This window comes from Macaca mulatta, chromosome 1 (genome assembly GCF_049350105.2).
Source record: "Macaca mulatta isolate MMU2019108-1 chromosome 1, T2T-MMU8v2.0, whole genome shotgun sequence".
NCBI classification, from domain to species: Eukaryota; Metazoa; Chordata; class Mammalia; order Primates; family Cercopithecidae; genus Macaca; species Macaca mulatta.
Window position 1 is genome coordinate 145769793 of NC_133406.1, and position 144179 is coordinate 145913971.

Consider the following 144179-nt stretch of genomic DNA (forward strand, 5'->3'; position numbering starts at 1 on the left):
GAAAGTATTCTGAGTACTTTCAGTGAAGAAAAGAGTCAGGGGATATAAACGATGGCTTACGCAGGGTGTGGTCGCTCACACCTGTAGTCCCAGCACTTTGGGAGGCCCAGGCTGGCAAATCTCTTGAGGTCAGGAGTTTGGGACCAGCCTGGCCAACATGATAAAACTCCAGCTCTATTAAAAATACATAAAGTAGCTGGGCATGGTTGCACGTGTCTGTAGTTCCAGCTACTCAGGAGGTTGAGGCAGGAGAATTGCTTGAATCTAGGAGGCGGAGGCTGAAGTGAGCTGAGATTGCATCACTGCCCTCCAGTCTGGGTCACAGAGCAAGACTCCATCTCAAAAAAAAAAAAAAAAAGAAAAGAAATGATGGCCTAGCTCCAGGTGAAGATGATATTTGAACATTTTAAAACACTTTAAATAAACTGTTCTCTCCTGTTTATTGCCACTGATGGGAGAGGTTTCTCTTTGCCTCTGGTCCTGCTTCCCTCTGGGCCATCCTACCCACAGCCTTCAGTCATTGTCCTAAAGCCTGGCTCTAATTCCAGTGCCTCTCCTTTTGTGCACACACACACTTGTCTGCTTCCTTGGCCCTTCTCTATCTTGGAGAGGCATTTCAAATGCCCCTTCCAGCAGGAAGCCTTCCTACTGCACCAACTAGTTACTATCTCTTCTTCACCTGAATCCTGGTAGCACTTTGGATATCCCACTTTGCACTTAGGGTTCACCTTCTACTATAATCATTGCCATCAATCTCAGCATCATTTTTAGGCACTTCTTTCCAGCCGTTGTTCTTACGTCCAACTACATATCTTTTCTGGACTGCACATTATTCAATTTATTAAATACCCATTAAATGTGTTTAGCCATTGTCAATTACTCTGAAACGTTCAGGGTTTGACAAATTCTTTCCTAATCTAAGTGTGGTGGAAAGAGTGAAAAAAAGAAATTTCAAATTGCACAAAAATAGGATGGTGTAATTTGGGGTTATGCCCTCAATTTTGCCCACTGATAAATGGGATTTGAGCTCACCAAGTTGACTAGATGCCCTTTATTTTTCAGAAATATTCTATATCATTGGAGCTGTGGTATTTGTGGTCATCATCCTTGTCATCATCCTGGCTATATCTCTACACAAGTGTAAAAAGGCAAGAGTGGGGCGGAGCTGGAAGGAGAACTCCCCACTGAATGTTGCATAAAGGAAGCACCGTTGGAGCTACTGCAAATGCTGTATTGCACTGTGACCGAGAACTTTTAAGAGAATAGAATACATGGAAACACAAATGAGTATTTCGGAGCATGAAGACCCTGGAGTTAAAAAAAAGCTCTTGATATGACCTATTACTACCATTAGCATTCTGGTTTTGACATCAGCATTAGTCACTTTGAAATGTAACGAATGGTACTACAACCAATTCCAAGTTTTAATTTTAACACTATGGCACCTTTTGCACATAACATGCTTTAGATTATATATTCCGCACTCAAGGAGTAACCAGGTCATCCAAGCAAAAACAAATGAGAAAATGCCTTAAAAAATCCTGGGTGGACTTTTGAAAAGCTTTTTTTTTTTTTTGCTTTTTTTTTGAGATAGAGTCTCGCTCTGTTGCCCAGGCTGGAGTGCAGTGGCATGATCTCGACTCACTGCACCCTCCATCTCTTGGGTTCAAGCAATTCTCTGCCTCAGTCTCCCGAGTAACTGGGATTACAGGCACCCGCCACCACGCCCGGCTAATTTTTGTATTTTTAGTAGAGATGGGGTTTCACCATCTTGACCAGGCTGGTCTTGAATTCCTGACCTCAGGTGATCCACCCACCTCGGCCTCCCAAAGTGCTAGGATTACAGGCGTGAACCACTGTGCCCAGCCAAAAAGCTTTTGAGAGGCTGACTTCAATCCATGTAGGAAAGTAAAATGGAAATTGGGTGAATTTCTAGGACTTTTCTAACATATGTCTGTAATATAGTGTTTAGGTTCTTTTTTTTTTCAGGAATACATTTGGAAATTCAAAACAATTGGCAGACTTTGTATGAATGTGTTAAGTGCAGGAGACGTCGGTATTCTGGGCACCTTCCTATATGCTTTACAGTCTGCACTTTAACTGACTGAAGTGGCGTTAAACATTTGAGAGCTAACTCTATTTTTATAAGACTACTATACAAACTACAGAGTTTATGATTTAAGGTACTCAAAGCTTCTATGGTTGACATTGTATGTATAATTTTTTAAAGGGTTTTCTATATGGGGATTTTCTATTTATATAGGTAATATTGTTCTATTTGTATATATTGAGATAATTTATTTAATATACTTTTATATAAATAAAGGTGACTGGGAATTGTTACTTATTCGATCTTCCATTTATTATTTATGTATGGTTTGGTGTTTGTATTAGCTCTACTACAGTAAATGACTAAAATTGTCAGTGGCTTATAACAACGTATCTTTTTCACTTACAATACATTTTGGTGACTGTAGGCTGACTGCACCTCTTCTCAATGTCTTCTCATTGTAGGATGCAAACCAATGGAGAAGCCCCTAATTAGGTCAGGGCAGAGGGAAAAACAAAAAACTGGTAGAAACCAGCAACCACAGCTTCAAGCTTTAAGCCCATCTCCTACTCTTCTGCTCTGTACGGGCCCATTGTCACTTCTGTTCACATGCTGCTGCCCCAAGCAAGTGACCAAGCCTGACAATACTTTGCCTACTGGAGTCACCACAAGGCACATGACAGGGGGCAGGGATGTGGTCTTACAGGGAAGGGAAAAGATAATGCTCTCTACTGCAGACTTGGAGAGATTTCTTTCCATTGGCAGTAGTTTGACTAATTGGAGATGAGAAAAAAAGAAACATTCTTGGGATGATTGTAGTGAAAGAAAATTAGGTAAAAGGACAATATAGGATAGAGAGAGATACAAGTGGAATGAGATCTCTAGAGTCAATTAAAAGCAAGCTAGATCGAGAGCTTTTGGAGGGCAGGGACTGGGCCTAGCTCATGGTTTATAGCTTTTGAGGGTGACTGCACAGTGGACTCAGTCAGTCATGGCTGAATTGAGTTGACTTTATTATCTCTAGAATGTAGTTATCCATTCAAATGCAAAACAGCCTTATTCTCTGAACTGTAGTAAAAGAGGATTCTAACTAGAGATGAAAAAGGTTCTTGGCACCTACTGGGCCACAAAACTACTTTTGCTTCCCACTGTGGAAGGGGGCACTGTTACCATCTAGGAAAAACAACCAGATGGCACGCCTACTCAGAAGTGGTTCCGCAAAGAAATTGAACAAGCATTCAGATGAGCAGCCTCAGCTCACTACCTAGCTAGTAATAAATTTTAAGTCCATTTTGTTCCTTTGCACCAAAGAAATTGAACATTGTCAATAAAATTCCAAGCATGAACTGTTTTATGTAACACCACATCCTAAGGAAGAATGCCTGAAACAAACCTTTGATAGCCTCATAAAAATGATAGCCATTTTGGAGAAATTATGGAAAACAGACCAGTGGTTGGTTTATTTGGTTGGTTTTGTTTGTTATTACTTTTCTTGTTGTTGTTGTTGCCATCAACGCAGATGCTGGAGAGGCTGAATCTTGCACTGTTGTAGTGTTTTGTTATACCAGAGAAAAGGGATGTGTTTGCAGCAGAGTCAACAAAAGAGAAACTGGCATGGGGGCACATCCTCAAGGAAGGGTGCTTCAACCATTATCTTGAATTCCTGTTCACATGGGTCTACCTGGAACAAAGAGCTTAGTGCATTACATGAGGAGGCAAAACAAGCTACAGCAGAAGGTGCCTATCCAGATATTTCCCTGCCAGGATTAATTATAGCATTATGTAATTTCTTGGCTTCATTATCTAAGGAATTTGAATTATTCCACTAAGGAAAATACTGGCAGGTTGAAAACAGGTCTGGGTACTAATGAGGAATCTGGCTGATCACAAGGAAGGGATTCATTATAGACGGGAATGAGGCTGAATTGCAATAATCAGAAAGCTTCCACACAGCAAATGTTAACCACTCCCTACTTTGCTACATCCCTCCGCATTGCTGAGACCTACCAGCCGCTACTAAAAATCAGCACTGTGATTGACACTGGAGCAGAAACCATACTACAGACTGTTGGCTGCTATCCAGAAACTGCTGCCCTCCAGTGGACCAAATTATACTTCATTACTTGACCAGTAATGTACCCCATAGAGCTAATTGTTAGTAAACCAAACTATCACCCATTCTTTGTTTTGTTTTGATTTTGTTGTTTTGTTTTGTGAGACAGAGTCTGGCTTTGTCGCCAGGCTGGAGTGCAGTGGTGAGATCTCGGCTCACTGCAGCCTCTCCCTCCCAGGTTCAAGCGATTCTTGTTCCTCAGCCTCCTGAGTTGCTGGGATTACAGGTGTGAGCCACCACGCCTGGCTAATTTTTGTATTTTTAGTAGAGATAGGGTTTTGTCATGTTGGCCAGGTTGGTCTCGAACTCCTGACTTCAAGTGATTCACCCACCTTGGCCTCCCAAAGTGCTGAGATTATAGGCGTGAGCCACCGTGCCCAGCCCTTTCATGCATTCTAAAGATATTTTTCCAATGTTAAATTATTAACTGAATTTGGTTTACATATAAGAAACTAATACTCATGAAATCCAAACACATTTTAGCTTAGTTACAGCTGATGGCTTATAATCTAAGGAACTGTCCCTTAAACAATTATCTCTATTCATCAAATGGTGAATAAACTCATTCCCAAATGCTCTTTTAATCTGTTCTATGATATGTGTATTTAATTGTGTGATTTACCTCCAATAGTTGCTTGGAAGGTTGATTACTGTTATGACATCGTCTGACTTTCGTTCAGATACTTAGAATGAATGCTTATGCTCTCCTTTCCCACAGCCCTTGCTTTTCAACTGTGATCTAGGTGATTCCAGCTTTGCCAGTCAGCACATTCCTTCTTCATGGCTGCAAAAATTGGTTTAGAGGTAGGCATGTGACCTAACCAAGCCTAAGAAGAGTGTATATCAAGGCTTTCTCTGGGAATGGCAGGATGCTCTTTCTTGATGAACATAATGAAGAGACGTAGCCACAAGAGCTGCTGGCAGCCGTCTTGAGACCACAAAGGGAGCCAGCTTTACGTGGAGCTGACATATTGGAGAGCAGTGCAGAGCAATGGTAAAAAGTGAAGTCTTTGCTTTTCATTCATTTGGCAAGACCTTCGAATTTCACATTTGTTTCACATGTGTTTGTAATCACTCTTTGAGACATGTTATAGAGGACTGCTTAAAAAAAAAAAAGAAAAAAGAAGTGAAGTCTTTGGTGACAGCACCAAGCTGCTAGATCAAGCCTTGCTCAAAGTGCAACCCATGGACTTCTCACTGGACATCACCTGACTAATTATTTAAGCGAGCTGAGTCAGTTTTTCTGTTCCTTGCAGTCAAAAGCACCCTACCATGCTGTATAAGCACTGACCATCGAATATAAACAGAAAGAGAAGGTGCCTAGAATGTGAATTTATAGTGTAAAATAACATTTCATTTTCATGCCTTTTCAGTTATTTAATGACTGCCCCCTAAAATTATCCCTTCATTCCAGCCGTATAAATTCTCCCGTATTATTTGATCATTCCTAGCAGAAGGTAAACATCCTGTATTATTTTCTATCTTATAAAAAACAAATTTCCTTTGATCCCTGGAATCCCTCATCTGGATTTCCTCCTTAACTTCCTATTCCCTCTTGGACACCATCTTCTTTCCAACTTCTAAATATTGGATTATCTTAGTGCTTGAACTAAGATAATTAGTTCTCATTCATTCTCTCATTCTCTATCAATAATCACTCTCTAGGTAATATATTCAAGTCCATGGCTCTATTATCAAGCTCTATCATGCCAGATGCCCATAATATCTAGATGCTGATGACTCCCAAATACATGTCACAGCTCCCAACCTCTTTTCCGAACTCCAGAGCTGCACTGTTGATCCAAATACGTACACAAACTCTCTCCTTGGATAGCTAACAGGCATCTTAATCTCAATACATGCAAAGAGAATCTTTAATTTCTCCCAAACCCAAAACTTGTTTCTCCCCCAGTCCTTCCCATTTTAAGAAACAGCCACCATTGGCTCAGGCCAAAACTTCTTGGTGTTATCATTGACTTCTCTTTCTTCTCCCATGCCACATTCAATCCATCAGCTAAGCCTGCTATCTCTACCTTTAAAATACACCCCATTTCCAAAGGCCACCTCCTCTGCTCTTTCCCTACTTCAAGCCACTCTCCTCTCTCACTGGATGACCGCAATAGCCTTCCAACTGGTCTCCTGTTCCCACAGTTACTCCCCTACAGTCTATTTTCCTCGCAACATCTAAGTAACTCTTTTACAAATGATAAATTATGTTTTAACGGGTATTGCTGTCAGCTCTCTATGCTCATAGGATTCTATGAGCAATTTTATAATGTGTCAGTTTGGCTAATCTGGAACTACGTTTCCCAGAGTCACGGTCCCTGTATGGTTCTAGATTATAGTTAACCAAAAGAGATATTTTCACAAGATTTGTACAGGAGAAGTGAAGCAGTAGCCATTTGGTCATCATGGTTAGAGGCGGCGAGAGACAAATGCAGGGACGCTCCCGGATTCTAGCTTACCGTGGCTCTCCCTGACTCTGTGACTAGCTGTTTCTAACTCATTTCTCATTCTGCTGACCAGTAGGGATCCCAGGCCCCGCACTGGATCTAGAGCAGTCTTCCACCAGCTCTCCTTCACCAGCTCTCTCTCTCTCTGGGAGTCCAAGGAGGAAATGACCGTATTCTTCTGTGGGGATCCACAAAGGCTTCAAAGAAGAGATCCTTCCTTCTACAGTCCCGCTGGCTTCCAGAGAAGAGCACCCAATGGGAGCATGAGGACCAAAAGGCTGCTCAGCGCCGGCCGGTGCACGCACCAGGAGCCTCCTGTCGAGCCCTTCACCGTTTAGCGCAACTTCCTACTCCAGAGCCACGAGACTTCATGACTTCCCATACACGAGGCCCCATAGTGGTACAAAGAGAAGTACAGAGTCCACGGGCACAGTAGCAGTATTTTTCTTCATTTCTGTAACACGTGATTTTTAAATTTAGGCTTCCTTTCCACCAGATGACAGAAACTATCCAAAGCTATTTGGTGACTCCCTCCGGATTACCTACCTTTCCACTGGAGTTGTGTTCAAGTGCACATCCCGTCACCACTGTAACTGCCCTCTAGATCCCTCCACTTCCCCTCTAACCTCTCCCTTCAGCTTGGGAAGTCTTTTTCAAGTCTGAGAGTGGCAGGCTGGGGCGGGGAAGCCTCTGTCCTACTCGTTGCCATGTTCTCTTTTAAATCTGTGGTCTATGCACTAGTCCTGCTGTTCACACTGTCCTGAACCGCAGGAGACTCCACTTTTCTCTGCTTTCAGCTGCCATATCCCTTCCAGAGACAGTGATCACAGAACTGCTGAGCTAACTAAATTGAAAAAGGGTCAAGGATCAAGACAGACCTGGGAAAAAAACATAGATGGATTTTTTTGTTTTTGAGACAGAGTCCCACTCTGTTGCCGAGACAGGAGTGCCGTGGAGGGATCTTCCGCCTCCCAGGTTCAAGCGACTCCCTGCCTCAGCCTCCTGAGTAGCTGGGACTACAGGAACACGCCACCGTGCTCGGCTTTTTTGTAAAAAAAAAAAAAAAAAAAAAAAAAAAAAGGGTTTCACCATGTTGGCCAGGCCGGTCTTGAACTCCTGACCTCAAATGATCCGCCAGCCTCGGCCTCCCAAAGTGCTGGAATTACGGGTGTGAACCACTAAGCATGGCCATACATGGATATTTCAAAGGACACCATTTCACCATTCCAACTAATGAAAGGATTTAAAAATCATTCACATTAAAGTGTCAGTGACATAATATTTTATCAACAGTCACATTCTTAAAATGAAAAAAAAAAGTAAGAGAGTAAAGGTAGAATTTTACTCATCAGCTGTTGTGAGGGGATTTGGTGGGAAGGTGGAGGAATCTTTTTTCTCCTAAATCCAGACACATGCTGGTTTGCCATTCTGTAGCAGACCCCTGTGCCTTTCTGACATGCCCCTCATCCTGCTACACTTTGCTCCATGCCTGGGGGCCCAATTTTCCATATTTATTTTTAATATTCTTTTTTTAAGCCACACTATTTCCTTTTAAAGAAAAGCTATCTGCATGGTGGCAAAGATTAAATCTTGTGTGCATATCTGATTCTCTGAAGAAATTTTGTTCATTTTCTTGAATGCATTCAAACCATTGCTTTATTCCATTTAGTTTAATCCGATGGTTCTCAAAGCAGCATTTGTGTCACCTGAGAACTTGGTAGCAATGTAAATTCTTGACCTTGACTGGAGACTTACCGAATTAGCAATCAATGTTTTAACAAGAAGCCCTTCAAGTGATTCTAATGCCCATTGAAGTTTGAGAACCACTGGCTTGACCTATTAATGACTGCAATCAGCAATATGTGTTGACTGTTTACTGCAGAGAGGCTGGAAATAGCCACAGACCCAAATGGTGCTTCCCAGGCCTTGGAGAAATCAGAATGCAACCTGCTCTGAAGCCAAAACAAATTAAGAATACATAGAGCATAGACAAGATTCTCCTCTGTAGACTGCACACTCCCTATAAAGTTTGTTATATATGAGCCTGTTAGGATTTTTCCAGTTGCAAGGAACAAAAACTCAAGACATTTAAGCAAAAATGGGAGACCTATTTTTTTCAGGTGAGCTCATTGGTCTAAGATCTTTAGCCCCTTTTCGCTTAAATCCTATGATTATACATTATTAAAGTATCAATAATTAATACTTTAAAATCACTGTATTTCTGGGTGAAATGAAAATTAATAATCCAGCAATTTTGAAACCAAGAAGCTGAAATTCATCTTGAATATATACAATTTAACAAATCTTAAAAATAGGGATCTAAAGGAGTTTTAAGAAAACATTTTTTGACATGACAATCTTCATCCAGCCTGATTTTCAAAAATCAACCAAAAAACTATGCTCCATTTGCAAAGCAATTTGTCTTCTCCAAGCATATTTCAGGCTGGAGAATAAGAGATGTAACAGACACTCAGAGGGGCAGGAAATGCTTTTTCCCTTGCATATATTAACGTCATTTGGGACGGGAAGCGTCCTTTACAACTACGATTGTGGCGCCATCTTGAGTTCCTGAGAAGGATAGACGACTGAAATGTTCACAGACTGGATTATAAAAGAACTGAAGGAATTGTAAACAAAATCCAAAAGACCCGTAAGTGATTAAGAATGAAGGAACATGAAACGGAAGCCTGAATAAATGAACCCAAAAAATACTCTGCAGATTTCTGCAACTCTACCTGTGATGGCCTCTCTAGTCCATAGCCAGAGCTCCCACCCCAGATCCTGCTACTTCAGCTGTGGTCTGGGACAACAGCTTTAGCGTCACTTGAAAACTAGTTAAAAATCGAGATTCTTGGGCCCAATCCCAGAGCTAATGAATGATGATCTGCATTTTCCAGGTAGTTTTTATGCACACTGAAGTCTAGGAAACTGCTCTCTATGCCTTCCTTCACAAAGAGGGTAGCGGCGGTGGGATGGAAAAAGGAGACAGGCACCCCACCAATGGACAGAACTGCACAGTCTTGAGAAGATGAAATGTATTAAACTTAAATATCAGCAAGTTATGAATCCAAGCCATAAGAAAAGGCAGAGCCGTGATCATATTAAAAATACTACACGTTTTTCAAAGACAATACTTTGAGGACCTCTGTCTTAATCCACAGCTTACTAAAGACCAAACGCTTTCTTGCCTGGATTCCACTGATCATGCTCCTTGCTTCTACCAACTCAGCAAGACTGTAATGTTTCCTGGATCTCACCAAGGAGCTTTCCTCTTCCTGGATTCCCACTGCATTCTCCCCACTTCCTTATTATACTCTTCTAACTCTTACTATTGTACAAAACGGTTGTCCACCCATTGTAGCCCCTTTTCTGGATTGTCATTTCCTTGGCAAGAACCATACTTAAGCATTTGAATTCACTTGTTTGTTCAGTAATTTATTCTAGTACTAAGCACCTACTACATGCCTGACACTATGGATTTGATTAAAATATGAAACATATAATCCCAACTTTTGTGGAGCTTACGTATTTGTAGAGTTGAAATGTCAATTGCAATAGAACATAAACATTATGTTAGGTAAAGTAGGGTGTTTTGGGGAACTTACCTGGAGCCACCTAACTTGGGTCTGGAAGGGTTACCTACAATCTCAGCTGAAGGACACAGAGTTAACCAGGCAAGGTGGGGGGAAGTACAAAGTGTTCCAGGAAGAGGGCATGCCAGCATCATTAAAACATAATCTTGGTCATAGATAATGCCAAAAATAAATGTGTTTGACAAAATTTGGAGTTTTGTATTGTCTCAAGCATTCCAGTCAGTCACTTGGCAAACTGGCTGGCTATTTAGAGTTGAGCCAGTTATCTTTTTGAGAGAGAGAGATGGCTTTCAAAGTATTGCCTATAACTATTTTTGTTTAGAATAACTGCTACTTTTGAAAAGCATTTTCAAACCCAGACCCCAGAGCTTGCTATTCCACTCTAAGAACTAGCAAAAAGAGCTTTACCTGAGTTAACAGAAATTTCAAAGAAATTAAACATCATGGAATTAAACTTGGAAGCTGAACCCTCTGTTAAGTCAGGAATGGTAAGTAACACTCTAAAAATTGGGGTTGTCTATTTTCCCTTATTATGTCAGTTTCTATGATTGAGCCTATGCTATTAGGTATATACAAATTAAGAAATGTTACACTGTTTGATTGACCTTTATCATTATGAAGTGTCCCTCTTTATTTCCAGAAATACTCACTGTCCTAAAGTCTAATTTGTCTGATATTAGAATATTTATCTAATAAAAGATTCATATCCAGAATATAGAATATCTGGAATAATAGAATATTATTTGAAAGAGGGCCCAGAGACTAAATAGGCACCTTAAAAAAAAGAGGACATCTAGATAGCCAATAAACATTAAATGAGTTCAACCTCATTAGTTATCAGGGAAATGCAAAATGAAACCACAATGATGGCTGAACATACATTAAGTAAAAATAAAAATTTTTTAAAAAGACTTGGGAATATCAAGTCTTTGCAAGGACTAGGAAGACCAGAATTCTTCCACGCTTATGGTGGCAGTGTAAAAACTGAACAACTTTGGCAGTGCCAAAGCTGAACACATTCCATTCCATAAATGCACACACATGTGCACCCAAAGACATGCATAAAAATATTTCTAGGAAGTGTTCCTAACAGGTCCAAACAGAAAACAACACAATGCCCATCAATGGGAAGAGGAATAAATAGCCTATTCACATACAGATGCTGCTGGTCTTACAATGGAGCTGCATCCCAATAAACTCACAGTAAGTCAAAAATACGTTAAGTCAAAAAATGCACTTGACGTCCAGGTAAACCCATCATAAAGCTGAAAACTTCTAAACTGAACCCTCTGTTAAGTCAGGGATGGTCTGCAATTAACCATTACACAGCAATAAAAGTGAAGGAACTATTTTGACACTTACCATGGATCAATCAGCCTCACAATACTGAGGGAAAGAAGTCATATACAAAAGGGTATCTAATATATATAAAGTCCAAAAACAGGCAAAACCAATTTATGTGATAGAAGTCAGGAGCTAATAATTGGAAGAGAACAAGAAGGAGCCTTTAGTGCTATAACAATGTTCTATTTCATTTGGTGTTTGGGTGTGGTTACGAATGTGTACGCTTTCTTAAAAATTCAGAGCCTAAATTTGTCGTTTTTGTACATATACTACAATAATATGTTTACACATTTAAAAAATGATTTAACTATATGAGGGGATGTGGCAAAAAAAAAAGGTGGTAGGGAATGTCTAAAATTGATAAACCAAGAAATAGCTATGAAGGCATATTGTTTAAAAAAATGAGATGCAATTACACCGACTAGAAGAGTTTAAAATCATTGTTCCTAAGGTTTGAAGGGGATTGCTTTTCAGTTGTTTTGGCACTTTCTTAAAGTGACATGCATATGCTATGTATATGGAAATGGTCAGAACATTCCAATTCTTCACAAAGGAAAAATCACTAACGTAGGTTTAAAAAAAAAAGAGACAGCTTCCTGCAGCTAACAATGTCAAAGTCCATCTGTTAGAAGAAAATTCATCCTGCTTCTCAGCACAAATTATGATTTTAAACACCAAGTTTAAAAGTTAAAACTTTACATAAGGTAATGACAGATGCTATCGTATCACCGGTTTTAAGCCAAATGTTAATCATTCAGAAAGGGGGGAAAGAGACAAATGCTAGATATATTTTATTCTATTAATGCAAAACAAACTACCATCGCTGTTTCATACTTCTCATTACATAAAAACTTGTTATGAGAACACAGTGATATGTCTTGGTATGCAGCATGGTGCTCATGGATGAAAGTTCTTATTCTTTGCTTTATTCTTCGGATTAAACTACCATTTCCCAGTGTAGTTTCTGGAAGGTGTTCATAGGAATTACGTAGAAAAAGATGTTCCGTGGTCAATCACGTTTTGGAACCAATGGATTTCTTTATTGTGGGTCTTCTAAGAACCACCATTACATAATGTGATTCTCCAGAAGGATCTTCCTCTGTGCCTCAAATGGTGAGGCACTATAATATTTGTTACATAAAAAAGAAAAGAATTAAGAAAAAAAGCCCAAATTGTTGTTTTGATGGCAAGAATCATAACAAAAGCAATTATAAGGCAGCTAGGAGAATACTTCTACGAGTAGGTTTAAGGTAATCCAGAAATCTGAACATCTGAAACTTCCCCATGCCTTAAAATATTTTCCAAGACGAATAGTATCTTTTAAAGTCTCCTGGATGTTTGGTAGCATTTGTCAGGTACACAGATTTTACTGAACTTTTCTAACAGAGAAATTCATTCAATTAAAAACCACACTTGACAAAACTTTAAAAAAGAGACACTGTGCTAAAAGCATTTTCTGAATTTATTTTTGTGTTTTTCAAGTCAAGACTAAACTATGTATGTTTTCAAGTCAAGGCTGAATTATAAATGAACTTCTCTCAGTATTTAGATACCAGAATAAAAAGAACAAGCAAAAGTTGTATAGGATATCTGAGTTTTGTTTTGTTTTTTTTTTTTTTTTTAAATCTGTACAGAAAATAAGTATACAAGTTTGCTAAACAGAAGTGGTAAAAACTGAATGTTATGTATTATGGAATTCAGTACATCAGTTTACTTCGGTAGCCAGTGATTGTTATAGTTAATTCTGCAAAAAAACAAAACCAGTTATGCAGAAACAAGAGTATAAAATGCCCCTTTCAGAAGCTCAGTTTGAGAAACTGATTTCATATCTAGCTTATTGATTATACTCAGTTTCAGTTCTCCCTGGGTAAATAATACATAAAGTCATTAATGATGTTTTGATGAACTGAAATCATCTTCTCTTAGGATCATTCAACATAATAACCCAAATATTAAAAAGTTATTCAAGATTCACAGAGATAAAACAGTGCCTCGGAAACATAATTCACCCATGTATATATAATAATTTTAGAACATACTTTTTAAACATAAAATCACAGTCAAAGACAGTGATAGCATTGCACACTCAGTGCATTACTTCATGTAGTGCCTTCCTATGGCTCATCTGGAGTTTAATACCAAATAACCACCACACTTCTAATAAATGGGCTTCTAACACACACAAATTTGTCTAATTCTTTAAAAAATCTAAAACTCCCATAAGACCTTGAGCCTGGCATGTTAAGGACTTTGTGTTTTAATATCCCAAACATTGGGAAGATTAGTGTGATACATGGTAACCCCTCCTTGTAAGCAAGACTGCACATATACTTTAAACAACTCAATACTGCAGACTGAGAGGGGTACATTTATCATTTAGTTAAGGAAAATCAAAATGGCTTTCCTGGAGTTAAATGCACCCAAGACACACACAAGGAATGAGTATTACTGTGGCAGCTAAAGAAATCTGCCACTGTGTAATAAATGCTGTTATGCAATGATGTTATACATTTAAATAATACATTATGATTTGTTTCCAACTACCATGGGGCACAGGAAAATGAAACTGAAGACTACCTGGCTGGAACAGGACAAATGATAACCTGGTTTTAAATAGGGTTCTTCATTGAAGGAAAAGATAGAGCCATAAAAGTCCAATTAGCTGACTTCAAATGGTTTACATCCCAGGATGAATCAGGTTACAGTGATTGAAGCCCAATTTAATTTAGGCAGGTTTTTAACCACAAGAATAAGGACATTCTTAGTACATATTAATAATTAAACCAACATATACACAATTAGCAATATCCTATATAATACTAAATGTTTTAACAACTTGTTCTCCATTATTCTATATCTAGTTAATTTGTTGCTTTGTTTTTTTTTAAAAAACCAAGCTCAACTTTATTTTACAATGTACTTTGCATTTCTAAGTGTATTCTGTAATTATTTCATTGAAGCAGGTATAGTTCTCCAGATTTCTCTAAGAGCCAAACTCAACTGTATCTTCTGTTATCTGTTTGAATTCATAGTTGCCTCTGCCATCCATATGCAGGTAGTACTATGGGAAAGAAGGGGGAAAAAAGTCAGTAACTAAGTGAATACAGTACTGTCCTTTATGAAAAGTAAAATACAGACTTCCTCATTATTTTAAGGGAGCTAAATCTATAAGCATCCCACAAATTAGAATGCTTCCTTAACTCCATGACCAAGAATCTCAGCTACCAGTAGGTTAAACTGTGCTAAATGCAGGACTGTTCCATATGTCAGTCATTGCTTCCTGTAGCCTGATTTCCTAATCAGCTCGGAATCTCTAGCTTAAGGCTTTTTATTTGTTTTTAATTTAGTAGAGGGGAAAAAGAGCTATAAAAAGTGCCTATATATCCTAACCTCTGAAGACACAACAGCAGTTACAAAGCCTTCTGTTTTTATTTAGTGGCTTATTTGCAGAAAGCTTTCTGAGTTTCCATTTTCTGTATTACTATTTCTTAGCTATCCTGGCCCCTCTCATTCTAGTTGTGTTCCCCTCCTTCACATGATCACTGGCCTGATGATTATTTTGCTACTTGTCTATACCTCCAAAAGAAGAGGAAAGTGAAACCCAGATGCTCTCAATTCCTCTCAATGTCCTATGGCTATAATATTTATGAACTTCTGAGAAAACACAAAGGCTTGGCTATATTTTAAAGGGCTTTCATTTCTAGTTATTCAATTTCTTGTTCAGCTCATGAAAAACTGACAAATTATAATATGCAATAAAATAATAAAAGCTATCTTTAAAAGTCATACAGTTATATACAATTTCATTGAATTTTATTAAGTACTTTCATATAGGCTACCTGTCTAATTTTCATGGTAAGCTAAGAGATAGGCAGGTAAGGATCAATAACTTCATTATACAAAGGAAGTAATTGAGGCTAGAAACACTGGTGCCTGAACCCAGGCTCTCCAACTTCAAATCCTATGCTCTTCATTTTATCACTTGTAGACTATCATCTACATCCTAAAGCTCTTGAAGGTAAAGATTGTAATTAATTTGCATCCCTTATGACACTTAGCTCAGTATCTGGCAAAAAAAACGGTCCTTAATCAGGTTATATGTTTTGTGTAGCAAGATACCCTTACCATTATTCCAATTTTTCTCAAACCCTTGCTTTTACCTAAAATTTCTATATCATTTAGGAAGAAAAAAAGGAAAAAGGAAGGAAAGAAGAGAAGAAAGGAAAGAGGGAAGGGGGAAAGACAGAAAGGAAAGAAGAAAAGAAAGGAAGAAAGGAAGGGAGGGAGGGAGGAGGAAAGAAAATAAAGAGAATTAAACTGGGTTTACTTCCAGGTTTTGAGCATTTTACATTAAGAGTTGAAAAGAACTGCCATAGTGAGAATGGCACTACTGAAGCAACAGAACAAGTAACACACGTGCACCAATGTAAGCCTCACTTGAATATCTTTGTAAATTATAGTCACTACCTAATGAATCCTATTTACTACAGTGCATTGATAAACATAGCTGACATTACTCAATCTTCCCCCTTGTAGTCCTGACCTCTATTAAAAATGCCCCTAAATTTTTTGCCATCTAATTCTTCTTAAGACTTTTTCTCCTCTGTCACTTCTGGATAAGAAAAGTTTACTTCACCATATTTGTGATAAGACTATGCAAAGTTTAGTCAGTTACTATTAACAGATAAGAGTCACTTGTAAAACTGGAGAAAAAATGTTACACCATTGCTTTCAAAACCGACAACTACAATATTTAAGAAAATCCTATTTTATAAAACAAATAAAACCGCCTTTTCTCCTTAAGACATATGTTTAAGGGAATACAAGCCATACAATTTAAAACCATATTCACCAGAATTCTTATTTTAAAGAAAATAAAATTTCGCTGTACCATTCAATGAAAGAAATACAAACCTCATGATGTTTCCAAAGAGATTTCCTATGAGACACAGTGAAGAGAGTGATGCCAACCTAATACAAAGAAAATGATTTAGGTTTAATCAATAACAGAGTCACAAATTAAACTAGTCCATGTACTTTAAGCTGTTAAGAGGACTGTCTTCAGTGATTAAAGTTAAAAAGCAGTGTCAATGAGAAAAAAATTACAACTGATGCCAAATGTTTATAGCAATGGAAAACACTGGCCATCAACCACATAATAAAAACTACCAGGTACTGGCATTAAGTGTATTATTCTGTTTTGGGCAAAAAACATATCTCCTAGCATGTCTCCTATTTTATTGTGAAAAATATATGAGAGGAATATGAGAAGGATAAAAATAGCCAAAGGTCAAAATCAGGAAAAATTAAATCAGTATAGCATTGTTGACAGTCAACTTGCTTCTCAAATACAGGGTCATAATCCCCTACCATAAACTATTGTTTTGGAATGTGTCTTGGAATTCAGATTTTGAAAATGTATTATTTAACACCCCCAGAGAGTTCTGAGACAGAATTTTGTAATTAAACACATAAATGTTTCAGCAGCAACACATATGGACACTGATATTAAGTGAGACAAATAGAGTTTAAATATCTTTTGTTAGCTTAGGCAAAGTTTTACCCAGTGAACTTGCTACAAAATTATGAAAAATGTTTTGAATTTAAGCACTTTCTGGATTTCAGATTGTGAATACGTATTTATAGATCTGTACTTCAGATTTTCAAAAACAAAACAAAACAGAACAAAAACATTAATAGGTAACAGCTGTAGTTGCTCTAGATCAGTGGTTCTCAACCAAGGCGGGGAGGTTGGTGATATCTGTCCCTTGGGGGGACATTTGGCAATGACTGGAGGCATTTTTATTGTCACAACTGGAAGTACTACTGGCATCTAATGGGTAGAGGCCCAGGATGCTTTCTAAACATCCTCCAGTGCACAGCAACCCCCAGCCCTGCCCAACTAGGAATTACCAGTCAAAAGGTCAATAGTGCCAAGACCAAGAAACCCCACTCTGGGTCACTGTTCCTCCAAGTGGATCACTCAAGGCTGGCAAATGCATGCTTAGGGCATCTGGGAAATTTTTACCATGGTTTCTTAATTTCATTTTCATTTTGATAATAATTTTTAAAAGATCATTATAAGTATATTCTGGGTCATTTTTACCATGAGATTGAAGTTCCTAAGTTTGTATTTACACCTCTGATTGCCAAAGTGATAAAACATAAAACTTCAAATGTGTTTGCCTGCACTTTAAAAAGGAACTTAAATTGGTTAGGAATTGCATAATAAAATAAACATATTATCAGTATTAATAAAACATATATTTCAACCATACCACACTTTTCTGATTTTTCAAAGCTCATTTCAGGTATTATTTCTCTGTTCATGATTCTACAATAGTTGGATTAGATATCTACTTAATGCACACATTCTTTATATGAGGATATAAAAAATATATGGAGTATATGTCAAAATAAAAAGCAAAATGCAAAATAATAAAATTTGAACCTCAGATTCTATCTTTCCTTAGTTAAATCCCAAACCACTGGTTTAGTTTCATCTAAATGGTATCATAGGTCTCTTTAATGTTGCAAGTTTGAAACTGTATTTGTTTTGTCTGTATTTAATGTGTAACTTTATATTAATTTTGTAGCTGTAAAAGAGCTCTAGGCTTAAGGAGTTCACACCTCATTTCATGTTTATACATGTTTAAGTGCTATCACAGTAATTTAAATTATCAATGAGGCCCCATATGAATTTTCTTTTAAATGGAACTGATGTTTTACAGAATTTATACAGTCTTCTGTGGGGATTTCAAGCCTATACCTAGGGCATAAGAGGAAACCACGTGGTCAAAATTACCAGCAAAGAGCCGCTATGTTATTGAATTAAGTGCAGACTACATGGTTTTATGTATATGAGAATACCATAAACATCTCTAATACCTATGAAATTTGAAAACCAACATGAACAAATGTATAATTATATATTACCAAGGCAAATTCAGAATAGAAAATAAATCATTAACAAGATAAAATCAGTAGTTAAAATCTTTCTACAAAGAATACCAAATTTATTCTTTTATCATCACACTAGTGCTTCTTAAACTTTAATGTGCATTTGAATCATCTTAGAATTTTGTTAAAATGCAGATTCTGGTTTAGCAGGGCTTAATAGTAGGAATTCATACTATATATACTCAATATGACCTTTATTATTTATTGAGAACTCCCAAAGAACGAATACAAAATGTTAAAAATCCTCATCTACCTCATTTACTTATATAGAAACTATAAAATGGCTAGGATATACTACATTTGTTCCAAAATTTAACCACAGTATAGATGTTGGTAACAATTTCTCAAAGAAAGAAAAAAAAAGAAAGAAAATTGATACTACTGAATAATTACTTAAAGAATGGAACCAATAAAGACAGCCTCAGACTTGGCTACTAAAAGCAGCTTTGGTAAAATAGTGCTCAGGCTAGAAAATAAAACGAATAAATTAAAAATTGCCAAATAATTATTGTTGAGTCTTATTCATTTAAAAAAAACCCTAATTTTAGATAAAGTTAATGGAATAAATTAAGAAAAGCGCAATTTATTAACTCTGAGTATAAGTAATGAGGTAAAGGGGAATAGATTTAAATATGTTGTTTTATATCTCATTAATATATTAATACTAATATATTAATGCTAATATATTGAGATATAAAACAACATATTTAATATTAATGCGATATAAAACAACATATTTAAATCTATTTCTATATATAAAGAGATTATATACAGAATTGTATTTATAATTATTTTTCTTTTACTCATATGTTTTAAATCTTTATTAAAACAAGAAATCTTTGGGTAGAAATTGTGTTACTTTTTGACTTGGAATCTTCTCTTTGGACAGATTTGGACACAGTTTACACTAGGAAAGAGGCCATGGCTTCTCAAACTGAGCACCTGCACACTTACCTTTCGACAATGACTGTAAATGTAGCCTTCCACGTCGACACTAACTGCACTTGTGCATTCGTCCAAAATGGCAAACTGGGGTTTATGATAAAATAATCTTGCCATCTGAAGCATAAAAAAAAAATTTTTGTGTAAAACACAGGCAGAGACCTAAAATTAATAAGCCGAAACAAACAAGTTAAATATGCATTTGCAGTCTTGTAAATCAAAAGTATAAAAATTATTCTAATTCAAAATATCTACTTCCCAGAAATAGAAACAATATAAACATAACTGTTTTCACTGTCATCCTGAACAAAGGGAAAAATGTACTTCATGGGAAATATTAATTGCTCGGAGTAAAACACAAAACTTAAGACTGATGAGAGAGGGAGTTTCAAACTAGTATTAAAGAAAGCTCACTAAACAAATAAGATTACAGAATACATATTTTAACCAAATCTCAGAATTCAGACTAGATGACTCTGATGCAAAAAGGTCTCTATTTTAAATATTTTATTGCTTAAGTAATGGTACCAATTACTATTCTCACCAATAATTTTTTATTGTACCTGTTTTATATCCCCATTGTCAGTTCTGGTTGTGCTCATTTTTTTAAGCCTTTGCTAATTTTATAAATGAAAATTAATATCAAAATTATAGCATACATTTCTTTGACTATCAGGAATGATGAACATTTTCCCACATTTTTGTTCCCATGTATTTTCTGGGGACCGTTTATTCTGATCTTTTGTGTAACAGATATTCCAATTTTTGTCATCTGCCCCCTGAAAAGATCTCCATGTTTAAGACCAGTGGGGCAGTCTTCTATCCTTAATTTATCTTCTCTGCAACATTCTCCTTAGAAGACCACTCCATCCTTCTTGAGAAAGTGATAGTAAAACCATGCACATAAGTTTCCTCCTACTTCTGAGGATCCTTTTTCAGTTTCTTTTCTAGCACTTTCTCCTCCACTTGACCATTAAATACAGGAGCTCCTTAGGGCTAATTTCTAGGTCTCCTTCTCTTTTTCCTGTATTCTATCTCTCAGTGATCTCATCCAATCTTCTGATTTCAAATAGTATTTACATTCTATAAACTTGCAATATGCATCTCTCACTCATACTTCTCTATTTCCAGATATATAAAAATTTCGGCCAGGCACAGTGGCTCATGCCTATAATCCCAGCACTTTGTGAGGCTGTGGCAGGAGCATTGCTAGAGATCAGGAGTTTGAAACCAGCCCAGGCAACACAGGGAAACCACATCTCCACTTAAAAAAAAAAAAAAAAAAAAAAAATTAGCCAAGCATGATGGTGTTCACCTGTGGTTCCAACTACTCAGGAGGCTAAGACAGGAGGGCTTGAGCCCAGTAGGTCAAGGCTGTAGTGAGCTATGATCAGGCCACTGCACTCCAGCATGGCTGAAACAGCAAGATGCTATCTCAAAAAACAAAAATTTAAAATTTGACACATTTAAAAAATTAAAAATAAAAATTCCTATTCGAGTTTTTACTTGGGTATCTCACAAGACTCTCAAATGTTAAAAGTCTAAAACTCAAATGTAATTTCTAGATTTTCCCTCTAAAATCCATTCCCTTCCCTAATCTTGAACACTTCAGCAAATAAACTATCAAACAGTTGTTCCAGCTAGAAAGCCAGGAGTCCTCCCTGGTCTGGTCCTTCCCTTTTCCTCTTCCCTTTCACTCTCCCACCACTATTTTTAAAAAGAACTAAAAAGTCCATTCAAGTAAGAAATGTGAAGTTTCAAGTTCACTCCCTTTTCCTCATCTCCACAAACATGCCCTTGGCCCAGAGCATACTCATCTCCTGTCTGGATAGACTACAAGTAAGCTCCTACCACTTCTGCTGCTCCTCTCCAGTCCACTCTCCATATAACCAGAGAACATCTTTCACACATGTCAATCAGGGAACTTCACTCTCTGGCTTAAAACCTTTCAACAACTTCCCATTTCACTTAAAATTCAAACTCCTTACCATGGTCTACAAGACCTGCACGATCTTATTCCTATTTACTCTAACCTCAACATTCTAGCCAACACCACCTCCTCTCAACTGCTAGGAACAAGGTGCCTTATGCCTTAGAGGCTTAAGCACACGTCATTCTTTTCGTATGTCTTAAATGCCTTACTCTGCTCCTTAGAGCTTTCAAATTTCTGCTTATAATGTCATATTCTCAGGCAATCCTACCCTCATCCCTAACCACAATCCAAGTGGGTCCTTTCTGTAACACCTCTGAAGCACTTCATATATTGTGAATTGTATATTTGTCTTTGTCTACCTGCCTAAGCTGTAAGATTTACAAAAGCTGGGGCAGAACATGGTGGTTCATGCCTATAATCCCAGCACTTTGCGGGGCTGAGGAGGGCAGATCACTTGAGGCTAGGAGTTCGAGACTAGCCTGGCCAACATGGTGAAACCTTGTATCTACTAAAAATACAAAAATGAGCCAGTCATGGTGGCGCATGCCTGTAGTCCCAGCTACCCGGAAGGCTGAGGAACAAGAATCGCTTGTACCTGAGAGGTGGAGGTTGCAGTGAGCCAAGCTTGTGCAACTGCACTCCAGCCTGGGTAACACTCAGCCTGGGTGAGACTCTGTCTCAAAAAAAAAAAAAATGCAGAAAAGCAGAGACTGTTTTAATCACTACTACGTACTGAATACTTATATATGGGTAGCATTCAAATATCTAATAAATGAATGACTAAAATAGCTTTCCACCTATTTGCATGAGGTGAGGAAGGGGAGGCAGCAAGTATAGACTATGAAGAAGTTCAACTGTGCAGAAAATGAAAGGTACAGACCACAGGGAAGCTTTGGCTAAGGCTGAGTTTGCTTTTTAGATCAAAGAGACCTGAAAAATGTCTTTCTGCAAGAGAAGGACTAGAAGAGGTTAAATGTAGGTGGGGGCTGAGGGAGGGGACATAACCGAAGGAAAAGGATGTGATAAAGTCAGAAGACAGAGGGTCTATAAACATAGATGGAGATATTAGCCTTTCTCAAGAAAGATGACATATCTTCCACAGACAGTGGAAGTAGGAAGGTCAGGACAGAGCAGCACACACTTAATTAAGAGGAATGGTTATCTGAGGGCATTCCACCAATGTCTCTCCTCTCTGCTCCCAAAAGACTCTGTGCATACCTCCCTCCTCACACTTAGTACATGACATGGACATTTTCTCATCACATGTCTCTCTCTCCCACTATGTTGTCAACTACTTAATGCCACAATACAAGAAAGTTGTAAAGCAGGAGTGTCCAATTTTTTTGGTTTCCCTGGGCCACATTAGAAGAATTGTCTTGGGTCACCCATAAAATACACTAACACTAACGATATCTGATGAGCTTAAAAAAAAAATCATGGCTGGGTGCAGTGGCTCATGAGGTCTGGAGATCGAGACCATCCTGGCTAACACAGTGAAACCCTGTCTCTACTAAAAATACAAAAAATACAAAAAAATTAGCCGGGCGTGGTGGCGGGCGCCTGTAGTCCCAGCTACTCGGGCGGCTGAGGTAGGAGAATGGCGTGAACCCGGGAGGCGGAGCTTGCAGTGAGCCAAGATCACGCCACTGCACTCCAGCCTGGGCAACAGAGCAAGACTCCGCTTCAAAAAAAAAAAAAAAAAAAATTCACGCCCACAAAAAATTCTCATAATATTTTAAGAAAGTTTATGAATTTGTGTTAGCTTGCATTCAAAGCTGTCCTGGGCTGCATGCATCCGTGAGCTGCAGGTTGGGCAAGTTTGTTGTAAAGTGAATAAGCATATGCACACTGGAGCCATACTGCTTGCAAAGCCCCCACCATCAGCTTTAACATTTACTAGCTGTCTTTGCTTGGCCAGTTACTGAACTGTACAGAAGTTCAATCTCCTCTGTAAAATGGGGCATTTCGGCCAGGCGCAGTGGCTCACACGTAAAATCCCAGCATGTTGGGAGGTCGAGGCAGGCGGATCATTTGAAGTCAGGAACTTGAGACCAGCCTGGCCAACATGGTGAAACCCCGTCTCTACTAAAAAAAAATACAAAAATTAGCCAGGTGTGGTGGTGCTTGCCTGTAATCCCAGCTACTTGGGAGGCTGAGGCAGGAGAATCTCTTGAACCTGGGAGGCGGAGGTTATGGTGAGCTGAGATCGTGCCACTGTACTCCAGCCTGGGTGACAGAATGAGACTCTGTCTCAAAGAAAAAAAACAAAAACAAAACAGGAGGGGTGGCATTCCCAGTTCTTACCTCACAGGACTGCTGTGACGATGAAATGAGATCACCTGTGTAAGGTGCCTGACATACTGTCTGTCATCTATTCAGCACTCAATAAAAATTAGCTGTCATTGAACTGAAATAATAGCCTATCTTCTTTGAGAAGTAGAAGGCAAGTTATTCTGCCAAGTGCGGTGGGTTAAGTAATGGGGTAGAAAACCCAAAATTGGTAGTTTTAAAATGATTGTCATGAAAAATGAGAGGAGGATAAAAATAAGTAAAATGATTGCTAAGCCATGCTGTGAGCCCATCTGATGTTTTTTAGCTGTGCTCAGAAGAGTGGTTAGAGAAGTGCCAAGGCAAAGAACTGCCAAGGCAAATAATTGGGTTGGGATTTAGGTAATAGGATGACACAAAGTGTGGGAAAGGAAGTTAAGGGGAAGGGATGAACTGTTCATTCCTTAAGAAATACATCTTATCTCCTATAGGCCATGCCCTGGATTATGAAGTCTGTACTGGACAGTAAAGGAGGCAGAGACAGAAAAGGACTGATCAGTTGTAAGAAAAGGGAAGGATCAATATTCTAGAGATCTCAGGGAATTTGAGAAAGGGGCATAGTTGCTTAAGGTTAAAAAAAAAAAAGATTTACAAAAATGGATTTAAGAAAACACTAAAAATTTTATAACAGTGGTATCTCTGGTAAAGGGGTTTGGCCCAATTTATACTTAAATAAATATTCCACTTTTCTATCATATATACTTTTTCATAATTCAAAATAAGAAAACTCATTAGAAATTCATAAGAAAACTCATAAGAAAATTCATAAGAAACTCATAAGAAAACTCATAATTCAAAATTAGAAAACTCAAAATAAGAAAACTAAATAGAAGAGCAAGAAAAAATGGAGTGGAAAAGGTAACTTTTGGTCAGAAACACAAGATACCCCAAATTGTGACATTAGCTTGAGCAACCCTGGCTGACTCACTGTTCTAAGTGGCTAGGCCTTTTAGGTCTGTTCTTCCTAAAAATTATAATACCTATTTCCCCCCCAACTTTCTACTTTGGTAATTTTCAATCCTACCAAAAAACTGAAAGGACAGTAAAATGAACACACATATACACTCTTGACCTAATTTCACCAATGTTAATATTTGTAGCGTTAGCCTTCTCCTTTCCCCACTCTGAAACAAAACAACAGGCTCTCTTTCCCACATCACATTCAATTCTCCAGACATTGGCTTACACAGAACACACCCTGCCAATGGCTTAGCCATGCTCCAATTATATATGCAGCAGTGTCACAGGTGACCTTTCCCCATTTCCCAAACACTTGTGTTGGATCATCTGTTTTTTGGTTTTTTTGTTGTTTTTTTTTCCTTTTGAGACGGAGTCTTGCTGTGTTTGCCCAGGCTAGACTGCAGTGGCGTGATCTCAGCTCACTGCAACCTATGTCTCCTGGGTTGAAGCGATTCTCCTGCCTCAGCCCCCCACTGCTCTGGGCATGCCTTTGAATTCCTAATCTTCAAATAAAAATTATCCCCTCTGTATTTTTATACCACACACACAGAGTTCCTCGGTTTAAGTACATTCATTATTCATTCTCTCAGTTTCCATCGTGTTCATTTCTGAACCATATGCTTCCATTTTCTCTGAAGACATAGCACAGAAATTTAAAGTTGTTTTGCAGTTCTTGATTTGCAGTTATTTCTACAGTCATCTTCTAAATTGACTCTAGAAATGCCTAATCATTTCAAATTTTCACTTCTTCAGCCTAATTTCCATTTTGAATATAGCTATTATCTCTCCCATTTATGATTCATTCTTCACACTAGATTCATCTCACATCACAGCACTAGCCAGGCAAGTCACACTATTAAGTTAATATTAACCTCATGTAGAGTGGGTATGATTTTGGGAAAAATAAGCTGCAAAATCAGGGACTTGGAGGTAACAAAAAGATAGAATATAACCTGAATATAATGGGTCAGAAGTTCTGCCATAAGCCAATTTCTTTCGCTTTCTTTCCTTAGCTATAGTTTTCTCTAATCTCCACGAGGCTAATACTCTGCAGCGGGAGAGGAGAATCTCTTGCTTGGATCTATTCAAACTATGGAATATATCGTTAAAAAAAATGACTCTTCATGAAGTTGCCCCTCTTGACAAGGTAGCCAAACTACCGCTTTTAAAATTTTTATTTATTTATTTATTTTTAGAGAGAGGATGTCCCTCTATTGCCCAGCCTGGAGTGCCATGGTGTGTGATCACAGCCCACTGCAGCCTCAAACTCCTGGACTCAAGCAATCTTTCCACATCCCAGTAGCTAGGACTATAGGCATGTGCCACTACACCCAGAAAATTTTAAAATTTTTTTGTAGAGAAAGGGTCTTGCTTTGTTGCCCAGGCTGGTCTCATTCTTCTGTGTAGTGTTTAGTGCATATTTTTGGTTTGGGACAAGTTTAGTCATCCTAACAATTAAAGTAGTTTCTTTCAAATGCTTGTTTATATTAGGAAAACTTAAAAATTCTAAGTAACTTTAAGTAGTGGATACCGAACCTTGAAACAAAAACATACATATAGTAGAGGAAAAGGGCAAGAACAGAATAAAGATAAAATCTGAATGGATCATTTCTAATACCTTCAGCTATTTCAGAAGAAAAGTCTGAGTGAGACAAAAGAGATGTCTATAGGGAAGAGACATGAGAAGAAATTTCATAACCCAGCCAGGATTACCTTATATCCCAGGACTAATGAGTTACAGAGTTTCTCTGAACTTTTAGAAAAATGGATTACTGGTATATAGTTGGATCTGCAGCTTTTCCTTTCATAGGTACTGGCAGGATTATTTATGAATTTTTCAGAATTCCAAATTTACATGCAAGTTAAAGATTTTCAAGCACTTTTATGATAATTTAAACTAATCCATACTGAAACAGCTGCTGAATAAAAAAAATATAAGATGAAACTTTGTATCCTGATTAATCAAAATGCTGGAACCAGTTGCATTCTTGTGCAATTTCTTCAGAGTATACTTACTGCCATTCTTTGCTTTTCTCCACCACTCAGTACATCCATCCAATCCTGAACGCTGTCCCAGCCTCCTTCACGTTCAAGGATATGACCCAACTGGACGTTGTCTAAGTATTCCTTCAGTACCTTTCAGCAAAATGATTAAAGGGAAATCAAACTTAATATAAGCCAACATTCTAAATCTTGGTTTATTTTTTAAACTGGAATCACTGTAATTCTATTATCTGTACCACTTAAAAGATACATTTCAAAAAAGAATGTGGCACAAGGTAGCCCTGAATCTTTCAACTCCTAGCTACACTAAACTTGACAAAATATGTCTAGTAGCTTAAAAAGAATAACACTATTGTACATAATAAAAGGATGATGGCAATGAGAAAACAAATAGTGCAAAGGTTAAGATTAACCTCTTTTTAAGCCAAGGGATTATCATCTTACCTCAGCTTAGAAAATCATAATTAATGGCTTTGGAAGGCATTACAGATTAAGATAAACTACCTGGCATTTAAAATACTTAATTGATTAAAATAAACAATCTGAAATGGAGTATTTTCAGTGGATCTAGGATATAAACGTTTCCTTACTAAGTCAGATATTCCCTTCCTTTTCTGATCTTCTCGTCCATCTGGATATATCACTTGGTCTCGAAGTGTTCCAAGGGTCATGTAAGGTCTCTGACAGTAGTAGAGCAAAAGTCATTAGAAGAAACATTAAAAAATAAATAAACAAAAGGATCTTTAAATCAAAGATAACTCAAGCTAGGTCTTACTTGAGGAACATAAAATAACTTTCCTCTCTCGGGTTTAGTTAGACGTCCTCCAAAAAGAGGCCATAACTATTAAAAAAAGAGAGAAGGGAGAAGAACAATTGTAAAATTTGCAAAGTGGTAGACAGTATGGCAAAATAAGACTGCAAAATTTTGAGGCCAACTTGTACTTACTTCACCAAGAACACGGAAAAGAGAACTCTTTCCGCAGCCATTAGGACCACAAATTAGAACATTAGCCCCAGATTGAACCTGAAAAAAAAAAAAAATCAGTCTGTGAAGTAATTAAATCAAATTAACATACACTCAATGAACATTTCCTTAGACTCAAGTATTAATAGCTCCTGGCTAATTATAAGCCTTCTATTTGTCTGTAAATGTAGCATTAGGTAGAGCAGTAAAGAGGTATTGTAAAGGGACCTTTTACTTTGTTTACTTCCAATTCTTACCATTACTTTTTTTTTCACTTAAAAAATTATTATTGCTGGGTACGGTGGCTCACAGGAGGATCGCTTGAAACTGGGAGTTTGAGACTAACCTGGGAGATGAAGTGAGACCCTCATCTCCACAAAAAATAAAAATAAAAAATTAGGCAGGTGTGGTGATGCACACCTGTAGTCCCAGCTACTCGGGAGGCTGAGGTGGGAGGATTGCTTGAGTCCAGCAGTTCAAGGATGCAGTGAGCTATGATGTCACCTAGGCTGACAGAACAAGACCACATCTATATACATGTATGTATAAATAAATAAATAAATTGACTGATATCAACTTAAGATAGAAGAACTAAAGTTTAAAAAACTGAGAATTCTTGAAAACAATAAATACATGTGTATATACAGTCTCTCTTAAAAAAATGAAAACATACTCTATGGACTGTTCTACAACTTGCTTTTACTATTTAACAATATATCACAGACATTCTTCCAGGTCAGTATATTCAGATTCCCCTATTCCTTTCCTTTAATGCCTCAAGCATCTTCCTATCGGGGGAACCCGCCCCTGATAATTCAATGTTGTTTCACGTAGGTTCTTTTCTATTTCCCTAAGTGTTGGCCGGTCTGAGAAATAAAGGGAAAGAGTACAAAAGAGAGAAATTTTAAAGCTGGGTATCTGGGGGAGACATCACATGTCGGCAGGTTCCATGATGCCCCCCCAAGCCACAAAACCAGCAAATTTTTATTAGTGATTTTCAAAAGGGGAGGGAGTGTATGACTAGGGTGTGGCTCACAGAGATCACATGCTTCACAAGGTAATAAAGTATCACAAGGCAAATGGAGGCAGGGCGAGATCACAGGAGCTGGGCAAAATTAAAATTGCTAATGAAGTTTCAGCACGAATTGTCATTGATAACATCTTATCAGGAGACAGGGTTTGAGAGCAGACGACCGGTCTGACCAAAATTTATTAGGCGGGAATTTCCTCATCCTAATAAGCCCGGGAGCACTACGGGAGACCAGGGCTTATTTCATCCCTTATCTACAACCGTAAAAGACAGACATTCCCAGAGCGGCCATTTCAGAGACCTCCCCCTAGGAACGCATTCTCTTTCTCAGGGCTGTTCCTTGCTGAGAAAAAGAATTCAGCGACATTTCTCCTACTCGCTTTCGAAAGAAGAGAAATATGACTCTGTTCCGCCCGGCACTCAGGCAGCCTGACCTAATGGTTATCTCCCTTGTTCCCTGAACATCATGGTTATCCCGTTCTTTTTTCAAGGTCCCCAGATTTCATCTTGTTTAAACAATTTGTGCAGTTAACGCAATCATCACAGGGTCCTGCGGCGACACCTCAGTTTACAAAGATGATGGGGTTGAGATTAAAGACAGGTATAGGAAATCACAAGAGTATTGATTGGGGAAGTGATAAATGTCCATGAAATCTTCACAATTTATGTTCTTCTGCCATGGCTTTAGCCGATCCCTCTGTTCGAGGTCCCTGACTTCCCACAACATCTTCCATAGTAAGGATATACTATAACTTATTTAAACACTCCCCTTTGGCTAAATATTTAGGTCTGCATTTTGTTTTGCTCCTCTAGATAATACTGCAATGAGTGTACAAGTCAGCAAGTAAACTTATGCAATAGTAAGTAATGTTTCTGTAGATTCCATTCTTAGAAATTATAACTGTTTTATCAAAATATATGTACACTATAAATATTTACAAGTGGCACTAAATTATTCTGCAACAACATAAATGAGAAAATGCAGAGTGGTTAAGTTCTAGGCTTATGATCTTATAAGTATCTGATCAACTCTGTAAAGAATCAGAAAATCTTAGCTATAATTCTAGCTTACAACATTAAACACCAACGCAACACAACAGGAAAGAAAATATCAGAGAGATATATGAGTTACCCTAGCTGGTAACCTGCCTTTAACAAATCTGTTAAATTGGTGAGCCTTCTGTTCCTATTATTTAATTCAATGAATATTTATTGAATGCTCTCTGTCAGGCTCTGTTCTAGGCAAGTAGGCCACATTCGTGACCAAAAGAGACAAAAAACAAAAACAAAAAACCAAAAACCTCTACCTTTACTGGTTTACATTCTAGTGGCAAGAGACATACAATAAAGAATACACATAATATACAAGTTAAATAGTGTATGAAAAAATAAGTAGTTTGGAGGAAAAAACAGATAAAGGGAACTTGGAAGCGGGTGAGGGAAGTTGCATTTTTAAGGTGGTCAGAGTAGACTTTATTGAAAATGACAACTGAGTGAAACTTTGAAAGAAGGGGTGAATTAGGATTTAACTAAAAGAAGACTGTTCTAGTCCCCACCTTTACCCATAAAAAGCTGGTACAGCCTGGCCAACATGGTAAAACCCTGTCTCTACTAAAAATACAAAAATTAGCTGGATGCAGTGGCATGTGCCTGTAATCCCAGCTACTAAGGAGGCTGAGGCATGAGAACTGCTTGAACCTGGGAGGCAGAGGTTGCAGTGAGCCAAGATCACGCCACTGTGCTCCAGCCTGGGTGACAGAGCAAGGCTCCATCTCAAAACAAGACAAAACAAAAAAAATGCTGGTACAAAGGCACTGAAGCAGGAACGTAGCTATCCTATTCAAAAAAAAAAAAAAGAAAAAACAAAGCAGAAACAAGACTGATTTTACTGAGGAACGAACAGGAAAGAATACTAGTAGGAAATGAGATCGGAGAGGTATCAGGTAGGAGTAGGGTAGTGGCAGGCACTGAAAGGACATTGGCTTTTACTGTGACAAAACACAGAGCCATCAGCATTGTTCACAACAGCCAAAAGGTGGAAGCAAGGAAGCAACCCAAGGGGATGGATGGATACACAAAATGTGCCCCCGCCCCCCGCCACACACACACACAATGAAATGGCATTCAACCTTTAAAATGAATGAAACTCTGACACATGCTACAATATAGATGAACTTTGAGAACATTATGCTAAATGAAATAAACCAGCCACAAAAGGACAAATGCTGTATGACTTCACTTATATGTGATCCCTAGAGCAGTCAAATTCATAGAGACAGAAAGAATGAGAGGTTACCAGGGGTTCAGGAGAGGAAGGAAGGAGAGTTGTTGTTTAATGAGTACAGAGTTTCTATTTGGGATGATGGAAAAGTTCTGGAAATGGATAGTGGTGGTGGCTACATAACACTGTAAATGAACTTACTGCCACTGAATCACACACTTAGAAATGGATAAAAAGCCAAATTTTATGTTTATTTTTACATTTTAAAAACTTCTTAAAAAAGAATGAAGCAGCCTGACACACAGTTGATCTAAAAGAAAATAACAATTTACACACATCGTTGTTAGAGTTGTTCTAAGTGACTTTTCCAAATGAATAAACATTTTATCTGATAATTAAAGAATCATTTTGATAGACTTCTTTTTAAATAACATAATTTCCTTATCATATAAAATTGAATATACTGAATGTTCCTCATAAAGCAAAGTTACCATATAAAATAATCATACTCTACTGTTACAGCGATGCCCTTAGAAGGTCCTAAAGTTCAGTGAGCTGTAATTAAATGGTTCCCTGCTACTACGCTTTATTTCAGTAATGTTGGCCATATATACATTCTCCCCTCCCAACTGCTCTTTGTGGTTTACAATGGTATCAATATTCCCGCCTCCAATAATACCCTTCCACATTATTTGTTGCAATATGCCAGGAAACCCCAAAAGCAGATTTGTAATGATGTATATAAATAATAACCAGACTTACTGAAATCCTGAGTTATTCTTTTATGCTCTAAATCAAGCCTGGCTAGCCTACTCAGCATTCACTTTTCTTTATTCCATGGCTTTTGGTGGTGTTGAACAAAACTTCCAATTATGATGTCAGCCATGATAAGCCAGGGATAATTTGTCCGTATTACAAGTTTATTAAGTACATATTTTTTGTGGGGTTAAATTAAGACTAAAAGCCAACAGTAACATTTACTGAAAATTACGTTCTTGACAGCATTATATTATTGAGACTCTCAGAATGCTTTACTGGATCAACCAATGCTTTGAAACACCATATTTTTAACCAATAAAAATATACCCCCAAATAATACTCCTTGATAAATCCTACCTTCTATAAATTTATCATAACAAATCAAAAATTCTACACATAAATTTAAGTAAAAGAAAAATTATATAAAAATATGGTGTTTATGAAGACTGATTAGTTTCTTTAAACACTGTTAAGTACGCCTTACTGAAAAGGTAAAAATCTTAATAAGTTACAAAGTGCTTGTTTTTTGGAGACAGGGTCTCAGTCTGTAGCTCTGACTGGAGTACAGTGGTGCAATCTCTGCTCACTGTGCAACCTCTGCCTCCCTGGCACAAGCGATCCTCCCACCTCAGTCGCCTGCGTAACCAGGACCAAAGGTGTGCACCACCACACCTGGCTATTTTTTTTTTTATTTTTCAGAGATGGGGTTTTGCCACATTGCCCAGGCTGGTCTCAAACTCCTGAGTTCAAGCAATCCGCCCATCTCAGACAAAGTACTATTTTAATCCCCACATGGTAACCTGCAAGCTGTTACCTCTTAGGTTCTCTCCAGTCTACATACCTCCCAGAATAATATCTAGACAGATAAATATGGCTGTATTGGGGAATTTCTAATGGAAAATGGTATAAAATCTCTTATTCCAAAGAAGTGTTTATTATTTGGTTACAAATGTAACCCAAAAGGCAAATGAATCATAAAGTAGGAAACATTTATTTGAGAGGCCAAGTCTCAGTTTTATTATGCCTCTTTCCAAGAGGGAAAGTAATCTTTATTTTCAAGTAAGCCAGATGAGTAGAAAATAATTAGAGGTTGCAAAGAACTGAAGAATATTTGTTGACTATAGAAAGGCTATGCTAAGAAAAACAATAAAAAGACATAATGAATGTGAGAAACCCAAGTCTACTTTAGAATACTTTAAGTCAGAAAGAGGTAAGAATTCGTAACAGTGAACCAAAAAGACAGGAGTCAGAGAAACAGTTGCCAAGGGAGGAGAAAATAAGAATCACAGGATAGACACCAGGAAGTATGCAGCATGGTTATGTAGTAAAACACTCCAACAAGTAAGGACATAAGTGAGGACTTGAGACTTTCCAAATGAAATCCAAAAAACAGAAAAACTTAAGGACATTTTTAAGACTATAAAAATGAAATTATAGAAATGACAGAAGTCTATTAAAGCCAAACATAAGGGTTTTAAAAGAAAAGACTTTGAACTAAAAAAGAAAGTGACAGCTTTAGTGTGGTAACATCATGACAAAAGGTTACTATGGATCATAATCATGATCCATCTATTCTATGTATCCCAACGCCCTTTCTCATTGTGCTTCAGTCATGTGTGTCCCTATATTGTTGGTATATTTTATTTCTGCATAGACAGAAGTGAGGGTAAGTAGGAGAAAGGGCCAAGAGGCATCCTTCAACGAAGTCTCACGTCCTTTTTATCCTTGGACAGTGGCAATAAAGGGGCTACTGGAAATGAAGCCTGGCTACCTACTTTGCCAAAGGAACATTCAAGTGACTGAAGTACCCGGAGCTACGTAAGAAAACACTTCTGCGATATGTGGAGCCAGTCGATATTTATCAACTACATTTACATTTTCTGTACTTCATCATGTATTTCCTGGCTTTGGAATAAATATGATAATAATAGACTACTCATTGTTGAATAAGTTCAAAGTACTTTGCATAACTAACAATTTTCATTTTTATAATTCATTGAAAAGAAAGTAGACATGTGCTTAATACAAATTACTAAGAGCAGGAAACTGAAAACTTCCTTAAGACTGTAACAAATTAAAAACAAGTCCAATAATCATACTCTTTATTTTATAAACTATCAGACAATATTCCTTCAAAGACAGCAGTAGGAAAAAAAATCCCCACATAAAACACAAACTACAGATGGCCATGCACATAAGCATGTGGAGAGGAATTCCAGAGCTGTGCTGTCCAATACCATAGCCACTACTCACATGTGGCTATTTAATTTTAAAACATATTAATTAAATTAAAATTTAAATTCAGTTTTGCAGCTGTACTAGTAACATTTCACATGCTCAGTATCTACACACGACTATTTTACTGGATAGTGAAAGTATAGAGCATTTCCATCATCGCAGAAAGTTCTACGGGAAAGTGTTGTTCTAGAGAAATGGTGTCTAGAATGGGGAAGATAGCCTATGTGATAGGAATTTGTTACTAATTATGAAGATTTCTGGATCTGAACCATTCATAAAGCCACAACATAGAGAAAACCTAAATAGTAACCCTTAAATCTGCCAGTCTTACAAAATCATACAAAAACATTCAACTTTTGTCTTTTCTTTTTAATTTGGTCTGCCATATCCCATTTCATTAGCACAGTAGATTGAATCAACATCAGTATTTACTTGGCATGGGATTTTACTTGTTTTAGGTGAGTGTCTATTTGTAGCACTACTGTGCGACTCTTCCCCTGTTTTCATCAGTAATAAAACAGTCTGTATTTTGTTTTTATAGGTACAAATCATCCTGTACAGTCACAATAATAACAACCACATCATAAGTTTCTTTTTAATGTAAAGAGACTAAAATTATATTTGTGTTTAAATATTCATTTTACACTGGAGACTCCAATTTACTATATTTTCTATGGCTTTCTTGACATAAACTTCATTTACAAAAAGTTTTTTGGTAGTAGTATTTGAAATTTTGAAGTCCTGTCAATTAAGAAAAATAGATTTCTAAGTGTTTCAAAGACTTACTTTTTAAAGCAATTCTGTGGATTCAGAGACTAAGTCGAGCCTTAAAGTTAATTTAAATATTCAGGTAACCTTTTTTTCAGTTCACATTTTAAAGATGATTTAAGCTTCTCCGTCTCAAAAAATAAATAAATAAATAAACTTACTTCAAAATTAAGGTCACGGATCAAAATATCTCCATTTGGCGTTGCTAAAGGAACATGATCAAACCTATAAAGGAAATTCAAAAAAAGAGAACTACTGTAAAGTATATAAGGAACTAATACAACTCAATACCAAAAATACAAATAATCTGATTTAAAAATGGGCAAAGGGCTTAAACACTTCTTAAAAGAAAAAATTCAGATGGCCAACAGGCATACGAAAAGGTGCTCAACATCTCTAGTCATCAGGAAAATGCAAATCAAAACCACAATGAGATGTCACCTCTCACCTGTTAGGATGACTATTATCAAACAGACAAATGGTAAGTGTTGGCAAAGATATGCAGAAAGGAAACCTTGTATGTTGTTGGTGGGACTACAAATAGTACAGTTATTATGGAAAACAGTATGGATGTTCCTCAAAAAATTAAAAGTAGGACTACTGTATGACCTAGCAATCCCACTTCTGGGTACATTTGCAAAGGAAATAAAATCAGTATCTCAAAAAGAATCTTCCTCCCATGTCCACTCCAGCATTACTCACGATAGTCCGTATATGAAAACTACCTAAATGTCCTTCAGCTGATGAGAGGATAAAGAAAATATAGTGTATATAGTGTGTATATATTCACACACACACAAAATACATACAATAGAATATTACTCCACCTTTAAAAAAGAAGGAAACCGGGCCATTTTCAACATAGATGGATCTGGAGGACATTACGTTAAGCAAAATAAGCAAGACACAAAAAGAGAAACACTATATGATCTTACTTTTATGTGGAATTTAAAATAGCCAAACTCATAGAAGTAGAGAGTAGGATGGTGGTTGCCGGGGGGTAGGGAGAGAGGAAATGGGGTTAATATCGGTCAAACGGCACAACAATTCAGTGATGCCAGATGAATAAATCCTGTAGATACACTGTACAGGGACAATAGTAGAAAATACTACATTGTATACCTGAAATTTGCTAAGACACATCTAAATTAAATTCTCACCAAACACACACAAAAATGGTAACTATGTAGAGGTGACAGGTAAATTAATTAGCCTAAATGTAATCATTTCACAACGTATACAGATATCAAAGCATCAAGTTGTATACTTTAAATATTAATATACGCAATTTTTATGTCAATGATACCTCAAAGCTGTTTTTCAAAAAAGCAGAAACAATTTTAAACACTAAGTAATTGTAAGCTGAAAAAGAAAGACTACTATGAAGTTTAACAAACATTTATGGTGCTAAAGAACCTTTTTCTGTACGTACTTTATAATGTTATCTGCAATAATGATTTCTCCAGCACCAGGTATCAAGGGAATGACTTGTACTCCTTCAATACCTTAAATGGAAAATAGGTATTAAAGCATCATATTACGTCAGCAAACACTTAAAATTGTGACCTTAAACTGTGACACTCATATTTACCCTTTTCCTGTTGTGAGACCATTGTGCGCTCATATTTGCCATGATTTAAATCCTTCAGTACTTGCATTAATTCTGTAATCCGAGCAGTAAAACTAAAATTTTAGAAAAGGAAACCATAATCAAAACTCCAGACTACTGTCACATCTTTTATTTTACACAAACATAAGTTCCTAAAATTATAATCTAGTATAAATGAAGTAACCTAACAGTCTCATCAACATAAAGTATTAATGATAGCATGCATGCTTTATTATGTTTCAGTAGGAAAGCAGGAATATAGGGATGAAGAAAGAGGTTTCCATAGGATCCCCAACTCAACAGATACTTCATTAATAGCCAAGTCAAGACAGTTATTTGCTGAGAATTTTCAGGAGGTTTCTCTTGTATACTACAACAGGACCACTACACTAGTATATTCCTTAGACCCAGGAAGTATGGACTCTGAGCTCTTGTTGAAGCGGCCTATAAAGCCATGTATAAAGTTGGTCTTTCTATCCAAGGAAGGCATTCATTAAATGTATGCTGAATGCATGCTGCCTTCCTGCAAATGGAAGAATCTGAAAGATTCCCTCTTTCTTACTCTCAAGAGGGGAAAGATGAAGAGTTCTTATTATTAGATAGAAATAACTGTGGCAGTAGAGAAAAATCAAAACTAACAACGAGAGGTTGGAGATAACAAAAATGACCATGATTGCCAAAGAGAAAGTATTCTGCATCAAAGAAGAAAACAGGATTTTTCTCTGAATAACAAGCAGAAACCTCCTAAAGCAAACTTTGGGAGGTGATGAATGCTTATGATCTTGATGGTTTCACAGGTGTATAACTTATCCCCATGTTCATCAAATTGTATACATTAAATAGGAACAGTTTCTTATATGTCAATCATACCTCAACAAAGTGGAGAAAAGAGAAAGAAAGGAAGGCAGGGAGAGGGAGGGAGGGAGGGAAGAGAAAGACATACACACCTACAGAGGAAGAGAAAGAGAAAGAGAGAGAGAGAGAGAAAGGAAACATCCTTAAGAAACAGAAAAGAACCTTATATACCATGAACTGTCAAGCCATAAGAAAAGTTAACAAGTAGGAAGAATGTTAGTATTCTCATGAAAGAGACTCTACTCATAGTAGTTAACAACTTCTATATTGCCATGAAGACCTTAACTGCCACAGGAGCTAAGAAGGAGGAAAAAGAGAAATACGAAGATGGATCACAGGCCTAGGAAAGCTATTAAGTCATCAAACTTCTTCAGGTGACCTAAAATTTATGGTGTTTTTTATACCATACCATGCCCTTTATATTGGAGATTGAAATACTGAAATAGTAATATTTTACATTCTATGGTCTAAAGATAATTTCACTACCAGACAATATGACTACATTCACAAGCACATCTACAGATACAAGTTAACTTCTCATATTTTTTTCCCATTAAAGTCAACTTCATTTCTATTCATCAGTTTTTGCTAGGTTGCCGGTATCAAAGATCTATGAAAAAATGGTATGGTAGAGGACAAGAAAATTTAAATGAGAAAATTCTATTCATTAACTTAGTTTTCTGTGAATTAAGACTGCCATGATTCAATATTTCCCAACTTAGCAAATACCAGTGTCCATGGAGCAAACAACTTGACAGCCTCTAACCTACTGTAATGTGCAAACCAGTTGTCTTAAAGAAACATGAAAAGTTCACCATCAGAAAAATTTTCCTTAATTTTCTATCAAAAACCACCTTCTTGGGGTAGGAAATGTTGCTCCCTTACCTTAACTTCAGCTAGTACAATCATTCAGGATAGCATATTTTTAAAAATTATTTTCTGCAACTGCTCATTATTACTAATCTTACCCAGCCAATCTAGTCATTTCACGCCCAGCCAAAACGATTCGACCCAGAGCTTGAGACATTCGCAAAAGCATTCTTCCACTTTGGTAGTAATCCTTAAATAGAAATAAGTATTAGTTTTTACTTATAGTTCTAGGACTAAAAATTTGGCTTTATTTTTACTGTTACAGTTTCATTGTGTTATCATCACTTTACCTCTAGAAGTTCCGAATGTGTACTCTTGAGATGTCGAGGATGAGACAAATCTAAGAAAGGGCGACTGACAACTAAGTAACCAACCACAGTGGCAAGGTCTGAAACCAAACAGGTTAAGATTTAAAACAGTAACAGTATTTCACCTTTTCTACAAATCTCATCTCTTTCAAAATATACTTACATTTGGCAATAATGTTATCAATGAAGCCCATTGAAAAACGAAACAAAATGAAATTATGTAGGTGCTCCACCTGGCAGAAAACAAAAACAAAAAAACATATTTTTTTCTATGTATAAAAACTTGAATCACTATGAGGATAAAACAAACTGCATTGTTCATTTATTCAACAAATATTTACTGAATGCCCATGATTTCTGTTTATATTGTACATCACACCACCGAGCACAATGCTCATCACAGAGTGGGTGCCAAACAAACACTTCATGAAACCATTTTTATGCAAACAGCATGGAAATTACATAAACAATTTTAACAACGCTGTTTCTCTTGCATGAAAAAGAACAATGCTATTGTAGTCACCATGCTTTTGGATACATATATCCCAAAAGAGAACAACGACGAAAGCAAAAAGAACAGAGAGATATTAACTAGTTTGAGTGAAACACTAGCTGTCCAGATTGGCACTCAATGCTTTGCTTTCAGTGGAGACACATGGTCTGTGCTTTATCTAAGAATTGTATTACACCCAGTCTGAACTGAGTGTTAATGTAAATCAGTGCCACATAGCCTCAGTTTTAGCTTTAACATAAGCATGCATTGCCTCAAAACTACAAGTCTAAAACTGCTTTTTATTCTGGAGTTGTTGCATTCTCAAACTGTCCATCTACCAGATTATTCAAGGTCCTGCATGATCTGGCACTGAGTTCTATTTTTAAGGTCATACGCTTCTACTTTGCTCCTCCTCACCAAGCTCTAGAAATAATGGTTTCTCAAACATGTACCTTTTTAAGGCTTTTTTCTTGCTCTTCCCACTGCCAGGAATACATTCGTCTAAGATATTTACATTTTGTGACTCCTTCACCTTCATGTGGATTTCTGACTAAATGTCACCTCCTCAAGAAAGACCTTGGCCATTCCAGCTAAAGTAGCTGGGCAATAGCCCCCTTCATATCTATACCTTTATCCTGCTTCATTTTTGGCCACAGAATTCATTACTACCTGAAATTATACAGAACATCTAGTTGTTTATTTACTGTCTCCTCCACTAAAATGTGGCTTCCTGAGTACAGGGTAGCTTGTTAACAACTTGGTATCTTCTGCAACTAGACAATGTCTGGAACATTTATTCAATGGCTACCACGTGTCAGACACTGTGCTCAAGCTGGAGATACAATGAATAGAACATAGAATGTCCCTGAATTCATGGAGTTTACATTCTAATGAAAGAGGGTAGCTAGTAAACAAGATAATTAGAGACTGTAATATAGTCATCCCTCGGTATCCAAAGGGGATTGGTTCCAGAACCTTTCTGGATGCCAAAATCCATGGATGCTCAAGTCCCTAAGGAAAAATGGCATAGTATTTGCATATACCTGAGCATGACATCCCGTACACTTTACTTATTTATTTTTTGAGACAGAGTTTCACTCTGTCGCCAAGGCTGGAGTGCAGTGGTACCATCTCGGCTCACTGCACCCTTCGCCCCCTGGGTTCAAGTGATTCTCCTGCCTCAGCCTCCCGAGTAGCTGGGACTACAGGCGCCTGCCACAACACCTGGCTAATTTTTGTATTTTTAGTAGAGATGGGGTTTTGTCATGTTGGTCAGGCTGGTCTCGAACACCTGACCTCGAGTGATCTGCCCGCCTCAGCTTCCCAAAGTGCTGGGACTACAGGAGTGGGCCACCATGCCTGGCTCATCCCAAACACTTTAAGTCATCTCTAAATTACTTACAATACTTAATACAATGTAAACAGCTGTTATACTAATGCCTGTATTGTTCAGAGAATAATGACAAGAAAAAATATGTGTATATAAGTACAGACACAATTTCTTTTTCTGAATATTTTCAATCTACGCGTGGTTGAATCCATGGATTTGGAATCCACAGATGCAGAGGGTTCATATATATATATATATATATATATATATATATATATACACACACACATATATATATATATATTTTTTTTTTTTTTAGGAAAGATGATGATTAAAACAGGAAGGAACTTTTGGAGGTTATTTCAAATAGGCTGATCAGAGAAGACAAATCTTCAATAAGGTGTTAACATTTGGGCTGAAAATCTAAAGGATGAGAATAAGCAAGCCACGTGGAGAGCAAGCTGGTGAACTGCAGGCCCCTGAAAAATTACCTTAAATGTATTCTACCAGTGAGCACTCTTAAAGTTCTGCCATGTTAAATGCTGATGAGGCAAAAATTCAATTTCTGAAATAATTTAAAATGACAATTTATTTAACCTCTTTAACTCATCTAAAATATACACTTAATTTCACAAACTTCAGACTTCCACTAAAATGTAAGCTCCTGAAAGGCAAGATTTTATCCATCATGTCCACCACCATCATCCTTAGCACCTGGAGTAAGCACAGGCAACTAGATGGCATTCAATATCTTTTGAATAAATAATGGAATAAAAGTACTTGAATTCAAATTTTCCAAGTGGCAATCAAAAAATGAAGTACAGCTTTCACAAGAAATAATGCTTTAATTCTTTAAAACAAAAAGCCAGCAAACTCCAACCCGTAGTCCAAATCTAGCCTGCTACTTGTTTTTGTAAGTAAAGTTTTATTAGAACATAGCCACACTCACTCATTTATGTATTATATATAGCTACTCTTGAGTAGCGGAGCTGAATAGTTGCAACAGACTGTGTGGTATGAAAAGCCTAAAATATACACATACTATCTTGCCCTTTATGGAAAAAGTTTGCTGACCCCTGCTTTACATAATAATCTTCATTATATTTTCATGAATGCTACAGGAACAAATTCTTTCCGTGGGAATCACTAAATTTATCACTAAATAAGGCTCCTAAGCAACCTCTGTAAAAATACACTTAATATTATTTTAATAAATCTATGCAATTTTATAAATGGGCACTTGAATATACTGATATGATAGTTTTTAGTCTTGCATTTTTTATTAAAAATGCAGTATAAAATCCTTTATAGCTATTTTTCAAAATATCTTTAAGATACGTATACATACGTGTGTGTGTGCGGGGGGGGGGGTGTATCGGTCATAGGCAAAAAAACACACACAAAAAAACCATTTCCATAAACACATGAACTTCAAGTGTGTTTCCTTACCAGTTTTCGGAAGACTGAGTGGACTGTCTGTTTTTCTCTTTTATTTCCATTGTAAAAGGCAATTTCTTCACTGTTAAAGAAAATAATTTAGCAATTAATTTTAATGTTACCTATACTTGAAAAATAATTGAAATACAGTATATGATGGCTGAATGTTTGTATTTAAATGGACATTTTGTGACTAAGAGCTTATCTGGTGCATCTCAAACCACAGTCTATACTTGAGATTCTGTTCCTAGCTCAGCTGATCGGAGCACAGGAATACACCCTTGACTGAATCATATGCTGGACTGCAACCTATGCCATAGGTATCCTGGCTGCAAAAGACATACTGCACTAATTCTCGGAAATTTGAAATTAGAGAAAGAAGTTGCTGTGATGTACAGAAAGGCAGGGCTGGGACCGACATTGCAGACTTCAAGTTATAGTATAGGCCCAAACAAGGAGATGAAAAAGATGGATAGTGATGCCTTGACATACAGCCTTTTAAAGACAGAAAAGCAGGCTAAGTCCCACCGGCTTCAAAGTGCCAGCTCCCAGGAGGAAACCCTGGAAAAACCCCATCATATCCTCACAACAATTCCACTTTTCCTGAGCAACTGTGCATGGGTCCACAAGGGCCACAGGGATCATGACTAGAAAAAAAGGGTATTTTATAGATGAAGAAAAGTTCAGTGTAGTTAAGTAAATTTGTAAAGGTCGCAGAGCCAGCAGGTCAGGGAGTTGAAATTGTAACTTCTATCTGACCCTAACATTTATAGTCTTTCTACTACACAGGCAAGATGTAAGCTTTCCCAGCAAAGTACCTCTTATGGCAGAGGTAAATATTCATAGAGAAGTCTAGAAGGCAAGGTTGAAATATTTCTTTAAAGTCTCTTTTTTCCCCTAAACAATTTATGTTTTATATTTCTATTTTGAAATGGACCTGTGTTTTTCATAAAAACAAGGTACCACCTACCTCAACCTCTTCAAGTAAAATTAATTTCCCATAAAATATGACACATTTGTCATGTGTTTCATGGTTTCCTTGACAAAATGACACAGAGCCTCAGAGTATAAGAAGCCTACAGTTCTATACCTCTAATTACTTTTTTAAAAAGCTTCCTTCTATCTCCTCTCTACACCTAAGCCTATGGAAGAAGATGAGGTGAGGATTCTCCTCCTGAACTGAGTCATTTTAGCCTTAATGAAAAATCTGAAAGGATAAAACATCCTGGAATATTGATGGCTGCCCATCCAACATCTATTCTCTTCATTGTCCTTCTTCCTAAAATAATCCCAACTTTCTTAAAGTTATCTATTATTTTCCATGTACCCTAATGCTTTAGGAATGCCTCAACCCCATTTATAGGGTCCCACTGGTCTAAGCCAATCACTTTGCTGTGATTGCTTTAGGCATGGTCAAGTGATAATTCCAGCCAATCAGATATGAGGGAAAGTCAGCTGTGGGACTCTTGGGAAAGGTTTCTTTGCTCTCATAAAGATACACCAGGAGAGATGGCCCCTTTTTGTTTCTGGAGCTTTCTGCAGGGGAGAGAAGCTAGTGAAATCTGTAACTGCTATCGCCATCTTGTGGTCACAAGAAGAATTAGCCCGAGGAATGGGGCAGCATACAAAGCAGGGCAGAGCCAGGAGACACCAGAGAGCCAGAGCCCTGATAATGCCAGCCTGGAACTGCCCTGTCTTAAGCGTTCTCATGTGAAGCAGTGAGTGTTCTTATTACTGGAGCCATGAGTCATGCTTTCTGTTTCTTTCAGTAAAAGGTATCTTTCATTTACTTGGCAAATCACCTCTTAACTCTATTCCACTGCCTCCCTAGAGCAAAAAACCCTATTTAAAACTTGTACTATTTTAGCAATCCAAGGAAATAAAGGAAGAGGGAACTGTCATTTGTAAATGCCTACAGAGTAGAATATTAAATACATATTAAAACTCTCAAAATGACTTAACATTGACAGATCAATATATGAGAACATTTATTAAGCATTTGCTCCATATAGAAAACTGAGCTGGAACCTTTATATATATTACCAAATTTAATCCTCATTGCAACCCTATATTATCTACCTATTATAAACAAAAGTGAAACTATGAATAATTCACTAAAATCAAATACATGCAATTGATAAGCGGAAGAAGTAGATTTTGAAACTAGTATGGCTAGCTCCGAAGTCCACACTTTCTCTTCCTATCTTACATTTAAAAAACTGTAGAAAATAGGTAGAGGCACATGCAGTGACAGTGAATCATTGAGCATTATGAAAAGTCAAAATAAAAATATTTGTGGAAAAACTGAGACAAAATTTTCTTGGAACAGGTATTGTGAGTTGAAATTTTAATTGTAAACTTATTATGTCTAAAGTAAAATTAACAGAAAATTCATCAACAGAAGGTATGAACATGTGAATCAAGAATACTACATAGTTAATAAGAAAGAGAGTTCAAAATATTCATGATCACTACTTTATAAAACTAGTCTCTTTCATAATGTATATTTTCAATACAATATGCACATTATTAGAGTAACAGTGTTACTAGACATTTTGGAGTCAATTTAAATGACATCAATATCCATGGAAATGAATTTTTAGCAAGTCTTTAATGCATTTGTCTTTACCTGTTTGTGATGAGCCGAGAATTAACATATCTATATTCTCCTTCATACTTTTGCTCAGTTATTGTCATCCTACCAATGGGTCTTCTAAGTCGAGTTAGGAATAGCCCAGAAACAACCAAGTAGGCCATCATGCTTGCTGGGCCCTATTATTATCGGGAGAGAAAGATACAGAAAGTTCTGGGATATAATAATAAATTCACTTAGATACAAACGTACAATTTTTATAATTAACCTCAATGACTGAAAGAAATTGCTCTACTGGGTAATTTTTTCCCCTTGTTTTTTTTTCTGAAAAAGTACACAGTAGCCTCTACACTTTTACCACTCATGAGCTTTTCCTCTCACCACTGTAGCTTATCCCTCAGCTCTCCTACATTTTGCTTACCTAAAAACTCCTAATTGCAGTTCTCACTTTTCCTGTTATCTAACACTCTTCTGTTGGAACTCTTCTTGATAATCTCTTAAGATTCCACAATAATTCTTGGACCTCTTTTTCTTGCCTTCTCTTTTAATATTAATATTCCCTCAAATTCCTTCCTTAGTTCTCTTCTCATCTCAAATCTATACCCCTGGACCTATAACTCTTATGAACCCAAGATATAAGTACTACACATCTTTACCTTAATACTGTGCAGATGCCTCAAGTTCAGCTCCCCCCCGAACGAGCTCTGTCTTTCCCTGCTTGTACATCTTGCTTCCAGCTGCTGTACTATGTATTAATAACTTTGTAGGTGACCTTATCACCCACTGACCATCCCAAGAGAAAAGCTTCAAGCATACATTTCCAAGTTCATCAGAGGCACTTCCCTCATTCTCCTATATACACTATACTCTGCCATACTAAAATAAATGCTTCCTGAACTGTTTCCATTTAGTGAGATTGTTCTTATGTTTAGAAAGCATGACATAATCTAATGGATGTCTACTTACCTCCCCAAAGCAGCTCAGATATCACCTCCAGTTCTTCCTGGCACTAAATACTTTATTGAAACTTCTATTACTAAACTTTATCATGCTGCATTATAACTGTTTGACTATCTACCTGTTTTACCACATTGTAATTCCTCTTCAGCAGGAACTGTGTCTTACTTATTTTTTTATTCCTACTATCTAGCACAATATATGTGCTAGTATGTATTCAAGATTAAAAAAAAATTAAATCTGATCAATTCAATGCATTTCAACAACTACTACAAATGTGAACCAAAAAGATAACTAAAACAGTTTCTGCCTTTAAGAAATGCAGAATCAGATAACAGGTAGACATGGAGACATATTTAAGTATCACAAAAATGTAGCTAAGTACCATAAAAATATGACTGCAAGGAGACAAGAAGGATTTGGCCTATTCACTTGCTTACAGTAAAACAAAATATAAGAATAATAAAACCTGGATCACATGATAGCAAAGAATTAGGAAGATAAACAGAAAAATTCAAAAAACCAAACAAAGCAAAACCAAAACCCTGCTTTCCCAGTGTTTTGGAAAGCAACAAAAACCAGTACGGAAATAATTTATTAATCAACTGAAATGCATATACACACACACACACACACATATATAAAACAACCATATTATTATATGGTTGCATTATAAACATATAACAATAACATTACATATTAAATGACTAAAGTTACATTTCAATAAGATAACTCAAAGAAAACTTAAAAGTGATTCTTGCCATCACAAATATCAGACTTGGATAATAAGGCTCATGGGATAGCCAACCATTTATATTATAAAATAGTCTTGGAACTGTTATACCCACTCTAAATGTATCGTTACTTTAACATTAGAATTTCATATTAATATGGGCGTCTCCATATCTCTTTTTAGACATCACTTTGAAACAATAAGTATAAGTATATTCATGGTTTAAATACTTCTGTTTTATCTTTTTTTTTTTAAAGAAGCAGGTCTCGCTTTTTGCCCAGGCTTGTCTCGAACTCCTGGATTCAAGCGATCCTCCCATCTCAGCCTCCCAAAGTGCTGGGATTACAGACGTGAGCCACCACCCCTGGCCAATATATTTGTCTGGTTTTTAATGCCACAAAATTGAAAATTAAGAAGAAAAATTAGTACTTCTAAAATCTCGAGTAAAGTATTATTTTATAACTGGACTTTGTTAGGTAAATCATGTGAAAATACATTCTTTGAGATATACAAAAATTCTTACAGGCCATCAAGCTATTCACAATATGTATTTCAAATATTGTATTATATCAATTTAAAAGGTGAAATAAAAGAAGACTCACCTGAGCTCCAATTGCACTCGTTAACTTAAAGATATACAAAACTATGTCTAAAAATGGCTGTAAAATAAATATTAGAATACACAAATTAAAACTAAAGCACTAGAATGATAGCTAATACAACATGTTAACTACAAAATGTTATTAAACATTTAATACATAATTATCAACATGTAGAGTTCCCACTATGTATAATGTATTGTGATAGTAACTAGATCAAAGAATACATGAAAGATAACAGTTTTCCTCTCAAGAAACTTAAAATGGGAACAGCTTACACAATGTCTACTGACCATCAAGTAGGAAAAACATTTATCACTTTCCATCAACTAAGATACCTCTACTGTGATAATTAACCACCAGTAACTCAGTAATGTGTCAATATAATGTAAAGATACTAAATAAAATGACCTGAGATGTAACCCCAAATCTGCTACCAGCTTGTTTCTACATATCTTCACCTGTAAAGTGAGAAGCTTTTCCTGTTCCAATATTGTTTGATTCTATTACATTATCACTTCTATGGCAAAATAATCAAGTAAGTCATTGAATCTAATTTTGAAATATAAAAGTCAAGTCTTTAGAACCAAAATAATACATTAATGTACTGCTCTTCACACACAGAGACAACTCAACTAATGCACCATCAGTTGCATTAGTTAGAAATGTTTTTCAAGAAACCCAAATTGTGTTCATTCACTTTAAGTCAACAGCCACTGCTCGTGCCTCCACTTTTTTTTTTTTTAAGACAGGGTCTGGCTCTGTCACCCAGCCTGAAGATCTTGGCTCACTGCAGCCTCTGAAGTAGCTGGGAGTAAAGGCGCACAGTACCATGCCTGGCTAATTTTTGTATTTTTTGTAGATGGGGTTTCACCCTGTTGCCCAGGATAGTCTTGAACTCCTGAGCTGAAGCAATCTGCCCACCCTGGCCTCCCAAAGTATTGTGATTACAGGGATGAGCCACTGTGCTGGGCCAACAGCCAGCACTTTCTAATCCACATTATTAGGACAGATGGCTTGGTTTGTTAACTGGCTTGTTTCAACATTCAACATCTACCTTTCCCTTTCCTTTTTTTTTTTTTTTTTTTGCCTTATAAATTATCAAGAAGCTAGAGATACTTATAAAATTCAAGAATTGTTAAAACTTATAACAAAAATAATGACTCATAATTTAAGTTGGAGGTCAATTAGATGTTTAAAACATCTAATTTACACAGTGGTGCACAGCCCTACTACAATTAATTAATTTAACATTCTTCTCTATTCCAGATGTGACAAAACCTGAGAGTTGCTCAAGTACCAAGATTTAAAGAATACATAATAATGTCTATAAAATTATATGGAAAGTTGAAATATATACACCCCCCATTCCCACCATGCATGTGTACACACACACACACACACACACAGAGACAGAGAGAGAGAGAGAGAGAGAGAGAGAGAGAGAGAGAACAAACTTTCAAATATTGTAATGGGAACAGAAGAGAAAGCTGAATTACTAAACTATTTGTAATTGTCAGAGTTCCTGAGTTTGGGATCAGTTAGCAAAGGCTTCTGGAGAGCTAAATAAATAACAAAGTTGGGCTGGAAGTGAAAAGCACTGGGCCTGGGCATGAGGAGAGCAGCTCTTGTGGATATGTATCTCTAAGAATTGCCTTCCCTCCATCAACCTGGTTGAAGCTAGGACATTCCTATTCTTACAATGTGACCCAGTCCTTTTTACAGTTTTGGTTTTCTTTTGTCTCAAAACTGTGTATCTAGGTCAACTGTGACCAGAGGCAAAGATACTATCATTGGTCCAGTATGAGACAAGCTCCTACCCAACACCAAGGGAAGTCACATGAGTTAGAGTGGGAACTGAAGCATCTCAGATGAAGAGGGGAGGGGATGCTGGGCAGACTATTTTATAGGTGCCTACTACATATCATAGTCAATGCAAGAGGTAATGGCACAGAGAGTTTAATAAGAAGACTACAGCGAAAGCTGTAAGGGTGGTGAGATAACATGACTAAGACAAGAACTGGAGAAATCAGCGAGAAGAAGGAAAACTGGTTAAGGCCTATCAGAGTCAGGAGCTTTGGCAATATTCTGAGGAGAATGGGAAAAACAGTAATTAGAAAACTGAAATATACTTGCATCTTGTGAAATGTTTTGACTACTACTTACTAATGATCTATTAGAATTAAAGATACTGAAGCAGAGAAATGGGCAGAAAGGAAGTCCTAGTCTAGTGTTCTAAGTGTGGAATTAGAAACATAAATTGACAGCCAATCTCTAACAATGGCCAGACACACGCAGGTCAAAAGATAAGAATTCAAATTTCTGCTGTTTTAATGGAATCAACCTGCAAAATTCTTAGAAAATCCTTATAAGACACTAAATTATCAGTTCTTTGCCAAAGTACCTCACAAAAATAATAGAAAAAATTAAAATAATTAAAACTATTACAACAACTCTAATTTTCTTACAAAAGCATTAAATATTTACATGCTGCTGTTCTGTCCACAAAATCAATTCTATATAAATTTGCTCAGATTCAAAATTCAACAAATTAAACAAATAACCTTTTAAAAAGTAGAGAAACTTACCTTACTAAGATTTGAATACAGATCGACTACACTGTTACAAAATTTTTCTACATCTTGTGTAAGCAGCTGGTCTGGATTAGCTATTCTGTTGTCCAGATTTCCCATTTTATAATATGTGAAAGATCTAAAATAGCAAGAAGAAAAGTAATTTTAAAACAAGTGACTTTAAAGATAAAACGACAACCAAAAAAATCACATTACACCGCCTAGCTCAAATATATAGAAACAAAAAAGTTTGGAGCCAGAAGAGATCCTATCGATTGCCCTGATTTTAGAGAGGAGGACACAAGTCCAGAAAATGATGACTTGTCAATTAATGGAAAAGCCAGGACTAGATTCCAAATAACTGAGAGGTTGTTCCCAATATGCTTCTGTACCTAAGAGCGGTTTTCTTAGAAAACATACAACAAATAAGAAAAACCGCTATATTGATCAGCTTCACAAATAGTACTCTTGTATTTAAATATTTTTAATATAAAAATAGGTTATCACTTACTGAAGATACTCCTCATAGAGGTATTTAGTGAGCCTTACTCGGAAGCACAGTTTAAGCTCATTTAACCCGTACTTCAAGAAGTTATTAACCAGAGAGATCTAAAACAAACAAACAAATATTATTGGTTTTGCTTTTCATTTCTGCTTACTAAACTATAATTTATTTCTCCATTATTTCCTGTGTCCCAAATCCTATAATTTTTATAATTGAATCCAAATTATATAATTCAGTTCTGTTTTACTTTACTGCATTTAGCTAAATCAAATGTACCTGGTTTGAATTATTCTATGTTAAACTTTACACGGAATATGTTAATATCACTAATTATGAGACGTATTGCCATTTTTTTTTTTTTTTTTGGTAAATGGGCAAAACGTCAAATCTATCCCCTTTCTAGCCAATGTAAAGACTTGCTTTTAGGAGTTCAGACATTTATGTTTATATTTTCTGTTTCCTACTATCAGCACCACAACCCTAGACAATGGAATTCTATATACACTGTATTTGCATTTGTTAAAAAAAAAAAAAAAACTACAGGTTTTACACCAACTGATGCTATTTTCCAGATTATATCTAGAGCCATCTTTACTAACATTTTCTATCATTACATTAAAAATTTTCTCAAGTGGTCTTTGCTGAATCTTAATCTTTCATATCTGTGTTGCTTATTCCAATTGTTTATTTTAAAAAGTCTAAAAGCTATGTATCCCCATCTTCTAGCTTTATTAAACAAGAATTTCTGGCAATTTCAACGTAACTGGATTTTACAGCCAAGCTTCTCATTTTTACCCACAAATTTAGAACATTAAGTTCTTAGTGCCAAGAAAATTAAAATGAGAACCAAACTAAGAAAATCACTTATATTTTAGAATAAACAATTTATCTGTAAAAAATTCAGACCATAAATTCCAATTTAACTTGAAGGAGATTAGTAGTACAAGTTACGATACTAGTTTATGGCCTAAAGTAACCACGATGATTTGCACTCCCCTCTCTAAATCCCCCCCAACTCCCCAAGTTGCCCCCCCCCCACATCCATTTTGCAATGACTGGAAACATTTCTGGTTGTTACAACTAAGGGTGCTGCTGCTATCTAATGGGATGCTGCTAAACACCGAAGAAAACCTGGACTGAAGGTTAAAAAAAAAAAAATGCCAAAAAACCCCTCACCCACATACATATGTATATGAATATATATACACATTATAAATGAAGTTAAACCAAACATAATCCCCTTTTTATCTAGTATGAAGGTTTACATTGAAAATTATACTATAAATTACAAACCTAAACTGAAAATAGGAATATAGTATCATAAATCTTTAAAGAATTTAATAAGTAAAACCCTTAAAGATTTTTAAAAGATGCAAATTTCCCCTGTGTTAAAAAGATTTTTAATGAATTAAACTTACAAGAGGCATGGCAGCGATGAAGTTCAATAAGTATCTCTTGAAATCTTTCCTGCTACGACCAATGATACCACTGCAAACCACCACATGCAATGCATTAGTTGCAAAAGAAGCAAAATCTAACACTAGGAAAACTTCTGTAAAGCTCTAAAATTACTCTAGGAAACTTCTATTAAATCAAAACTATCAATAAAAAAGATGCTAAAAAACACTTTTTTGCAAAAACATGTTTGCAACTTTAAAACGTCATCATTTTGAACTTGCTGGAACCTCATCCTGCAAAAGGTGAAATTAAACAGAATGATAACTAATTATTTCTTAGTAAAAATGGCTGCTTTAAAAAAAGGCTTAAGTGGCTATAAAACAAATTTAGCGAGCAAAACAATTAACAACTTTATAGTCCCAGGAATGTATTATGAATAAACAAAGTACCATTTGTTTGTTTTAAAATATTTAACAATCTGATGCTTATTTGTGTGAACTAATGGCAGGGAGACAGACTAATGGGGATCAGCAAAGGGTCAAGAGTAAATATTTTAGGCTTTGTGCACCCTAAGGGCTCTGCTGCAACTACTCAATTCTGCCACAGTAAGAAAAAAAAAAAAAAAAAAAAAAAGCAGCCAAGAAGAAGTGTGGCTGTGTTCTAATAAAACTTTACCAAAGCAGATGGCAGGTAGTGAGATTTGACCTGTGGGTCCTAGTTTGCCAAGACTGGCACTAACGCATAGATCAGAGCCCAGAATGGATCTATAGAAGCTTCATGTTCCTCAACACACTTCAACTAGACTAGCTCCTCTTTTGCCTATTGTTAATCTGTTTTACGTATTTTTCTGCTTTTAAAATATACATTAAAAATTTTTTAAAAGGGTTTTAATTAAAAATTTGAACAGAGCATTATTACATAAGTAAAGGATCTTTGAGTAAGATATGTGTATGACCTAACACAAAGATAGAATCTATTTGATCACAGAACTCTTATTTCAAATAATACTTAGTAATATTCCCAAATTTCATAAAATATATTTGTATAAAACATTTGAGAAACACTAGACTAATTGGTTTAAACCTGGCTGCCCATGTACACACAAAAATAACTAGTATATGACTAGAGACCTTCTCAAAGCTTTTAATGTATAGTATGTGCATTTTAACTCTCTGTGAGGGGTTTGTAGCATGAAGCATTTCCTCTATCATAGCCAAGATTCCACAGAACATACTTTGGGAAATGTTCCTTTAGACTGATTGAAAGAAATTAATACTCCAATTTTTATGTAGCCCCTAAAAAGCAAAACAGTTAAAAAAAAAAAAAAAGGCTAACTACAAGAAAGTTAAATAGAACCACACAAAAATGTTGTTTATAGCAATAAGAATATTAGAGACATTAAACAATCAAGACAGTACAAAAGGTTCAGAGAATTTATGTTAAAATTGTTTGAACCAAATCTTACATAAAACCAAAGTGCTTTAGTGCTGCCCAAGCTGTGAAACACACAAGAACATGCCATCATTCAGCAATGGTTTACCATTGGAGTAGCAGCTATAAATTTAAAAAGTGGTTTCTTGAATAAAGTCTTATTTCTGCTTATTATTCCACTGCAAAAAAAGTAATTAACAAAAACAATTTTACAATAGCCCTAATCACTGCAACTTCCAAATGTTTAAGAAACTTTATAAAAGAGAGTTTGGTAATTTTTAAATTCTGCTTGTAGCCAAATGGGTGAAAATAAAACATATTTTTATGATTAGATAAAGCAGCAACAGGGTACAAAGAATTTTCCTCCTTGTCACGGAATTAGTATAGTTTCTACCCTAAAGAGGGTGTCTTTCCTATTAAGATTTTCCATACTCCAAAGTCACCATCAACAAATAAGTTTAAAATATGAAAAGAATATTAAATGAAGTACATTAAGGACCATAATAAGTCTCCTTAAGGCTCTCTTTAGCAGAAATACATGAATCTAGACTTACTTTAGAAAAGGCAAAAAGGGAAAATAAATAAATAAATTTGCACTGTAGCTTAAATACTGAGATGGAGATATATGTTAACTTTTCAAACAAAATTATCCTGTACGAATGTACAATATTTTAAAACTTCTTTTTTTGAGATAAGGTCCAAATGTTAAAGAATTTCATACACAGCAGAGGCTCAAAACTATTTAGGAGAAAGTTAACAACTTTAAAATGAGTGTTTTACAATTGGTGAGTGTGGGTTAAGAATATAAGGAAGTTCCTTATGCTAATCCTTTTTTTTTTTTTTTTGAGAGAGGATATTCCTAAGCTGAGGTGATCCTTCTGCTAAGCCTCCTGTGTAGTTGTGCCTGTGTAGTAGTAAGTATGTGCCATCACAGTCAGCTAACTTTTTTATTTTTTGTAAAAACGAAGTCTCACTGTGTGGCCCAGGCTGGTCTTGAACTCTTGGTCTCAAGTGATCCTCTTGACTCAGCTTCCCAAAGTGTTGGGATTACAGGCATGAGCCACTATAGCCAGCCCCTTATTCTATTTTTACAACTTTTCCGTAAGTGTAAAGTATACCAAAATAATGGTTTTTAAAAACTTGTTCAGAAACTCATAAAAAAAATGAAAAGCAATTTTTAAAAATCTCATAATTAAATTTTAAAACTGAGTACTACACACACGTGCACATGATTAGGCTCCCCTACAAACACCCTTCAAGGGAGACCAATTAAGCTCTCAACTCCAGCTTCTAGTAAGTGTTTAAGGCACTTCATTTTAAATATGAATTCATAGCCAAGAGTCATAGAATGCTTGAGGAAAGCCTCTAATGTGAATGACAACAGAATAACAAACAAAGGCACCATGAAAGAAACAAAAAATGCAGGGAGCTAAAAACACATTAAAAATTAAATGGCTTCAGAGGTGAAAAAATATTGCATCCTTAAAAGAATGATTGCTATAAAAATGAACATCCATATAAAAGATAACTCTTGGAAATAAAATTATAACAAATAAAAATTCACTAGATAATAAAGAAATTTCCTAGAAAATAAAATAAAATGGCAGAGATAAAAATAGAAGAGAAATTATAAGATAATCAGATCATCAGTCCAGAGGCTCCAACACTCAGCTAATAAGAATTCCAGAAAAATTGGAGAGGAATAATTTCTTTTTAAACACAAGAAAATTTCTCAAATGAAGAATGAGTTTCTAGATGGAAAAAGAGTTCACCTAGTGCCCAGCACAAAAAATTCATACCAATGTTCAGTGAAATTTTCAAACATCCAGTAACACAACATCAACAATTTTTTTAAAAAGACCAAGGGGGAGATTGAGGGAGAAACAAATCTCCAGCTACAGCTGAGCAATCAGAATGGCAAGAGGCCTCAATACCCACCCTGGAGCTGCACAACAGAATCTACCAGATACTTCAAAAAGGTTTGATTAATTGAATCAGAATATCTAGTGGTAGGGCCCAGACATTCATAGTTCTTAAAATTCTCCAGATGATTCCAATCATTCTGCAGCCAAGGTTGAGACCCAGAACATAGTGATGCTCTCAAAATTCTGAAGAAAAGTGAATTCCAACTTGGAAGGCACCAACATAGCTAAATTATCAATCAAGTATGAGACTAGAAGAAATTTTCAGATCTACAAGGTCTCAAAAATTTATCTCCCTTCACCTTTACTCAGAAAAAGAGTGCATCTGCCAAACTGAGAAAGTATACTGAGGAAGAGAAAAAAAAAAATCCAGAAACAGGTTATTTAATTCAGGATACAAAGATGAAAGAAATTCCCAGAATAATGATAAAAGCAAGTTCAAACATGATTGCTATTTGGTGTACCTAATATGCAACCAATCCTGATTAAAGCAAGAAGACCCGGCACTTTGGGAGGGTGAGGTGGGCGGATCACGAGGTCAGGAGATTGAGACCATCCCGGCTAACACTGTGAAACCCTGTCTCTACTAAAAATACAAAAAACTAGCCAGGCATGGTGGTGGGCACCTGTAGTCCCAGCTACTCTGAAGGCTGAGGCAGAAGAATGGCGTGAACCCAGGAGGCAGAGGTTGCAGTGAGCTGAGAGTGTGCCACTGCACTCCAGCCTGGGCAACAGGGCGAGATTCCATCTCAAAAAAAAAAAAAAAAAAAAAAGGCAAAACACAGGAAACTACAAAACATATAGGGCGGGGGTGGAAATAGAAAGATGAAGTTGATAGATTAGTTGGTGTCTGACCATATTACAATACTGAGAAGATTTCACAGTATTGTCAAAAAGCTCAAGCTGAATTAGGGGGAAGTAGGTTTAAAAAAAATAATAATGTGCACAAATAACTGTCAATTTGTAAACACCAGGAAAAACAAAAAGTTGTATGGAAAAGCAACTACCAAAGTATGCCATGTGGTTCAGCTGTAAGCAACAGTCAAAATTATGTAAACAATAAATTGTGATTTAATAAAAAATTATATAATTTTTATTATATATATAAAACATTGAGAAGATGAGCATGGAGGGAGTGTAAAAGGGCTAATTCTCACCTTCCAAAGTAGGAGATGAACACTTACACTTTTGAAACTAAGAAATCTATAAACAGTAATACAAGTATGCAATATGGAAATGCAGACACAAAATAAATGAAACAGTAAAAAGAATAGAAGATGACTGGCTCCAGGTAATGACAGTTAGGAGTGAGAGGAACCAAGGAACTGATGTGTTTTGTCATTAAGTCCTGCAGGACATTTGACATTAAGCTATGTTCATGTATTACTTTTAAAGCTATGTTCATATATTACTTTGATTAAAATTAAAAGGCACAGGACTGACCACAGTTTTCAGGGAGACTTGGGTGGAATGTGAGGGCCTACATAATTTACCCCTATTCAGAGGTATGTACTTTAAGGGCTTTAATCCTGTACATACAAGATTCTTTACTGTCCTAGAGAAATGAGTCAGAGAGCATGGTCATAAAGCATTCTTCCTCTTCCTACAAATCTTTAGGAAGCAGATCGATAATCTAACAGAAAAAAACCTTTATTCCAAAATGTTGGGGCATTTAACAATTTTAAGTACTGTCATTCAAAAAGTTATTTTAGATTAAATACTTTTAAGGAATTTTCTGACAAAATATTGCATATCAGGAAATAAAATTCGTAGTAAAATTTTTTACTCTGACATTCTAATTGGTATTATGAAAAATAAATTATTTATTAATGGATAAATGGTAAATTGTTATAACCCAAGATATCCCAACTGACATTTTTTATGTTTTTACATTCAAAATCAGCAATTTGCAGTGATTAATAATATGTAGAAACACTATAATGAAAAAATATAAAAACCACTAACACCAGATGCGGAAAGAAATGTCTAAGAACTGTTTTCCCTTCTAATAAACACAATCAATGTGATTCTTTGAAATGCTTTGAAATTTTCCTCCAAATTATCTAATTAATTTCCGAAATCCAACTTGGTGGATTTTTAGAATTCCCATTACAGCACTTATTATACTGCATCTTAATTTTCTGTCTACCTGTCTCTAACTCTTGATAAACTGTCAGCTCAGCAAGGCTTGGTACAGTTTCTCCTAGTCGCTGGCATATAGACCCTTATCACAGTACAGCACATTGCCTGGCACATGGGAAACACTAAGTATTTTTTAAGTAAATGAACAAACACATAATTTGACTTGAGTATCTTTTACCTAATTTAGAATCTATTTCTTGCTTATAAAGATAATGCTTAAATATGAGACAATTAGCATTGCATACATATAGGAGGAAGGTGAATGAAAAAGTACCTTTCAATTAGTGTTCCATTTTGAATCATCCAAACATCGCAATACGTTCGAGACACCAGCATAACAGCAATAAGTACCAAGTAACCTGTCTAAAATAAACCAGGTATAGTAAATTAACTAAATGCATTTTAGAAAGTTCAAAGAAGTATTACCTTGGTAACAATTTTTGGTTTCCAAATCTAAAGCTTTATGTAAGGTTTAATACAGTTGGCTGACATTTTTTTCTATGAGCAATTTTAAATATAGTTAAAAGAGAACTCAAGAATATTACATAAATGAAAAAGGCCTCATAGATTCATTTAATCTTTCTCATTCAGAATTCAAAAGTGATTTCAAGGCAGGTCAAAGGACTTGCCTTCATATACCTAGTCAAGGACAGAAGCTAGGAATATAACTTAGATTATCCAGATTATAGTGTACTGTTATTTTCTTATATTTTTAACATATAACTTTAACAATGAAAAAAGACAGTAACTGTAAATATACAGCTAACTAACCAAAACTGAAGCCTACAATTTTGCCTAGGTAGAATAAATTTGGTTTAATTTGTTAGAAAAACTTATAATAGTGTCCATGCCCTCATAGGGCTTTCAATTTAGTTATGAAGGGAAGAATTATACTTTAAAAGTAGTAGACAAATTTAGGCAAACATATTTGTATCACTTCATGTCCTAAGCTGTGGGACGGGAAGGTTTGGGGTGCCAAAAGACAGTTATGGCATTAGAAATACAATAAATAGTAAAACAAAAAAGAGAATGAGGATTAAGGGTAAAAAAGATGAAGGATTTAATGGGAGAAAAAAGGGATTAAAATCACATGAACTATGGTACTGTACTGAGTTTATACACATAAAATTATTGCAAGCTTCTCAGTAGAACAAAAAGTGATGTTAAAAAGTGACGTTTAAAGAATATTACTTAAGCAATGCTGTGCAAGACAGATTACAAAGCAGGGAAAGTCAAGACACTGGGTAGGAATCAGTTATCTTTCTGTGAGATGAGAATCCTGCCACCCCAACCCCAAGTACATACATTTAAAGCTGATCTTAAATTTTCTAAATTGGAAGAATAAGACAGTGACATAGAAGCCAAAGTAAGGGAAGAAGGCCTGCAGAGGGTGGGAGGCTGGCCAAATTAGCCCCTTCTACCTCCCTTACTAATTCCCAGGGATTCATCCAATATCTCCAATTTGTTTTACATTCATTGAACTCCTGCAATAGTTGAAATGAACATTAAGCTGTTAACTGATTGGAAGGTAATATACGAATCTTTCCAGAAAAGCTTGTATTTTAAATAAGGATTCTTCAAAGGCAGGAGAGTTGTAGAAATGAGAGAAAACAAATAGTTATGCCTGAAGAGTCATTGGAAATATTCACAAAAAAGATAATAAGCATTAATCAATTTTTAAAAACATATTTATTTCTGTTGTGGGGACGGACAGAATGTCACAGACATGATGTTGTAAACAAATGAAAGGTTGAGGACATAGGGCCAGATCATAAAACAATAATCTCCTAAGCAGATGATATTAAAAGGAAGGCCAAAGTCAGGTTGTAATTTACCCTATAAGAAAAAGGAAGTCACGGCCGGGTGCGGTGGTTCAAGCCTGTAATCCTAGCACTTTGGGAGGCTGAGACGGGCGGATCACGAGGTTAGGAGATCGAGACCATCCTGGCTAACACGGTGAAACCCCGTCTCTACTAAAAATACAAAAAATTAGCCGGGCACGGTGGCGGGTGCCTCTAGTCCCAGCTACTCGGGAGGCTGAGGCAGGAGAATGGTGTGAACCCAGGAGGCGGAGCTTGCAGTGAGCCGAGATCCAGTCACTCCACTCCAGCCTGGGCGACAGAGCAAGACTCCGTCTCAAAAAAAAAAAAAGAAAGAAAGAAAAAAGAAGTCACATGTTTTAATCAGGATTTTAAGAAAGAATACAAATTGGAAAAGGAAAAGAAGCAAAAAGACCAATTAAGATATAATAATCCAGGTAAGATATAGTGAGAACGATAAGAATGTAAAGGGAGAGAATAATTTATGAGAAACTTTAGGATACTTAGAAAGAACATTTATAATATAAGGGAAGGAGCAGATCTTAAAAGTGTGTGATCTCATTTTTAGGTTAAAATATATGCTTGCACACAAGATAACTATATATCAAAATGAGTAAGAGGCTGATAGGTGCCAAAAAAAAAATCTAGCTGCATTTTCTAATTTTCTTCAAGCACCATGTATTACCTCTGTCTAATTACGAAAAAACAAGTGCCATTACTTTTTTTAAAAAAGAATTTCTCAAGGGCAGAATCATCAGGACATGATGCCAAGGTTAAGGGAAGAGCAAATCCAGCATGATGAAGAAATGGACGTTGTCTTTGGGAACTACAATGCTTTTTTAACAGTTAAGTATAGGAAAAATTAGCAGATCCCAGTGGTCAAAAAGGGTGACAAGGGGAAGAGGAAGAGTTGAAGGTAATGATATTTCTAGTTACAGAATGAGAGAATGCTGAGGAAGATGGAGAACACAGCATTATTTTAATAATCATTAAAAATGTTTATCAAATAATGAAGATAATCTTGATAAAAGAGCAAAGGAACGAATTATAAAACTATTCATACAATCAGCTCACTTCCTGAAACACCTGATGAATCCAGGTATCATTTTGGTTATCTTAAAAATATTTAATCAAATACATTCCACACTAATGTGACTTGTTAACATCTCAATGTAATAAAAAGGTTTGTCTTTTGACATTTAATCCAGTTTTTATTGACAGTATTTAATTATAACAAAGCAATACCATTTGAGGTAGCTGCATGGCAATACCCTAGTATTTCACATAAAATGAAATAATATTTCATAAACAAGAGAAAACTACTTAAAAACTGGCACTGAACAAGGGTTTTTGTATGGCAGGGATGATTTAAAGACAAAAATTTAGTAGTCTTCTTTACCTACAGAGAAAACATTTGACCTATAGTATAACCAAAGAGTTATGATTTTATTGGTCTAATCTTATGTAACCTTGAAAGTTGAACACCTAATAATATAATTTGGGTATCTGTCTCCACCCAAATCTCATGCTGAAATGTAATCCCTAGTGTTGGAGGTGGGGCCTGGTAGGAGGTGTTTGGGTCATGGAGGCAGATCCCTCATGGCATGGCACTGTCCTCCAGATAGTGAGTGAGTTCTCATGTATCTGGTTGTTTAAAAGTGGCACCTCCTCGGCCCTTTGCTCCCTCTCTCGCCATGTGAGACACTGGCTTCCCCATTCAGCTTCAGCTGTGATCACCAGCTTCCCAAGGCCTCCCCGGAAGTGGAGGAGATGCTGTGCCATGCTTGTACAGCCAGCAGAAGCATGAGCCAATTAAATCTCTTTTCTTTACAAATTACCCAGACTCAGGTATTTTATTCAAGAATGGTCCAATATACTTAAGATTATAATTTCATAAGACTTACCTCTTTACAAAATGTTCTAGGGACCATGATTTTCAGAATCTGTGCGAGCCTTGAGAAAAACACCTTGTCCACCACAGCTCGCTCCTTTTTCCCCTCTTTCTGCATTAAAAACAAGAAGCCCTTTTAAGATCGCTATAACAAATGTATCATAAAATTAAAGAACCATGTTTCATCTAAGTCAATATAAACAGTTATCAAGATAAATACTGAATTTACAAAGCCCAGACTTGCATACTTACACTGCTCCTCATATTCAAACATGTTTTTGAGAAAATAATGTTATCTAAAAACTGAATAAGGAAGTGAGTTCTGGAACCACATAATTATCTGGATGAAGAAAACTGCAAGCAGAAGAAATAGCAACTGCAAAATACCAAGGTGAATGCCTGCAACGTGCTTGAGGAAGAACAAAATGGCCAACCTGGCTGCAGCTGTGAGGAAGGTACCATCACAGAGGATGAGGTCAGAGAGACAGCTGAAAAAAAGGCCAAGGGCTTACTGAGTTTTGTATTAGCCACTTCCTGATTAACACCATATTTAAAAAAAAAAAAAAAAAAAATCCTGAACAGAATTTTCCCTGATACCAAATATAGGAAATTTTTGGATTCCTAGATTTACCATTTAACATTTCCAATATACAGTCTGTCAATTCACTCTCTCTTCCTCATAAATTTCAAAGACAGACAAGGTTCTTTCACTCATGCAGCTCACATTCTAGCGGGAGAAACACAGACAAAAAATAAACCAATAAATAAATTATCACGGATAGACCAGGCAGGGTCATGAGGAAAAAAAAAAGAACAGTTTACACAGGATGGTCTGAGAAGCCTCTTGACATTTAAGCTTAGACACAAAGAAAGAAAAGCCATGTGATTATTTAAAGTGGGTACGAGGGTGGAGGGAGTGAAGCACAAGGAACACCAAGCACAAAAATACGTGTTGGAAATAAAATAGGTGTGCACATTTCACAGCAAGATGGCGGTATTGCTACAGCAAAGGGAACAAGAATGAGAGAAGTTTAAAAGGTAGGCAGGGCTTATAAAGGACAGAGGCTTGAAGCCACAGTAAGGACTGAGAGCTTACTGTTAGTGTAGAGGGATTTAAAAGAAGATAATCTTACCTCTCTCAAGAGTTTTTTCATTTTCACTAGCTCCATGAAAATGGAAGTACTAAACCATTTGCAAAGATAAGGAAACAAGTGACGAGACATTACTCTTGAACTGTTCGGGAGAATAGACAGGGGAAACTTCTTGGAAAAGGCAAGATACTCCAGAAAAACCCCAATTCCCTGACTGTTTCCCCACCTCCATAATCACAGCTCACTTATCTGGCTAACTCCTGAAAACAAATACCTGTTTCTATTTGTAGAGTACCTCTATTAGCTAGATATAATGTAAATGTGCTTTGATTAAATAAATCTCTCACTAGATGAGCCTTAAGTGAACTGTTTGGGTACCGAATTAGAATAATAATAACTACCAACTATATGTCAGACACTGTGCTAAGGCTTTATAGACATTATCCTAATAAACAGGCACCGAGTGCAGTGCAGAACTATAGGCCACAAAAGGAAGTCTGAAGGCATTGTGTTCATAGGATTAGACTAGAAAGACTACAATAGGAGGAACTGGAGAAGAATCAGCCTAACCTGCAACTGCTGGAACAGAGACTCAGCATTTCAAGTCTTTCAGATAAAGTTGAAAACCTCATCCTACTGACTTGCAGGCTCAGTCTGCTTAATTCATACATGCATGCATTCATTCACTCAACAAACAACTACTTGATCCAAACCCTATTCCAAATGATATGGACACAACAGCAAACAAAACAGAGAAATAAGCCCTACTCACAGTCCATTTAGTTGAACTAGCGTATTCTCCTCAAGCTAAACCTTACACATTCAACCTAATCTCTGTTTGTGTTTTCCCCAAACCCGGAAAACATAGGAAGAAACGAGTAAAGAGAAGGCCATACATATTAACTGCCTTCAAAAAAAAAGAAGTTAAACTATTTGTTCTTCCTCCTGTCACCATCACCACTCCCTCCTCACTTCAGCTTGCCTTACCTGTAGCCAACACCCTTTTCCATTCCTAGCTCGAACTTTTAAGTGGCACAATCCTGAGGTGAAACGGACATCTGAGTTAAACAGAAGACCACCTGTTTCTGAAAGCTACTCTAAAGAAATGATCTAGGACAAACAATGACGAAGGTTAGAAAAAAAGAGTTACAAGAGAGTAAAGTTGAAACACTTTAAAATATTAGTTGCTAACTGGTATAAAATTCCTCATTTTCTTCCATTCCTGTTGTCACTTTCCCTATCCTTAAACTGACTGAAAGCTGAGGGATTTTCATTACATTTCAATCCATGAAGGGAACTAACTATATTCTCCCAAATTATCACTGTTTTCTGCAAAGGACCACCTGGACGGGGAGGTTGGCTCAGAAGGGCTGAATTCAAAGAGATGTCAGGAATAGGAGAGTATCCTGATCACAGCAAAACTCTACCTGAAACCAATCTAAATAAGAGTAACTATAGAGGCAGTATATTTCATAACATTACTAGCCTTTCCTAAGATTCCATTTTAAATTCACAATGAACTTTTCCCACTTCTAAACTTTCCAGTAATTTTTTTAAATACAAAAAGAGACCACTTTTCCCACTTCTAAACTTCCCAATAACTTTTTTAAATACAAAAAAAAAAGACCACTGTGGTGATATAAGTTTAACATGAACATTATAGAAAAAGCAAACAAATCATTAAAAGCTATTTGAGAAGTCAAAGTAATAACGTAACAAAGGAAAAAAGAAAACCTAAAATTCAAAAGGTAACAAGGTCAAAGTACAATGAGAAGTTCCTATTGATATGTCAATCACCTTAGGTGAGACTGACTGAAAAAGAAGTTTGAAATAGCAGTAAAATAAGAGGCCATGTAGTGCTGACACAGTATAAGTATTCCTGTATATTGTAGGGAAAAATGAAAACTGGTACAACTATTATATATCATTTATCAAAATGTAAAATGTACACTGACTGTAAAATGTAAAATAACCTAGTAAATTTACTTTCAGGAACTTACCCTACAAACATACCTGCACATATGCTTAGCCACACAAATGAAAACATCGTACTCTGTTTATAATACCATAAAATGAAAAATAACCTAAATGTATACCAATATTACATAAATCATAGCAAAATTATTCAATGAAAACTCTATAACAACTGTAAAAAAGAAAGCAGCTCACATACATAGAAACAGAATATGCAAGAGCAGGTCTACAGCTTTAAACATGGAGTGATCTAAAAAACAGTATGCTGGAAAAAATTAGAATGATGCATGCAATTCATTTTACACATGAATTTATGAAACTTTTAAATATGTAAAGTAATTCTCCCTATATTGTTTATGGATACACACACATGCCAAAATACAAAAATATGCATGGGAATGCTAAATACTGAACCCAGCACAGTACTTATCTTTATACATTTTGAATTTCATTATACTGTTCTTTCTAATTAAATCCTTTTTTCTCCTTAAAATTTATGTCTTATGAAAATTGCCTCTCCCCACCCTATCCCCATCACAAAGGATATACAAAATTTCTATGAAGAAAATAGGTTAAATTGCTTTCCTCAAAAGTAACATATTCACTGTAGAAAAATTAGAAAATTCTGATAAGCAAAAATAAGAAAACTAAACCTACTGTCTTTGTTACATATCCTACTAGATTTCATTTTAGCACACGTGTGCACTTCCTATAAATTTAACAAATGTGGTATCAGTGTGCATCTTGTGTCCTTTTTATTGCCAATCACTTAATATAACCTAAATTTATCTTGCTCACACTATGCAACCAGCAAATAAGTATATGCTAAAACAGTATTGTACAGAAAAATAAGAAAAAAATGAGTAAAATGAATCAAGCTGTCCTAGAACTTGCAGATCTCCGATATGCAAATAACAGATATGACTAAGTTCAGATAACTAAGATTTGATTGCTCAGATATAACTTAGATATGAGAGATCGTGGAGCTGCAGATATCAGAGAAGTGAACATAAGCACATCTTACCACATTTTTCAAAGACTGGGAAGGAAATATTATGGAAACTAAAGAATGACAATCTTGATGTCAATCACCAGGATATTCAGAGAACAGACACTGACATGGAGAGTTGGGGAAGACTTAAGAGACACTAATCACTAGAAGCCAGCATGAGTTTACTAAAAGTACATCATGTTAAACTGTTCCAATTTTCTTTTTTTTTTTTTTTTTTTTTTTTTTTGAGACTGAGTCTGGCTCTGTCGCCCAGGCTGGAGTGCAGTGGCCGGATCTCAGCTCACTGCAAGCTCTGCCTCCCGGGTTTACGCCATTCTCCTGCCTCAGCCTCCCGAGTAGCTGGGACCACAGGCGCCCGCCACTTCGCCCGGCTAGTTTTTTGTATTTTTTAGTAGAGATGGGGTTTCACCGTGTTAGCCAGGATGGTCTCGATCTCCTGACCTCGTGATCCGCCCGTCTCGGCCTCCCAAAGTGCTGGGATTACAGGCTTGAGCCACCGCGCCCGGCCAACTGTTCCAATTTTCTTATTTGTTAAGGATACCATACTAGCATACTAGCTGATATGTAGAATGTAAGCTCCATGAGGACGGAAACTTATTTTTATAACTGTCATATACCCAGAGCCAAGAACAATGCCAGGCATATATGAGGAGCTCAATAAATATTTACTGAAAGATTGACTTACTAAGTGAATTAATAAATTAATAAAGGAATTAGATGTTTCTTATAAAATTATTGTAGCCTTAATGGAGAAATAAGAACCAGATTTTGCTATAACTGGACGTAGTCACAGCTGAATAACCAGAAACAAAGATTAAGAGATATCACAGAGCAATCTCCTTGGTCCTTACATAGTCAATACTATCAGCAATTCTGTGAAAGAAAGGAAAGGCAAATTAAATTTGTAGATAATTCTTCTACTTAACACGCCAGATGTGAGAATTGCACTAAAAATTAGACTACTGGTATAGATAGTAGGTTAAACCCAATCAGCTGACATTTACAGCAATAAATTAATGTTTATCTAAAACAAATCAACTGAGTTAACATATGACCCAGCAATTCCACTCCTAGATATAGAAATAAAAACATATCTCTACATAAAAACTTGTGCACAAATTTTCATAGCAGCATTATTATTATTCACAATAGCCAAAAAATAGAAACAATCTAAATGTCCACCAACTGATGAACCGATAAACATAATGTGGTATATGCATACAAAGAACACTATTCAGCAATAAAAAGGAATGCAATACTGATACAGCAACAATATGATGAACCTTGAAAACATTGTGCTAAGTGAAAGAAGCTAGGTATAAAAAGCCACATATTATATGATTTCATTTATTTGAAATGTCCAGAACAGGTAAGTCAACAGAGACAGAAACAGATTTGTGGTTGCCAGGGATTGGGGGAAGAGGGTAATAAGGAACGACTGCTAATGGATATAGGATTTTTTTTGGAGAGATGAAAATTTCCTAAAATTAGGTAATGGTGATAGCCACACAACTCTGTGACTATACTAACTACTCATTTATACACTTAAATGGATAAATTTTATGGTATATAATTATAACTCAATAAAGCTATCATGAATATAACATGTAGAGATGTAGAGCTGTTTGTCAGAAATACACCTGCAGTTTATAATTTACCATAGTAATAGTTAAAGAAATAAAAGCAATTTTAGGATGAAATTTAGCAATATTGTATTCATATCAAGAAATGTAATCATGCTGATATATTCCACGCTAGTCAGGCCACAACTGGACAACTACATTCCATTCTAAGCACAATGCCTAAGGAAACTCTTATAGGTTCAGAGGAATGTATACAGAACTGAAAAAGGATCAGAACCCATGTCACATTAGACATATTAGAAGGAATCAAGATTGCTTAGCACAGGGAAAGAAAGACTCATAAGATACAACTATCTTCAAATATATGTGGGTCTACTAGAGAAAACAGAGCCAGACAAGGTGGCTCACACCTACAGTCCTAGCTACTTCGGAGGCTGACGTAGGAGGATCCTTAGAGCTCAGGAGGTCAAGGTTACAGTGAACTATAATCATGACACTGCACTCCAGCCTGGATGACAGAATGAGACCTGGTTGGTAAAAAGAAAATTTTAAAGAAAAGAGAAGAAAAAGAAAAAAGAGGGAAGGGGAGGGGAGGGGGAAGGGAAAGAGTGGGGGGACAAGATATATCTCCATACAAAAGATATAACAGAGTCACTGCTAAGAAGCTAGAAGGGGGGAAATTAATATCATCATGGGCTAGAACTAATGCAGTTATGGCTGCCTCCTAAGGTAACACTTTCCTGTCAGGAGTCCTATTTCAGACAGCATTCCTGTAATGTGTAGAAGACTGGAGGGATTTTTAAGTTCCCTACTAATTATAAAATTTTATCCTAAATCAGAGCCATATAACAAAATAAATGAAATAAATACATGAAATCCCAAAAAGAAGATGATTTAAAATGTTACCTCATTGTTCTGTAATGGTGGTTTTCCACTTTTCTTACTGCAGAGGAAAAAAAGAGAGAGCTTTACTTTATGTGAAAAGCGTTATCATTAAAATGATTTTAAGATGTCAAATATACCAAATTATTTAAAAGCGTTTCTTCTTTTTCATATCATAGTGAGATAGAACATATTAAATAATAATAGTCCGGCTGACTCTTACTAAGCATTATTTACAAAAAGTGCTTAATACATTTTAACTATCACTATTATATAACATTCTGTTTGGTAATTTTTAGGCGCGTGTGTGTGTAAATACAAACATAAATGCAAGTCTACTTCTTCATCCTCGAATCACAGCTTGGCCATGTAAACCGCTTTGGCCAATGGGACATCAACAAACTGACAGAAACAGAGGCTTGGAAGATGTGCATTGCTCCCTCTTACTGCTGGGAATCTTTCCCCAACCACGTGAGCAATCCCAGGCTAGTCTTCTAAAGGATGATAGAATATGTGTCATTCCCATATTACAAATGAGGAAAGTGGCCTGGAGAGAGTAAGCAGTATGCCCAAGGTTCATATTCTGACTACTAGTCTAGGCTACCTCTCAAAACAATATGATTAGCTGGGCATTGGTCCTTTCCATAACGCACTACCATGGCACCCTATGCTTCAACATAACATTGATAACATTTTAAATTTCTTGTTTGATGTATATTCCCTTCCACTAAACTAGCTCCATGCTATCAGGAGCTACTGCAGGCTGGTTTCTCTGAAGCTGAGGTAATATGGTGTCTGAGGTACAAATGTTCACTAGAGATAAACACCTGTGAATGGAAGGCAGAGAAACCAGGTTTGGACAGAACTCAAACTGATGCAAGCCCAACATAACTTCAGCCAACCATATAGGAAGTTCTAAAGCAAGCACTGTCCATCAGAGTACTCTGTGACGGGCTGAAATAGTCAGGCCTTTTTTACCTCTGCCTTGCTCAGTCTGCAAATGCATGCTGCCCCAGGAAGTCTGTGACATGAGAAGAGGGGAGTGTCTCTAGACCTGAGCCAGACTCTAAGGTGGGGGACAAGGGTGGGGAAAGAGGGGGCTGTCAGGATCTCACATTTCTCACAGCTGGGCAGTAAACCCTTCTTTAAAGGGGAATCTGAGTCTACTACAGGGGTCATACATTATTCAACCCTCTATGTTCAACATCCTATTTGAACTCTGATGATCTGCAGAATGCACATCTTCAGTAATAAGATACGAGGTCACCAAACAAGACTAGAAAGCCAAACTTAACTACAGTAGATGTTTTATTTTAAAAAGCACGTAAGTTATTATTATTTCTAACTTCAGTTGTATTATAGGATTACTTACCTGTTTAAAATCTTTTATGAATTGTAAAACAGTTATACAAAATGCATTTTAGCACGACAAAAGAAACAATGCAGTGAAGAGATACACTATGGGAGAAAATATTTGCAACCATACACCTGATTAGGGGTTAATATCCAAAACATATAAGGAACTCAAACAACTCAACAGCAAGACAACAATCCAATTTTAAAAAACGAGGAAAGGACCTGAATAGACATTTCTCAAAAGACATATAAATGGCCAGCTAGTATGTGAAAAATGCTCAACATCACTATCATCAGAAAAATGCAAATCAAAACCACAATGAGCTAACACTCATACTTCTTAGGATGACTACTATCAAAAAGATAAAAGATAACTGTTGGCAAGGACGTGGAGAAAAGAGAACACTTGTACATTGTTGGTTGAGAAGAATATAAATTAGTACAACCATTATGGAAAACAGTATGGAGGTTCCTCAAAAAAATTAAACATAACTACCATATGATCCAGCAATCTCACTTCTGGGTATAGATCCTAAGGAAATGAAATCAGTATCTCAAAGAGGTATCTGCACTCTCATGTTCCCTGCAGCATCATTCATAACAGTAAAAGATATGGAATCAACCCAAGTGTCCATCAAGAGAGGAATGGATAAAGAATTTGTGGTATATAAATACAATGGAATAAATTCAGCCTTTAAAAAACAGGAGCTGAGTGCGGCAGCTCAGGCCTGTAATCCTAGCACTTTGGGAGCCCGAGGCAGGAAGACTGCCTGAGCTCAGGAGTTCAAGATCAGCCTGGGCAACACGGTGAAACCCTGTCTCTACTAAAATGCAAAAAAATAGCTGGGTGTGGAGGCATGCACCTGTAGTCCCAGCTACTTGGGAGGCTGAGGCAGGAGAACTGGCTTGAACCGGAAGGCGAAGGTTGCAGTGAGCCGAGATTGCGCCACTGCACTCCAGCCTAGGTGACAGAGCAAGACTCTGTCTCTAAAAAAAAGAGGAAATTCTGTCATTTGCTACAACATGGATGAACCTTGGGGACATTAAACTAAATAAGCCAGGCCCAAAAAGACATTCTGCATGATCTCACTTACATGTGGAATCTAAAAAAGTCAAACTCATAGAACCAGAGAGTAGAATGGTGGTTGCCAGGGGCTCAGGGGTTGGGGGAAATGGGGAAAAGTTGGTCAAAAGGCACAAAGTTCAGTCACGCAAGATGAGTAAGTTCTGGAGATCTAATGTACAGGATGGTAAATATAGCTTGATAATAGTAATCATTTCACAATGTGTATGTATGTATATCAACATAAAAATAAAAAAAATTCAATAAAAATGCCACACTGCTTACCACTAATAAATGTTATAAGTTAATATTTAGAGATAAGTGGAGATTCATGCAGTGCGATGCTCACAAAAATACATATACACATGTACACACACACCTACCAGTGAGTCACATGGTCAGTCAGCTCTCCCATCACTTCATCACTTTTGTCTCTCCAAGTTTCCATGAAACACTTTGTTCAGAGGGAACCATGACATCTTATAAAGCTTCAATTGGCCTGAACACATAATCTACATATAAGTCCCATTTTCTTTAATCAGTCTGTGACAATTAAAATTCTTGGCCAGGTGCAGTGGCTCACACCTGTAATCCCAGCACTTTGGGAGGCTGAGGCAGGAGGATCACTTGTCGGGAGTTTGAAACCAGCCTGACCAACATGGTGAAACCCCGTCTCTAATAAAAATACAAAATTAGCCGGGTGTGGTGGTGCATGCCTGTAATCCCAGCTACTCGGGAGGCTGAGGCAGAAGAATCACTAGAACCCAGGAGGCGGAGGTTGCGGTGAGCCAAGATCGTGCCATTGCACTCCAGCCTGGGCAACAAGAGCAAAACTCGGTCTCAGAAAAAAAGAAAAAAAAAATGCCTTTATAAGTTTCTTAAAAGGTTCTTTATGAGATTTGTTTCTCAGGAAGTTCTATGAAAATACCTTTCACCTGTAATTATCACTATAAAAGAAATTTTTAATGGCAAAATAATTCAGCATGAGTACAGCAGTTGAAGTTGATTTTCTTGATTTTACACTAATACACATTAGCCTGATCTACATTCCAATACAGGAGGTTTATCAGACATGCGGGCTCCAGATGATCACTTAGCAAGTGTTTAAACACAATACTGGCACCAAAATCCGTGTAGCATGATAGTCATTCAGACAACCCAGAATACGCTTATATTAATTTATTTTTAATTTATCATCAAAATGAAAACAAAATTGGTTCTATAAAGAAAGTTTTAGGCCGGGTGTAGTGGCTCACACCTGTAATCCCAGCACTTTTGGGAGGCCGAGGCTAGCGGATCACTTGAGGTCAGGAGTTCGAGACCAGCCTGGCCAACATGGCAAAACCCTGTCTCTACTAAAAATAAAAAAATTAGCCGGGCATGGTGGTGTACATCTGCAATCCCAGTTACTCGGAAGGCTGAGGAAGAAGAATGGCTTGAACCCTGGAGGCGCAGGTTGCAGTGGGCCAAGATCACGCCACTGCACTCCAGCTAGGGTGACAGACCAAGACTTCATCTTAAAAAAAAAAGGAAGAAAGTTCTATAAGGATTTAGACCCTGAAGAACTCATCTTTAGACCTATTATCTCTAGATCATAGAGATACTATTCTAGACCACCTCAGTCAAACCACAAAATCAACTATCTACCCTTTCTCTGACCCCCTCCCTCAAAATCTCCAGCTTCCTCCTCTTTCTTGAGCTCCTGACTTGAATATCTGATTTTTAATAAGGTATCTGTACCTGGATTTAATGCAAACATGTCTATATCTGAACTCACCTTTCCACCCCAAATCTATTCTTCCATTATTCCATACTGAACATACGCCCTAAATCAGTGAACACACCTTTATCTACCAGCTACCCAAACTACAAAGCTGTGAGTTATTCTCAGATATTTATTTTCCCTTTCTCATACACTTCATTTCCAATCTCTCTCTATGCTCTTCTTTCCATTTCTACTGCTATGATTTCAATTCGGGCCATCAAAATTTCTCATGTGAACTATTACAATATTCTCACTTGTTTTCTGAGTTCCTTATCATTCGTTTCTGTCCTCTTTCAACTTATTTCCATAACCACATCAAATATGTGCATATGTATATACATACTGAATATATATACACAAGTACATATACATATGCGCAGCCATACATATATGTATAGACCACATACATCTATATAAAATATATATCCTGTGGCATTCACCTAGAGCAATGTTCAGAACCTTATTTATTTCAATAAAAAATGAAAAAAAAAGTTAATAACATAAGCATCCAACCAAAAGTTTACAAAGAACAAAAAAAAGCAGAAGAAATTTAAAACCACCCAAGCAGAATCTAATGAGTTAGAAAACAAAATACTAATACATTAAAATTCAAGAGTTAATTCTTTGGAAAATAAATCATGAGACAATCTAATTTTAAAAGGAGTACAAAAACACAAAAAATAAAATAAAAAAAATGAGCATGAACATAGATAAAATTTGAAGGAAAAAAAAGGTAAAAGACTTCTTATCTCAACCCTATGTAAAGAATTTTGAAAGCCTGAATGAAATGGGTAGTTTTCTAGAAAAATATAATTTTCCAAACCTAGCAGAAAGAAGAGAAAACTAAACAGACTGAAAAACTGAAATTATAAAGTTGTCTGAGAGCTGCCTACCTCCTACCCTTCCATTCCCCAAAAAAGAACCAAACCCAAACAATTTACTGGGGAATGCTAACAAAACCCCCAGTGGATGGATAATTCCAGTGCTTTAATTGTTTTAGGACACAGATAAAAGAAGTTTCCACATTATTTTTGCTGCAAGTAAAACACTGACAACCGAACTTGGGCAGGCTCACATCTGCACTTTGGAAGGTCGAGCACTTTGGAAGTCCAGGCGGGTGGATCCCAGCGCTTTGGAAGGCCGAGGCAGGTGGATCACTTGAGGCCAGGAGTTCAAGAACAGCCTGGCCAACATGGTGAAACCCTGTCTCTATTAAAAATACAAAACTTAGCTGGGCGTGCTGGCGCATGCCTGTAGTGCTGGCTCCCATGCCTGGGAGGCTGAGGCATGAGAATCACTTGAACCTGGGAAGTGGAGGTTGTGGTGAGCTGAGATTCTGCCACTGCACTCCAGCTAGGGCAACACAGCAAGGCTCTGTCTCCAAAAACAAACAAACAAACAAAAAAAACCACTGACACCAAAATCTAACAAAAATTAAATGAAGAAAACTACAAACTATTCCCACTTAAACCAACAGATTTTTTTTTTAATTTCAGACCATGAGAATGTATTGCCTATTCAAAAACTAAATAAATACCTTATAATTAAAGTTTAAACATAAACATGCACATAATGACTTTCAGAATAAAATCCAAATTCCATAAAACAGTACTCAAAGAACTTCACAATCTGGCTCCTGCCTTCTTTTCAGGTTCATCTCCTGCCACTAGGCACAAACACTCTGTGCTCAAGTTACCTTCATCTATCAGCTTAAACTACGAGAACCTGCAATTATTTGACCATTTCTCACTTACAAAATGGCAACTGCACATGCTTCAACCTAATACTGTGCTCACTCTTACCCCACTATTTCCTCACATACTATTTCTTCTGCTTTAAAGGACTCTTCCTCAATCAACCTATTTGATTACTACTTCTCTTTACAATTCAGCACATATCTTCTTGGAATGGAGTGGCCATGTATATTAAGTTTGCCCAGAATGGTCCGTGTTTACACCTTTTGTCCTGATATAATAATTAATTACACTCTTTCAGTCTCAAAACTGTACCAGTTAGGATAATAAATTACATGATGACCTTGTCTAAGAAACCTTCCTGTCCATTCTCTACTCTCACACAGTGTGTATTAGGTACACCCTCTGTGTTCCCTAGGCAATCTGTACATCATACCTCTCCCCTCATCAGCTTCTTGAGAGCAGGGGCCATGTCTTCTTCATCTCTACTCAGGCCTAAGACTAAGTCTGATACACAGTAGGTACTTCTATCTTGTTTTGCCTTCTAAACTTTGTTTCACTTAGTATGTTAGTAAATTTCCTTTCACAAATATTTTTTAAAGGAAGATTTTTAGTTGAGTCAGGCCAAGACTTCTGGATTTTAACAACAAAGCAAAAAGATCTAAGTGACCAGATATGAAACTGGGAAACCTGCCAGGGCCAAGGCAGTAAACCAACCGGACCAAGTTAACCACAGAGCAGCTGCCTATGACAAGCAATCTTAGGAGTAGAAGGATACACATCCTCACAACACCCGCTGGGTAAGACAATTGTTTTAAGGTACCATTTCAAAATAAATGCTCAGATGTTCAGCTACATTTGAATCCACTTCTTTTAAAAAACAACAACAAAAAAGGTAATTGCCATATCTCTATTACTTCTAGTACATAGAATATTTCTAAATAACTTATTTTATCTAATTTTGAATATAATCACAACTTCACACTAAAAGACCCCTAGTTGGGCACATATTACTTTCACTGACAGCTTAAGTGTTTAAAAAGACACCACATGTTGATTCAGTACTGAAAATGCTCAAAAGTAGTTAAAGCCATGTCATAGGCTGATTATGTTAAACGTTGATGTTTTTGATCTACTAGAATTACAGACTAAGAAGCACTATCACAGTGAAAAAAAGGGAAACAGAAGATAGGAAGCCAATGAATATGCAGAATATAGAGTGAAGATAAGAAAGGTTAGAAATGGGCAGAAGTAGGCAGGAATGAATTATACAGGGCCTTTACTCTAACTTAAGATTTAGCCGAATATAAAGAAAATTGCCTTTTACTTTAAGAAACACTAATTTAGAATAATTAAGGAAATAGAATTGCAAAATGAAAATATGAAAGTGGAAACTCTACAAACTTATCAACACCCTACTACAAACCACAAGCTCTCCAGGTATATCATAAGTGACTTAAAGATTAACAGGTAAAGTATTTGCCCTCAAGGATTTCATAATCCAGCTAGAGAAAAATACAGATAAGCAACTATCATATCAGACAAAGTTAAGTATTATGGTCTAAACAAGGTGCTATGAAAGGCAAGAGCAACTAATGTTAACCCAAGGGGGAGAAAAAGTGAAAACTTTACTCCAGAAATGATGTGGAATCTAAACTTAGACTTAAAAAATAGATAGGATATAGGGTGAGATGATTAAAAGAATGATATTATGTTCTACCATAAGGGAACCCGATAAGCAAAAGAACTGATTTCTTAAGAGAGCAGGGTATATTAGAAGAAAGGAAAACAGTCTTTTCTAGTATGATATACAAAGAACTTACACGTTTCAGAAAGAGACGAAATCTCTTCAAATCCTGGTAATAGTTCAAAGTATACCTCCTAGAGAGAGTTCCTGGACTAGAATCCCAATTTGACTGTGTGCTAGCTGTGTGACTTTTGGCAAATTATGTAATCTCTCTGTACCTTAGTTCTCTCATTTGAAAAATGGAGGTAACAACACCATTAGCAAAAACATGTAAAGTCCTTATAATACAGCCTGGCATAAAGATTCAAAAAATGTTAGTGATTAATATTACACCATTTACCGGCTGTGTGACTGAAGAAAGATGTATCCTCATCTGTAATGGTGAGGACAATAATATTTACCTGTTAACTTTTGCCCTCAGTGATTAGAATGTATTAGGCACCCAAGGATTATCCCAAGATCAGAGATGATGAATGCCTGAACAAAGGCAGTGGGTATGAGAGTGGAAGAAAGAAGCATGAAAATTACTAGAAATGACAAGAAAGGGAATAAATAAGAGTTGGGAACTAACTGCATATGGAAATGAGAGGGAGAGAAGACTACAAACTTAAAGTCAGGGGAAGTATTAGCAGCCATCAACTCCAAACTGGTATCTCAAAAGGCAAAGTATTCTTCTCCAAGTCTCAAACGCAGTTTGCACCCTGGATGACTAGAGGACAGTGATTTCACTGACTACAATAAATAACAGTAAAATAAGCATTCAGAGAAACAGTAATTGGATTCATTGTAAACATGTTGATTTCACATCCCAGTAAGCTAAGTATATGGAAATGTTCAGAGGACAATTTTTAAAAATGCTTAGATTTGAAGTTCATGAGCAGAGATGTTGATTTGCAAGACATTAACATGACAATGATTTGGAAATACAGTGCTATAAATCCTTTGGGAAACCAATATAAAATCTGAAACATTGAGTGTTGTTTTTGTTTATTAAGATGCTATACTAAAAAATTTAGACTGTGTTCTCAAGAAACTTGGTTTAAGTCGTTCCTTGACTGACAATGCTCCTAGGTAAAGAAGCAGACTTTGCTCTTAAAAGGAAAGTATGTTTATTACAAGCCTCAAAATTATTCTGACAAGTAATTTTAAATAAAATGTCCAGACCATAATAAAAAATAATCCAAGCACTAAGGAAATTAGACTCCATAACCAAGGACTAGCAGAAATTGTAGAAAACAAAAACAAACCCCAAATTTCAGTTGGCATTTCCAGACTCATCCTAAAAAACAACATAGACTGTATTTTTGTAAATACACACAGAAAAAATTTTAAGGTAACTACCAAGAAGTAGGTACCAAGAAGTAGATATCTACCAAGAAGATACCTACCAAAAAGTAACACTGATCTGAGAAAACCAAATGAAATTTCAAAAAATAAAATATACAATTGAAATTAAATATATAATCAATAGGTTTAAGAGATTTCACACAGCTAAGAAAAAGTTACACTACAACAAATGCACATAAATTAGGAGAAAAGTCAATGAAGGCAGTGTTCTAAAGTATTTTTACTATCTGGGAGGATGATAAAGTATTACTGATTAGGGGGGCGGAGCAAGATGGCCGAATAGGAACAGCTCCAGTCTCCAGCTCCCAGCGCGAGCGACACAGACGACAGGTGATTTCTGCATTATCAACTGAGGAACACAGCTCGTCGCCAGCAACGGATCAAAGCTGGACGGAGAATGACTTTGACGAGATGAGAGAAGAAGGCTTCGGTCCATCAAACTTCTCAGAGCTAAAGGAGGAATTACGTACCCAGCGCAAAGAAACTAAAAATCTTGAAAAAAGAGTGGAAGAATTGATAACCAGAATAATTAATGCAGAGAAGGCCATAAACGAACGGACAGAGATGAAAACCATGACACGAGAAATACGTGACAAATGCACAAGCTTCAGTGACCGACTCGATCAACTGGAAGAAAGAGTATCAGCAATTGAGGATCAAATGAATGAAATGAAGCGAGAAGAGAAACCAAAAGAAAAAAGAAGAAAAAGAAATGAACAAAGCCTTCAAGAAGTATGGGATTATGTAAAAAAACCAAATCTACATCTGATTGGGGTGCCTGAAAGTGAGGAGGAAAATGGAACCAAGTTAGAAAACACTCTTCAGGATATCATCCAGGAGAACTTCCCCAACATAGTAGGGCAGGCCAACATTCAAATTCAGGAAATACAGAGAACGCCACAAAGATACTCCTCGAGAAGAGCAACTCCAAGACACATAATTGCCAGATTCGCCAAAGTTGAAATGAAGGAAAAAATCTTAAGAGCAGCCAGAGAGAAAGGTCGGGTTACCCACAAAGGGAAGCCCATCAGACTAACAGCAGATCTCTCGGCAGAAACTCTACAAGCCAGAAGAGAGTAGGGGCCAATATTCAACATTCTTAAAGAAAAGAATTTTAAACCCAGAATTTCATATCCAGCCAAACTAAGTTTCATAAGTGAAGGAGAAATAAAATCCTTTACAGATAAGCAAATGCTTAGAGATTTTGTCACCACCAGGCCTGCCTTACAAGAGACCCTGAAGGAAGCACTAAACACGGAAAGGAACAACCGGTACCAGCCATTGCAAAAACATGCCAAAATGTAAAGACCATCGAGGCTAGGAAGAAACTGCATCAACTAACGAGCAAAATAACCAGTTAATATCATAATGGCAGGATCAAGTTCACACATAACAATATGTAAATGGACTAAATGCTCCAATTAAAAGACACAGACTGGCAAACTGGATAAAGAGTCAAGACCCATCAGTCTGCTGTATTCAGAAGACCCATCTCACATGCAGAGACACACATAGGCTCAAAATAAAGGGATGGAGGAAGATCTACCAAGCAAATAGAGAACAAAAAAAAGCAGGGGTTGCAATACTAGTCTCTGATAAAACAGACTTTAAAACATCAAAGATCAAAAGAGACAAAGAAGGCCATTACATAATGGTAAAGGGATCAATTCAACAGGAAGAGCTAACTATCCTAAATATATTTGCACCCAATACAGGAGCACCCAGATTCATAAAGCAAGTCCTTAGAGACTTACAAAGAGACTTAGACTCCCATACAATAATAATGGGAGACTTCAACACTCCACTGTCAACATTAGACAGATCAACGAGACAGAAAGTTAACAAGGATATCCAGGAATTGAACTCATCTCTGCAGCAAGCAGACCTAATAGACATCTACAGAACTCTCCACCCCAAATCAACAGAATATACATTCTTCTCAGCACCACATCACACTTATTCCAAAATTGACCACATAATTGGAAGTAAAGCACTCCTCAGCAAATGTACAAGAACAGAAATTATAACAAACAGTCTCTCAGACCACAGTGCAATCAAACTAGAACTCAGGACTAAGAAACTCAATCAAAACCACTCAACTACATGGAAACTGAATAACCTGCTCCTGAATGACTACTGGGTACACAACGAAATGAAGGCAGAAATAAAGATGTTCTTTGAAACCAATGAGAACAAAGATACAACATACCAGAATCTCTGGGACACATTTAAAGCAGTGTGTAGAGGGAAATTTATAGCACTAAATGCCCACAAGAGAAAGCTGGAAAGATCTAAAATTGACACTCTAACATCACAATTAAAAGAACTAGAGAAGCAAGAGCAAACACATTCAAAAGCTAGCAGAAGGCAAGAAATAACTAAGATCAGAGCAGAACTGAAGGAGACAGAGACACAAAAAACCCTCCAAAAAATCAATGAATCCAGGAGTTGGTTTTTTGAAAAGATCAACAAAATTGACAGACCACTAGCAAGACTAATAAAGAAGAAAAGAGAGAAGAATCAAATTGACGCAATAAAAAATGATAAAGGGGATATCACCACCGACCTCACAGAAATACAAACTACCATCAGAGAATACTATAAACACCTCTACGCAAATAAACTAGAAAATCTAGAAGAAATGGATAATTTCCTGGACACTTACACTCTCCCAAGACTAAACCAGGAAGAAGCTGAATCCCTGAATAGACCAATAGCAGGCTCTGAAATTGAGGCAATAATTAATAGCCTACCAACCAAAAAAAGTCCAGGACCAGATGGATTCACAGCTGAATTCTACCAGAGGTACAAGGAGGAGCTGGTACCATTCCTTCTGAAACTATTCCAATCAATAGAAAAAGAGGGAATCCTCCCTAACTCATTTTATGAGGCCAACATCATCCTGATACCAAAGCCTGGCAGAGACACAACAAAAAAAGAGAACTTTGGACCAATATCCCTGATGAACATCGATGCAAAAATCCTCAATAAAATACTGGCAAACCGGATCCAGCAGCATATCAAAAAGCTTATCCACCATGATCAAGTTGGCTTCATCCCTGGGATGCAAGGCTGGTTCAACATATGCAAATCAATAAACATAATCCAGCATATAAACAGAACCAAAGACAAAAACCACATGATTATCTCAATAGATGCAGAAAAGGCCTTTGACAAAATTCAACAGCCCTTCATGCTAAAAACTCTCAATAAATTCGGTATTGATGGAACATATCTCAAAATCATAAGAGCTATTTATGACAAACCCACAGCCAATATCATACTGAATGGGCAAAAACTGGAAGCATTCCCTCTGAAAACTGGCACAAGACAGGGATGCCCTCTCTCACCACTCCTATTCAACATAGTGTTGGAAGTTCTGGCTAGGGCAATCAAGCAAGAGAAAGAAATCAAGGGTATTCAGTTAGGAAAAGAAGAAGTCAGATTGTCCCTGTTTGCAGATGACACGATTGTATATTTAGAAAACCCCACTGTCTCAGCCCAAAATCTCCTTAAGCTGATAAGCAACTTCAGCAAAGTCTCAGGATACAAAATTAATTTGCAAAAATCACAAGCATTCTTATACACCAGTAACAGACAAACAGAGAGCCAAATCATGAATGAACTTCCATTCACAATTGCTACAAAGAGAATAAAATACCTAGGAATCCAACTTACAAGGGATGTAAAGGACCTCTTCAAGGAGAACTACAAACCACTGCTCAGTGAAATAAAAGAGGACATAAATAAATGGAAGAACATACCATGCTCATGGATAGGAAGAATCAATATCGTGAAAATGGCCATACTACCCAAGGTAATTTATAGATTCAATGACATCCCCATCAGGCTACCAATGAGTTTCTTCACAGACTTGGAAAAAACTGCTTTAAAGTTCATATGGAACCAAAAAAGAGCCCGCATCTCCAAGACAATCCTAAGTCAAAAGAACAAAGCTGGAGGCATCACGCTACCTGACTTCAAACTATACTACAAGGCTACAGTAACCAAAATAGCATGGTACTGGTACCAAAACAGAGATATAGACCAATGGAACAGAACAGAGTCCTCAGAAATAATACCACACATCTACAGCCATCTGATCTTTGATAAACCTGAGAAAAACAAGAAATGGGGAAAGGATTCCCTATTTAATAAATGGTGCTGGGATAATTGGCTAGCCATAAGTAGAAAGCTGAAACTGGATCCTTTCCTTACTCCTTATACGAAAATTAATTCAAGATGGATTAGAGACTTAATTAGACCTAATACCATAAAAATCCTAGAAGAAAACCTAGGTAATATCATTCAGGACACAGGCATGGGCAAGGACTTCATGTCTAAAACACCAAAAGCAATGGCAACAAAAGCCAAAATTGACAAATGGGATCTAATTAAATTAAAGAGCTTCTGCACAGCAAAAGAAACTACCATCAGAGTGAACAGGCAACCTACAGAATGGGAGAAAATTTTTGCAATCTATTCATCAAAGGGCTAATATCCAGAACCTACAAAGAACTCAAACAAATTTACAAGAAAAAAACAAACAACCCCATCAAAAAGTGGGCAAAGGATATGAATAGACATTTCTCAAAAGAGGACATTCATACAGCCAACAGACACATGAAAAAATGCTCATCATCACTGGCCATCAGAGAAATGCAAATCAAAACCAAAATGAGATACCATCTCACACCAGTTAGAATGGCAATCATTAAAAAGTCAGGAAACAACAGGTGCTGGAGAGGATGTGGAGAAATAGGAACACTTTTACACAGTTGGTGAGATTGTAAACTAGTTCAACCATTATGGAAAACAGGATGGCGATTCCTCAAGGATCTAGAACTAGAAGTACCATATGACCCAGCCATCCCATTACTGGGTATATACCCAAAAGATTATAAATCATGCTGCTATAAAGACACATGCACATGTATGTTTATTGCAGCACTATTCACAATAGCAAAGACTTGGAATCAACCCAAATGTCCATCAGTGACGACTGGATTAAGAAAATGTGGCACATATACACCATGGAATACTATGCAGCCATAAAAAAGGATGAGTTTGTGTCTTTCTAGGGACATGGATGTAGCTGGAAACCATCATTCTGAGCAAACTATTGCAAGAACAGAAAACCAAACACATGTTCTCACTCATAGGTGGGAACTGAACAATGAGATCACTTGGACTCGGGAAGGGGAACATCACACACCGGGGCCTATCATGGGGAGGGGGGAGGGGGGAGGGATTGCACTGGGAGTTATACCTGATGTAAATGACGAGTTGATGGGTGCTGACGAGTTGATGGGTGCAGCACACCAACATGGCACAAGTATACATATGTAACAAACCTGCACGTTATGCACATGTACCCTAGAACTTAAAGTATAATTTTAAAAAAGAAGAAGAAGAAAAAAAAGTATTACTGATTAATGTTCAGACTTGAAAAAAAGTGAAACCCATGTTAAAAATTCTAGGGTAAGTTGTAAAAGAAAAAAGAGAGAGAACAACTAATAGGAAACTACTAGAAGGGGTAAAAATTGCTGAGATTAGCTCAGTCGTGGAGACCCTAACCCAGTGGCGCTAGAGGAATTAAAGACACACACACAGAAATACAGGGTGTGGAATGGGAAATCAGGGGTCTCACAGCCTTCAGAGCTGACAGCCCCAAACAGAGATTTACCCACATATTTATTGACAGCAAGCCAGTGATAAGCATTTTTTCACAGATTATAAATTAACTAAAAGCATTTCTTACAGGAAATAAAGGGATGGGCCAAAACAAAGAGATGGGCTCTGGCTAGTTATCTGCAGCAGGAGCATGTTCTTAAGGCACAGATTGCTCATGCTATTGTTTGTGGTTTAAGAATGCCTTAAGCGGTTTTCCGCCCTGGGTAGGCCAGGTGTTCCTTGCCCTCATTCTGGTAAACCCACAACCTTCAGCATGGGCATCATGGCCATCACGAACATGCTACAGTGCTGCAGAGATTTTGTTTATGGCCAGTTTTGGGGCCAGTTTATGGCCAGATATTGGCGGGGGCGGGGGGAGGAGGCTGTTCCCAACATGTCCCCCTTATTTGTTTTGCAAAGTGATAAAAGCAAAGGCAGCTTTGTCATGGTGAGCTACTTCTTGCAGGAGTCCAGATCAGCATCTGCAGACTATACAAAGACAAACAACACAGATTAAAAGCACAATCATGGTTGAAATCACAGAGCTTCCAAGTGTTTTTATCCATTTTAATGGGTTACTAGCTGCTAATCTGCCTGCAGCTCCTTCAAGCACTCCAGTTCCTAGCATTAAGGTCAGGTGTGCCTGGGATGCTTTAAATATTTGTTCTTTTAATTTTGCAATATCCAAAGACAAGTTTGTAGAGTGTCCTTCTAGATGCTTTTTTATTCCTTGCCAAATTTTCATCTTATTCAGAGCCATTAATAGTTTCCACAAATCCTTATGTTTAGCTCCTACAGTGGGCCATATCATTTGAGGTTGAGGTGCCACTATACTGCCACGTTTCCAGATAATAGGAACTCTTGCCGTACTTCTTACAATTTCTACCATCTGACCGTTTTGTTCAGACCAGCTGAACATAGTGTAGCTGTGGCACACAGACTGAGAGGTGCAACTTAAGCTAAACATCCCCTTAGGGGACCAATCAATAATGATTCCATAGGAATCACTGCACAGCACCTCTGCCTGCTCTGCAATGCAATCTTCCTAAACAAGTACATTCATTTTTTCTGGCCAGGTTCAATTTTGTTCACAAATAGGTTTTTGAGGGTGGTATGCCTCAATTATAGGAGCAGATTCATTATGGTAAATACTGAGATCAGAAAGTATGTGTAACTGTGCCATAGAGCAATTACCTCCTGGCATTACTGCCAGCCAAGATTGATAAATATGCCCAATAAGTATAATTGTTCTCTGTGTCAGCCCTTGTTGAAGGAATACTCACAGCAATGGTGATCACCACTATCATAGCTACCATTAAATAACTCATTGTGACTGGTTGTCCTGCTTTCCTCAGGTTTTCTTCTGCCATCTGTGACAGCTTCTTGATCTGTCCCCAAGTAGATGGCCATGTTTGACGGGTGCTGCTCATGACAGTTGGGGTCCTCCTCAGCATCAGTCTCAACATGGCTGCAACTGGGGGGTCCTTGGGATCCTCCCGGAATCTCTTCCTCAGCATCTGGCTCATGATAAGGTTTCAAGTGTCTTTATGGTATCCGAATTGGCTGTTCATTCGGTCCTGGAGAAACACAAGCATAACCTCTACCCCAAGTTATTATTTTACCTATTTCCCAACTTTTTGTTATCAGATCTCTCCACCAAACCAGTTGTTCTGCTTCTGTCTTTGCAGTTGATTTCTGCAGCTGCTGTTCAGCTGCTCATAGCACCTAGCCTTTAGGCAGACTAAAAAAATTTAAAGTTAATAATGCTAGATTCAATTTTATATGAGTTGTCCCACAGTCCCTGTTTACCGCCTCCTCTGCTTTTGCAACTGCTGTTTCTGGGAGAGATTCAGTCTCTTCACTATGGCTTGTCCTTGAGAATTATATGGGATACCAGTGATGTGTTTAATATTCCATATAGAGAAAAATGTAGCTAGAGCTTGGCTAGTATAGCCTGGTGCATTATCTGTTTTAATAGAAGCTGGAATGCCCATCACTGCAAAACACTGCAAAAGGTGACGTTTAACATGGGCAGAAAAAAATCATAACTGAGCATTTTCAATTAATTGTGTGGAATGAACCACATATGAAGAATCAAAAATCCCATTAATAGGCATATTAAAAGCAGTCAATATCTCAATTACAGCTATAAGCTCCGCTTTCTGAGCTGAAGTATACGGCATCTGGAAAACTTTGCCTTTTGATCCAGAATAAGAAGCTTTACCATTACTAGACCCATCTGTAAAAACATTCTCAGCACCTTCAATTGGTTTAAATTTAGTTATTCTAGGGAGGATCCAATTAGTTCATTTCAAAAATTGAAACGGTTTCATTTTAGGAAAATGATCATCAAGAATACACACAAAGTCAGCTAAATGGGTTTGCCAAGTAAGACTATTTATAAAAGCTTGCTGTATTTGTGCCTTCGTGAGAGGGATGATAATTTTTCCAGGATCATATCCATGTAATTTAACAATCCAAATTCTCCCATTTCCTATCATAGTAGTGATTTGATCCAAATAAGGAGTTAGAGTCCGTGAATTAGCATGTGGAAGAAAAAGCCACTCTACTAAGTCCTGCTCTTGGACAGTAACACCAGTAGGTGAATGCTGAGTTGGAAATATTAGCAAATCTAGAGTCTTCTCTGGATCTATTCTATTTATTTGAGTTTTATGGACTTGCTTTTCGATTAGCTGCAGCTCTGCCTCAGCCTCTTTTGTTAATTGCCGAGGGCTAGTGAGACTAAGATCTCCTCTAAGGATAGAAAATAGATTACTCACGGCATAGGTAGGAATGCCTAGAGCAGGTCGTATCCAATTAACGTCCCCTAGTAATTTTTGCAAGTCATTTAATGTTTTCAATTGATCCCTACATATGGCTACTTTCTGTGGCAGAATGGCAATGTCATTTACTAAGGTTCCCAAGTAGGAGTAAGGAGTAGTAGTCTGAATTTTGTCAGGAGCATAATGAAACCAGCGCCAGAAACTGAATTTTGCAAGTGATCATAACATTGGAGTAATACTTCTCAAGTAGGGGCGGCACAAAGTATATTGTCCATATAATGACTAATGTCACACTGTGAAAATTTTTTACCAGTAGGTTCAATTGCTTGCCCTACATAAGTCTGGCAAATTGTTGGACTGTTTAACATGTCTTGTGGCAACACTTTCCAACGAAAACGCTTAGCAGGCTGCAGGTTGTTTATTGCAGGAATTGTAAATGCAAACCGTTCACAGTCCTGCTCACTCTAAGGTGAGAGTAAAGAAACAGTCTTTTAAATCTATGACTATTAAAGCCCAATTTTTTGGAATCATAGCAGGAGAAGGCAATCCTGGCTGCAATGCTCCTCTAGGTTATATAACTGAATTAATGGCTCTTAAATCAGTTAACATTCTCCATTTACCTGATTTTTTTCCTTAATTATGAAAACTGGAGAATTCCAAGGGGAAAATGTTGGAGTTATGTGTCCTTTTTCTTACTGTTCATTAACGAAGTCCTCTAAAGCTTCCAGTTTCTTTTGACTTAGTTGCCATTGTTCTATCCAAATTGGCTTATCTATTAACCATTTTAAAGGTATACATTCTGGAGACTTAACAATGGCTGCCATTAAAAATGATATCCTAAACCTTCATAGGAACTTTGTCTTCCCACTTAAAGAGGTTCCTTCAAATCTTGCAAATTTTTCCTAGTCCCATACCAGGGACATACTTGATTTCATCCATCAGACATTGACTGTGAGGGCTGTATAACTGCTCTGGAATTAGAACTTGTGCTCCCCATTGTTGTAATAAATCTCTTCCCCATAGATTTATAGGTACAGAAGTTATAATTGGTTGAATAGTCCCAGGTTGTCCATCGGGCCCTTCACAATGCAAAATATCACTACTTTGATATACTCCAAGGGCTTCACCAACTCCAACTATGTTAAATTGAGTGGGTTGAATTGGCCACACAGACGGCCAGTGCTGTAGAGAAATGATTGAAATGTCTGCTCCTATACCTACCAAACCTTTAAATTTTTTTCCCTGAATAGTTATTTCACAGGTAGGACATTTATTAGTAATTGTTTCACTCAATAAGCTGCTTTGCCTTGTTTATTTGTGCTTCCAAATCCTCCTGTTCGTTTAATTTCACTTGTCTCCATTTCCACATATGGCACAATCAGGAGCTGTGCTACACGCTCTCCTGGCTCTGCTTTCCAGGAAACAGAAGTAGATATAACAATTTGAATTTCCCCATTGTAATCTGAATCAATGACTCCTGTATGTATTTGTACTCCTTTTAAATTTAAACTAGACATTCCTAGAAGTAATCCTATCGTCCATGCTGACAAGGGTCCACAGACTCCTGTTGGGACCTTTTGCGGGGGTTCCCCAGGCAGAAGGCTCACAGCTTTTGTGCAGCATAAATCTACTGCGGCACTACCGGCTGTGGCGGGGGACAGACATTGTGCAAGGGTGAGGGAATGGTTGAGCCAGAAATGCCCCCATTTGGAATGGGGCCCGCGACGGGCCCTCATGGCATTTCCCAAAATCGTGTTCCCATCTTTATCAAACTTAGAGTGACACTGATTAGCCCAATGTTTTCCTTTTTTACATTTTGTACATATTTCAGGCTTAGCAATTTTCTTTTCTCCCCTATCTGGTGGCCTGACTCGCTGGTTTTTTCTACATTCTTTTTTAGTCTGACCATGCTTCCCACAGTTAAAACAAGCTCCAGGAAACAGAGTATTTCCTTTACCCACTCTCAGTCCTGCCATTTCCCGGGCTAGCAGAGTAGCCTTATGCAGATTACCTCCAATACCGTCACAGGCCTTGATATAATCAACTAAATGTGATTTCCCTCTAATAGGTCGCAGAGCAGCCTGGCACTCGGGATTAGCATTGCCGAAAGCTAAAAATCACAACACTATATCCTGAGCAGCTGAATCTGCAATCACCTTTTTAAGAGACTCCTGTAACCGAGCTATAAAATCCATGTATGGTTCTTTTGGTCTCTGTTTTACAGCACTAAAGGGTATTGTTCTCCACCTGAAGTGATTTTTTTCCCAAGCTCTAATGCATACTCCCCTAAGCTGCTCTATGGCATCATTCTGCATAACCACTTGTGCATCTAAACCAGACCAGCCGCCGATCCCCAAAAGTTGGTCTGCAGTTATATTAATTTGAGGTTGGGTCTGGGTGTTGCGAGCAGCCTGAATGGAAGCTTCATTTGCCCACCAAGTTTTAAATTGTAATAAATGAGCAGGAGTTAGACAAGCTCGAGTAAGAGCGTCCCAGTCAGTAGGAATCATCCAACTGGAAACAGCAACATTCTTTAACAGTCCCATTACAAAAGGAGAACCTGGTCCATATTGATTACTAGCTTGTTTAAATTCTTTGAGTAATTTAAAAGGAAAAAGCTCAAATGTAGCTAGAATATTTCCCTGTTGATCTGCGGCGTGTATTCTAACAGGCAACTGCCAAGCCTCTAAATCACCCTCTCCTCTAGCTTGCTGAATTCCTGCCTGAATGGAACCGAGAGCAGTCGCTCGAGGCGCTGCTTGAACAGTCACTGGGGCAACTACTTTTCGCACAGTGTCCTCTGGAAAAGAAAGATCTGGAGGGTAAGGCCACTCTTTTTCTTCAAAATAAGGAGGGGGTGCAGAAAGGTAGGAATGAATCTCTTCCTCCTTTGCCACTTTAGCTTTAGCTGGCAAACAGACCTGCTCTGTTACTTCGTTATACTCTCCTTCCTCCTCCTCATCAGTGTGAAAAGGTTCTAAGGTGGAACAAACCAGAGCCCACACTTGTCCCAATGTTACCCTGATGCTTCTGAGCTCCCATTCTTACCACGGGATTGCTTAAGAGTACTCGGATGTCCTCCAGCTTAGTTCCACGTTCTCTAACTGTTGCTCAGTGACCCTTCAACCTGGGTTCGAGCCCCATGTATGGGCGCCACTTGCCGAGATCAGCTCAGTCGTGGAGACCCAAACCCAGCAGCACTAGAGGAATTAAAGACACACACAGAGAAATATAGGGTGTGGAGTGGGAAATCAGGGGTCTCACAGCCTTCAGAGCTGAGCCCCAAACAGAGATTTACTCACACATTTATTGACAGCAAGCCAGTGATAAGCATTGTTTCTATAGATTATAGATTAACTAAAAGCATTTCTTACAGGAAATAAAGGGATGGGCCAAAAAAAGGGATGGGTCTGGCTAGTTATCTGCAGCAGGAACATGTTCTTAAGGCACAGATGGCTCATGCTATTGTTTGGGGTTTAAGAATGCCTTAAGCAGTTTTCTGCCCTGGGTGGGCCAGGTATTCCTTGCCCTCATTCCGGTAAACCCACAACCTTCAACATGGGCATCATGGCCATCACGAACATGTCATAGTACTGCAGAGATTTTGTTTATGGCCAGTTTTGGGACCAGTTTATGGCCAGATTTGGGGGCCTGTTCCCAACAAAAAATGAAATAATGGAAAAAAGAAATCAATAGTCTTACAAGTGAACCTAGACAAAACCAGCAGAGGAACTGCCCAGCCACCCACAGAATTGAAGGTAAAAGATAATCGTTGAAAACACTGAACTTTGGGGTGGTAAAAAGTCCTGGGACAAAGAAATCAGAAAATATTTAGAAATGAATAATATATGTAACAACAGACTTACCAAATTTAAAGGTTTATATAACGAAAAACCTGCAGCCTCCAACTAAAGCAGTGTTCACAAAGAACTTTATAACCTTAAATGCATATATTAAAAAAGAAGGTTCAGCATGTTATCCAGTGTCTAAAATAATTTAAAATAAATGAAAATGGTCAGGTGCAGTGGCTTACACCTGTAATCACAGCACTTTAGAAGGCCAAGGCAGGAGAACTGCTTGAGTCCAGTAGTTTGAGACCAGTCTGGGCAACATAGTGGACTCCTTTTTTTTTCTTTTTTTTTTTTTTTTGAGATGGAGTCTCACTCTGCCACCCAGGCTGGAGCACAGTGGCATGATCTTGGCTCACTGCAACCTCCGCCTCCCAGGTTCAAGCAATTCTCCTGCCTCAGCCTCCCAAGTAGCTCAGACTACAGGTGTGCACCACCACGCCCAGCTAATTTTTGTATTTTTAGTAGAGACAAGGTTTCACCATGTTTTGATTTCTTGAGCTCATGGTCTGCCCACCTCGGACTCCCAAAGTGCTGGGATTACAGGTGTGAGCCTCCGCGCCCAGCCGAAAAATATAAAAATACAGATAGAAGCAAAAAATAATGAAATAAAAAGAAAGAAAGAAGTGTAGTGTAGAGAGAAAACTACACTAAAAGTTTAATTTTTGGAAAAATTAACACATTTTATAAGCTCAAGGCAAGACTGATCCAAAAAAAAAGAGGGCAATATAACCAATATTAGAAAGTGATCTATATATTAGAAGCAATCTCCACCAAAATCCCAACATGCTAATTCTAAAATTTCTATACAAACAGAATACAGAACCCAGAAATAAAGCCACATACCTACAACCAACTGATCTTCTACAAAGTCGACAAAAATATGCACTGGGGAAAGGACACCCCATTCAATAAACAGTGCTGGGAAAATTAGATAGCCATATGCAGAAGAACGAAACCGGACCCCTACCTCTCACCACATACAAAAATTAACGCAAGATGGATTAATGACCTTACCATAAGACCTAAAACTTCACAAATACCAGAAGCTGATAAGCACATTTCATAACTTGTTTATAAAACAAGAGAAAACTCTTCCAGACATTGGCCTAGGCAAAGAATTTAAAACCAAGTCTCAAAACCAAGCACAACAAAAACAACAACAGACAAATGAGACTTAAACTAAAAAGCTGCTACATAGCAAAAGACAACCTACAGAATGGCAAAAAATATTTGCAAACTATGCATCCAATAAAGGGCTAATATCCAGAATATACAAGGAACTCAGCTCAACAAGAAAATACAAGTAACCCTATTAAACAGTGAGTAAAGAACATGAAGAGACATTTTTCAAAAGAAGACATACAAGAAGCCAAAAACATGAAAAAATGTTCAACATCACTAATCATCAGAGAAATGCAAACTAAAGCCACAATGAGATACCATCTTATATGGACAGAACTGGAGGGCATTATCCCATGAAATAACTTCAAGAAAGTCAAATATCAAATGTTCTCACTTATAAGTGGGAGCTTAACGATGTGTACACATAGACATACAGAGTGGAATAACAAACACTGCAGATTACAAAAGGTGGGAGGATGGCGGGGTGAGGGTTGAAAAATTACCTATTGGATAGAACGTTCACTATTCTGGTGATGGGTACACCAAAAGGCCAGACTTCACTACTATGTAATACATGCATATAAGAAATCTGCACTTATACCTCCTAAATACATCTAAACCGTTTTTTAATGTAAAGACCATTTTAAAAATTATATACAATACCAATGCAAGAGTTGATAACTAAAGCATATTTCGTAACTTGTTTATAAGATTCACTACACTCATAAAATTGATGCCTCCACAACAACTATAAAATAGTGTTCCATAAGAATATGGAAGTTCTTTAGAAAAAAGGCAGAAGAGCCACATAAGTCATCTTACAGAGGGAATTCTGGGAAAATGGCTTATAGCAATTGCACAGTATTTTTAAAATAAACTTTTAATTCTGATATGATCGCAAACATACCAAAAATCTGCTAGAATAATACACAGAATTCTCTAAGCCTTCCATCTAGATTTCCCAATTAATGTTCTACCAAATCTGCTTTATTCTTCTTTTCTCTATATATACACACACATGCATTTTTTCCTGAGCCATCTGAGATTAAGTAACTTCTAAATACTTCAGTGTTTATATTCTAAAAAGACTTTCTCTTACATAACTACAGTACAATTATCAAAATCATGAAATTAACATGGATAGAATACTAAAACCAATCAGACCTTATTCCAATTTCTCTGATTATCCCAAAAATATCCTCTTACCCTGTTCAATCACCCCTTCCTTTTGACCTTGTTCTTATTCATACCCTCTAAGTGACCAGTTTCATAATTTCCTTATTTATCCATCTTGTTTCTTTTTGTACAAAATGAGCAAATCACATCTTTATTTGATTTTCCCTTCTTTCTTACATAAAAGATAGCATACATAGTCTTTTGTACTTTTCACTTAATGTTTCCTAGAAATCACTTTCTATCAGTCCGTAGAAAGCATCTTTATTTTTCTTCACAGCTCTATAACACTCCATTGTGTGTAAGTACCATAGTTTACTCAACCACCTCTTATGTATGGGCATTTAGGTTGTCTCCAATAGTTTGTAACAACAAGCAATGCTCCAATAAATAATCTCACACATCTGTATTTGCACACTTTCAGAGCTGTATCCTCAGTGGGACTGCTGAATCAATACACAAATGCATACGCAGTTTTGTTAGCTATAGTCAAACTCCCCTCCACAAAGGCTGTACCTCTGCATTACCACCAGGATTGTAAGAGAGTTCCAGTTTCTTTACAGCCCCACCAATAAAGTATATTGTTACATTTTAAGTTTTTGCCAATGTAATATGTGAAACAGTATCTTAGTATAGATTAAATTCGCATTTCTCTTATTTTAAGTGAGGTAATCACATGTTTAAGAATCATTTATATATTTATTAGCCCTTTATCTGTGATATATATTACAGACATGTTCTATAAGTTTGTCATTTGTCTTTTGTTATGGTGGGTTTTTACCACACAGAAGCTTTTTAATTTTATATAGTCAAATGTGTCAATATTTTCTTTTGTTGCACCTGGATTTTTGAGTCACACAAAAGCTTTCCCTACACCCAGGTTACAGAGGAATCCACCCATGTTTTTCTTCGGCGCTTGTATACTTTAATGGATTTATCCTTACATATGGTATGAGATGCAGATCTCATTTTATCGCGTTTCCAATGGCTAACCAATTATCCTACTGGCATTTATTTAAAATTCTATCTTCATTCTAGTGATTTGAGATGAATGGGATTATTTTGAAGTTCCCTGAACCCATCCTCCAACTCCCAAGAAAAAAACCTGACTGAGCAACTAGGATAGTAAAACCCAAAACCCAGGCCGGGCGCAGTGGCTCAAGCCTGTAATCCCAGCACTTTGGGAGGCCGAGACGGGTGGATCACGAGGTCAGGAGATCGAGACTATCCTGGCTAACACGGTGAAACCCCGTCTCTACTAAAAAATACAAAAAACTAGCCGGGCGATGTGGCGGACGCCTGTAGTCCCAGCTACTCGGGAGGCTGAGGCAGGAGAATGGCGTGAACCCGGGAGGCGGAGCTTGCAGTGAGCTGAGATCGTGCCACTGCACTCCAGCCTGGGTGACAGAGCGAGACTCCGTCTCAAAAAAAAAAAAAAAAAAAAAAACCCAAAACCCATGGACAATACATACAGAAAACTAGAAAATTAGACGACAAAGTATTTCTACAAATTCCAAAATATGAATAGGAGGTAACAACCTACCAACAGCTACAAGATCTGAAAGGTAGCAGAGTGAAGTAATAGGGTATCTTATGCACTTGGGGAAGATCCCTACATCACTACAAGAACTCACTGGAAAGCTTAAAGCACCAATGTGAGAGCAGCAGCTGAAACTGGGCGGTGTTCCACACAGTCCAACAAACAGCACTATAAGCAAGCGCAAGGAGTTCAAGGTAAAGGTCTATTGGGGGTGGAGCAGCCTGGACCCTTGAAGACTCAACATTAACCAGTTAAAGCTCCCTTTCAGAACAGAGCCTCCTGTGAAGAGAAACTGCAGGGAATAGACCATAATGTGAGACCACAGGAACAAAGTGAAAGAAAGAAACAGCCTAGAGATCTCAGATAGTAAACAGTATTTTCAAACACTTCATGAAAACAAGGGAAGAGGGTGCTGTAGAGCATAAATTAGAAAAGTTATCCTAACTCAAACTTGCTCTTCTAAAAGTTGAAAAAACTAATTTCAGACAACAAAAGAAAAGCAAACAATGGAATAGTGTCAAAGTTAAATCTTTTACAACATTGTAAGAAAAAATACAAGAATAAAAATAACATTCCTACAGACAATGAAAGCATGTGAGAAACACATTCCTACAAGATATAAAAACTGTAAACTATGATATCAAAATAATCCAGAAGAAATTAAGAAGCAATGCTAGCCAGGCACAGTGGTGTGTGCCTGTAATCCCAGCTATTTGGGAGGCTTGAGGCTAAAGAATCACTTGAGGCCAGGACTTCAAGGCTGCAGGGAGCTATGATTGCCCCTGTGAATAGCCACTGCATTCCAATCGGGAGAACACAGTGAGAGCTTGTCTCTAAAAGAAGTACAAGAAGCCAATGCTAGACACACACTCACAGCATAAAACAATATTTTTTAAACTTACAAATGTAGTAACAAAATAATTAGAAATTTAGAAAGAAAAATAATTTCAAAATTGAATATGAAACCATAAAAAATACAAGAGCAAATAAACACAACAGATAAAACATGAAAGTAAATATACAAATTATATACAAATATAAAATTTCATACATTCAAACAAAACAGAATTTTTTTTTTTTTTTTTGAGACGAGTCTTGCTCTGTCGCCCAGGCTGGAGTGCAGTGGCACAACCTCAGCTCACTGCAAGCTCCACCTCCTGGGTTCTCGCTCTGTTGCCCAGGCTGGAGTGCAGTGGCGCAATCAGTTCACTGCAACCTCTGCCTCCCACATTCTCCTGTATCAGCCTCCTGAGCAGCTGAGATCACGTGCACATGCCACCACACCTGGCTAATTTTTGTATTTTTAGTAGAGACAGGGTTTCACCATGTTGGCCAGGCTGGTCTCAAACTCCTGACTTCAACTGATCTGCCCACCTCAGCCTCCCAAAGTGATGGGATTGCAGGTATGAGCCACTGCACCCAACCTAGAATTTTTTTTAAATGTGGGGGAAAAAAAAATCCTTTGGATACCCAAAAGACCAAGTCATTTAAAAGGGAAAGCAAATGAATGAGATTAGCCACAGACTTTGTTAACAACCTTCAATATCAGAAAACGATAGAGTAACACATTTAAGATATTCAAGAAGAGAAAACGTGAACCTAGGATTTTACATCCAGACAAAACTTCAAGTACAAAGGTCACAGACAAACTGTTTGCAACATGAAAGAATTCGGGGAGCTCTTCCTGAGGAATTTACTACAGAACAAGCTCTGGACAAGGAGAATGACTATAAAGCCAGTGACCTAAAAAGAGGTAGTGAGCATTCAGTATGTATTTACTTGCAGAAGTAGGACTAAATGAGAGTTAAAAGGGAAAGAATACATAGTACTGTACCCTCAGAGACACTCTGCATTCAGTTCCAGACCACTGCAATAAAGCTACTATGGCAATAAAGTGGGTCACGTGAACATTTTGGTTTCCCAGTGCACATAAAAGTTATGTTTACACCATACTGTAGTCTATCAAGTATCCAACGGCATTATGTCTAAAAAACAATCAATGGACATATCTTGGTTTTTAAAATACTTTATTGCTAAAAAATGTTCATCCTTTTGCTGGTTGAGGGTCTTGCCTCCATGTTAACGGCTGCTGAACGAACAGGGCGGTGGTTGCTGAAGGCTAGGGTGGCTGTGGCAACGTATAAGACAGCATTGATGTTTGCCATAGTGATTGACTCCTCCTTTCACAGAGTTCTCTGTGCCATACTATGCTGTTTGATGGCATTTTACACAACAGAACTTTCGAAATTGGAGTCAATCAATCCCCTCAAATCTTGTCACATCAACCAAGTTTACGTAATATTGTAAATCCTTTGTTGTCATTTAACAATGTTCGCATCATCTTCACCAAAAGTAGATTCTATCTGAAGAAATCACTTTATTTGCTCATGAACAAGAGGCAACTCTTCATCCTTTCAAGTTTGTTTTTTTTTGAGACACAGTCTTGCTCTGTTGCCATGCTACAGTGCAATGGTGTGATCTCAGCTCACTGCAACCTCCGCCTCCCAGGTTCAAGGGATTCCCCCGTCTCAGCCTCCTGAGTAGCTGGGACTACAGGCGCACGCCACCACGCCCAGCTAATTTTCTGTATTTTAGTAGAGATGGGGCTTCACCATGTTGGCCAGGATCGTTTCGATCTCCTGACCTCATGATCTGCCCACCTCGGCCTCCCAAAGTGCTGGGATTAAAGGCATGAGCCACCGCACCCGGCCATCCTTTCAAGTTTTATTATGAGATTGAAGCAATTCTGTTGTATCTTCAGATTCCACTTCTAGTTCTCTTGCTATTTCTATCACATCAGTTACTTCCTCCACTGAAATCCTGAACCCCAATCCCATTAATGTGGATATTTTGACCTTCTTCTATGAATCACAAATGTTCTTAATGGCACCTAGAATACTGAATCCTTTCCAGAAGGTTTTCTATTTATTTAACCCAGATCCATCACAGGGATAACTATGTATGGAAACTACAGCCTTTCAAAATGTATTTCTTAAATAATAGGCTTTGAAAGTCAAAATTACTCCTTAATCCATGGGCTACAGAAAGGATGCTGTATTAGCAGTCATGAAAACAGCACTAATCTCCTTGTACATCTCCACTAGAGCTCTTGGGTGACCAGGTGCATTGACAATGAGCAGTAACATTTTGAAAGGAATCTTTTTTCAGAGCAGTAGGTCCCAACAGTGGTATTAAAATGTTCAATAAACGATGCTGCAAACAGATGTGCTGCTATCCAGGTTTTGTTGTTCCATTTACATGTGGGCAGAGTAAATTTAGAATTCCTAAGGGCCCTAGGATCTTCACTATGGTAAATGAGTATTGGCTTCAACTTAAAACTGCTTGCTGCTTTATCCCCTAACAAAAGAGTCAGACTGTTCTTTGAAGCAAGGCATTGACTTCTCTTCTCTAGCTATGAAAGTCCTAGGTGGCATCTTCTTCTGATAGATAGCTGTTTTGTCTACACTGAAAACCTGTTGTTTAGTGTAGCCCACCTTTATCAATTATCTTAGCTAGATCTTCTGGATAACTTGTTGCAGCTTCTACATCAGTACTTGCTGTTTCACCTTGCAATTTTATATTACAGAGATGGCTGCTTTCCTTAAACCTCATGAACCAACCTCTGCTAATCTCAAACTTTTCTTCTACAGCTTCCTCACCTTTCTCAGTCTTCACAGAACTGAAAAGAGTTAGGGTCTTGCTCTGGATTAGGTTTTAGCTTAAGGGAACGTTGCAGCTAGTTTGATCTTCTATCCAGACCACTCAAACTTTCTCCCTATCAGCAATAAGGCTGTTTCTTAGCATTCTTGTGTTTACTGAAGGAGCAGTTTTCCTTCAAGAACTTTTCCTTTGCATTCACAACTTGGCTAACTGGCACAAGAAACCTAGCTTTTGAATTTCATGGCACCACAAAACAATTACAATAGTAACAACAAAGATGCCCAATCACAGATCACCATAACAGATACGATAATGAAAAAGTTTGAAATATCATGAGAATTACCATAATATGATACAGAGATATGAAGTGAGCACATGCTGTTGGAAAAATGGCTTCAATAGACTTGCTCAATGCAGGGTTGCCACAAACTTTCAATTTGTAAAAAACACATTACCTCCAAAGCACAAAAAAGTAAAGCACAATAAAATGAAGCATGCCTGTGTCAATATGCTCTGACAACACAGATACAGTACAACCCAAAAATAAAGAAGAATGTAAAGAGCATATGTGAAAAAAAATTAACTATTTTCACTAATCATATTAACAGTAGAAATATTTGTATTACTATTTGGAGAACACTGAGTTTGTAAAGTGGGACAATGCAACTGAATATTTCCATGATACTCTAATCTGACCATCAACTATGTCTTTGAGAATCAGGATTATCAGTATGGGATACAAGGAGATACAGATGTAAATAGAAGATGATAATTTTAAAAATCGTGAAACCTTGTGTATGGATTGGAAGTGTCAGTATGCATATCCTGGCTCTGTCCGTAAGAAAAGCCTAGAAACAATGGCCAACCTAGTAGCAATAAGCATCCCTAAATTCCAGTTGTGATCTTGAAATACCACTTCCCAACAAAAGGAAGCAACCTATTCTTATGAAAAAAATTTGATTCTAGATTTGGGTCAGGAAACGTCTAAGAGGAATCCAGAACTTCTTACTACAGACAGCATGGAAGCTATCAAAGATCACTAAAGCCATGTCAAAAGCACTAAGGAGCCAGCTTAAAGAGGCTCCCATTGGTCCAAGATGGGACAATTAAGCAAAAATAAGGACAACAGCTGTAATGAAAGCACAAATAATTAAATCAAAAGGTTCATAATGACAAGAAGAATTCACTGGTCACTTTCAGAAAATAACAAGAAATTAACATATTATTTTGAAAATTGGTAAATAAAGAAGCTAATATCCAACTTTTCCTAACTGAACTGCACCACTAGGTACAACTACTAACCAGATAGCAGAAAAGAAAAGGTTTCTTTCTGTGGAAGCATTCTACCTTATAAGTGAAGAAATAACAGAATTCACATATCACCATATTGCAAGCTTTAATAAATTCACTGATCTAGGTGTCGAGCATCAGTGGCTGCTAAAAATCACAAAAAGAGAGAAAATTAGACACTATAACTCTCTTTTTTTCAAGACAGGATCTTGTTCTATTGCCCAGACTGGAGTGCACGGTGCCATCGCGGTTCACTGCAGCCTCAATCCCACCTTAGTAGCTGGAACTGCAGGCATGCGCCACGACACCTGCCTAATGTTTTTTTACTTTTTATAGAGACAGGGTCTTGCTATGTTGCCCAGACTGGTCTCAAACTCCTGGACTCAAGTTATCCTCCTGCCTTGGCCTCCCGAAGTGCTGGGATTACAGGTAAGAGCCATCATGCCTGGCGTTATATATCTCCTGCTGGTGAATATACCACACTAACTCCTAGGAGGTGGAAAAAAAACAAAAACACAAAGCAAAACCTAAATTTGATCAAGGTTTTAGATTCAACTACCAATTTACGGGAAATACAAAGGATGAAGAAAAATTATGCAATCAGCATAATCCAGACTACGGAATCCGTACAGGTCAAAATAACTGGCTGCTTCAGGGAATAAACTGTAAGAAAGAAAGGGAAAAGGAAGGTGGCAGGGGGATATGTAGGTTAAGAGACTTAGATTAAAAAAAAACACAAACACAACTAAACTGTAGTTTTCAGGAATGCACATTTGGGTGATGAAATTATAGGAAACACAAAGATGTGATTATACAGAAGTCAGGATAGCAATTACTTTTGTTATATGGAGCTGAAAAATTCCTATCACCTAGTGACACCATAGCTGACATCATACCACAGTACAACACATTACTCACATATATGTGGTGATGAAACTACTGCCGCACTGCCAGTCACATAAAACAATTAGGTACAGTACATAATGCTTGATAATAATAATAAATGACTATGTTACTAGTTTATGTATTTACTATACTATACTTTTATCGTTAGAGTGTACTCCTACTTAAATAAAAAAAAAAGTTAACTGTAAAACAGCCTCAAGTAGGTCCTTCAAAAGATATTCCAGAAGAAGGTACTGCTATCATATGAATGACAGCGCCACACATTTTATTGTCCCTGAAGACCTTCCAGTGGGACAATATGTGGAAGGGGAAGACAGTGATTTTTTTTAATTAAGATTTTTTTAAATAAATTGCATGTAGCCTAAGTGTACAGTGTTTATAAAGTCTACAGTCGTGTGCAATAATACACTAGGCCTTCACATTCACTCATAACTCACTCAATGATTCACCCAGAGCAACTTCCAGTCCTGCAAGCTCCATTCATGGTAAGTACACCTTATACAGGTATACTGTTTTTGATCTTTTATACCATATTTTTACTGTACCTTTTCTATGTTAAGACATGTTTAAAGGCTGGGAGCAGTGGCTCATACCCGTAATCCCAGCACTTTGGAAGGCCAAAGTGGGTGGATCATTTGAGGCCAGGAGTTTAAGGCCAGCCTGGCCAACATTGCAAAACCCCATTTTCAACTAGAAAAAAAAAAATTATCAGGATGTGGTGGCCCACGCCTGTAGTCCCAGCTACAGGGGAGGCTCAGGCAGGAGAAACACTTGCGCCTGGCAGGTGGAGGCTGCAGTGAGCCAAGACTGTGCCATTGCACTAAAGCCTAGGCAACACAGCCAGACCCTGTCTAAAAAAAAGACGTTTAGACAAAAAAAAAAAAAGACCATTGTGTTACAACTGCCTATAGTATTCAATACAGTAACATGCTGTACAGGTTTGTAGCCTAGGAGCAATACGCTGTACCATATACCATACAGCTTGGGTGTGTATATAGCATCTAGGTTTGTATAAGTGCACTCTGTGATATTCATACAACAATAAAATTGCTTAACTGGGCTGGGCGTGGTGGCTCACGCCTGTAATCCCAGCACTTTGGGAGGCCAAGGCAGGTGGATCACCTGAGGTCAGGAATTTGAGACCCACCTGACCAAAATGGAGAAATCCTGTCTCCACTAAAAATACAAAATTAGCCAGGTATGGTGGCGCATGCCTATAATCCCAGCTACTCGGGAGGCTGAGGCAGGAGAATCGCTTGAACCCGCGAGGTGGAGGATGCAGTGAGCTGAGATTGCACCACTGCATTCCAGGCTGGCCAACAAGAGTGAAACTCTGTCTAGAAAAAAAAAAAAAAAAAAAAAAATTGCCTAACAATGCATTTCTCAGAACATATCTCCATTGTTAAGCAATGCATGACTTAATATAGTAAATAGAATTTTAATAATGAACTTCACTTTGTAATTTAATATAAAACCTTTCTTAACTCCTGAATGATTCTTGAGTTCTTTGAATCTAAATTCATTTGAAAGACTTTGATTTAAATGTTTTATTCTGCCTTTTACCTTCCACATGGTTAATTCGAACTTAAGGCCTCTCATAAGTAGATACCATTTTTACTTTTCTGATTCCTCACCTGTAAAATGAAGACAATAGAAAGAATTATTTCAAAAGATTGTTGTTAGGAATAAATGTAAAACACTTAGAACAATGTCTAAAATATGGTAAGTGTTCAATAAATACTTTATTTATAGTAATATCTCCAGCTTCGTGTCCTTGCAGTTCCTTCTCAAATGTAATTCCATTAACTCCATGTCTTTGTGCAAGCTGTTTTCCCTACCTGGAATGCCTTTTATCCCTTAGCAAAACACTATATATTTCTTAAGATCAGGCTCAAATGTGAAACCCTCCCAGGTAACAACCAGAAGAATGAAACTGTATTCCTACCACAGGTCTAGTCATAGTTGTACAAATTTTCTATGCATTTGTAGTAATAGTGCCACAAGACTGGAGTTAGAAATAACGTTTACTTAATTTGGTATCTCAAAGCCTAGCCTACTGACATAGAGCACTCAACAGAACATACTGGATAAATGGTATTATTTCCTCATTCGTGTTTCCTCTAGCGGGGCAAGAGAGAATAGATATTTTCTTGAACCAGTCATAAAATACATACAGAAATGTATTCATCCAGCAACAGTTAAATTAGAAATTATATGATACTGAAGAAATGGGATCACCTCATTTATTCTGTCCTATGCTTGCTTCCTCCACCCCACTTCTTTACTAAACAACGTATCTTGGGCATTGTTGATGGGGGGGAAAAGTCACATGAGTCCTGCAGTTGATAATACCTTAAATCTAATTTCCTGATGCAACATAACTGTATTCATGGGTAAATAAAGAACTATATTTTAGTCCAGGCATGGTGGTTCACGCCTATAACTTCCTAACACTTTGGGATCCTATCTCTACAAAAAATTAAAATATTAGCCAGGCACGGTGGCGCACACCTATAGTTCCAGCTACTCAGGAGGCTGAGGTGGGAGGATCACTTGAGCCCAGGAGGTCAAGGCTGCAGTGAGGCATGATGGCACCATGTACTCCACCATGGGCCACAGAGCGAGCCTGTCTCAAAAAGCAACAACAAACCGTATTTTAAATAAAATATTACCAGGGATGAACTAGAAATTTGGTGTAAAATGTTAAGATACGACATTCTCTCTTTCAGTAGTCTACGAGTTTCTCAACAGCAAAACTCTTGTCTAATTTACTTTTTAGCTTAACATATGAAAACCCAGCATCTGGTACATAGCGAGCACTTGACTTTGACTTGGTGGCATGATCTTTGGGTTGTTCTTTTTTTGAGTAGTTCATTGATTTCCACCTGCCTATCTCAGGCCAAGCTACTTTCTCCAGCCCTCATTCTGGAAAGAGGAAAAAAATCTGATTTTATCTCAAATTCTTCTTTTTTGCATTTTTCTTAGCCACACCTCCAAGATAAACTGAAGAATGGCAACAACAATGAATTTTTAGTCAGAAGTTTGAGTTTCATGCAAGCTGATATGCAGTATTTTTATAGGCAAGATAAAAGTATGCACAGTAAAAAGGAAATACACATTCAAATTTCAGAGAAGTTAAAATGTGAAAAGAGAGGCTAAAATGTAAAAAAAGTGCATCTTAGATTCAATAAAATATGACACTAATGATAAACACTAGAAAAAGTGTTTTCTCCCTGCCTTCTTCTAGTTATTCAAATTTCCATAGTGTATATTTAACTTTGATAATGCAAAAATGTTTAATTTTTAAAATTAAAGTTGCATTTAATTTTAAAACAGCTTTTTAGGTGTAGGCCTACTCACTAAATTAACAAACATTTACAGAATTGTTGTTCTTATCCTCTGAGACACTATGTGTTAGTCTGTTTTCACCCTGCTGATAAAGACATACCCGAGCCTGGGCAATTTAAAAAAGAGGTTTAATTAGACTCACAGTTCCACGTGGCTGGGGAGGCTTCACAATCACAGCAGAAGGCAAGGCAAGTCATACTTTATGTGGATGGTGGCAGACAAAAAGAGCTTGCACAGGGGAACTCCTCTTTATAAAACCATCAGGTCGCACGGAACTTATTCACTATCACTGGAATAGCACAGGAAAGACCTGCCCCCATGATTCAAATACCTCCCACCTACCCCTCCTACAATACTGGGAATTCAAGATGAGATTTAGGTGGGGACACAGCCAAACCATATCATTCCAACCTGGCCCCTCCCAAATCTCATGTCCTCACATTTCAAAACCAATCATGCCTTCCCAACAGTCCCCCAAAGTCTTAATTCATTTCAGCATTAACTCAAAAGTCCACGGTCCAAAGTCTCATCCGAGACCTGCCCATTAGCCTGCAAAATCAAAAGCAAGTTAGTTGCTTCCTACATATAATGGGGGTACAGGCATTGGGTAAATACAGCGATTCCAAATGGAAGAAATTGGCCAAAACAAAGGGGCTATAAGTTCAGAATCTGGCAGGGCCGTCAAATCTTAAAGTACTAAAATGATCTCCTTTGACTCCATGTCTCACATACAGGTCACACTGATGCAAGAGCTAGGTTCCCATAGTCTTGGACAGCTCTGCCCCTATGGCTTTGCTGGGTACAGCCTCCCTCCTGGCTGCTTTCACAGGTTGGCGTTGAATGTTTAGTTTTCCCAGGCACAGTGCAAGCCGCTGGTGGAGCTACCCTTTTGGAGTCTGGAAGACAGAGGCCCTCTTCTCATGGCTCCACTAGGTGGTGCCCCAGCAGGGATTCTGTGTGGGGGCTCCAACCTCACTTTCCCTTCCACACTGCCCCAGCAGAGGTTCTCCATGCGGGCCCCACCCCTGCAGCAAACTTCTGCATGGGCATCCAGCCATTTTCACACATCCTCTGAAATCTAGGCAGAGGTTCCCAAACCCAATTCTTGACTTCTGTGCACTTGCAGGCTCAACACCACATGGAAGCTGCCAAGGCTTGGGGCTTACACCCTCTGAAGCCATGGCCTGAGCTGTACCTTGGCCCCTTTTAGTCACAGCTGGAGGAGCTGGGATGCAGAGGACCAAGTCCCTAGACTGCACACAGCAGAGGGACCCTGGGACCAGCCCACGAAACCAATTTTTCCTCCTAAACATCCAGGTCTGTGATGGGAGGGGCTGCCACAAAGGTTCTCTGACATGCCCTGGAGACATTTTCCCCATTGTCTTGGTGATTAACATTTGGCTCCTCATTACTTATGCAAATTTCTGCAGCTGGCTTGAATTTCCTCTCAGAAAATGGGTTATTCTTTTCTATCCTATTGTCAGGCTGCAAATTTTCTGAACTTACATGCTCTGCTTCCCTTATAAAACTGAATGCCTTTAACAGCACCCAAGCCACCTCTTGAATGCTTTGCTGCTTAGAAATTTCTTCCGCCAGACACCCTAAATCATCTCTCTCAAGTTCAAAGTTCCACAAATCTCTAAGACGGGGCAAAATGCTGACAGTCTCTTTGCTAGAACATAACAAGAGTCACCTTTGCTCCAGTTCCCAACAAGTTTCTCATCTCCATCTGAGACTACCTCAGCCTGGACCTTATTGTTCATATCACTATCAGCATTTTTGTCAAAGCCATTCAGCAAGTCTCTAGGGAGTTCCAAATTTTCCCATATTTTCCTGTCTTCTGAGCCCTCCAAACTGTTCCAACCTCTGCCTATTACCCAGTTCCAAAGTCGCTTCCACATTTTCAGGTATCTTTTCAGCAACGCCCCACTCTACTTGTACCAATTTTCCATATTAGTCTGTTTTCATGCTGCTGATAAAGACATACCCAAGACTGGGCAATCTACAAAAGAAAGAGGTTTAACTGGACTCACAGTTCCATGTGGCTAGGGAGGTCTCACAATGCTGGTGAAAGGCAAAGAGAAGCAAGTCACATCTTATGTGGATGGCGGCAGGCAAAAAGAGCTTGTACAGGAGAACTCCTCTTTATAAAACCATTAGCTCTCATAAGACTTATTCACTATCACGAGAACAGCATGGGAAAGACCTGCCCCCATGATTCAGTTACCTCCCACCAGTCCCTTCCACAAGGGACCATATCATACTACATCTCATGTTGCTTACTTCATACATTTAAGAAACTGTATAAATATTTTTTAAATAGTGACATGCAATGATACATTACATATATATATCACATATATGATATCAACATCACATGCCGACTACATTATTATTTACCTAGAGCAGTTGCCTCATTCTACACAGTGCTTTTTAATGCCAATAGATGTATTAATAAAGTATTAAAGTCAAAATAATTTCAGCATAGAGTAAATCATACAATCCACTTTTATGTCATAATAGTACCATTATAGTGGTGAGACGGCTACATCTATTTACAAATATCAAACTAGCTGACTATGCTTTGATGAGCTTTATTTTCAATTTTATACTTTATTAACTTAACTGCATTCACTCAGGCCTGCTAATCTAGCAAACCGATAAGAAAGGTATGTTTAAAAACAAAAACACTTTTCCATTTCTCAATCTTGTGGCAAAAAAAAAACAAAAAATAAACAAAACACCTTTCAGCATACTCCTTCTATTTTACCTAAGAAGGCTTCAAACCATCTTAATATTTATAATAGTTCCCATTGCATCACATAAATAGCAGTTATCCAAAGAATTTTATTCTTAAGTTTATAGAAGGCTATATTCTTGACAGAGATGCCTAAAACAAAAGTGACTTACCCTTAAAAAGAATATGATGAAAGCCATGTTCTAAGCAAGGGCCTGATGCCTAATTTTATGTAGAAATAATACAAATGCCATTTCAAACAACAGTTACATAAAAATCTTTCGAAAAGAAATAACAGGGCCAAGCACAGTGGCTCATGCCTGTAATCCTGAAACTTTTGGGAGAACAAGGCGGCAGATTGCTTGGAGGCTAGAAACTCGAGACTAGCCTGGTCAACACAGTGAAATACCATTTCCCATAAAATTGTATTTCATTTAGCATATATAATTCCAAAGAAAATGCAGGAAGATCCTATCTTTTTCCTTCATAATTCAAGTTCATATTACATTGAAACAGATTAGAAGGTGATGATATTCATCAGGTCATGGATGAGTGTGATGTTGATCCTGGGAAAAAAATGACAACTTACTTATCTAAGTGGGCAGTATGGCATGGGTACTTAGAAAGAAGTGGTAAATTTTAGGAGCAAATATGAATTCACCAAAAAATTATGTCAGACTAAGGTCATTCTTTTCTTTGAAAGGGATCATGAACTTTTTGTAAATTTTGTTCACTATGCTACAAGGCATTTGATGATAAACAAAATCAGAGTTTCTGCCCTTTCCATGTAAGAGACCAAGGCCACATACAGTTCTAACGTCTATCTTCACACCTCTATGACCAGGAAAGAAAGCCCCTTCCCCACACCAGCTCCAGCAGAAATATCCCAAAAGAGGATTCTGGCCCAGTATGGATCAGGTTATGGATATTGTCAGAAAGCCAGGTCTACTATCAGAAGGAAATGTGTGAAAAGGTGCTGGTAAGTTAAAGATGAGAGCCAATACAATAACCAAAGGGTGTTAATTAATAGAAAGATTATAGTGGTGTAAACATACTGTTCTATACTCAGTCCTGCCCAATCAGTTTTTTAAGTTTCTTAGGAAAACATACAGAAGGAATAGTAATTAATTGTGCTGATCAAAAAGTTTCAGAGGGAAGAAGTAATGTGTCCAACCAAAAATAAGTATAAAGACCTGCACCCAGGTTTAAAAAAAAAAAAAATCAGGCTGGCCGCGGTGGCTCACACCTGTAATCCCAGCACTTTGGGAGGTCAAGGCGGGCAGATCACCTGAAGTCAGGAGTTCAAGACCAGTCAACATGGTAAAACCCCATTTCTACTAAAAATACAATAAAATTAGCTGGGTGTGGTAGCAGTTGCCTGTAATCCCAGCTACTCGGGAGGCTGAGGCAAGAGAATCACTTGAACCCGGGAGTCGGAGGTTGCAGTAAGCCAAATTTGCACCACTGCACTCCAGACTGGGTGACAGAGAGGGACTCCATCTCAAAAAAAAAAAAATCAAACACATCAAGATGAGGAGGGGGAAAGAAACATTGTGTAAGCTAAATACAAGTGAAAAATATCTGAGTCATAAAAATGAACGTAACTTCATGCTATTTTAATGAAAGCTTAACATCTTAGGATCTTTAATGAAAGCTTAGGGCAAGGCAGGTCACAGTTCTTTTCTAGTGTGTCAGTGAGAAGACACTTTGAATGCTGGATTCCATTTAGCACTGCCTCTTTAAAAGGTGGAGAAATAAAGACTGTCATATTCAGGAAGCAATAACTGAAAAAATACAGAAACCTAAAAACCATGTCACATAAAACTAACTTGAGATACTTTCTAACTCTGAAAGTAAATGATTCTATCAATTGAAAAAGGCTTCTTTCGGGAGATTGTCATGGGTATATCTGAGGAAATTAGGAAGGCTCGGGAGGTTTTAAGAAGCTAACAATGGTATGTTTTGTTGTCCTTTTAGTTTTCTCTTAGCAAGCATAGGAATGAGAGCTACCTTTTATTTACTGAGCACTGGGTAAGATATTTTCTCCATTAATCCTCACTTAACTGCTGAGTGAGTGAGTAAATACTACTATCTCTGTTCTACTGAGGTTCAGAAAGGTTAAGTAAATTGACCAAGGTCACAGATCTGGCAAATGGCTAACTGAAAAATTGAACCCATATCTGACTCTAAAGACTATTCTTTAACACTATGCCAAACTGCCTCCATAATAAACATCAAGTTGCTGCATATAAAAATGTTCATTTTTGCAAATTATAAAATACATGCAAATTAAAATAATCTTTCAAGACTATTTTGCATCTGTAAAGTAGAAAAAAATTTAAATATCCCCTAATGATGAGTAGGTAATTAAGTTAGCATTCATTCATAGTATTGCAAATTGGCACAACTCATGAAAAGTAATACATCAACCTGTGTAGTTTAAGAATACCCATGGTTTCCACAAACACTAAGGAAATTCATAAGCCTCCATTCATTAATCCTATTTCTGGCAACTTATTCCCAGGAAGTTATTTGGCAGAGATGAAAATGTTCACTTGCAAAAATACACAGTATAATCCATAAAAATTCCAGAGGCAGTCTAGATGCTCAATAGCTAACAGTAAAATAAATTAAGATATAGCCACACAGAGGAATATTTATATATTTCTTTAAAAGTATAGTTATGAAAGTCATGTATAGGGAAATATAGGAAAGAGGTATGCTTTAAATGAAAATAGCAAAACATGTACATTATAACTATGTAAAAAATGCACATAAATACAGAATAAAAGGAAATAAAAATAAAACAATTATGTGTATTATGGTTATAACATTATGAATGATTTTTAATTTTCTTAAATTGTCTTTAATGTTTACACTTTATTAACTGTCAAAAGCAGGTGATGATAATGATAGCATTTTTTTAAGTTTCTGAGACTTGCTTTACCTGTACATATAGGGGGTATAAGTGGTCCAGCTCCTAAAGAGCTCATAAATACACTAAAGATAACATTTACATTTGTAGCAAAAAGAATTTGTTATTTAAAACGATAGTAACCACAGCCCCCAAGAAATGAGCATCTCATTTGTTGTTGTAGAGTCAAACAAGTATGAGTGTCTACTATATATGTCAGTCACGGTTCTAGTCACTGGGGCTATAACTGTGAACAAAACAGACAAAAATTCTTGCCCTTGTGGAACTTACATGCTAGCAGTATGTATATACTGCAAACATATACAAAAGACAAGATAAATATGTAAAATATATAGCATATTTTATAGTGATAAGTACTAAGGAGAAAAGTAAAGCCAGGAAGGTAGACAGGATGTTATTTTAAATTGAGTGGCAGGGGCCAGGCACAGTGGTTCCTGCCTGTAAGCCCAGCACTTTAGGAGGCTGAGGTGGGAGAATCACTTGAGCCCAGGAATTCTAGACCAGCCTGGGCAACAAAATGTGACCTTGTCTCTACAAAAAATAATATTAGCCAGGTGTGGTGGCGTGTGGCTGTAGTCCTAGCTACTTGGGAGGCTGAGGTAGGAGGACTGTTTGAGCCTAGGAGGCAAAGGCTGCAATGAGCCAAGATCGTGCCATTGCACTCCAGCATGGGTGACGGAGTGAGACCCCGTCTCTAAATAAATAAATAAATAAAAATAAATTGAATGGCAATAGAAGGTCTCACTAAAAAGATGTCTGAGAAAAGACTGAAAGAGCACAGAGAGTAAGCAATGTAAGTATCTGAGGAAAGAGCACTTCAGGCAGGGGAAACAGCAAGTACAAAAGCCTTGAAATAGAATGCCTACCCAAGGATGCCAATGTGCCAATAACAGGTACACACAATTAATTAAACAACCTGTACTCAGTTCCCCCTAGCAGACCACAGATAGCTCCACAGTCCTCAGAACATTGCTCTGGGTCTGATCTGCCTCAGTTGGGTTCAGTACACAGCTACTTTGGCTGGCAAATTCTTCAGTGCTTTTTTTTTCCATCCAAGGTTGCTTAAGCATCTCTTTTCTATTTTGAGGATCCAAACCGGGCCAGCCCATATAACATCTACTCATGGGTCACTGTAAGGGTCTCAAGCAGCCCTAACCCCTCACATGACTCATGCTTGTACTGTGCAAAACACCCGGTGCGCCTGTGAAACTGAGAAAAGTGAAGCCAGCCCCTTCTAGAGCTTGATTGGAATGGGGGCAGATTTAGGGAAGGAAAGCTGAATTTTGAAGTTTGCAGGAAAGTTGTAGAGGAGTTAGCAGTAAGGTAGTGCAGGGAGTAAGAAGCTACAGATATAAGGACACCCAATGGGTAAAGAAAGGCCCAGCAGCAGGCCACAGGGCTGAGACTCAGGACAAAAAAAAAGTCAAGAAATTTCCAGTGTGGGAATGTCCAAGAAACTTCTAAATAAAAGCATTTAAGTTGTTCACTATTCTGGGATATAATCCCTACCACTCCTCCCAAATTTTCAATAAAGCCCTATTATAAATATCTGCTTTGTGACTGATTCTTTAGAGAAATCAAGGCAGACACCAAAGAGACAGGCTCAAGAGACAAGATATAAGTACCTTCTCAAATAGAGCAGAAAATGCTCCAAAGGAAGTGAAGTAAGGTGTCACTAAGAGAAACACAAGCTCCCTGAAATTCCTCAGAAATATTTAGGAGGGGAAACTGTGTTCCCACCATTTACAGATGGGGGCTTTTAAAAGCAGGAAAATCACCCCATAAGCAGGTGGATTTTGGTATACCTAGCTAGATTATACCCAGTCAAGCAATGAATAGGTAAAATAATAAAGGGATTTAAATGCATGCTTCAGAAATTTTAAAAGAGGTGATCATCATTTAGATCATCTAGAGTAGCTAAATAACACTTCATGGATGCCTTCAAGGATGACAAGAGTAGGAGAACAGGGATATCACAGAAAGATATTCCAGGTATGAGTAACAGCATGAATAAAGCTCCAAAGCCAAAAATGAGTGTGGCCTGTTCAAAGAACAGTGTAGAAACTGGCCTATTTGGAACAGAGAGTACCCGTTGGCAGGCAATGGCATATAAGATTAGCCAGGTAAAATGAGACCAGATTGAGGGAGGCTCTGAAATCCAAGATGAGAAATCTGAACTTTATTTGACAAGCACTGATAAGCAGCGAAAGAAACTGCTTTGTTCTGTTCTGCTTTTTGAAGATAATAAAATACTGTGGCTATACAGACAGGTAGCATTCCCTGTCTTCTAAAATTGGCCCACTGATTTCCCACTCCCCAGGTCAGGTTATATATGCTCAGGTACACATTACTTCTGAAAAAAGAATGTTTCTGTTCATGTTGGTACTAGGCATCTCCAACTGCCTGTCAATTACCCTTAAAAGTTCAACTATCTTATGTCATTTATCCTCTCCATAAACACTGTTTAACCCATGACATAGCCAAACTAGGGAACTAAAGATGACTCAGTTCATGCCCTTAAGAAACTTAGGATCTGATGTAGGCAAAAGCCAAGAAAACAAACTAATACAATACAGAGTGGTAAGTGCCAAAGTAAGGGATTCCTAGAGCAGTAGTCTCCAACCTTTTTGGCACCAGGGACCAGTTTTGCAGAAGACAATTTTTCCACAAATTGGAGTTGGGGTGGGGGATGGTTTCAGAATGAAACTGTTCCACCTCAGATCATCAGGCATTAGATTCTCATAAGAAGTGTGCAACCCAGATCCCTCACCATGTGCAGTTCAAAACAGGTTCACGCTCCTAAGAGAATCTAACGCCGCTGCTGATCTGACAGGAGGCGGAGCTCAGGTGGTAATGCTCGCTTGCACAGGCAGTGTGGCTGGGTCCTAACAGGCCACCAACCTGTACCAGTCCACAGCCCGGGCGTTAGGGACCCATGGCCTACAGTATCATAAAAGCAGAGGACACTTACATCAGTTTGGAGATCAGAAAAAGATAGAAAACACCTAAGACAAAGTGTTGACTGAGTCTTGAAGAAAAAGAAGTATCAGCTGGGCAAGGTGGCTCACGCCTGTAATCTGCCCACCACTGAGGTGGGCAGACTGCTTGAACTCAGGAGTTCCAGACTAGCCCAGGAAACATGGTGAAAATCTGTCTCTACAAAAAATACAAAAAAATTAGCCAGGCGTGGTGGCAGGCACCTGTGGTCCCAGCTATTATACTTTGGAGGCTGAGATGGGAGGACTGCTTCAGCCCAGCAGGCAGAGGTCGCAGTGGGCAGTGACCACTCCAGCCAGAGCGAAAGAGACAGACCCTGTCTCAAATATATAAATAAATAAATATCAGAACACGAGGAGACATAGTGGGGATGACAGTGATTGCAATCGGACTGCAAAGGCTAGGCAGAGACTGTCATACTTAAGAGACTACAAGTTAATTCCTTATGGCTGGATGAGTGGGAAAAGTAGGCAAGGACCATACCATGAATACAGAAAGTTTGTATCTTAGAGTAGATGAATGATTTTAATGAAGGAATATTACGATCATATCTGAGCTTCTTAAAAAGAGCTCCAGTGCCAGTGGAAGATGGATTGAAAGGGCACCACAAAGTTTCTTCCTATCATAAATGCAACAAAAATCTGATAAAGGATGCTGTAACAGTCACTTTATTCCAGTTATCCACTCCTACCCTCTTTCTAGGCTTAACGCACATCCTTCATGAAGCCTTCCCCAACCCTTTCCAAACACATTAATCTTGTCTTTCTCAGAACTTCTAACACACGTCTACTTGTACATTTCTTTCTCCTATCAGTGTTTAAGTTTCTCTTCCCTAACAAGAAGGTAAGCTCCCTGAGAAAACAAGTCATATATTTCTGTAATACACACACACACACACACACACACACACATATACACACATCTTACAGCTCCCAGCATAGTAATATAACATTCTGAAATAGACACTTCCTTTAAATAGCCCTCTTTATCCATGAGTAAAAAGATTCTGCTTTCCCCATAAATAATAAAATAAAATGTAAGATTAGGCAAACGAAGGTGAAAAGTTAGCAGAGCAGTGGTGGGATCAGGAGTGAATACCAGGTGATCAGGAATGAATACAAGGGAACTTTCTGGGGAGAAGGAAATGTTCTAATTTGTCATAGGGATGTGTTACAGTGTATTCATTTGTCTAAAAAAATGTATAACTAAGATTTGTACATTTCAATGTATATAAATTTTATCTAAAAAAAATATAAAAATAAGGGGTGAGAGGCAGGTTGATATAGATGAAACAGGAATATAGAATGTTGCTGGTACCCCTTGGGTAAAGTGTATTGGGCAATCCTTGTATTATCCTATTTACTTTTTATACGTGTGAAATTTTCCACAATAAAAGGTCAGAAACACACACACATATGAGATTTAACTAAGTGAAAAAAATTACATCAACGAAAATTAAAAATAATGCAGAACACTTAATTACTCATTCTCCTAATGTTTGGAACAATGTTACACTGTAACTTTTAAAGTGATTTTTACTAGCTCTATTATCTGTCCAATTTTAAGGAAATACATATTCTAAAACCAACCTACTATTAACAACATAGACAAAAGAAGGCCAAGTAGCCACAGTTTCCTTAATTAAGCATCAGATATTAAAATTAATTAGTTCTGTTGCCAAAGGTATTCAAAAGACCAGTCAAATATAAAGTTAGAATCCTCTAATCTTCAAACTGTGATACCAAAGGTGGTGACTGAAAGATGTTCATAAGATTCTGGAAGTATAATATCTACAAAAATACACTCAATACCATTTTTAATGGTTTCAAAATAGTTCAATCATTTCATCTCAACAATTTAAACTTCACAATTCTCTGCTCAGAATCTGCAATCTCCTCCAACAAAATAATGTGTAAAATAGAGGTTTTCCCCACTCATCCCAATGCAAAAGACTAATAATAATCTTTTGTTCAGTACATCTCCTGCTAAATAATTTAATCCCCACAAAAGCTCATAACATTTCTCAAAAAAAAAAAAAAAAAGGTTTTTTTAGGCATTTTACAATGGCAAATGAGCAGCTAAAATTATTTAATAAGACAAATTCTATTATATTATTTTACTTCTATCACTACTGTTTCCCATTAGATTATGTTCAAAATTTCCCTTACCAATTATCTACGGTCTTATAAACTGGTTTGTAGTTAGGTGGACTGTGACTGGATGGGGGATGAGAATTTCTGGGGCGCTAATAATGTTCTGTTTCTTGATCTGGGTGCTGATTACACGGGTGTGTTCTACTTGTAAAAATTCTTCAAGCTCTACACTTATGTGTACTATATGTATGTGACATGTATGTGATACTATATCACATATACATATAAATGCGATACTTCAGTAAAGAAGTTTCTTTTTAAAAAATTATAAAAGTAATCCAGAACTGGCAGGGCCGTCCTCGAGTCCCCTCCTACATAGTAAAACACTTGTTCTATGCCCTGAAACACTTCTTTGCAAAAACAGAATTCAAGTTAAAGGACCTAACATCTTCTTTCTACCGGCATGTTCCCAGGTAACAGGTAACTTCTATTTGCAACTGGGAGTTTATACAAACCAACAGAAAAACTTGCTTTATATTTTCCCAAATTAATCCTTTTAAAATCAAACTGAATAGAAGAAAAATGAGTAAGCGCTGTATTGCCCAGCCTATGCTGCAAATCATTTTCAACTCTGTTAAATGGATGTAGGAAGGAAAAGAAAGATCATCACTTCAGACTCTAGTAAGATAAAAACAGAAGGCGGCTAGAAAGAACTTAATGGAAAGGGTACTATAAACTAGAAGTCTACTTGTCAGTGTTTTAGTGCAAATTTTACTACTAATTAGATATTGTAGGCAAATCAAACCTGGGAGGAAACAGTACCTGCTCAGAGGAATGAATAAAATTAAATTCATGAAAGTAGTATGTCAAGATTTAATACGAAATATTCAATGACTGGCAAGAACGCTTGGGAAGTAGCCTTTTCTCATTCACTTGTCCAGCAAATAAAAATTGTATGTATGTGACATACATACCTGTATGTCACAACCATAATTCAGCTCTCTTTTTTCCTTTCTCTGATCTGATAGCCTCCCAAAGTTAAATCTACGTAATGAAATTCTCTCGCGGTGGAAGCAGTGGAGTGTCATTAAAAAGGAGCTTGATCCTCACCTAAAGCACACTCTCACCTTTCACCTACAGAGCCCTCTAAGTCCGACAGACCCGATCCAGCCTTTCCGGGATGAAATGCCAGGGCGTTCACCGACCAAAGGGTTCACCGACTCCAAGGGGTCACCACTTTAGATGGCAATCTTGCCAAGTGGACCGGGAATAGTTTCACAGGAGCCACCCTCGCGACTTTCAACAGCAGTTACTCTGGAATCGAGCCAAACCTCGTCCAAGTGACTTAAACACCAGCCTCCAGCCTGGCGAATCCAATCCCCATCCTCAATCACACATCCACGTCCCCAAAACAAATCCTTCACGGTCTGTCTGGAGATGAGATGGCAAAACCAGAACACACCCAGAAAGTTGACACAGAAGGGGGTGATGTCGGGAAGGGGGTGGGGGACACACCGTGTCCCCCTCCCACCCCCAACTGGAGGCTGCTGTCTGGGGGCTGGTTGGACGCCGGTTCGCCCGCGGGCGCAGAATTCGCACTCCCGGGGTGGAGCGAGGTCGCCGGACAGGCCGGCTGGGATCGATGCTGTCGCGGCGGGGACTCGCGGACACCCTGACATTGGAGCCCCATGGCAGTCGCGGTCGGCCCTCTCTCCGCCTCACCCCGTCGGGCAAAGGGACCGGTCCGCCGGGCGGGGAGGGAGACCGCGCGGGGAGCGACCGCTCGGGCCCGGGAAGGCGGCTCGGCTACGGGCCTTCTTACCCGTGCAGGCCGAGGGCGCGGCGCCGCTTGTGGAGCAGGCAGAGTAGCAGGAACGCGGCACCAGCTAGCGAGGAGTTTCGCGCCGTCAAGTACTTGCTGAAGGCCGCCATGGCACTGCCGGTACGAGACAGCCGGCGGAGCGGACGCGGCGGCGGATACCTTAGCGCAGGAAGCGCGGGGGAGACTGGGAGGAGAGCAGAGGGCGGGGCCGGCCGCGCAGGACCGCCCCCTGGCGCGCGCCGCCGCGCCGCCCGCGCTCTGGAGCCCACTTTGTACTTCGGCTCGGCGGGAGCGCGCCTGGCAGCCTCCGAGGGCGGAACAATTCCCGGGACGCGCTCTGCGCACGCGCGGACCCCCTCAGGGTCTCCGGAAACGCCGCGCGGAGGCGCTGTTGCTACTCAGCCCTGCGAGGCGTCAGTGCTGCCCCTCCCTCACCCCTACTCTCCCACCCTTCGCGCGCACACCCCGGCTTTCACAAGAACTGGATGAGCGGGCCCGGCCTGCACCGAGGACCTAGTGGGCCCTGCCTCTCCACTCCCGCGGTGTTGGACCGTTACCACCCTCTTAAAGGAGCCCAGGAAGGAGGCGGGCGGCCCCGTCACACAGCGTGTAGGGAAAACACAGCACAGCGATTTTTAGGACGAAGCCAAACAATCGGAACTCCGCAATGTAGGGAGATGTGAGGAGAATGAAACAGATCAAAGAGCTTTTTCCAAGCCAGTGTTTTCCAAACCGCGGGTTATAATCTCTAGCGCATTGTGAAATCGGTTTGGTAGATCGGGATCATCACCCTAAAATTGAGAATAGAGCAAAATAGAAAAGTTTCACAGTACATCACGTAGTAAAGGATTTGTTTGGAGAAATTTTGATTTCAGTGTTTTACACGTATGTATCGCCAGCGGCGATGTAAAATGTATTTATGCAGATCTGGTAAGAAAAAAAGTTTGAGAAACACTGTTCTTTGCAAAGGGACATTCAGAAGTAACAATCGTGCGTTGTATTAATGCTGGCCTCACTCCCAGAATCAGAAGGGCTTTGCAGATTACAACATTCTTCTCCTGTCTGGCCCAATGATACAGGAATTGTTATCCCCAGCATTGAGCCTAGCATATATACAGTAACAGTGAATCGCTGTTTTCAGCCGAGGAAACTGGAGGAAAAAAAGCAAGTGTGTCCGAAAATAAGCTCATAAAACCTCGCGTAATGCACATACATATTAAAGTAGCCTACAAAGTGGTGGTGCTGTGCCCTAGGTGTTTTCTCAATGTAAATGAGCCGTTGCCTAATACAGGTTAAAAGGATCACAAAGACGAGGTACAATAATGGCAGGCGTGTAGAGGTGCTCAACAGTGAATTCTAAACTATGCAAAAGTGAAGCTCCTACTAATTCACTATTTGTCAGGTGAACATTTTCATTACCTGGAGGGGCCAAGGGTCTTGGCCCTCTGAAAGTTCACTGAAAATCACTGACATGAGGCAGATTAATAGAAGAAAACGTGTATACATGGGAGCGTTCAGAATGGAGACCCAAAGATACGTGGAAAATTGTCCATTTTTGTGTTTAGATTCAACAAAGTATGAACAGCTATGTAGAAATGTGATTGGACAAAAACGGTATAATCCAATGCTAATAGACTGAGTGGGAACACCCAGCAAGGCCGGTCCAGATTCTTCTTGCCCTTCTGAGCACCATTCCTTCCTTCTTGGTATGGGGCAGGAATGGAATGGAGCTCTTACGGCCTACAGTCAAACAAGGCAGGTCAGATCATTTCTTTATGGCCAGATGTTACAGAAAAAGGTGGAGGGAAAATTAGCAAAACATGTTTAGACTTTTATGGCAGGCTTTAGGGGATAGAGGTTCTGGTTTCTACGTCTTGCCTTGAGGAATAGGGATCCTAATATTTATGGCTAGCCTGGGGAAATACGGGACTGAGAGACAGGAGTGCCCCCGTAGGGCAGAGAAGAACTTTTGCTACTGAGGCCTTCATTTTGGAGTATTGTGTTGTGAGTCCCAACGACCTCACATAATTTACGTAATTGGGTACGCCTGGCACAGATAACACAAAGATGAACAGATCATGGAGATCATATTCTCCAGAGGCTGTTAGAAAGGAAAAACATGTAAAAAAAAAATCAAGTATAAATGTGGTAAGTACTATATTAGAGATATGAACAAGGTGCTATGGGAACACAAACACAAAAATATTTAGTTTTGTCTAAAGCTTTCAATTAAGGCTCAAGGCTTGACAAAGATGATTCTGTAGCTAAATTCTAAAGGACCAAAGGAGTCACTCAGGAGGACAAAAGAGGAAATTACTAATTCAGTAATAAATTGCAAAGTGCTAGAAAAGAGTTGGGAACCTTATGAGAAAGTAACGGTATCATCTTAGAGTTGGTAACAATGAAGGAAGTACAAGCAAGATTAGTCTAAAACAGTCTAGAAAATAGATTTCAAAACATTCAGAGGAAAGATAGAAATGACCCATTGACAAAACATTCTAAAATGTGCCCTTGTTCAAGAAGCATGGGAGATGCTAAAAAATTACATGAGTTATTTGAGCTCAAATAATTTTAGCTATTGATAAAGCCCAACTGACAAAAATCACCAGGACCAAATCTGTAACCCAATAAGTTTATTAATTTGCTACAGCAAAAGACAGTATACAGCAGAGGAATTGTGGCCATGTCTCAAAAGAAAAAAAAAAAAGGAAGAAATAAGGAGTCATTATAGTATTTAGAGAAGAGAGGAGTTTAGGTAAAATCTAAATAAAGCAGTGCTTGATAGGCTTAAAGCAGATCAGATCTGTGTGTAATATCAAAACTGGACTGAGAAGCAGATTCAAGATTCTGGTTCTTAGAAACATACATTTAAGGTTAATGTAGAATATTGTTTCTGAAAATCTCTTGTCTGAACGTCTGCACTGGAAATTGAGACTGCTTCTGTAAGCCAAAGTGACTCAAAGAGTTCAAATCTGCCAAGCAAAAAAGGGATGTTCTGTTCTCACTGGTAGAATCTCAGAACAACAAACTTTCTAACAGGATTTCAAAGAACAAAATTCCTCGGCACTATGTCCTTTGATAATTAACAATGCAATTTTGCAAGTTCACACTTCATAATATTAAATAAGAAAAACAGAAAATGTGATTTTATGGGCTCTGATTTCTAAAGAAGTTGAGCTATTGAGAACAGGGAGGCAGGGCATAGGAAGTTAGTGAATCTAGAAAGCCTCTGGAAGAAATGTTGCGTTAGCCAGCCTCCAAGATTGTCCCTGGTGATCATGGTGTCCTAATATTGATGCCCTCGTGGAATTTTCCTCACATCAGAGCTGAGTTTTGTGATCAAAAGAGTATAATGAAGGTGATGCTATGTGACTTCAAAGGCCAGATTATAAAAGGCACTGTGGGTTCTGCGTTGGTCTCTTGGATTGGTTGCTCTTGGAGAAGCCAGCTGCCACAGAGAGCACTCAAAGTGCCCTGGAGAGGAATTGAGGCCTCCCACCAGGAGCCAGACCAGCTTGCCAGCCATGGAAGTGGGCCATCTTAGAAGCAGATCCTTCATCCTCAGTCAAGCCTTCAGATGACTGTAACCTCATGAGTAATCTCAAGCCAGATAGCTCAGCCAAGATGCTGCTAAATTCCTGACTCATAGAAACTGTGGAAGGTAACGTGTTTATTGTATTAAGTCACTAAATTTGGGGGTAATTTATTATGCAGCCAGTGTGATTTGAAGCAAACCTTGAAAAACGGATGGAAAAAAGAGGGTTCAGAAGAAGATACAAGAGGAGCAAAGATGCAGAGACCAAAGCAGATTGAGGAATGTGATTAAGTCTGATGCGGATGGAGGCTGAGGGAGGCACGTGAAATGAGAGAAAAGTTTGAAACGTTTAACTGAAGTCAATTTATGAAGGGTCTGAAACACCAAGCTAACCAGGTAGGATTTTTATTCTGCAGATAGAAAGGAGTATTGCAGGTTTGGGGAGAGGGTAGTGACTTCAGAATTTATTTAAGAAAGATCATGCTAGTGGCAGTGTGTAGAGTGGGTTGAAGGAGGAACCATCAAGCAGAGGGACCAGTTTGGACACATGAAATAGTCTAGGTGAAAGGTAATGATCACCTGAGTCAGGGCAGCACAGATCACATAGGAAGAAAAGGACTTTGTGAATTCACATAAAATGGGAATAGGTGAAATAATTAATTCATGGGAAGAAAACGTTTACATTGATTCTGATATTGCCTGACTGAGTGTCTAAGAGGATGATACTATTTACCCAAGATCAGAGACACGAAAATGGTACATGCTTATCAGGAAAGGTAATGAGATGCAAACAAATTCCTTACTAGTTTCTCATCACCAAGATAAACTGCAATAGCCTTAGCATCTCACACAAACCCAGTGATGATACAAGCTCTACCTACCTCTCTAACTCCTATCTTGGCACTCCTCCCCTCCTACAGATATATTCTACCCCTACCCCAGGAGATAGATGCCTGCTATTTACTTCTGTAGTCTTCTCTTGAATATCCTATTCCTTCTACCTGAATCCCTTCCTACCCTAACATCCTCACGTTCAACTCAGTTTATCCTTTAAAACGAAGCGTTCATGGTCTCCTACTCCGAACAGTCATCTCTGAACAGTCCCCCCTAACCCCTTCACCCCGTTGCCAAGTTAATTATTATCTTCTTTGTACTACTACTGTTTCATATATAATTCTATTAATATGTAGTAGGGTGTCTTGGGAGGCAGATCTTAAATTTTTTTTGAGAACTGCCAATCATTTCTCTGGGAAGGTAAATACTTCAAGTAACTGAGAACAAATCATCTTTGCTTAGAAAATAGTCACTTGAAAAGCCCCTTTTACTGATTAGAAATGGAAGGAGAATAGGTACCCAACTGTACCAAGGAAAGGACATCCTGACAAGGCTGTTTCTTCAAATAGCCCTAGTTAGCCCAAGCTGGCATTGGGGAAGTTTGCACAAGAGAGCCTCCTGGGAGGAAAGAGATTGAGATCTCAACCTCTTCCTTTTTGAGGTTCACCATTGCTAGACTTTCTGATAGACTCAGATAGTCCTGTCTTAGTAGCTCAGGGTCCCAAAGAGGAACTCTTCAGAAGGAATGGAAAATATAGGCCTGATGGCCACAGGGAGAGCTGGTTCTTGCACAGTACATGGCTAAGCCTTGAAGGCCATCCCAATTCAGTTACCTAGGAACTACCCATGTTTTTTGAGAACGATGTCCAAGCATAGGGAAAGCTTGGGAGTCGAAGCTTTCAGCTGCTCTGCAACTTATGCAGCCAGGATATCAAGGTGTGGGGCCAAAAGTGACTTTACTTTAAAAGTTAATCCACCATGTAACTTCTGACTAATCCTGAGTCCAGGAATGCCTTCAAAATGTCTAGTTGACATACCACTCTTTATGTAAGAACAACTATTCATTATAAGTTTCCCCCAAAACAAATACTGATACTGTTGCAAAAATCACAGACCACGACACCCATGGCCATTTACATATTCCTTCCAGAGCACATATACTTTCCCCAAGATATTAAGCCCTGGATCTGGAAAGTTGCAATGCAGAGATCTACCTGTACTATCGACCTGTGGCCGCCAGACCACACTTCTCTTTGTAAACTCCCCCAAATAAATCACCTTATGCTGATAAACTGGATTTGTCTGCCTCCTTCTTCAGTTTGTTGGCTCCTTTGACATGTGGGGGTCACTTTGCCTATACCGCCCTTTCCCAGAACAGCAGGGGAGCAAAAAGACTTGGGACTGAGGAGAGCCAACTTGCAATGCCAACACCGGCTAATGGCTAAAGGTTTTTGGTAGCCTCAAACCTCCTCGACAGACTACTTGGAAGCTTCAGTTCACTCTTTTGTCTGGAAACAAGTCTAAGTTCTTTGGGCTGGATAGCTCCAACAGTTTTTAGTAAATTAAGTGAGAGAGGCAACCTCAAAATTTCCTAATAAAGATCTCCTAATAAGGACCCAAACTGGACAACTAATTGGAAAAATAAATACCATGTGATTTTTACCCCAAACTGTTGAATTAGGTCATAACAATTAAAAATACATATGCCACACAATTGTACTTTTTGTTTCTTTGGGGTAGGTATATCCCTGGGCCCTGATACAGTGTGGGTACATAGCAAGTGTTCGGAAAATATGTGTTGGCCTGAAGAAATTGATGTTGAGGTGCTAAGAGGAATGCCCCGTGGATGCCTCAAAGGTAACCAGAAAATTAAATTCTAGTGCTGAGGAGAAAGATCACTGCTAAATATTTATTCAACGGAAAATATTAATTAGCAGCTTACCACGTGCCAGGAACTAGGGCCAGTGATAAGGAAAACAGAATAGTCCTTGCCTGGAACAACCTAAAAGGGAAACAGACATTAATCAAATAAATAAATTCCAAATATGATGAGTTTCAAATAAAGATTTAAAATATATATATGTAGATATAGAGGTCTTCCATATACAAAATAGATGGAGTCTTAGAAATGAATAAAAATTTTAAAAAGAATAATGGGCAGGTGAGAAGTGGGATATAATCCTCCAAAACGTCTACATTGGAGGAATGCAGGAAGGAAAAGAAGCTAGAAGAAGAGTGAGAACAATAAAAGAGATAATATGGCATCTGGGCGCAGTGGCTCAGGCCTGTAATCCCAGCACTTTGGGAGGCCGAGGCAGGTGGATCACTTGAGGCCAGGAGTTCAAGACCAGCTTGGTCAACATAGCAAAACCCTGTCTCCAGTAAAACTACAAAAATTATCTGGGCGTGGTGACCTGCACCTGTAATCCCAGCTACTTGGGAGGCAAGGCAGGAGAAGCTTGATGAACCAAGATTGCGCCACCGCGCTCCAGCCTGGGTGACAGAGCAAGACTCCATCTCAAATAATAATAATAATAATAATAATAATAATAATAATAATACTGGAACCCAGAGGCATGTGGATCACAGACTCAGGATAAAAGGAGTTTTCAGGAGGGTATAGGAATGTTAATTGAGACTGCCAGTATTAGAGATGAATTCCTTAGTGAAGCCTCTTCTGTGCTCCCTTTTCCTCCCAGCTGTGTCCGCATCGCATCCTGCTGAGGCTTCTGCCAGAGCTCCCATAGTGTTCATTTAAACTGCAGTAACCATCATAAGGGAAAGAGGCAAATCTTATTTTTCTTTAATCCTACATAATCTGAAAAAAAAAATTGAACACACACCTTGTACTCCAAATAAAATAAAAAGGATAAATTCAAAATTGCTCAAAGAATGAATTTTTTAAAAGGAAAAAAAGATACCATAAAAATACTAGAAGAGAAGATAGAAGAATTTTTTATGATATATTTATCTTATAATCTTGGCATGGGGAAGACCTTTCTAGGTATTAAAATCCAGAAGCCATAGAAAAAATAAATAAATAAATTTCACGACTTAAATACATTTTTTTCATGGTTACAAACAACCTATAAACAGGGTAGAAAGAAAACTGTAAGGGAAAACTGCACTTATTTTTATAGATAAGTGGTTAACTTTTCTAAAAGTACCTTAAAATTAGTAGGAAAAAGGCCAAAAGCTAAATTTTAAAAATGAGCAGAGAATATGATACAGCTTACACAATAAAAAAATTAAAATGGCTCTTAAGCATATGAAAAGATTATTCTCATCATAGAGATATAAAATAAAACTACACTAAAAATCAATTTTTATCTGCCAGATTGGCAAAGACCCCAAAGTTTGGTACCACTGTAATTTTTGATTACTAGTTCTGAGAGGCAGGTAAATAAATATGAACTCCAGAAGAACAACTGGGCAATAGCTTTAAAATAGTTACAAATGCATGTACCTTCTGGCCTAGAATTCCACTTCAGGGAATTGACTCTGCAGATGTATTCTCACATAAGTGAAATGTCATAGTATAATGCATCTTTGTAAGAGCAAAGAATTGGGAACTTTTCTAAATGTCCATCAGTGGAGGTCTGGATAAACAAATATAATGGAATATTATACACTCATTAAAAGAATGAAGCAATTTTATATGAACTGATATGATTTTCAAATATAATATTAAGCAGAAAAAAGCCAGTTGCAGAAGAATATGCAAAGTTTATCACCATTTGTAAAAGGAGCTAGTGGGGGAAAGTAATATATACTTATTTGCTTATAGATGCATAAAATATCTTTGGAAAAATACTCATGACATGGATAATGTTACTTGACTGCAAGAAGGATAACTAAGTGAGTAGCGGTAAGGAGTGGGAAGACTTCACTGAATAAATTTGTACCTTTTAAGTGTTTAACCATGTTAATATATTACCTGTTACATCAAAAAACTTTTTTTAATGAGGTGACATTCACATAACTAAATGAGCTATTTTAAAGTGAACAGTTTGGCAGTATTCAGTACATTTACAATGTGGGGCAACTCCCACTCCTACCTAGTTTTAAAACACTTTCATCATGAACAAGAAAACCCTGTACCCATTAAGCAGTCACTCCCCTTCTTACTCTCCCCGTAGTCCCTGGCAGCCATCAATCAGCTTTCATCTCTATGGATTTACCTATTCTGGATATTTCACATAAGTAGAATTATACAATATGTGTCCTTTTGTGTCTGGCTTCTTTCATTTAGCGTAAAGTTTTCGAGGTTAATCTATGTTATAGCGTTTATTAGTACTATACTTCATTCCTTTGTATGGATGAATAATTTCATTGTATGGAAACATCACATTTTATATCTGTTCATCAGTTGATGCACATTTAGGTTGTTTCTACCTTTTGGTTATTTGAATAATTCTACAATGAACATGAAGGTACATGTATTGGGGGGTATATAACTAGGAGCAGAATTGCTAGGTCATATGGTAATTCTGTGTTTAACTTTTTAGTTTAAACTTTAAAAATTTTATGTTTAACTTTTTGAGGAACTGCCAAACTCTTCCACAGCAGCTCAACCATTTTACCTTCTACCAGCAATGAATAAAGGTTCTAATATCTCCACATCCTTGCCAACACTTGTTATTTTTCATTTATTACTATTATTATAGGCATCCTAATTGGTGTAAAGTGAAGTGGTGTCTCATTGTGGTTTTGATTTTCACTTCCCTAATGACTAATTATTTTGAGCATTTTTTTCATGTGCTTATTGACCATTTGTATATCTTTGGAGAAATGTCTATTCAATTCTTTTGCCCTTTTATAGAGTTGATTTTTTGTTGTTGAGTTGTAAAAATTCTGTATATATTCTAGATACTAAACCCTTATCAGATATATAATTTGCAAGTATTTTCTCCCATTCCGTAGTTTGTCTTTTTGCTGTCTTAATAGTGTCCTTTAATATTAAAAAGTTTTACGTTTTGATAGAGTCCAGTTTATCTATTTGTTTCTTATGCTTTTGGTGTCATACCTGGAAATCTATTGCCAAATCCAGGATCATGAAGATGTATCCCCTAGGTTTTCTTCTTAGAGTTTTGTAGTTTTACCTCTTTCATTTAAGTCTTTGATCCCTTTTGTATCAATTTTTGCATATGGTGTGAGGTAAGTGCCCAATGTCACTCTTTGGCATGTGGATATCCAGCTGTCCCAACAACGTTTGTTGAACCAATTACATTTGAAAATGAAATTTAAATATGAAACAAAAAACCCAGTCTTCTCAGGCTTTTCCACTTTAAGAATTATGTCAAAGTTCTGGGGTCTCATACGTCTCTAGGGCATTATGGAGACCGTTCCATTTATTAATCATCTGTCTCCACTAGCTGTGACCGAAGTGTCATTGCCCCAGCCTTCATGGTTCCTTCTACGTCATGAAAGGGGTATGAAGTTTTGGGGTGAGGCTGAGATCTTCAGACTTATGCATTCAGCTGACCTGTGCACCATTCAGCTAAAGAACCCCTCTCTCCTCCAGCCTCTGTCAGGCTCTTTTTAGTTTTCGTGAACCTCAGTTTCAGTTTAAGCTTTGATAATCAAAAGTCAGGGAGCCACCTACCAACCCCAATGAAGGCGAAAAGAAGCACAGGCCTTTCTCTGAATGGGAAAAGACAAGGGGAGAATTTTAGAGAGAAAATATAAAACCGATATTTCAAGAAATTATCCTGCTACTTGCGGATTGAGAGCCAACCTAAAAGGAATTCAAAAGTAAATAAAACAGTCCTACTCTCTTGAAATGAATAATCTACATAGCAAAATAATAACAACCAAACGGGTCACTGTAATAAAAATTGTGCTGGATATATAATCAAAGTACTAAGGAAATCTGTAAGAGAGTGAAACTTCCGAGCTAGGGAGTTGCAAGGAGGCAAGTTTCTGGTGACACGCATTTACTTTTATATTTATATTAATTTTGGTTCTCTTGTCCACTGTGTGCCACACTTGCATGCTCAGTTCCATTCATTTGTAAAATTTTGCAGTTATAAAGCAAATTGTAGCCACTATACAGTGTTGTCCTATTCAGCAACTCAGTGCTCAGCCATCCATCTGTATATGGAGTCCATCTGTATATCCAATCAACCAGACACAGCTCCTAGAGCTTGATAAAGCTTAGTTTGACTGGTTATTAATTGCAGTAGCACCGTTCCCATTTTAGGACCAAAGTATTGCCTTGAACCCAGCTGTGACTGGATACTTTGCTGAGCCTTATCAAGTCTCCTTCTCAGAAATAGAACTTTGCATAATACCATGCCCAGGCTGAGATGCTGCTCCCCACTGTCCTCGTGTCTTAACTGGCCACTATCTGATTCTGGATTCTGTACCACTATGTGCTACCCACCAGAGTGGAAAATTGCCAAAATCTGATGTGTCAGAAACACCACAATGATGCCAGAAAGTTCTAAAATAAAAAGCTATGAAAAACCAATGGAGTCTTTATTATTTCTGTTTGTCTAATTTTTAAAAGTTGTAGTAAGTAAAGTTTCACCAATATAACTATATGGTAATGATACATTTCAGGATCAGAAAAATGTAAATTGGGTTATAATACAATGTGGGTCTAAATTAATTCATACTATATTGTCTCAATTGCCTATGTTATAAAATGTATCAATGATCTATCAGTGATCAATCTTATTAGGGAGAAAAGACTGAAAAAAACCAGTTAAAAAAAAAGATGACTTTTTATTTTAATTTTTAACTTTTTGGGTATATAGTAGGTGTATATATTTATGGGTTAAGTGAGATGTTTTGATATAAGCATGTAATTCATAATAATCACTTCAGGGTAAATGTGGTATTCATCATCGCAAGCATTTATCCTTTGTGTTACAAACAATCCAGTTGTACCCTTTTAGTTATTTTCAAATGCACAATTAAATTATTTTTGACTATAATCACCCTGTTGTGCTAGCAAATACTAGATCTTGTTCATTCTTTCTATTTTTTTATACTCATTAACCTTTTCCACTTCCTCCCCTCCTACCACCCCCCAGATGATATACGATTCAGTGTAAAAAGGACCATAGGCAAAAATGCCTTAGAAGTTATAAAAAGGAACAGATTGATAAGGGTAGAATTAGTATAAGGAAAAGAAATAGCATTGGAGTGTATAACAACATGAATGTGGTAGCCTACTTTATCAGGGTCTTGTTGCAGTTTAACATAGGAGAAAACCTTGTGTTCTCTGCCTGATTCCAGGCTTAAGTTCCTCCATCCTTGTCTTTCATTGCAATCAAAACTCCTTTTATAATACACAAATATGATCATGTCAGTCTCTCATCTAAAATTCTTCAGCTACTCTCCATCACATTAAGAATAAAATCCAAACTTCTTAGCATGAGAGTATGCTTTTCTTGGTGTGGTCCTAGCCTAGCTCTTCTGCTTATCCAGCCATATGGATAATTTATCATCTCCATATGTCAGGCTCTGCCCATTCTTTGCATTCTGATTTTTTTGTTTGTTTGTTTTTTGAGATGGAGTCTTGCTCTGTCACCCAGGCTGGAGTGCAGTGGCGCAATCTTGGCTTACTGCAACCTCTGCCTCCCAAGTTCAAGCAATTCTCCTGCCTCAGCCTCCCTAGTAGCTGGGATTACAGGCACCTGCCACTATGCCCAGCTAATTTTTTTTTTTTTTTTTGTATTTTTTTTAGTAGAGATGGGGTTTCACCATGTTGGCCAAGCTGGTCTCAAACTCCTGACCTCAAGTGATCCCCCCACCTTGGCCTCCCAAAGTGCTGGAATGACAGGCATGAGCCACCGCAGCAGCCTTGCATTCTGATTCTAATAACCTAATCTCTGACTCTGATCCTGGTGTATATTGTCTTTCAAGACTTGGCTCAGTGAATGCTTTCTGTTATGTTTTCTCTAACTTTCTCTGCCCTCAAGTCAAAATAAAATCTTCTTTGCTCATCTATAATAGAAATGACAGCTCTGTATTGTACTGGTTTATTTACTTAACTTCTGCATCTCTTAGAGAGTGAGTTCCTTCAGGAAAAGGTCTGTAAGTTTTTTCTGCAAAGGGCCAAGTAATAAATATTTCAGGCTTCATGGGCCAGAGAACCTCAGCCACCACTATTTGGTTCTGCCATTGTATCATGAAAACAACCAAAGATGACAGTGTAAATGAATTGGCATTGCTGTTTTCCAATAACACTTTATTTATGGACTCTGAAATTCAAATTCCCAATAGTTTTCATATGTCATGAAATATTATTTTTTTGTTTGTTGTTTTATTGACCATTTAAAAATGTAAAAGCCATTCTTAGCTTACAGGCCCCACAAAAACAGAAGGTAGGCCAGATTTGGTCCACAGGCTATAGTTAGCTGACCATCATCGCTTTAGGAGCAGGAATGAAATGATTGTAAATTGACTACCAAAAACAAACTCAGGATCCAGAGTTCCTCAGTTTTCAGTCTAGCCTGGTGTTCCTGATGAGCTGGATAATATTCACATACACAAATCACAACCAGTTATAAGATATAATGGCTGAGAAAGCCCCATTTATAATAGAAACAAAAATATAAAATGTTTGTAAAAATATAAAATAAACTTACAAAAAATGTTCAAAATCTATATGAAGAAAATTATAAAACATTCCTGAAACACAGAAAAGTAGACTTGAGCAAATAGAAAGACACCCCGTGTACTTGGTAATCCCAGTACTTTGGGAGGCCGAGGCGGGCGGATCACCTGAGGTCAGGAGTTCGAGACCAGCCTGACCAACATGGAGTAACCCCGTCTCTACTAAAAATACAAAATTAGCCGGGAGTGGTGGTGTGATTCCAGCTACTCGGGAGGCTGAGGCAGGAGAAACCCTTGAACCTGAGAGGCGGAGGTTTCAGTGAGCTGAGATCAGGCCATTGCACTCCAACCTGGGCAACGAGAACAAAACTCCATCTCAAAAACAAAAACAAAAACAAAAGGATGTTAAAATATCATCAGTATGTCAGTTCTCCCTAAGCTAATTTATAAGCTTAATGCAATTTTAGGGGAAAAAAATCCTATGAGGGTTTTGTTTTGTTTTGTTTTTTTGTTTTATGAAGGCAGACAAGTTCATCCTAAAGTTTATAGGTGAAAATAAACATCAAAGAGCAACCGAAAAGGAAGGGTATAGCCCCACTGGATAGTGAAACATACTATAACCTTTTGCCTGGAATCACCATCTTCCAGTCATTCACCAAGATGATGAACACAAAGGGAAAGAGGAGAGGCACCCAATACACGTTCTTCAGGCTTTTTAGAAAACACAGCGTTGCTCCTTTGGCTACACACATGCAAATGCAAATCTATCAGAAAAGTGATAGCATAAACATCAATGAAATGGGCACTTGATCAAAAAGGAATGTGGCACAAATGTTACCATGCCATAACCGGAAATCTACGATGTTCTCAGGAAGTTGTTGACATTGTTGTAAACCAACAAGTTAAGGGCAAGATTCTTATCAAGAGAATCAGTGTGCATACTGAGCACATTATGTACTCTAAGAGCTGAGATAGCTTGCTGAAACGCAAGAAGGAAAATGATCAGAAAAAGAAGGAAGCCAAAGAGAAAGGTATCTGGATTCAACTGAAGCACCAGTCTGTTCCACCCGGAGAAACTTTGTGAGAAAAACTGGAAAAGAACCTGAGCTGCTGGAACCTATTCCCTATGAATTCATGGCACAGTAAGTGTAAAACAACAACCACCACCACAACAAAAACCCACTGGACTGTAAAAAACAAAACAAAACAAAATACTATAAAGACTTCATCATTAAAACAGTGTGGAACTAGTACATGAATAGACAGATCAACAGAATGGAAAATCTAGAAATGAAGTCAAGTGCATATAAAAATTTACTATATAATAAAGGTAATATCCCTTCTCACTCAGGCAAATATAATTGCTTATTTGTTTTTTTTTTTAAAGAAATGGTGTTGAGATCGCTGCATAACCATTAGAAAAAAAGTTAAATTCCTTCCTCAGACCATACACAGGAATAAACTCCACCTGGATCAGAGATATAAATGTGGAAAATAAAATTACACAAGTACAACAAGAAAGCATGGGTAAATACCTCTGCAACCTAGATATCAGAAAAGCTTTTCTATTACTAAAAATTCAAATGCACTAAAAGAAAAAATGGATAAACATAATTATTAAAGATGTCTAAACTTTGGCGTGCCAAAAAGCATAAGCAAAGTCAAAAGGCAAATGACAAACTAGAAGAAAACATTTGCAGCCTACACTGCAAATTTAAAAATCAGCATCTCTAACTTATAAAGAACTTATAAAACTTAAGGAAAAAGATCAAAACTCCTACAGAAAAATAGGCAAGTGACAAGAACAGAAAATTTACAAAAAGAGATACAAAAGCTGGTCTTTAAACACGTTGGAAGATGTTCAACTTCGCTCCTAATAAAGAAATGCAAAATAAACTATATTAAAGTCAGTTTCCTACCCACAACATTAGCAAAAAAATTCAAAAGCTTAATAATGGCTGGGCGCAGTGGCTCACACCTATAATCCAAGCACTTTGGGAGGCCAAGGCAGGCGGATCACCTGAGGTGGGGCGTTCAAAACCAGCCTGACCAACATGGAGAAACCCCATCTCTACTAAAAATACAAAATTAGCCAGGCATGCATGCCTGTAATCCCGGCTCTGGAGGATGAGGCAGGAGAATTGCTTCAACCCAGGAGGCAGAGGTTGTAATGAGCCAAGACTGGGCCATTGCACTCCAGCCTGGGCGACAAGAGCAAAACTCTGTCTCAAAAAAAAAAAAAAAAAAAAAAAAAAGCTTGATAATGTTACTATGTGGCAAGGTATGGAGAAAACAAATACCCTCATGCATTGCTGGTAGGAATGAAAAGCAATTGAGGGGAATTTGGCAACACAGATTCAAATATAAAACTATACAGGCAATTACCCTGGAGTGCTACCTTTTGGAATTTACATATACTAGGAAGTAGATACACACCCAAAACTACAAAAATGCAATATGCACAAGACTATTTTGAAATAGCATAACATTGAGCACAAACCAACTCTTCAAGTATAGTACACTGATTAATCTTTGGTATATACACACAATGAGTTCTATGCAGCTACACAAAATATAATAGGGAAGGTTTCTTTTCTTTTCTTTTTGTTTGTTTTTTTCTTTCTTTCTGTCTTTTTTTTTTTTTTTTTTTTTTTTTTTTTTTTTTTTGAGACAGGTCTCGCTCTGTCACCCAGGCTGCAGTGCAGTGGTGCAATATCGGCTCATTGCAACCTCCACCTCATAATAGGGAAGATTTCTAGGAACTGAAATGAAATAATTTCCAGGAGGTACAATTAAGTTTTTTTAAAAAAGCAAAAGAGCTTATGAAGGATGCTAACTTTAACATATGAAAGAAGGGAAAATAAAGATATATACATATATTTATTTAACTTTGTGAAAAGAAACACTAGATGAAAAATCAGGTAACGGTGAAATTTGTGACCTACAAGGGGTTGAGGAAATAGAGTGGAAGGGACATAAAAGAGTAACATTTCTCTGAGACTATCATTTTACATAAGCTTGACTCTTGGAAGCATGTTTACATTCTACATATTCAGAAATTAAATTCAATGGATAAGAATAAGAAGAAAAAAATGAAAAACTGAAAGCAAACCACAACAAATGCAACTGATTTTATTTCAAATTAATACCATAGCCACACTGGAGAGAAAAAAGAAAAGAAGAGAGCCAAAGATGGAAGAGAGGAAATAAGGAAGGAATCCATGTAGCTTATGGACATAATATTTGACTGTACATCCTCAGTTTTGTGCAAGGTTGTGGATAAGGAAGAATTACACATGAATCCTGAACTCATTATAGTAGACTTGTTTATCCAAGTATTATGGGCAAAGTAATTCTTAAACTGTTTTAGAATTTTATTTTGGATTGATCAAATGAGCAAATGTATTGATGTTGTTGGGATCTAGAGTTATCACTGAAGAAGAAGGGACAAAAAAAATATGGAGTAGGAGAAGACCTAAAAGAACCCTGAGGGGGGTCGATTGCACCTGGAAACCTCAGATGTGATTGTATAATTTGTAAAATATGTATGTGGTATGTGTATGTGTGTATATGTGATAAGTATGCATGTATATGTACTTACAGGTATACATTTGTATACATGTGTATATACATTTACTTATTTCTCTGTTCTGTCCATTGAAAAGACCAAGAAACAAAGAAAGTCTGGTAACAATGATCATACCTCATACCTAGATCTTGGTCTTTTAACACCACTTACCACTAAAAGGAACCAGGGTTCCTCAAAGAAATGGCTAATTCCAGGGATGCAGCAGGGTAGGTATAAGACGAATATTCAGTTACATCAGAAAATAAAAAAGCTGATTAAAAAATCATGAGGGCATGTCACAGGAACACAGGAGTCATCTCGAAAGGGCTCGCTCCTGACCAAACCTGAGATCATTTGTACACCAAAATCAGTCCAGCAACAAATTATAAGCCATTGAAGAAATAGAAATTAATGAGTTCATATCTACAATAAACAGACAAATAAGTAATAGTGGAGAAAAGAGGTCTCTTGATTACAGGTGAATGCAGGGTCCAACTGGTAAGGAAGGAGTGCAAGTTGGAAAATTATTATTTTGTGACAATCATAGTGGAAATTGAATCAGGCACGACTCATCAATGGGTGATAAAGCTAGGAGGAAATTTTGATGAGGAACAGGTTATTTTCATAATCTTAAATGATCTGCTGACAGACAACTGCTTATTAGTTACAATAAAGAAAACATGGTCATTTTACAATGAATAAATTGGACAAAATCTTGACTGGTCAGTGCAAATTAACATCACCAATGTAGGAAAGATGGATATCTCATGACTCTCGACATCTATGCAAGATTCCAGCCTAGAATGCATAATATGAATCTCATCACGAGGAAACATCACAACAACCTAAGATGAGGATCATTTTGTTTAGAAAGGGAGGAAGTACTATATTCTTAAAAAAAATCAATGTCATAAAAGGCAAAGAAAGGATATGGAAATGTTCCAGATTAAAGGAGGCTAAAGAAGTGACAATTAAAAGTAATAGCAGACCCTAAACGGGGTTTTATTTTTCCCTCAACGAGCATGAAGGGAGTAGAGGACATTGTTGAGGACATTATTGGGTCAATAACCAACAAAATTGGAATACTATTGGTAGGTTAGAGTTTTATACCAATGTTACATTTGCTGAAATTGCTAACTATACTGTGATTATATTAGAGAACATTCATATTCTAAGGATATATACACTCAACTTCTTAGGATTAAAGAGGCTTCAAATGGCCCTGAGGAAAAACACACACATATATAAAAAGAGCACACACATAAATGATAAAGCAAAGGTTAAATATTTATAATTGGCAAATCTGAATAAAGGGCACATGAGTGTTTGTACCATTGTAAGCTTTGTAACTTTTGATAAATTAGAAATTATTTCAAAACAAAAATATTTCTTTAAAAAATAGAAAATTTAAAGACGTATTAAAGAATACCCATAACAGCCTTATTCATAACATCCTAAAACTGGAAACACAGTCAGTATCCATCAACAAAAGCATGGGTAAACAGGTTGTGGTATATCCAGACAATGAAACCTTACTCAGCAAGTAAGTGAGTTGCTGAAAAGTACAGCAACATGAATGAATCTTACAAAAACTGAGTGAAAGAAGACAGATAAGCAGACACACACTACTTGATTCAATGAATACAAAGTGCAAGAATAGGCAGAATCAATGTATGATAAAAGAAAGTGGTTGCATGTGGGAGTGGGGTAAAAATCCCCTAGAAGGTGGCAGGAAGGAAATTCCTTGGGTGACAAAAATGTTCTATATTTTCTTTGGGGTGGTGGTTTTATGGGTGTTTACAAATGTCAAAACTCATCAAACTGAATACTTAAGACCTGTGCCTTTTATAGCATGTAAATCATAACCCCAATGAAATGAATGAATGAATGAGCAAACAAGCTAATCATTTTTAAAAAGGAAAGATCTTAAAGATAAATTCAGATGGATAGAGTTGCATCTACTTAAATATCGTTGGAATTTGTTCCAGTGTTAAGATCATTTACTTGTAAACTTACGTCCTGAGAAGGACCGGAAGTATCTAAAAATATGAAAGAAAAAATATCTTAAGAAGACCTAAGGTATCTGAAAAATGGAAGGAAAATAATTTATCTCAAATGTCTCTCAAGCAACCTTTAGAATAGTTAAGAATGCCCTGTGGGATTTGCAGTTAATTTCAAAACACAACTAACCAGTATGTAACTCAGAAAGATGCCTATGTTGTTATACTTGAAAGATTTCTAGATTTTGCTGATTGGAGATTTTGCTTCATATATATAAGAAGTGGCACATTCCTGTAGGATTGGGGCATGTTTGGGCACCATTCCGTATTGGGAATGTTGTCCTGGTCTGCCCACACTGGGCACCAGGGCTACGACTATACATGCTAGCAGGTTCAACCAGGCTTGGGTATCTCTCTTAAACAGTATATGAAATAATTCATTTTACTCAAGCAATAAAATAATTAGTTCATGTCCTTAATCCGTTTTCTGCTGCTTATAACAGTATACCTGAAACTGGGTGATTTATAAGAAACATAATTTATTTCTTACATTCTGGAGGCTGGGAATTCTAAAGTCAAAGGAAGACATCTAGTGAGAGCTTTCTCGCTGGTGGGGACTCCGAAGAGTCCCGAGGTAGCACAGGGTATCACATAGCAAGAGGACTGTACATAGCAAGCGTACTCACGTGCTAGCTCAGGTCTCTCTTCCTCTTCTTATAAAGCCACCAGTTCCCTTCCCCTGATAACCCATTAACACATTAATCCCTGAATCCATGAACAGATTAATCATTCAAGAGAGCAGTGCCCTCATGATCGATCCAATCACCTTTAAAGACTCTACTTCTCAATACTACCACACTAGGAATTAAGTTTCAACCTGAGTTTTGGAAGGGACATTCAAATCATAGCAGCTCAGAAACATGAAACTGCACAGTGGTAATAATGTAAGTTTAAATATCTGTGCCGTATTTCAAGGATTCTCAGCTATCATCACACTATAGTTTGACAGTGAGCTGCAGCTCCTCTTTCTCTAGGTGCTGGTGAATTCTTCAGCGGGGAGGCACGAGGGTGGTGTCATCCCCCAATCCTGTGGCAGCTCCACCTCTTATGTCAGGCTGATACTGTTGTTCTCCTGTTCTCTTTTGCCTCAGAGTGCCACACTGGTCTAGAGAGGAGGGTGCTTCCTGTCACCACAGCTAATATACAAATTCCAGAGGTTCTCATTCTCTTCAGTTCCTCAAAGTTCAATTTCAAAGACACATATTTTACTGATGACTTTTCTTTTTTTTTTATTTTTTTTTTTGAAACAGAGTCTCACTCTTGCTTAGGTTGGAGTGCAGTGGCGTGATCTCAGCTCACTACAACCTCCGCTTCCTGGATTCAAGCAATTCTCCTGCCTCAGCCTCCCGAGTAGCTGAGGTTGCAGGCACCTGCCACCACACTGGACTCATTTTTGCGTTTTTAGTAGAGACGGGGTTTCTACTATGTTGGCCAGGCTGGTCTTGAACTCCTGACCTCAGGTGATCTGCCCGCCTTGTCCTCTCAAAGTTCTGTGGTTACAGGCATCAGCCACCACGCCCAGCCTCAGTGACTTTTTTATTGTTCTGGATGTTGTGCGTCTATTTACAACTGATGAAATCTTTGCAAAACAAGAACTTCCATAAGAAAATCTTTGAAACAGGGTCTTGCTCTGTAGCCAAAGCTGGAATGTAGTGGCACCCAGGAAACTCCCACTCCTGGGCTCAAGTGATCCAACCACCTCAGCCTCCAGATGCTATGACCTTCTGTCTGCAAGTTTCTCTACAAATCCTTACTAAATCACTGCTGCAGCCAGAGTGGGAAGGTTTTATTTCACAGCTCTCCATGTCATAACGTGGAAAGTAAGTATTATCTGGGTGGAGTCCTCCCCCAGATATACAAATGCCTTTCCCCTCTAACTCAGCACTGCAGCATCTGAGGTCAAAAGTGATATGTGTTTGTTTTTTGTTTTGTTTTGTTTTTACACATTATCCATGCCACACCCAGCCATAGTTGGGTTGCAGATTGATCTGAGCACGCGCTCTTGAACAAAAACACCAGGAAGTAGAAAGAACAATGGGCTTGGAGTCATGAGTCTGAGTTCCACCTCAAGCTTTCTCATAAATGACTGTGTAATTTTAATCTTTGGCTCTCAACTTCCTCATGTGTGAAATAAAAGGGTCAATACTGGTTACCTCTGGGAATGGGGATTGGAATCATTGGCTACTGAGAGATTTCCAATTTAGAGGTTCAAGACTGGGCTGGACAAGGACTTACAATGGAGATAGTAGACAAAGCCCTTACATACTCACACATGCAAACACCACTGAGGGAGAGTCGTTTTTCAGATTACACAGTTCTCTACCGTTAACCAAAAATGTGGGTGCATTACTTTTATACATTTAAAAAATTCTAAAGAGTTATAAAATATAACACTTTTGAACAAGTTGACTGCTAATCTCCTTTCTGGTTTGAAAATGTTATTGTAAGGTGTTGGGCAGGGTGAAGGAATTCACTCCAAGGGGCTGCAGAAGAGAGTTTTAGGGTGATGGTACTGTTCTGCATGATACCATGGTGGTGAGCACATGACTTTGTGCATTTTGTAAAACCTACCGAACTGCGTGCTACTACATATAAGTACAACTACATACTACCAACGAGTGAAATTTACTATATCCAGGATTTTTTTTTTTTTTTTTTTTTTTTTTTGAGACAGAGTCTCACTCTGTCACTCTGTCGCCAGGCTGGAGTGCAGTGGCGCGATCTCGGCTCACTGCAACCTTGGCCTCCCGGATTCAAACAATTCTCCTGCCTCAGCCTCCTGAGGAGCTGGAATAACAGGTGCCCGCCACTACGCCCAGCTAATTTTTTTGCATTTTTAGTAGAGACAGGGTTTTACCATATTGGCCAGGCTGGTCTCCAACTCCTGACCTCATGATTTGACCTCCTCGGCCTCCCAAAGGGATGGGATTACATGTGTGAGCCACTGCGCCCGGCCTATATCTAAGTTTTAAAAAATATATCAGGCTACCAGGAATCCCAAGATAGAATGCGGACTATGACAAATAAATGTAACTGTATACCACAACCGCATGGGGTGGGGGTGGAGCTGACCTAAGTAATTTTGGAGAACAGTGTTTTTACTGAAAACTGTTAGACTACAGTCGAAAAGAACTGAATAAAATCAGTGTATTCTCCTTACGTTTCAGACAAGAATACAGGTTAGCAATTCTGATTCTGGTTCAGAATCACAGGTTCATGATTCTGATATTATTTTATAGGTATAGTAGGGTTGAACACAGAAGTAAATAAATTGTAGATAATGGAAGTCATGTTTCCCACTGTCAGAAAAAAGAAGTTACAAATCAGCAGAAGAAGAATGGCTAGAATGAACCCTGTGGTGCTAGAATAGGGTCAAAGATAGCAGTAGGAACTCATGTTGATTGATTGATAGATGATGTAGAAATAAAAAGAACTTTCATTTACCATACCTGGAACAATTTTGAAACAAACTTAGTAATGATAGTATTGGATTATAACCCAAAGAATAAAATAAAAATTCACTAGTCTACACTGATAAAAAATTATGATTGAATAAATAAATGGGGCAAAGAAAAAAACTCTTTCTCACGGAAAAATTCCAGCATTCCAAAGAATAAATGTAGATGGAATGAGTGCAATAATAAAAAAAAAATTTGAACATTTCAGTAATAATTATTGTGGTTAAGACTCAGGGATGAATGCTAAAATTACTGGGCGAAATTTTAAAGAGAAACAGAATAGTAGCATAGCCTCAAAGTATCTTCCCCAAAATATATATCAAATGCTGTGGTAATTTTAATGTCCAAAAATTCTTTGATATTCCTCCCTCCAGGCAGTGTAATTATTTACCGAGCCCTTGAGTGTTAATTGAAGTTAGTAACTTGTTTCTAATGAATAGAATATGGAAGGAAAAAATAGTAATTTTATAGTAGAGAAACCTGGCATGCACCACCTTAGCCAAGTGATCAAGGTTAAAAACACCAGGAATAAATTGATGAGCACATGTTGATATCATGTGTCCTTGATATGATGCAATGAGACCAGTACTTCATCTCCATGGCATTCCCCACAAAAGTCCATAACTCCAGTCTAATCATCAAGAAACATCAGATACACTCAAATCAAGGGATATTCTACAAAATACCTGACCAGTACTCTTCAAAAGTGTCAAGTTCATGAACAACAAGGAAAGACTGAGAAACCATCACAGATTGGAGGAGGCTGAGGAGTCACAGTGGCTGAGTGCAATGTGGGATCCCACTGGATCCTGGAGCAGAAAAAGAGCATACGTGGAAAAGCTGGGGAAATTGAAATGAAGTCTGTGGCTAGTTAGTAGTGCTGTACCAATGTTGATTTCTTGGGTTTGATAAACGTGCCATACTTAGATACAATGGTAACATTAGGGGAAGCTGGATGAAAGGTATACAAGGATTCTCTGTACTATCTGCAACTTGTCTATATATTAATAGCTAAAATTGTTTCAAAATAGCAAGTTTATAAAAAGGTTATGATAAAATGTCTTCAGTGCCACAATAAAAAAAAAAGTGTCTAATCAAGAGCTTTATTTTTGCATCCTGAAATAGGTAAGAAACTAGCATAAGTAGACAAATCCTAAAAAAAAAATTAAATATAAAGAAATATAGATGAATACACACTTTTTTCTTGAAATACAACATCACAGGCCTATCAGCAAAACCTGGGAAAATAGCCTGCAAATCACATGAGACTAGAACTAATTACTTTGCCATTTAGCTTGCTTTTCATATCTTTAAATGAACCTCCAGAGATCATGTGGTTCCAGGCCAGGGAACCATTTCATTCCCATCCAGGCCCATGGGCTCAAAGGAAAACATTAACATTAGTACAAAGTAACTCAATATGATTTCAGGTATTTTTCAGAGGTAGAAATGTTTAATGTTATATTTATGTGACTATAAAATTAAGAAGAATTTATGTAAAATTGTTCTATAAACACACACACACGCGCGCACACACACACAGACACACACACACTTCCATTCACATTAGGAACAGTTTGTGGAACGAGAGGCAGACGAGAGGAAAGGAGATGAAGAGGAGCTTCCTATATCACTGCGTGGGCACTGACTTGATGGTGACCCCTGCAGGGGGTCCTAGAAAATAAGGTTGGATGAAGTGTTTGCTGGAAGCTCCTGAGAGTAACGGTAGTCTGAGTCCTAGTGAATGATGAATGCTAAAGTTCAGTAAGTGAGGTTTTGTTGTCAGGTCCAAGAGGCAAAAGGGGAAAAATGAATGATAATCCCAGCTTCTGTTTATAGTGGTGTATCTCACTTTGTTCTCACAATAGCCCTATGAGATAGACACTATTCTTATCCCCTTTAATAACTGGGGAAACTGAAGCTAAGAGACATTAAGGAACTTGCCCAAGCTCACACAGCTAGTAATTGAGGAAACAGGATTGGAATCTAGGGTTCTATTGGAATCTATTGCTTGAGTTCTTAACCACAGTACAGAGTCTAAAGTTGAGCAGACACAACAACCAAGAAGGAAAGGATAGACAGAAATAATGTGAGAGAGTTTAGCATTTGCTTCAAAAACCTGAGATCCATTTTCAATGCTGCTAGGACTGGTTTCCAGGTTTAAAGATTGGAGGAAACAAAGAGCGAGCCATGGAGACAAAAACATGAAAGTGTTTCTCTCTGTCTGTCTCTCTGTCTCTCTGTCTGTGTGTGTGTGTCTCTCTCTCTTTCTGTCTCTCTGTCTGTGTGTCTCTTTGTCTCTCTCACACACACACGCGCACACACACACACTCACACTGTAGTCTCATAGAGGAAATGGAAATGGAATCACTACAGGTAACCACTTACACCTGCAGAATTAATTTTAATGGCAATTAAAATTAAATTAAAATTAAATTAAAAACTGCAATTACTTTTGCACCAACTATTTTTATTTGCTCTTTCAGATCCATTTGCCATCTCTTTGGCCCTCTGCACTGTGTCCCAAGATCCTGACCTTTATCAATAGCATTAACCAAGCCTGCAGTTGGGTTCGGCCAATGGGAAGCACTGGTAAGAGACTGGAAAATTGGAGGACAGAAACAAGCTGATGGACTTATTCCCCTGATTGTCTCCTCGACTGGTGATAATTTATGCATTCCTATGCCAAAGGCCACGGTTCCTGCTGGGAAGTCCTCTTCCACTACTACAGCTCTCACTGGTCTCAGTAATCTCTCCCTCTCCTGGCTTTTCCAGTTTAGAAATGGTAATGGCCTCCTGCTGTTGCTAGCCCCGTGGAATTCCACCATCTCTTCTAGTTTTGCTATATCTTGTCACATGTCTGTGAACAGCACTTTCATTAATTGCCTCCTTTCATGGTTCTCTTTCCTGCCAGGCTCTTGACTGATAAAGCAATTAAAAAGGGAGTAGGATGGCTCTAGGAAACAGAACATATGGATAACCCTCTTGCTAGGGGGAATATTGAGACAAACATTAACCAGACTATGGAATGGAATGCCGAAGAAAAGCAAGGTTCAGGGGGATACCCAAGGCATTTAGTGGCTAAGGTAATAGTAAGCACAAAGATTGCATGGCCTGGGATGTCTCATCACACTGGAGAGCATACATAGAGAAAATGACAAATGTGAGGCACTGAATGCCAGACACAGGGCATTGGTGGGAAATCAGAAAGTGTCTATTGCATTTTTAAAAGAGTCTCTTAGGTCCTATATATACAAGACAGACATGCTTGAAAATTAAACACAGAGCCTGATTGGAAACACTGCAGAGTTGAAGGGTCCTTTTGATCTTCAGTCTAACACTCTCCGAATGGAACTATTTTGGCTGGAATGCAGTGTCGATAAAATGCACAACAGTTTAGGTCTCTTGTAGTAAGTTACAACATCGATAGGAAAGGAGTAGGAACCTAAGACACGTGGTGGAGACATTTGAGCAAAAGAGGTGGGGCTGAGAACTTTGAATCCTCATGTCCCCTGAACATTCCTTGTCAGCACAAGCATTTTCTTCTCTGCTCTCTGAGGGAACCAGACTCCCCCTTAATAAAAATCTGCCAATGGCTACATTTTCCCATTTAACTTGTCCATTGGGCTGGTGGCAAAAGCCAAACTGGCCTTGGAATATGAATGTGGATTTTTTCAAGCTTAAGTAGGTGATGATGTCATTTGCAGTCTGGCACCTGGTGTGCAGATACTGACATGGAAAATGCTTTTTCTCCATTTCTATTAGCAAAGGTAATCAGAAACAGTTTACTTTTACAAGGCACACCATCATTGTTTTATTTCAAGGCTATGTCAACTATCTATTCTGTCATAATAGAATCCAGAGGATGATAATATTACTGTCTCACAGATTATCATACCGGTCCATTACGTTGGTGACATTACGCTAATGGTGCCTGGTGAGCAGTAAGAAACAAGCACTCTAAGTTGCCTTTGTCAATTACATGTATGCTAAAGAATAGATGAAAAATTCTGACAGAGTTTAAAGGTCTGAAACACCAGTGAAGTTTCTGTGGGTCCAGTGGTAGAGGCATATTAAAATAACTGCTCCAAAAGTTAAAAACAAGTTGTTATACCTGGCATCTTCCACCACAAAGAAAACTCTTTGCATTTCAGAGGCCACCTACACCATATTTGAGCATCCTTCTCTGACCCTGTAAGCAAGTGACACACAAGTCATTCAGTTTTGAGTGGTGTCCAGAGCAAGAAAAGGCTCTGCATCAGGTTCAGGCTGCAGAGCTAATTTCCCTGCCACATTGGCCTTATAACTTTATAGGATCAATTGTATTGGAAAGATCTCTGTCAGATATAAATGCTATAATAGGTCTCCTGGTTGATTAAAATAATGCCAACCTGGGTATACCCTTCTTTCTGAAACTTAAACTATTTTTACTGAATATATATATTCAACTGAATTTGACTTTGTGTGTGTGTGTCTTCAATTGCAATCTTCTTTCTTTCTTCTCTGCTCTTTCTTTTTTTGAGATGGAGTCTCACTCTGTTGCCCGGGCTGGAGTGCAGTGGCGTGATCTCAGCTCACTGCAACCTCCACCTCTCAGCAGGTTCAAGTGATTCTCAGGTTCAAGTGAGTCTTCTGCCTCAGCCTCCCAGGTAGCTGAGATTACAGGCATGCACCACCACACCTAGCTAATTTTTGTATTTTTAGTAGAGACAGGGTTTCACCATGTTGACCAGGCTGGTCTTGAACTTCTGACTTCAGGTGATTCACTTGCCTCAGCCTCCCAAAGTGCTGGGATTACAGGGGTGAGCTACCATGCGCAGCCCACAGTCTTCTTTCAATCTCTTTTGGATCTTCCTCCTTCTCCCTCTCTCTGTCTTTCCCCCTTTCTCCTCCTCTTTCTCTTCCACTTTACTCTTTCTCTTTCTGAATAAGTATGTACTGAATATATATTATGTGTCAGAGATTGTGCTAAGCATGCTATTCTTTGAGTTCTTTAGTCGAGGACTTACAACCATCTACAATAAGACTTTTCTTTCTTTCTTTTGTTTTTTGTTTTTGTTTTTGTTTTGTTTTGTTTTGTTTTGTTTTGTTTTAGATGGAGTCTCGCTTTGTCACCAGGCTGGAGTACAGTGGTGTGATCTTGAGTCACTGCAATCTCTGCCTCCCGGGTTCAAATGATTCTCCTGCCTCAGCCTCCCAAGTAGCTGGGATTACAGATGCGCACCACCACAACCAGCTAAGTTTTATATTTTGAGTAGAGATGGGGTTTTACCATGTTAACCAGGATAGTCTCCATCTCTTGACCTCATGATCTGCCCACCTCAGCCTCCCAAAGTGTTGGGATTACAGGCATGAGCCACCATGCCCAGCCTACAATAAGACTTTTCTAGACAGACTCTTTTCTTTAAAAAAAAGGTCACAAATCTCTCTATAAAGACCCATAATCTCTGTTTTCAGATTTTAGGAGAAGGCACAGTTGTTTTCATCACTTTGATTTAAAAAATGGTCCTCTTCTGAGAGAACTACCCTCTTCCATTGAACTCTCATCACTGGGAAAGATGTATTTATGGAACAGGAACAGAGGGAAAGTACAATCACATGCCCTCCAGTGACCAATGGGATGGCAGATGTCAACATCAGATTCCCCTTATCACAAGCACTCATTTTAAGGTAAGATGGATAGAATGCTTCAAAAAGTAAAGCAAAATGTCTAACAGGATAGACTAGGGCTGTGCTGCAGTAATAAACAACTTCAAAATCTCACCGATCTAACACAACACACATAATTTCTTGCTCTTGTCATATGTTTTTTGTTGACCTACTGTGGGCACCATTCTGCATGATCCTCACACAAGGACTCAGGCTGATGGAGCTTCATCTACAGCTTTTCAGGTCACTGTGGCAGAAGGGAAATCCATGGCAGATAGTGCCTTGGCTTTTAAAGGCTTCCATGGGAACGAAAACATGTCATTTCCACATGCATCCTATTGGTTAAAGCCATGTTGAGTTTAAGAGGGAGAACAAGAATTCTATTATATGCTTCAGAGGAGAAACAGAAATGTTGTTAAATAGCACTAATTACCACTGAGGCAGGAGAATAGGGTCTGAAGGCAAAGAACCTAAGGCCAAGTCACACTGACTTCCTAGAACTAAATCTAAAGAAAAAACCCCAACTTCCCATGCTCAAGTAACAAAAGGACCAAAGGCCACTTTGCAACCCCTCCTTCCCCCACCGTTTTCTGTGTGGCAGATGAAAAATTGAAAGTACTTCTGATTGGTCCCCTCCCACAACCAATCAGGCTGGTTGTGAGCCAAGTCTTCATTTGCATAGCACTATAACTTTGTAACTTCACTTCAACCTCTGATTTGTCTCTTTCTGCAACCAATCAGATGTTTGCACAGGACGTAAATTTGTAACTTTTTTTGAGGAAAGGGTCCAAAGATTCAAGGAGGTAAAAATATTAGAGTGAATGTATTATGTGTGATCAGAGAAACTGGCACTTGACAATGTTTCCTAGGGGGACCCAGAGGACACCTCTTTCATGAAAGCAATGAGGAGTGCAGTGCTAAGGAACACTTATTATTTGAGAAGCTTTATGATAACTGTCTTACATAGGCTGGGGGTGACAGGAGAAGATATTGCTGTGGAATTGAGATTCCTAGTATCAAAGGGATGACAGGACCTGGAATGGAAGAGGCCAAACGACAGCCCTGTTAGAGTGATGTGGACTTAGCTGTTATGACAGCTACTACAAGGCTAGGGTAGGATTCAGTATGCCTTGACCCTGAAGAATCTGCAGCAATGCTTGACAAGTCAGAGCATTCTGACGAGGGCGACAGAGAGTCAACCAAAGTGTTACTTACTTTTACTAAGTTGGTGCAAAAGTGATTGCATTAAAAATAATGGCCAAAAACAGCAATCACTTTTGCACCAACCTACTATAATAGAAGGAATACATCAAGAGCTGGTGAACAGAAACGTTTACCAGTTTTCACTTCAGAAAAGCAGAGTTCCTCACCCAGTTTCCAGATAAGTTATTTCACAGACCTGGAGCCCACTCATTGAACAAGAGATGGGTCCCCTTAGGAAGGATTTTGCAATACTACTGCAAGGATATATGATAAACATTCCCCGAAAGGATCTAAGACTATTTATCAGCATCACTGTGAACCTGCAAAAAGAAAATCCTCAGACTTTTCAAGAACTGTTGTATATGAGGAACATGGCTCTGTGTTGATTCTGAATCAAAGGACCTGAAATATCTTTATTATCCTCCAGTTAGAATGGGGGCATAGAGAAGCCAAGTGATAAATGCAGCTTTAGCTAAAGTATTTCTCATAATGGGTTTAGTGGATCTGTTAGATCTAACCCTTGGCTATTTCTCTGGTTTCTGAATATGCTGTTGGGGTATGGATAGTTACTAACTGGCAGAACCTTCATATTTTTCTCCAACCTACAGAGTAAGAGCCATCATGGTAAGACACTTGCAACTGTCTTTCTCCTGAGCCAAGTTAATATGTCTGAGTTATCATACATATGGGAGGACTTGCAGAGATTAGCAACACCATTCAACACTTTAAAAGTGCAGGAGTGGACTGGGTACCATGGCTCATGCCTGTAATCCCAGCACTTTGCGATGCCGGGCCGAGTGGATCACCTGAGGCCAGGAGTTCAAGACCAGCCTGTCCAACATGGTGAAACCCTGTCTCTACTAAAAGTACAAAAATTAGCTGGACGTGGCAGGGTGCGCCTATAATCCCAGATACTCAAGAGGCCAAGGCAGGAGAATTGCTTGAACCCAGGGGTGGAGGTTGCAGTGAGCCCAGCTCATGCCACCGTACTCTAGCCTGAGTGACAGAGCGAGAGTCTGTCTCACAAAATAAATAAATAAATAAATAAATAAATAAATAAATAAATATAAAAAAGTGCAGGAGCATTGATATACATTATATTCTCAACCAATTACCCATGTGACCCCTACAGGAACTCTATGGACCATGGTAATGAGGGTGAATTTAACCAAGTGGTGGCTTAAATCAGGTCTGCCACATCAGATATGGTGTCTTCTAGAAGAGAACAAGACTGCTTTTGGCACTTGGTATGCGGCTATTGATCTGGTGAGTTTGTTCTTTCTTAATTTCCATCAGTAAGGACCAAAGGAGTTCATTTATACATAGAAAGAATGGCAGTACATATTTGCCATTTTACCCCAGGTTTTCATTAACACTCTTGTTCTCTGTCACAATATAGTCTGCAGAGATCTTGGCTATCTTGACATTCTACAGACTATAACTGTGATCTATCATATTAATAATATCATGCTAATTGGACCTGATGCACAGGAAGTAGCAAATATTCTAGAGGCTTTAGAAAGACATATGCATGAAATCTAAAATGGCTGGTCTAGGAGGAAGATGATATCAGTGATGGCCTCCAGACTAGCTGCAGCCATAAGGACTATAGCAGTGAAGGGAGTGGAATTTATTAGAACACTTTTTATGCATTGCTGAGACCAGCTCGGTCACAGAGACCATAACCCAGCGGTGCTACAAGAATTAAAGACACTCACAGAAATATAGTGTGTG

General features: G+C 37.9%; 2 protein-coding genes across 5 annotated transcripts in view; one reads left to right on the plus strand and one right to left on the minus strand.

The window, feature by feature from the left end:
• Positions 1-2345, plus strand: part of F3 (coagulation factor III, tissue factor) — a 12468-nt gene extending 10123 nt beyond the window's left edge. The window contains exon 6 of one of the 2 annotated variants that reach the window (XM_015145417.3): positions 1063-2345. In XM_015145417.3, coding sequence (XP_015000903.1) covers positions 1063-1199 — 137 coding nt within the window. In that variant the 3' untranslated portion in view covers positions 1200-2345. The remainder of the gene's footprint in view (positions 1-1062) is intronic. The other variant, XM_015145421.3, reaches the window with a different exon arrangement.
• A 10652-nt stretch (positions 2346-12997) lies between these two features.
• ABCD3 (ATP binding cassette subfamily D member 3) lies at positions 12998-113756 on the minus strand. 3 transcript variants are annotated; one of them, XM_015145391.3, is made up of 23 exons: positions 113571-113756; positions 66693-66729; positions 60140-60238; positions 56690-56778; positions 50941-51010; positions 49529-49626; positions 49033-49156; positions 46448-46504; positions 44192-44334; positions 41575-41644; positions 38466-38535; positions 38285-38382; positions 38093-38184; positions 36252-36343; positions 36093-36165; positions 34822-34885; positions 27627-27704; positions 27456-27521; positions 27271-27360; positions 26693-26812; positions 19468-19572; positions 16468-16524; positions 12998-14614 (listed from the first exon to the last, which is right to left on the minus strand). In XM_015145391.3, the coding sequence occupies exons 1-23, from the start codon at positions 113678-113680 to the stop codon at positions 14537-14539; spliced, it is 1980 nt and encodes a 659-aa protein (XP_015000877.1). In that variant the 5' UTR covers positions 113681-113756; the 3' UTR covers positions 12998-14536. The 3 variants fall into 3 exon arrangements, with proteins under 3 accessions (XP_015000877.1, XP_015000887.1, XP_015000892.2); XM_015145401.3 differs by lacking the exon at positions 113571-113756 and adding an exon at positions 99202-99267; XM_015145406.3 differs by lacking the exon at positions 113571-113756 and adding an exon at positions 80910-81717.
• Between the last annotated feature and the right edge of the window lie 30423 nt (positions 113757-144179).

Coding starts and splice junctions, on each gene's coding strand:
- ABCD3 (XM_015145391.3), bottom strand. CDS start 113,680: ATGGCGGCCTTCAGCAAGTACTTGACGGCGCGAAACTCCTCGCTAGCT. Junction 46,505..49,032: donor TGTATTCAAATCTTAGTAAG/GTAAGTTTCTCT, acceptor TTTATTTTACAG/CCATTTTTAGACATAGTTTT. Junction 36,344..38,092: donor GAAATGACTAGATTGGCTGG/GTAAGATTAGTA, acceptor CTAAAATTTTAG/TTTTACTGCTCGGATTACAG.